The 144,179-nt window shown below is 34.7% G+C and overlaps 1 protein-coding gene and 1 non-coding gene across 2 annotated transcripts; both read left to right on the top strand.

The window, feature by feature from the left end:
* The first annotated feature begins 25,568 nt into the window (after positions 1-25,568).
* LOC111720630 lies at positions 25,569-25,674 on the top strand. Its single transcript, XR_002770240.1, has one exon. It is a non-coding gene; the product is annotated as a U6 spliceosomal RNA (small nuclear RNA).
* A 13,810-nt stretch (positions 25,675-39,484) lies between these two features.
* OPN5 (opsin 5) lies at positions 39,485-114,038 on the top strand. The gene is made up of 8 exons (XM_003769136.3): positions 39,485-39,696; positions 56,565-56,720; positions 64,536-64,655; positions 72,520-72,690; positions 77,008-77,342; positions 86,155-86,396; positions 94,201-94,258; positions 113,563-114,038. Exons 2-8 carry the CDS (start codon positions 56,591-56,593, stop codon positions 113,572-113,574), a joined length of 1,068 nt encoding a protein of 355 aa, XP_003769184.2. The 5' UTR covers positions 39,485-39,696; positions 56,565-56,590; the 3' UTR covers positions 113,575-114,038.
* Positions 114,039-144,179: the final 30,141 nt, after the last annotated feature.

Below are 144,179 nucleotides of genomic sequence, written 5' to 3'. Positions count from 1 at the left end.
TCTCTAAGATGATAGAGATGTCCTTCAGGAAAGAAAGAGTCTGATTTATCTTGTTCTTGCCAACCCTAGGGACTCAATTTATATAATTGTATTATATTTTATGTTTTATGTATTTATCTATTATATTTTTTTTTGGCCTCTAAGGTAACTTTTTCTGGGGAGATGTTGTCCCCACACTCACAGTAAACAGATTTTTCTACACTATCCATACTTATTGATCAGAATCAAGTACCAAAGAATAGTTTTATTTGCCCTTCTCCTCTCCTTTTGAAAGATAAAGTTAAGACAAACCAAGATTTTATCAATTGCTATGCTCTTGGCAGAGAGAACTCCCACAAATAAATGGATTAAATCTCCTATCATGTGTTATGGAAAAAATATTAATATTTCCCATTGAGCTCATGTGATAGATAACTACTCCCAAATAACTGGCATAAGGGAGAAATTCCACAGTTTAAAAACTAAACTTTATTATGCTTAAGCATAGATTTAGAATTTAGATTAGAACAATAATTCTGAACTAAAATTGAGATTTGGACAAAACTTTTTATAGAGAAAAATTACATCAGAGAAACAGAGAAATAATTTTTAACATAGAGAAATCTTTGTGATCATATAAGTCTAATCAAAGAGAACCATGATCTCATGCTTCCTCCAAAGTCATTAAGATTAAACAATATTATCATTCCATGAATCAGACTTCATCAGGATAACATTAATATTATTAGGAGACAGGCTTCAGTAAGCCAAATATCAAGAACTAACCCTGAACTTCAAATGATAAAATTTAATAAAAGGAAATAAAAATTTCATACCACTTTTTCCCATTTTAACTTTTCTCTCATTTTATTAAAATAACAATTAGTTAACAAGTACGGACAAGGCCTTATCTTACTTACAGGATGGTTTAAATCCATCCTGTAGCAAAATAAAATCAGTCATTAGAAGTTAAGAAAATAACCACATTCTATAATTACATACCTATAGGGTATACATGATAGTTTACTCAAAACCCCTAAAAACATTGGCCACTGTAACCTTTCATTCTAATAAATATCCATGTTTTAAAGTATTACATCTTAACCACTAAGGCAAAAATAAAATGTTTGATTCTTGGGTTTGGTGAAACTGTTGGCTTGAAAGTATAACTTTAATGCATTCTATTCTAGCTGTAATTTTATAATTTGCATAATCAGTGGCCTAATTATGAAAATCCATTAGATCAAAAAATCATTTATGGAAAAAAGACAAATTATAAATCACCTCTACCCCTTCTATTTTGTTTGTTAGAAGTCATAATTTTTCATCAAACTACTTAATTTCCTTAAAATTTCACATTTTTATAGCAACTTCTCTTCCCCAGGGCTGTTAAGATTTCCTGATCTTGTCCAAATAGAAACTTAGTAAATACCCAAAGAACAGCACAAATAAGGAGAATTTATAGTCTTTTATACTTTTTCCAAAGAGTAAGCTATTATAGTTGTTTATTTTAAAGCAAAACATACCCAACTAAATATTCGACAGTTTTTAAACATTATGATGGGGCAGTTAGATGGCCCAGTACATAGACATCCTGGTCTGGAGTCTAAAAGACCTGAGTTAAAATCTAGTATCAGACATTTCCTTGCTATATGTCCCTGGACAGATCATTTAATCCTGCTAGTCTCAGTTTCGTTATCCGTAAAATGAGCCAAAGATGAAAATGACAAACCACTATAATATTTTTGCCAAGAAAACTCCAAATGAAGTCATGAAAAGGTAGACATGACTGAAATGACTGAAAAACAATAACAACAACAAACACTATGACTGCATACTCTAACAGCTTAATTCAAAAATCCAGCAGCAGTCAGATCAAAAGAAAAGTTAATTTTCTAAGGATTAGAATGTGATGTATATGATATCACATTCTAAATACCATCTTTCATATTGAGAGCACTTCTTAAACAATGATTTCTCAAAAATCATAATATAAGAAGTAAAAGCCCAAACATAGCAAACAACATTTGAATTTTAAAATATAAAACAAAACTTATTGCTGGTCAAATAAGATTAATTCACTTGAATACAATTTGGAATTAGCTTTCACAAAGGTTCACTTTATCTTTTTATTGATTTTGTATTCAGAGACCAGTGGAGAGTAATTTTGGTGCAATTACACTTTTAGTTCTTATTCTTACAATTTCTAAGCATAGTACATTAATTGCAAATAGTAAGTGTATTTTGCATCAAAGTCTGATTTACCTACAGAGAGTTAAACATCACTAGTGTCCTCCTGATAGGAGAACACATCTTACTTTAAGTGAAACCACATTATTATTTAGTTTAGGACAAACCCAATTTAGATTTATAATTAGAAAAAGTATCATTCAAAATCTCTCCTGAAAGATGGAGATTACAAATGCAACCTCTGCTACCTAATAATGTTATAATGAATGTATATTCTCCACATAAATATCAGAACGTAATCAGAATGCTGTCTTCAGAAGACAGCATTTTACTACACTATATTCAAATAATTCCACGTTGCAAATTTATTTCTATATTTCCCATAGGGTATGTGTAACTTGATAGAACACTATCAAATATCAATATTAAATTGTACTGCACAATTCTAACTCTTTTTCTATATTAAAAATATCCAGATTAGTGAAATAAAGCTCAGAGATCATGAGAAATCTCAAAACTGATTCTAACAGGCATTTCTCCAGATGGTATTCGCAAATTTACAGGCCCAGAAATTTTTCATCTCCTTCTTATCTCAATGAGATAAAAACGCCTTCTCAAATCATTCTTTCTATAACTGCAAACTTTTATTTTCAAACCCTTTTATTACTCTTCATGTACTCCTTCATTAATTTTCTGTCCATTCTTCTATTATCTCTATTTACCAAAAGCTCCTTTATCTTTCTTGCTGTGGATTATCCAAACTTCAAATTGCATCACTCCTTTTACAATCTGATCTAATACTTCATTTACCTTTGCTACTTTCTTAATCCATCTTTTCTTTATTTCCCATCTTTATTCTCATTTTTATATGAATGGATTGAACTAGTTACATGGTAGGGTTTCTTGCAATTTTATAATTTGAAACAATTTGGGAGGCAAAAGAAAGAAGAGAGACAAAAGTTACATAAATATCTCAAGTAACATTAGCAGTACCATCAATATCATCCCTGAATATCAACCCTGAACTATAACTAAGAGATGTGTATTTACCAAACACCTATTGTGGCTAATATTACATTGTGAACTCTGAGAGATTGGAGAGAGGAATAAATCATAGACTTTACCTTTGAGGGATGGGAACCAATCACATTTAAATCTCAATAGTTTATGAGAAAAATGAGTCTCTGGGTAGTCTGTTAAATCACTTAACAAAGCTAGTTTAAGTATTAGAGGTAAATTTGAATTTAGGTCTTCCATACTACCCATGAAACACTATGTACTTCACCATTCTGTCTTTTAATACCAAACAAGATGAATCAAGTACTAAATTATGTCATATGAAAAGAGATGATGTGCCTTGGTTTTTAGAGTTTATTTGGAATATTTTTTAAAAAAATGTTATTCATTGCCATATTTAGGTTGTATCAAAGTGTGTAAGTGTTTCTCTGTGATTGTAAATTCTTTCTAATAACTAATTTGCTTTCTAAGTTCACTTTAGCATAAGAGAAAACATTACCTACAGGTTAGAGTACTGAATTCAGATTTAGGAAGACCTGGCTTTCAATTCCATCTGTGATGCTTACCAACTATATGATCATAGGCAAATCACTCAAAGTTTTTGAACCTCAGTTTCCATATCTATAAAAAAAGAATGCCAATATCTAACACACAGAGTTATTGTGAGGCTTAAATGAGATATTATTTAGTACTTTGCAAAATGTTAACAGGCTATCGAAATGTCATTATTATTATTTTACTCCAAAGCGCTATGGTTTCATATCAGCCCTTAGATAAGGATGATCCTTTTCCCCCTTGTTTAGCACAATGTTTGCAAGATTTGTTATTACTCATTCAGTTGGGTTGGATTCTTCATGATTTGTGGACCACATTATCCATGGAATTTTCTGGAGTAGTTTGCCATTTCCTTTTCCAGTAGATTAAGGTAACCAGAGGTTGCCTAGCATCATAGCTATTAAGAATATGAGGCCAGATTTGAACTTGGGTTTTTCTGAATCAAGGCTCAGGGCTCTATCCACTGAACACCTAGCTTCTTCCTAGGCAAATAGAGGATAAGTCACTCTCCCAGCGTCACACAGCTAGTGACTATCTGAGGCTGAATTTCAACTTGAGTTTTCCTGAATCCAGATTCATGGTTCTACTTATTGAATCATCTAACTGCTACATGGGAGGTACTTATTAAATGCTAATTTATGGATTGATTGATTGATGACTGATTTTTTTACATTTTATGCTTCCACTTTCACTGCAAGCATTATCTAAGTAACCATTTTCTCCTCTTCCCTAAAATTCTTTATATCTTAAATTTTGGATTTACTTATATGGCTACATGTTGTATCTCCTGATAGGATGTAAAAATAAAATGTTCTCTTTGAGGGCAATCACAATTTCATTTTTATCTTTGTATATCCAGTGCCAAGTAGAGTATTTGGAACACAGCAGATATAAAATAAATGAATCTTTGTTGATTGATCACTGGCTTTTTTCCTCCCAAGCTATTCTATGGTCTTACCCTGTTTCCCCATTGTACAGATGGCTCCCAGTTATAGATGAGCAGCCATATTCATATAGATGGGACATTGGAAAAACTTTGTTCTGAAGATGTTGAAATTCAGACTTGGCTCAGTTTATAGTTTCTTTGGTTCAACTTAGAGTAAAGAACATGCTAATAAGAGTCAACTTTGCTCATTTAACAGGTCAAGCTGGTCTCTGATGTCTGTGGGGACACTTATAACGAGATACTTATTAACAAACTGAGATGTGTGGAAAAGAAGATCAATAGTTTTCAGTAACTAAGGAAGATTACCAGAAGTCAAGCAAACCTATAACAGAGGGTGCACAGAATTGATAAAAAAAAAAAATATCAGCCACCTGGCAGGTGATTGAAAAATAGTAATTGTAATTGGGGGTGAGTCATTTTACAGGATTCTCACACCTTACTTTGCAACAGTCCATTTTAGGAGCAATAAATCATGCCCAGCAGGATTTCTTCTAATTTAAAACTTTGAATTTCTACTGTGTGAACCAGGGTGACTCAGAGGAGACAAATTAAATAGTCCTAAGGTGTTAGGGTTTATGTCTTCTTTTCCCTTGTTTCTCTTCCCAGAATTGGGTCCTTCCACCCTCCAGTTCAGTAGTAGATATATTGCCCACAGGAAGGAATTAAACTGGTACAACCAAAGACAAAGATAGAAGTTAAGTGTTATAGTTGTTTTTTTTTTAAACTTGATATTTGGAGGACTAGGAACAGCATCATGGGGCTTGAGGCAAAAAAGAATAAATGTAGCATTAATTGGAGTGGAAAGATTTCTGGGCTAAGAACCAGGAGACCTGGATTCAAATTCTGCCTCAGATACTATGTGATCCTGGGCAACCTTTCTAGGACTTAATTTCTTATTTTGTAAAGTGAGAATATTAATAATAACATTAACTGCCTCCTTGGATCATTATGAATAAATTGCCTTGAAGATCTCAAAGTACAATTTACATGTGAATTATTATTTTAATCAGACTTGTGATTTTATTGATATGGGGAACTTCAGATGAAGAAACTCTTTTTGTCAAAGCAGAATGGTACCTGGTACCATTGATGTTGTTATGGGAGAAATATCCTTTCTCTGAGTTCATATGGTAGGCAAGTACTGACAAAATATATTTAACACAACGCAGAAATTAGAGGTAAAAACTTAGATTTTATTATTATAGTCAAACATCAGAGAAATCTCAGAGGCCTCAGAGAAAACAATAATCCTGAAGAACCACTAGGATTATAACAAGCCCTCTCATGAGCAAAATTATGTCAATAGCAGAAAAAATGGTTCTTTTAAAAAGTACTTATTTTTAATATTTTTCCTTGAATTCCAAATTTTCCCTGATTCTACTCACTGAGAATGCAAACAGTATAACAATTTACACATTGCAATCTTATATATTCCTCTTAGACTATAAAAGTTAAAGAAAAGACAGATTCTTAATAGAACATTTCCTTCAATGTCACAAAAGTTGTACAAAATTAGTATAAATTATGATCTCATTCATTCCCTAAAGAAACAAATCTTGTCAAACAAACTCTATAGGCAAACTAAGTCAAAATACAAATTAAACTACATTTAGAGAATTCACAAATAAATTGGCTGAGAAGGAAATTTTACATGTTGTTAAGGAGTCAGAGATAGTTGAGATACTTTCTCTGGCTCCTCATCTAAGGAAAGTGTTTAAGGCTTTAAATAATTTTTACATCCCATGGCATAGGTTTTGGTCAGGTGAGATTAATATTAACCGAAGACAGCTTTTTAGTTAACCAAAAGTTGCAGAAAGAAGAAAAGAAAAAAAAAAAACATTAAAAATGCCATTACAGAGTCAAAAATCAAAAAGTTCTTCCTACCATATAATATATTACTTCCTCATAAAAAATTGGCTTATAAACCCGAATATTGAAATAATATTTAATTTATTTATAAAGTGGGCCTGTGATTCCATGGGCATATGGAACTCCAACTAAAGAAACTTCCTATATCACTGCTATTTGTCACCTGTTCTCACTGATAGTTTTAGTGAATTACCTGAAATCATTAAGAGGTGGTAATTTGCATAGAATTACAGTATGTGTCAAGAGTGAGTTGAAACCACATTTCCCCAATTTCCCCTCTCTAGTTACCATATCATGCTGCCTCTCTCTGATATATTATTTATACTATGAAATATATCTGTAATAATACACTCATAACTCTAGCTGGGTCACATAGATAATGTAATCAGCATTTTAGAAGACTGTTTTGTAAATTTGGAATTTCAAAGTAAAGGCAGCAGATTACTTTAAGGATACCCCATAAAGCTCTAAAGATCTAATTTATAGAATTAGATCTACACTACAGACTAGTGTGTGCATGTATGCTTGTCTGAGCATCCACAGTTCTAGGAAGTACAAGAAGACATAAAGACAATATTCTTAATAGCTAATTCTTCTTTTTGTAGGCTACATAAGAAACTATTATCTATTTGAACCCACAATTACAATATTTATATTCTTTATTTTAACATATAGAGGATATTTCTTCTTGGAGGATATATATCTCTTATCCAACCTCAACTATTGAGTAATCAATGAACATTTGTTAAATGTTTATGATATGCCAGGCACTATGCTAGATGCTAGTAAAACAAATATAATTAGAAATAAAGGCACTTCCTGCATTTAAATTAATTACATTCTAGTGGAAAAGGCAGAATATTAAGGGAAATTGAAAAGTAGATATCATGTGTGTGAGAGGTGGGATTTCCTAGAGCATGATAGGGAAAGCATGGTAGGAATGTCACTACAATTAAGTGTAGAAAATACTGAAGAAAATCAGTGCAATTTAGTGTAATGATGGAAGCAAAAAAAAAAAAAAAAAAAAAGAGTAGCTAAAATAGGCAAAACAAAATCCATGAACCAAAGTTCAAATATTCATAGAAGAATTCTTCAGTCTTTTATTAGGATGTTTTTTATTCTTTCTTTAGACATGGTTATGACAAACTAAAAACAAAAGTCATCCAGTTACCCATCCTAGATAATAAAGAGGGAACAAATTAGAAGAGGTAGAATGAGAGGATTGAATTGCCAGAAGAATTCATAGTGTTAGTACAAAGGAAAAATTTTAAGGAAATAGAAAGACTATGAAAAATAGACATCAGTATTAATTTTTTTTGGAATTATGTAGTTTGGGGGCAAGTAATCCCATGAAGGCATTACTCTATTATAGCATAATATGTGAAGACATTGCAATAGCAAATAAAAGGTTTGCCAATGATAAGTATACTTTCATTAATGTATAATTTCACTGGTGCTGATCTTTTTTTGGAGTTTGTAACCCTTTTAGTATCTTCATTGATTGTTGATGATGAGAAATTCATCTCAGTGCAATCAGATTTTGAATCTATCCAGACTTAGGCTGGTCCATGGACAATAGACAGTTTTTTATTACACACACACACACACACACACACACACACATTCCCATACAGTCTTCTCAATTTGAATGGGATGACTAAAATTTGTTTTCAGAAATAATAAAATTAATTATATTTTTCCAGGAGCCAAGATGACAGAGTAAGGTATAAGTTGCCATAACTCTCCCATATTCACCTCCAAACAACCATAAAATGAATCCTTAAAACAAATCATGGAACAGCAAAGCCAGGAAAGAGATGGAGGTAAAATAGTATTTTAATCAAAGAACATTGGAAGATTGGCAGGAAAGGTCAGTTTCACTTGGATAAAAAAGGAGTGTAGTCCGGGACAGAAAGGAACCCAGCAAGCCACCAGTGAACCCCATCTCAGCAAAGCATTTGGAGATTTGAAGCCCAAGTGTGGTGGAACAGGCAAATGCCAATATCAGGACCCTCCATGTGCCTCAGCATAATCATGTAAATGGGCAGACTTCAGTTCTGAGACTGATTCAGCATATCCCTGAGGAAATAGGCAGCCTTCAGTGACCAGACCACAAGTAGCTTGGAGAAATGCAGAAACATCCCATTAGCTTCAACACATGCCAGACACCAGGACTAGGATCCTGCTTCAGCACCAGGTAAGTTTCCACATCTTTATGGCCTCCAGTAGCACCAGCTACACTCTACCACACCCTTCAGTACAGCACCAGGCATGAGGATCCCCTATGAACTCAGGATAATATCAATACAGTGTGAGGTAAATAGCCAGGGCCTATAGCCCCTGACACAAGAAGATTGAGAGAGTGCTCCACTCCACCTAGGGAGCAAAACTCAAATTTAAAAGAAAGGAAAGAAGCCCCCAAAGATGAGCAAAATCCAATAATGATGATGATGATGATGATGATGATGATGATGATAATGATGATGATAAAAAGAATCTGACTGTAGAAAGTTATTACAGTGATGGGGGAGATCAAGACAAGAACTCAGAAGAGGACAACAATGTCAAAATACTTAATGGGCAAAGCCCTAAAGAAAATTAGGAAGTGGTTTCAAGCCCAGAAGGAACTCATGAAAAAGTTCAAAAAGGAGCTTAAAAATCATAGGAGAGGTAGAAGAAAAATTGGGAAAAAGAAATAAGAATGATAAAAAAAAAAAAAAGAATCATGGGGAGGAGGTTAAGGAAAAGGCAAAGGTATGTACTGACCAAAGAGAGATCATTCTAGAGGAAGCAGTAGACAGAAACAAAACACTATTGAGAAGGGAAAGGCTGGTGGCAGTTAGGTGGCAGAGTGGATAGAACAGGAGCCCTGAAATCAGAAAGACCTGAATTCAAATCTGGTCTCAGGTACTTAACATTTCCTAGCTGTGTGACCTTGGCCAAGCCACTTAATCCCAATCCCCTCAGGGAAAAAAAAGAGAGAGAGAAGGGAAAGGTTGAAAGGAGAGACAAGAAAAACAGGAAGAAAAATGAAATACACTTAATAATCATAATTGTGAATGTGAATGCTATGAACTCTCCCATAAAATGGAGTAGATCAAAAAATAGAAACCTACATTATATTGTTTACAGGAAACATACTTGAAGCAGAGAGAGACTCATAGAATAAAGTTAAGGGCTGGAGGAGATGCTATTATATTTCATCTGAAGTAAAAAAAAAAAAAAAAAAAAGGTAGTACAATCTATCCTGATTTTAGACAAAGCAAAAGCAAAAATAAATCTAATTGAAAGAGATAAGAAAGGAAACAGCAACTTGCTAAAAAGTTGACAATGAAATAATATCAGTACTAAACATATGCACCAAGTGGTATAGCATCCAAATTCTTTTTTTTTTTTGATTTTTTTTTTTATTTAATAGCTTTTTATTTACAGGTTATATGTATGGGTAACTTTACAGCATTAACAATTGCCAAACCTCTTGTTCCAATTTTTCACCTCTTACCCCTCACCCCCTCCCCCAGATGGCAGGATGACCAGTAGATGTTAATTATATTAATATATAAATTAGATACACAATAAGTATATATGACCAAACTGTTATTTTGCTGTACAAAAAGAATCAGATTCTGAAATGTACAGTTAGCTTGTGAAGGAAATCAAAAATGCAGGTGGGCATGAATATAGGGACTGGGAATTCAATGTAATGGTTTTTAGTCATCTCCCAGAGTTCTTTCTCTGGGCATAGCTGGTTCAGTTCATTACTGCTCCATTGGAAATGATTTGGTTGATCTCCTTGCTGAGGATGGCCAGGTCCATCAGAACTGGTCATCATATAGTATTGTTGTTGAAATATATAATGATCTCTTGGTCCTGCTCGTTTCACTCAGCATCAGTTCATGTAAGTCTCTCCAGGCCTTTCTGAAATCATCCTGTTGGTCATTTCTTACAGAACAATAATATTCCATAATATTCATATACCACAATTTATTCAGCCATTCTCCAAGTGATGGGCATCCACTCAGTTTCCAGTTTCTAGCCACTACAAAGAGGGCTGCCACAAACATTTGTGTACATACAGGTCCCTTTCCCTTCTTTATGATCTCTTTGGGATATAAGCCCAGTAGTAACATTGCTGGATCAAAGAGTATGCACAGTTTGATAACTTTTTGAGCATAGTTCCAAACTACTCTCCAGAATGGTTGGATTCGTTCACAACTCCACCAACAATAGCATCCAAATTCTTAAAGCAGTTAAGTGAATTATAGGAAGAAACAAAGAACAAAAATATATAAAAATATGTGGAGTATCTTAACTGTCTCTTCTCAGAACTTGATTACTTCAACCAAAAACTAAACAAGAAAGATGCTAAGGAGGTGCATAGCATATTTTAAAAGTTAGATATAACACACTTTGGAAGAAAACTGAATGGAAACAGGACAAAAACTGCTGGGAAAACTGGAAAATAAAAAACAAAAACTAGTTTTAGATCAATAACACACACATACCAAGAAAAGGTCAAAATAAGTACATGACCAGATTTAGACATGATTTAGATATAAAAGTGACACCATAAACAAATTAGAAGAGCAAGGACTAGATAACTGTCAGGTCTATGCAGAAGGGAAGAATTCATGACCACACAAGATAGAAAACATTACAAAATGTAAAACAGATAATTTTGATTATATTAAATTAAAATGTTTTTGCACAAACAGAACCAATGCAACCAAGATTAGCAGAAACCAGAAATCTAGGAAACAAACTTTATACCAAGTTGTTTCTGATAAAGTCTTTATTTCTCAAATACATAGGGAACAGAATCAAATTTATAAGTGTATAAACCATACCCTAATTGATAAAAGATCAAAAGATATGAACAGGCAATTTTAAGATGAAGAAACCACAGTTATATATTGTCACATGAAATAATGCCCTAAACCACCTTTGATTAGAGAAATGCAAATTAAAACAACTGTGAGATACCACCTCACACCTACCAGATTGGTTAATATGATAAAAAAAAAAAAAAGAAAATGATAAATGTTGGGAAGAATGTGGGAAAATTGAAACACTAATGAATTGTTGATAGATTTGTGAACTGATCCAACCATTCTGGAGAGCAATTTAGAATTATGCCTACAGGGCAACCAATATGTACATACTCTGATCCAGTAATACCACTAGTAGGTCTATATAACAAAGAAATCATAAAAAAAAAAGAGGGGGAAAAAAGACCTACATGTGCAAAGATATTAATAGCAGCCTTTTTCACAATGGCAAAATATTAGAAATTAAGAGGGATGCCCATCAATTGAAGAATGACTGTAAAATCTGTAGCATATGAATGCAATGGGATAGTATTGTGCAATTAGAAAGGAACAAGAAGATGTTAGAAAAACCTGAAAAGATTGGTATGAACTAGTGAAATGAGCAAAAGTAAAATGAGCAAAACCAGGAAAACTTTGTATGCATTATTAGCAACATTATGTGATGATCAGCTCTTCTCAGCAACAAATTATCCAAGACAAGTACAAAGGATTTATGAAGGAAAATGCTGTGCACAGATAGCTGATGGACTGATGGACTCTTAAATGCAGATTTAAGCATACTTTTTCTCTTTATTGTTTTTTCATGTTTTTTTTTTATTTTGATGTTTCTTTTTTATTTCTGTGACCAATATGGAAATATGTTTTACATGATAGCACATTATAATCTATATCAAATTGCCTATCATTTTAGGAAGATAGCAGGGGAGGGCTGAAGGGAAAAAATTTGGAAATCAAAATTTGGTCAAAATGAATATGAAAAATTGTCTTGACATGTAATTGGGAAAAAAATACTACCAATAAAAATAAATAATGTAATCACTGAGAACCCATAATCACATTTGTAATGTGAGGAGGTATCAGAAGAAGGGTTATTATTAGTAATTGAGTTATTATTAGTATTATTAGTAATTCCTTTCAGAAATCATCTTTTGTACTATATAAGCCAAGCCTAGCTCTAATGGTTGAAATAAAATTAAATATTCATGAATTGTAAAAGGCAAGAAAAATAAATTTACTTGCAATAAAAGATTCAAAAAATAGGTAATTAATAATTGAACTAGACTATTATTTTCCTCTGCCTTCACATTCACCATATCAGAAAGATGTCTGACCAAGTATTGGCATTTCCTTTAAATGAAGCAATTATATAGCACAATAGATATAATGCTACACATAGTCAAAAAGACCTCCGTTCAAATTCTGCCCCATAAACTTACTGACTGTGTGATCCTGTCACTTAGTCTTAATTTTTTCAGTTTGTCCATTTTCTCAATTTGTCAAGAGTTTTTTATTTGTTTGTTTGGTTTTTTTGAAGGTAGCTAGATAGTACAGTGAATAGAGGGCTAGGTCTGGAATCAGGAAGACTCATCTTCCTGAGTTCAAATCTATAGCAAATCTTATCCCTTGTTTCCCTGTTCCTATATTCTCCTCATATACCTCAAGTATGACTAGCAGTAAGTGCCACCTCCTTGTTCCTCCTTTCACCATTATAATTGGCATATATTCCTCTTTTTGCCCTGCCTTCTCTCTCTTTTCTTTGAAGCTTCAGAACATAATCAATCCTTCTGCCGCTATGGTCCCTCTTATTTTTTTTTTTTCCTTAACCCCCTTAATAACTTTGAAGACATGAAGGTTCTAAGGATAAGATTTCTTTTATCACCATTAAAACATAATACCAGAATTATCATGAAGCTCCTTCCAATTACTCAAATAAGCTTAAATTTCTATGTTTCTCTGCAATTCTGTGCTTATACTTCAAAATTCTTACACATCTCTGGTGTTTTCAGCAGGAATGATTGAAAGTTTTCTACTCTTTTATAAATCATTTTTCTCTCCACTTTCCTCCCTTTAAGATTATACTTAGTTTTACTGGATAAATTATTCTTGGTTGTAAGCCTCTATCTTTTGCCTTCAGGAATATTGTGTTTCTCCTTAAAATTGTTTTTTTCTTGTTTAGAAACTGCCAGGTCTTGGGTGACACTAACTATATAGTCTTAGTACATGAATGCCTTCTTTCTGGATGGTTTTTCTTCCTTGTTTCTTCACTGATGTCAATCTTTCCTTGTTGAGAAATCCATGCAGAAAGAGAACACATTTTGGAAGGCAGCATTGAGAAGAAAGTAGTTCTTTCCCCCAAACATATCCATGATATCTAGCTTGTCTTTCTGGATATTTTGATACCTCTTGGTAAGACTGGGTCTCTTTCTTAGCTGACCTGAGATATCTCACTTATGGTGGAAGAGCTCATTCTCTCTGTGTATTATATGATATATACTTGCACAGGTCCTGGTTAGTTCAAACGATGACTCTTCTAAATTGATAACATTATTCAAATTGGCACTATATATTTCCTTGGACTGAATCAATTTTTTTAACATAATTTTACACATTTTACATAATTACATAAATTATATAATTTACATAAATCATATATTACATAATTATTACTTCAGATAGAGTGATTTGAATCCATGACAATTTCCATGGATTTATTATTCACGTTAATCAGGACATAGCTGTTGCCTACATAACTTTTTCTGATTTCTATTTTCTATATGCTTAAATAAAGGGATTTACTAAATGCCATGATTTTTCATATAATTAGCATTTTGGTGGGAAAGAGTCAAATTTTATAATATAAGCTTAAGATATACCTAACTTTAAGGAATAGTGACCATGAAAGTATTTTATTTTTTATTTTTTTTTTTTTTTTAATTTATTTAATAGCCTTTAATTTACAGGATATATACATGGGTAACTTTACAGCATTAACAATTGCCAAACCTCTTGTTCCAATTTTTCACCTCTTACTCCCCCCCCACCCCCTCCCCTAGATGGCAGGATGACCAGTAGATGTTAAATATATTAAAATATAACTTAGATACACAATAAGTATACATGACCAAAACATTATTTTGCTGTACAAAAAGAATCAGACTCTGAATTATTGTACAATTAGCTTGTGAAGGAAATCAAAGATGCAGGTGTGCATAAATATAGGGACTGGGAATTCAATGTAATGGTTTTTAGTCATCTCCCAGAGTTCTTTTTCTGGGCATAGCTAGTTCAGTTCATTACTGCTCCATTAGAAATGATTTGGTTGATCTCGTTGCTGAGGATGGCCTGATCCATCAGAACGTCATCATATAGTATTGTTGTTGAAGTATATAATGATCTCCTGGTCCTGCTCATTTCACTCAGCATCAGTTCGTGTAAGTCTCTCCAGGCCTTTCTGAAATCATCCTGTTGGTCATTTCTTACAGAACAGTAATATCATGAAAGTATTTTAAATCCAACCAAAAATCATCCCACTAGAATAATGATATTAAGTGGGGGAGCAGACTAAATATAATTTTAGTCTGGTACCCTTTTTTCTCAGAGGAAAGTAGCATAGCCAGTATCATGGTTCCTTCTACAATTCCATACTAGTTAAGAGTTGGGCTTCCCTTGGAGAATGATGGGTAAGAATTCAAAATTACTTGTCAAAGCCTCTCCAAGAGTTACATTTAGACAAAACACCTGGGCATTCTCATAGCCTACAAGGGCAATACACACATATCCTATACATATATTATTTTATTTGATCTTCACAGGAGATAATTATAAAATTATTTGCAAACCTTAAAATTAGGGGTGTGCAAATATTTTTAAAATAAAAGCTTTTTTATTTTAAAAACATATGCAAAGATAATTTTCAGCATTCACCCTTGCAAAACCTTGTGTTCCAATTTTTTCTCCCTTTCTTCCCCCCAACCTCTTCCCCTAGACACAAGTAATCTAATATATGTTATGTGTGTGCAATTCTTCTATACATATTTCTACAATTATTATGCTGTACAAGAAAAATCAAATCAAAAATGAGAAAGAAAACAAAAAGCAAGCAAGCAAACAACAGAAAAAGGTGAAAATACTATGTTGTGATCTACATTCAGTCCCCACAGTCCTCTTTTTGGATGCAGATGGCTCTCTCCATCACAAATTTACTAGAATTGGCCCTTCCCCCAAATCTTCACACCTTAAATGTTTAGCTGTATTTTTAACATTTTCTCAAACTGAGGCAATCAACAAAACAATAAAGCCCTGATTTATAGCATTTGCTTATTTCTGAGGTATTAATGCTCAATCTGAAAATTTAACAATTGATTCTAGCAAGCTGCAAACTAGTCTGAACAGCATACTCCTGCTTAAAGCATTATATAAATGCTAATGCTAATGCTTATAATAAATGAAGAGATTTTTTCTAGATGAAGAGAACCACCTCTCACCTCTAAATTGATGCTTCCGTTTGGCAATCTATCTCATTTAGTGCATCTGTGTGTATGTATGTGTGTAGAGATTTGAAGATGGACAGTAATTTATTTTCCAGCTATACTAACTTGAGCATATGCTGCTGAAATGAATGTAAATCTCTCAACTTGCTCTTGCTCTTAGTTTATGGATTGAAGTTGTTTGCTAGGAAATTTATTTCTTAAATTCTGCCCAATTAAAAGTTTATGCTACCTGTGACCTTGAAAAAAGGCAACTTTTATAAATCAGTCAACTTTAGAACCATATTCACACATTCTTGCTCTTTGCTAGACAGTTACTGAAAGAGCAAAAATAACAGAAAATGTTATTTTCTGTAATGGCTTGTTTCTGATGAAACCTCCATGTGTATTGAACCCGAATGAACCTGTGAGCTGTTAATATATTTTTAAAAGTAGCTTCTATTTTATTTTTTCCACTAAATCTCTCTCCACAGGCATTACTTACTTACAGTGGTTAAAATAAATAAGCAAAATGATTTCCTGTCTGTTTATTGATTAGCTATTTTTAGTATGTTGCTTTCTTATAGTATTCTTAAAGAATGAAGTAGGAGAATAAGATCTCTTTTCTTTCCTTATCTGTAACATCCAGAGAATGGAATATACAATCAATAAGATAATAGATTTAGAGCTTGAAGCCACCTCAGAGTTCATCTCATACAAATTTCTCATCTTACAGATGAAGAAACTGAGGCCCAGTGATAAAGTTACTTTCCTAAGATCATACAGTTAGCAAGTGGCAATGAAGACCTCTGTACAGATTTAGTGCCTTCTTTATAGTGATACAGTTTGTCATGCTGTTGCAGAGTAAAGTTACTTTTCTCTGAACAGTTTCTACATCTGTAAGATGATGTTTCATATGCACATATACATGCTTGCATATCTCTCTATATTTATCTATATGTTTATGTCTATAGATATATCTCTATCTTTCTATATAGATGTACATACTTGACATAGGCAGTCAGTTGGCAAGTCACTTAACCCTATTTGCCTCAGTTTCCTCATCTATAAAATGAATCGAAAGAAATGATAAGCTACTTCAGTATCTTTTCTAAGAAAACCCCAAATGGGATCATGAAGAGTTGGACTTAACTGAAACAATTGAATAGCAACACCAACATTAACTAGAGAAAGAAATGGCAATATACTCTAGTGCCTGCCTAATTGAGTCATAAAAAATAATCGACACAACTAATCAACTAAAACAACAACTCATGATTTATATTATAAATGCATTTTATATTAATTATATAGAAAATAATAACTTTAAATAAATCCTTAAAATATAAGTATAAAGTATATACAGAGAGCATAGAATATATATTTTATATTTAAATGTATAATATGTATTTATGTGTATATATATATATATACATACTGGTGTATTATATATGTGTGAATATATGCATGCATATGCACACACAAAACATATATACAGTACAAATGTGTTTTATGTGTGCATACATATATACATGTATTACATACAAATTACATGAATATTAAATTCATGAATATGAAATCAAATTCACAATCTCTAGGTTAAGAACCCTAGAACTAGCTATTGCCTAAGATTCCATCTAACAGTCTATGCTTATCTATAAAATAGTAGAGAGGAAAGTATGAGAACTTCTCTCCCCCGCCCCCCAAAAAATAATACCAGTATAACTTCAGTGAAAGGAACAAGCTTCACTGTTTTATGACTACAGTGTGCAGAGATACTTCTGTTGCATGGTAAGCAAATGTATGGAAAACCATTGCCTAACAGTTTCCTTATGACAGTCCTGGAGCTCTGATTTCAAGCAGTCACATTTAATATTTAAAACATAAAATGTAGAAGTCAATTCAAGGGCAATTAGTCTTGGTCTCAGCAATGACTAAATTCAAGAGAAATAATATTCTGTATAAGTAAGGATATGGACAAAGAATGAAGTTTTCAAATAGAGCTTAGGAACATCTTACAACAGAGTTCATTGCAATGAGAAGTAATACTGGTGATTAGACTATATTATGAAAGCTTTAGGTGGCAAAGCTACTCACTGTTTTAAATTTTATCCTCATAGTGATAATTGTTAACTTAAGATACTCAACTAATAGTTATTTTAATAGTTAAGTGTCTCTTGCATTTTGAGGCTTCCACATTTTCAAAACACACTTGGGTTCATGAAGCATTTTCCTCAGGATGGCTGTGGGAGATAGGTGAATGAATATTTTCCAGATGAAGAAAATGTGGCTTAAAGAAGTTAAAAAAAAATTCCTAATGTTTTGAATATAGTAGTATCAGAAAAAGTAGGAGTTGCTTCTATCTCCTTTGAATTAATATCTAGTCCTTCTGATATATAAAAAGACTGAGAATTATTTCATTGTGAGATGACTCAGGGCTCCCTTAAGTTCTAGACTCACCTTGACTAGGTTTTATATTAGAGATCTGAGGACAATAGATTCAGTTTCTTTCTTTGAATCATTATGCCTGTATTCTGTAGTAAAATTCCTAGGAAATATCTAAAACAAAATTTAGTTGTGTCTCTTGTCTATGTCCCCTCACAAGGTGGGTAACAGGGTGACATCTTCCTCATTATCCTCCTTATGTCCATATATTTATTGAATACCTATTTATGTGCTATGTGATAAATATTCTTTCCTCTTTAATCTCAGTTTTCTTGGTGTGCATTTTTAAAATTTTGCTTATGGTGACATATATTGTCTTCATATTTATTTTTTATGGTTTATATTCAACTACTTGAGCCTTCTAGTAGGATAGTTTATAGCAAAACTACAATTTTAACTATTAAAATTTTTATTTCAAGAAAATTCTACTTGGTATCTTGCCTTTTCCCCTAAGCAAATAGAAAGGGTCAGCTAGGTGGCAGAGTGGAGTCAGGAAGATTTCCTAAATTAAAATTTGGCCTCAAGACACTAACTATGTGACCCTGGTCAAATTACTTAACCTTATTTACCATCTGTAAAATCTCATCTGTAAAATGAGCTGGATAAGGAAATGGAGTATATTCAACTTGGAATCAGGAAGGTGGAAGTTTGATTTCTATTTCAGACACTTAGCATTTGTACGACCAACTTATAATACTTAGATCTCTTTGAATTTAAGCTTTTTGAAATTTGTAAAATGGGATGAAATATCTATAGTACATGAAGAATAAACAAGATGCTATATGTACAGTAGTTTACAAACCTTAAAACTACTATAAAAATACCTTAGTATCATTATATTCTGGTTGTACATTTCATCTTCAAGAATTTATTTTCAACTCCAAGCATCATAAGATTTACTAAAGGCAACTAAGTGGTGTAGTTGATAGAGTGGTAAGAGTTGAATTTATAAAGACCTGAATTTGAATCCTATTTCAAATACTAGATGCTCTGTTTTGTTTTGGCTCACTAATGCTCTGTACTTTTTAAGCATTCTTACTCCTTATTTTTCAGCTTTCTTTTACATATTGTTTTCTCTGCTAGATTGTAAGCTTTTTGAGAACAAGGATTGTCTGTTCCTTTACAAAACTCCTGCCCTCCAGTTCTTCTCCCTTCCCTCAAATCTGCCCAGTACTTTAAAAAAAAAAAATACTGGTCCATAATGCCTGAGGGCTCTCAACTCCTCTTTGAGGTTTCTTAAGTGACTTTGTGTACCTCTCCCTTTGCCATTCTCTTCTCTCTGATGCTTGTCTTCCTCTACCATACCATCTCCTGTCCCTACACTCTCTATCTCTGTATCTACCATGTATCATTTGTTGATATGCTTTTGTTGTGCCACAGTTCCCTTTTATTGTCCTGCCTCAGTTTCCCTGAATTGTTCTGCCTCAGTTTATTCAATTTTTCTGCCTCAATTTTCTTGAATTGTTCTGCCTCAGTCCCCCTGGTTACAAACCCCCTTTTTTGTTCATTAGAACTGAGATAATTAGGACTATGGAGATCTGACATTCCAAAAGATAAAACTCCAAATGTCCTATCTCAGATACCTAATTGGTATCTCTAAGTTTCAGACTTCCTGGCTCTAGTTGGACACCTCCTAAATCCTCCCAATTTGTAAGAATTTATGGTCCTACCCCTAACCTGCCTAGAACTGGATTGATGCTCCCTCCCTGGAGATTCCCACTCACCAGAGTTTGGACTACTCTCCTGTATCCCCTCCTCTCCTTTGTTTAGAGCCAAATATATGTCACTGAAAATTTGCATTCCCTGCTGGATGCTTTGAGACATCTGCCCTGGGGGAAACATGCCCCCAGTATAATCTCTCCCTCTCAATAAAATCTTAAAAACTCTCTAATCTCTGTCTTGCCTCAGTTTCTCCAGCATTACACGTTTGATGCAATTTGCCTCTGTAATCTTTGTGTCTTATTAAATCATGTTTGAGGAATTACTGCTCATTTGCTGCCATTGTAGTCTTTCCTAAAAACAATCCAATAAACCAGGCATTCTTGCCCCCATGGAAGCAGCAAGATTGAGACTATAATCTATTCATAGACATCCAGGTAATTCATGGAAGAAAGCAAAAGTGGATGGTTATATTTTGTGTCCCCCTTTTGGATATCCCTCCTTTTCTCTGGGTTTCAATAAATCAATAATAACATAAATTAATTGGCAATTCATATCCCCAGGGCTTAGCATGATACTTGGCCACATAGTAGGTGCTTAATACATGTTTATTGACTACTGACTTTGTGACTTTGGACAAATCACCTAATCTTTCTGCTTGTTTCCTTATCTGTTAAATTAGGATAATGATAGCATCTACATCCAAGGCTTACTGTAAGGATAAAGCAATACCTAAACACACACAAAGCTTCTATTTTCATGTTAACTATTACTTATTATTTGTCATTGAGGTTGCTTGTGTTACTGATACATATATTCTTCCTTGTAAAAGCTTTAACTTGACTTCCTAGTAGGAAGTCAAATAAGACACTATTTAAAAAGTGACTGTCACACAGTAGATACTTAGTAAATGCTTATTACTTTCTCTTCCCCTTTACTACCCATTCCCTGGGGGTGGGGGGAGATGAATTGAAACACATGCATTTTATCTTTTGTCACAGAAAATTAATCCAAATAAAGGAACAATTTCTTAGAAGCTGTTTCCATTTTGATCAATACCACTCGGATCAATACCACTCATTTGCTTTCTCTGACTTTTCAGGAGGTTCTCACGTTTGTACAAGGTTTATCTAGAAGGTCTTGCTTTGTCATCACCATGTTCATCATTGCTTACATTTATGTAGCACTTTAAAATTTAAAAAAAATGTTTTCATCACAAGGCCTCTTTGAGATAGCTGTTACTATATCCATCTTTCAGATAAGAAGTTGAGGTTTAAGAGAAATTAAAAGAGTCTTCCCCAAAGATATGACATTAGTACTAAAACAAAAGGTCTTTGACTTCAAGTTCATTACTCTCAAAAATAGTCTCAAAATCTCTATATGGTGTCTATGGCATATATTCCTTGATGTTTTGCCAAGTAACTTGGAGAAAAGAATAATAAAAAGGGGACTTGAGCGCCTGGCTTTAAACTTAGACTAATGGTCAAGCCTTTACATAAGCTTAGATAGAAATAGGAAATTTTTATATTTTATCACTTCTCATAAATATTCTCAAAAAGTACTGATTCATCATTGAACTTTAAATGACCTTATTTGCTTTTAGAATCTTGTGATACTCTCCCTAAGGGTTCCTGACATCATTAGCATTTTAAGATGACAATCCCCTCAGGGTTATTGTCTTTCTGAGTGAAGATGAGCTTTACATTGACCTTTCCATGTAGAGTGCTAATGAGTATGAGTAATAGTAATTTCCAAGAATTCCATTTTCATTAGATTATATTTATAGGTCAATGGCCTCTAGGCGTTTTCAGTGAACAAGGGTCCATTAGTTGGAGGATGTTACTAAGCTTTTCACTGCAAATTTTACTGATCAAAAAAGTGTAATTACCTTAATTACAATTAATTACGGTAACCTCAATTAACCAGTGCCTCATCAACCAGAATGTTTAATTAATCAGTATTTGTTACCACACTATCTGTAGGAGATAAAAAAAATAAGTAGAATGAGGTACTGAATATCTCTCCTATAAGTCAAATGAATGAACTTAATTGAATGATTTTTTAAAAATGTGTAACAAATTTGGTTTTTTAGAAGGCTCCTTTGATTTCCTTCCTGAATCCAGGTAACTTAAATGATTAAATAAATAACTTTCTAGATAAATGAATTATTATTAGAATAAAATTAAACTATGTTTTTTATTTTTAAAATACATTTTATTATGTTTTGTTTTTACATTCCCTACATTGCCCCTATATCATTCCTTCTCTATTCTTCAGAAAGCTATGCCACAAAACAAAGGATTTTTAAAAGGAAAACAGAAAAAAAAAAGATCAAGAAGAGAAAAAAAATCAGTTACATTAATCAGAATATTGAAAATAAAATCTTAAAATATATGAGATGTTTCCCAACTGTAATCACCTTTGCAAAGAAATTGAGGTAGGTATCTTCTTACATCTCTTCTTTGATGTCATATTTCTAGGCAATTCGATAATAATAATTTCATTTCTTTTGTGATTTTAAATTTTTTTTTTATTTAATAGCCTTTTATTTACATGCATGGGTAACTTTACAGCATTGACAATTACCAAACTTCTTTTTCCAATTTTTCCCCTCTTTCCCCCCATCCCCTCCCCCAGATGGCAGGATGACCAGTAGATGTTAAATACATTAAAATATAAATTAGATACACAATAAGTATACATGACCAAAACGTTATTTTGCTGTACAAAAAGAATCAGACTTTGAAATATTGTACAATTAGCTTGTGAAGGAAATCAAAAATGCAGGTGGGCATAAATATAGGGATTGGGAATTCAATGTAATGATTTTTAGTCATCTCCCAGAGTTCTTTCTCTGGGCGTAGCTGGTTCAGTTCATTACTGCTCCATTGGAAATGATTTGGTTGGTCTTGTTGCTGAGAATGGCCAGGTCCATCAGAACTGGTCATCATATAATATTGTTGTTGAAGTATATAATGATCTCCTGGTCCTGCTCATTTCACTCAGCATCAGTTTGTGTAAGTCTCTCCAGGCCTTTCTGAAATCATCCTGTTGGTCATTTCTTACAGAACAGTAATATTCCATAATATTCATATACCACAATTTATTCAGCCATTCTCCAACTGATGGACATCCATTCAGTTTCCAGTTTCTAGCTACTACAAAAAGGGCTGCCACAAACATTCGTGCACATACAGGTCCCTTTCCCTTCTTTATAATGTGATTTTAAATTTACATTGTTATAGTCATTGGATATTTTGTTTTGCTCTGTTTACTTCATTTTGTAGCTGTTCATATAATTCTTTTATATTTCTTTGTATTCATCATTTTCATTTTTACAGCAAAATACATTCATTACATTCGTGTAACATAATTTATTAAGCAATTTCCCAATGAGTGGCCACTTAACTTTGTTTCTAATTCTCTGTTTTCATAGAAAGTACTGCTATCTATATTTTGGCATATATGGGATTTTTAAAAAATCAGTGGCCTTCTTAGGGCATAAGTCAAGTAGTATAATCTCTGGGTCAAAGAGTATAAACATTTTAGTTATTATATTGGTTATGCTAATTCATAGCTCTGGCATAGTGCACCAATGTATCTATCTTTCCACAACTTCTCCAACATTGATTATTCTTATCTTTTGTAATTTTTTGCCAATTTGCTGAGTATGAAATGAAATTTTAGGATCATCTTGATTTATATTTTTCTCATTATTTTTTCATTTGAAAAAATTTTTTTAAATCATGTCATTGTTAATACTTTGCAAATCTTCTTTTGAGAGCTATTTATCATATCCTTTGGCTATCTTTTGGGAAATTACTTTTGGTCTTATACATTTCTATTTCTTTGTCTATAATTTGTGTGTATTTTATATATATATATATATATGTATATATGTATATACATTCATACACACACACACACACACACACACATATATATAGTTCTTATATATAAATTTTTTCTCATTCAACTACTTTACTTCTTATCCAAGATATATTAAGTTTGTTTGTGCAGATGTTTTTCAGTTTCACAAAAATCCAAATCATCTATTTTATCTTTTGTAATTCTCTCTCTCTCTCTTATTTAGTTAAAAATATGTGCCCTATCCACAATTATAAAAGATAATAATTCACATTTAGATAGGGAGTTCCAAAAGTGTTAGTGCTCTTTTAAGTTCAAAATGACACTAAGACTTTTGAAACTAGCACTTCACAGTTTGCAAGACATTTTCTTCATAGTAAACTGTGACCAAGATAGATGATACAAATATTATTACATTCCCCATTATACAGATGAGGAAACTGAGGCCTAGAAAGATCATAAAGCTAGTAAGTGGTCAATCTGGGACTTTGAACTATGTCTTTTAGCTCTAAACCTGGGTCTATTTATAAAATCATTCTAAAGTAAAGTTGATTATAGGGGATTTAAAATATTAATACTATATGCCACTAATAATTTTAGTGGGGAATAAAAATATCACTGTTAGGGTTTAGATGCTTTGATTTCTTAGGATCACTATCTAGGTTTTTTTTTTTTTTTTTAATTAGAGTCTACAGAGGATGAGAAAATTAAAGTTGCATGGGAAAGTGTTATATAGTGGGAAGGATACTGTACATGTTGGCTGGAATCTTGGATCTGAATTCTGGCTTCAATACATTATGAGACCATGAACAAATCACACTTTTCTGAGCCTCAGTTTCACATTTGCAAGCTGTATGAATTTTTGTATGAATTTGAATTTGAATTTGAAGTGGTATGGTATAGAAGAAAAGGCACAAGCCTACTAGTCAGAAGTCTTGGGCTTCTGACCTGGAATTCAATTTGTAATTTTGCATTAAAAAGTTGTATCAATTTGGTTATTACTTTTTAAAATATGGTTTCCAGTTTCTTCATCTGTAAAATAAATTTTCCTTATCTGTAAAATATAAAATAAGATGTAATTTAAAAGGAATAAAGATAAAGTATTCCATTTAGGTTTAAAAGATTAACTAAGTCCAAGATGGTAGAGGTATGGCTAGATAGAAATTAGGCTTTAAAAGATCTAAGGTCTTCATGGATTACAGTCTATATGAGTTGAAAGTAGAATATGGAAGCTCCTTAAAAGCTAATGTTAATATTAGAATAAAATAATAAAAGTAAAATATCCAGAAAAGGATAATCATTAAGCTCTTTTCTATCTTGGATTATTGGATTGAATTTAGGCACCACATTAAAAAAAAAAAAAAAAAAAACATTGATGAGCTAGAAGGTATCCAAATAAAAGTGATCTGGATAGTGATCATGGTACATGAGGATGATTTGAAGGAGTTGGGGATATCTAACTTGGGGAAGAAAAAGCTCAGTGAGGAACATTTTAACTATCTTTAATTATCTAAAGGCCAATGGTGTGGGTTAGAATTTACAGAGGTACATATTTGATCAATTCAATAATTCAGTAGATATTTATAGACAACGTGCCAAGTATTGGGTATGAAAATAAGAAAAAGAAAGACATTTCCTGCCCTCCAAGTTACAAACTAATGAGGGGTGGGGAGAAGGTAATAATACATGTTGGTATTTGTCCTTTATTTTCAAAAAGGACCAATGACATCACAAAGTAATGTCTTAATACTTGCTTTGGCAGTACATATGCTAAAAACTGGAACTATAGAGAAAATTAGCATGGTTCCTATGCAAGAATGACATGCAGATTCATGAAACAAAGTGATATCTTGACTAATGTGTGAATTAGTGTGAGTTTGAGGTTAGGTGGCTTCCAGGGACACATGATGAAAAGTTCAAAGGAGTACAGTTTTGATTGGAAATTTGTGGAGTGTGAGATCAAACCTTAGGAATATTTAGATTTGCATTTATTATTACTAGTGATTTGGAGCATTTTTTCATGTGGTTGTGAATTATTTTCAGTTCTTTTGAAATGGTTTATTAATATCTTTTGACCATTTATCTACTAGAGAATGATTATTTATCATATATATATATATATATATATATATATATATATATATATACATCTTAAATACCAGACCATTTTATTATTTCTTGGTATCTTATGAAGTTGTTAGTTTTCATTCTCAGGGAGTTATTTTCTTCAGCAAGATTTTGTACCTATTTTTTTAATCTACAGTTTCCCTATTCATATCTTTCTTGCTAGCTTCTGCTTCTTTTCCCATCTTTCCTCAATTATTCTCATTTGATTTAAAAACATTTTTCTTAGATTAGTCTTTAATTCTTCATTTTAACTATTCTAAGAATTTTTATTAGACTTATATCCAAGCTGCACCTTTCTTTGAGGCTTTGTTATAGATTTTTTTGGGTCAATCTCTTCTATGTTGTGTTTTGAGCTTTCCTATTGCCATAATATTATATTTTAAAAATATATATATTTAAATTTATGGAATAAAACAAGAATTTCAATAACATAGTGCAATAAAAAAGATGATTACAAGTAAATCTTCAAATCTAATATGTGCAACTTGTTTTTCCTTTCAAATATACAACAAAATTATCATGTTTCTTTCTCCCTCTTTTTTCTTTCCTTCCCCCCATCTTAGAGATGATTATCATTAAACACAAATAGGTATGTAAGTGTACATATTGTACATACATACATATTATATACTTATTCACATGTATATATTATATGTATATGCATATGTAGCTTTTGTACAGATACATATTACATTATATATATTTATATATAAATATCTACGTAAAATTATTCTAGATATATCTACCAGTTATTTCTCTTGATGCAGATAGCATCTTCATATGTTTTTTATAATTAATTTAGGTATTTATATTAGTCATGATAACTTATTTGTTCAGTCATTCTTAAAACAATTTCGATATTACTGTATACAATGTTTTATTGATTCTGCTCATTTTGCTTTTCATTATTTCATGCAAGTCTTTACGTGTTTTTCTAAAGTCATTGGGTTCATCATTTCTTATAGCACAGTAGTATTCTATCATAACCATATACCACAATAGCTCTATATGATCATTTTTTGTTGATCCTTTTAGCCTAATTCTTGACATGGACTTTATAATTGTATTCTGTATACTTCAGGAAGGTAAGGCTATGTCTGGCCTGAGCTTCTTTCCTCCTACATCCTTCTGTTGTTTTTACAATTCTAGATATGAGTCTATAAACTTTCATTGTTCTCAAGATGGTATGATAGATGGAGGGAAGTCTATTCACTTCCTTCTTGGTCTGAGTTCTGCAAGTTCTGATTAGTTTTGGGTTTATTGAATTTTTTTCTGGTTGGGAGTTAACAGCAGACTTTTGCTTGATTCCATCACTGTTGGTTCATTGGGAGGATCTGTATATTCAGAACAACTGAATTGCCAGCTCTCTTTTGGTTTGGGATTCTATACTCTGCTCAGGAGATTGGAGCCACACAGATCCTGTGGGTTCTTTAGAACTTGTTTGTGTTCCATATACATCTAGGACTAATACATATGACTTCTCTGTCCTTGTTTAATGGCCTGGAAGAGGGTAAAAGGTGATTGCCAGATGCTACCAGTTCCTGAAACCAGCACATTCTCAGGGAACCACTAGGATCTCTTTCTGCTCTGTGTTTCTTGCCATGGTTCTCTGTCTCAGTCATCTCTCAGACCCTGGCCACTGAAATTCTGCTCCCTCCTGCTCCACCACATATACTCCTGGTCAGATTCTCTCCCAAGTGTCTGCAGATCTCTGGGTCCACCTCCTTAAGCCATACTGGGTTGAAAAAGTGACTCACTGTGATTTCACTCACTTTGATTTCTTCTTCCCTTTGCCAACAATTCTCTAGATCTTTGTCAAAAAGGAATGGAAGGTAAGCTAGTCTCTAATTCTTCCTCTTACACTGCCATGTTGGTTCCCCACACAGGCTCTACCAGATTGCCAAAGGGGTCCATCATAAAAATTGGTTTAGAATTTCTGTTCTAGGATATACTGTAATAATTTGAGAAAGGGTCTTAAACTAAACACCCCTACTTAATTTAGTAAACTCTCAGAAGATAGAAAGTATCTTGAATGTTGTATCTTTTCCAAAACAGAAGCCATTGTATTATAGATAGGTGGAACAGTAGATAGAGGACCAGATCTGAATTCAGGAGGAAGATTTATCTTTCTGAGTTCAACTCTGGCCTCAGACACTTCAGCTGTATGACCTTGAGCAAATCACTTAACCCTATTTGCCTCAATTTTCCCATATGTTAAATGAGCTGGAGAAGGACATGGCAAATCACTCAAGGATTTTTGCAAAGAAAATTCCAGATGGCATTACAAAGAATCAGACAAAACTAAAAGAAATGAACGACCAAAATTGTGGATAGATATTTGTCCATAAAGTTAAAAAGATTTGGCTTGTATATGTTATTTCCCTATTAATATGTAAGCTCCTTGAGTATAGTGATTAGCTAACTTTTCTCTTTGTATCTCACATGATAAAATCTCAATACATGCCCATTCATTCATTCATTCATTCATGTCTCATGTCCCTCTCAGAACAACTCTTTAAAACTCTAAGTTGCATAGAAGATATCAATCTGCATTGATAAAGGGAGTTTTCTCACCTGGGAATAACTTATCCACAAATGAAACCAACAGTTCCCAGAAAATCTCTGATTTTAGTAGTGTGCCCATTTGCCCATCCCCTGCTTATTTCTTTATAGATTTTGGAGGGTACTATTTTCAGAGCTCTCCTTCCTCCTCTAATGTCTCTTTGTCTCTGTTCCTCATTTGTGTAACATGATTACTATTTTTACCTTAACTCTGCCAATCTTTCTTTTGAGCTATTCCTATTGTTGCTGTGAATCTTAAACATATAATATACATTTCTTAGGTAAAAAATATATAATTTGTCCATGTTTAAACAGTTTGTCCATGTTGAGCTCCTTAAAAGTGATCTTTGATATTGGCTCTTATATATTAAATTTTCTGTTAAGTTTGGGTTTGGATGATATAAAGTGCTGATAATCTTCAAGTTCATTGAATGTCCATTTTTTTCTCTTTCAAAATTATGGATGATTTTGCTGAATATGATATTTTGAGGTACAGGTGTAGTTCTTATGATTGTTGGCAGATATGATTGAAGGACCCATCAGTCTTTTAGTATGGCTGCTGATGGTCTTGTACAATTCTAATTGTAGCTCCAGCATATTTGAATTGGTTTTTTCTTTCTTGCAAAATTTTGTCTTTGATCTGGGGGCTTTGAAAATTGGCAATAATATTCTTGTGTGTTTTCCACAAAGGATCTCTTTGAGGTAGTGATCAGTGGATTTTTTCTAGTTCTACTTTCCCCTCATGCTCTATACTCCAGGATAATTTTCTTGGATTATTTCCTGCATTATTGTGTCAAGGTTCTCTTTTTGGTTACAATTTTCTGGCAGTCCAATTTTTCTTATATTTTTACTTTTTGATCTTTTCTCCAGTTTTCTCATTTTTCTTAAGTTTCACATTCTTAATTGTGTTTTGTTTGTGTTTCATATTCTTTATATGTGTTTTGTTATTTCTTGGTCTCTCACTGGCTTCCTTTGCATGATTCTAATTTTCAAAGAGTTATTTTCATCTTTGAGACTCTATACCTCCTTTTCTAGTTAACTTTTTTTCATAATCTTGTTTTTCTTGGATGGTTTTTATTTTATTTTTTTCCTCTTTGTCTCTCATTTGATTTTTAAAATCTTTTTTGAGTTCTTCTATAAATTCTCTTTAAATGGAAGCCATTTACATTACTCTTTGAGGTAGAAACTGGTGTGGCTCTTTCTTCTTTGCTAGTCATTTTAAAAATAGATATTAGTATAAGCATCTTTAATTATGGAGTGGAGGGATGGTGCCCCAAGTTTCTTTTCAGCTCTCCCCTATGACCAGGTACTTCAAACCAAGAGCTCCACCCTCCAGCAAGTGCCCAAAGTCAGCATTCCCTGCCCACTGCTTCTGCACTCACCTGGTGCTGGTTTCTTCTTGCCCAGGGTCACATCGCAGCAGCACAGCTGGACCTGGCATTCCTAATCAGCCTCACTGATTCACTCATTCCTCTGGGATTCAGATCTCTACTCAACAAACAATCCTGGAGGTGAAAGTCACTGTGGTTCCTGCTGAGGCTCCAGTTTCAACCAGCTAGCCCGAGGGGTCCCCACTTGATGTTTCGGTGGAGCTAACTCTGAGGCGTTCGCACTTCACACAGGTTAATCCCCAGCCCTGGTCTTTCTTCAGATTTTCTAGGGTTATATCTGGAGGAATCCTGTTCTGTCCTAAGTCTTCTTGATTTTTCACCAATCTATATTTGCCCAAAGGCATACATTTATTCTATTTATGGAGGAAATCAGAAGAGCTTGAAGTTTACCAAACTACTTACTCCACCATCTTCCTAGAATCTTCCCTGTCATCTTATTTCAAAACCTATCCCACTGCCTCTTAGTCCTACAGTCTCTCAAAGGCATACTTAGAGCAAAGGCTAGTATATCAAGCTCCTTATATTTATTCGGTCTTTAAAGTCTTATTTTAGTGAATATTTGTTGAATTGAAGTCTCTTTCTCCTCTGATTACCATAATTCATAGAATCATAGAGGTAGAGCTTAGAGGCCTTCTAATCCAACCCCTTATTTTATAGATATGGAGGTGACTTAGTGGTCAAATGATTTGTTTAAGTTTACTTTGTTTCCCCAGCACTTAACACAGTGCCTAGGAAATAGTAGTCACTTCATAAATATTTATTGACTGAGATATATAGTGACAAAGATGGGATTTGAATCTGAGTTCTCTGTTTCTAAGTCTAATACCCTTTCCATTGTACCTCACCAACTCCCCATGCTTTTGATGGTCACCTCCATCAGTCTTACAGTTAAGTACCTGATATCTAGATTTAGAGATTAAATGAGAAAATTTCTCAAAACTTTCCCCCAAATTCTATAGGTAAGATTAAATCTTATTCTCTAGGTACCATACTGAGGCAGTGAATGAGGAGTCCTTGACCTCCACATAATATTTAAAAAAAAAATTACCTTTACCAGAGGAACCAAGTTCCAAACATTGCTCAGCTCCTTGCTATCTGTGCTTTTAGAGAAACAGTTGTGCATGAAAGTATCTTCTCACCTCATTCCTTGTAAATCCTTAGGGAGTCAGCTTCTGTGAAAATCCTTCTGAAATTTTCTTCAAAGTGGATGCCAACATAGTTTATTTTTCAGTTTCTCTATTCCCACATGATTTGTTATTCAGTTAACCATGAAATGCAGAATTTTCTAATTTTCCAGGGGATTGCTCTCCCTAGTATAAGTACCGAGTAACACTTTAGCTGCTTTGGATTCTCCTCATCAGGCTCCCTTCCACACTGCCTCATTTGGACATGAAGCTTCTCCAAGTGGAAGATCAGCTGCAAATGTACTGTCACTGACATTTTCTCCCTTGAGTAACTTTGGGATGCTTCTGTTTATGTCGCTTGACTGAGGATAAAGAAATCACTTAACCGAAAAACAAGAAATATTAACCCACAGTAATCCATGAGTATATTTACAGGTGATAGAGAACATGGGTGTTGGTCTAGAAATTGGCATGCCTTTAGAGACATAGTCTTTTGGATTCATAACTAGGGTTGGGCTTTAGTGAATTACTTTACTTTTTTTTTTTTTTTACAAGGGGATACATTTCCCTTTCAGAGTTGTTGTGTGGATCAAATGAGATTAGATTTTAAAAGCATTTTACAAAGTGGTCACGTAAAAATTATTTCTTCTTCCTTCCTCTCTCCCTCTTCCCTCCTTCCTTCCTTCCTCCTTCTCTCTCTTCTTCCTCTCTTCCCCCCTCCTTCCCTCCCTCACTCCCTTCCCTCCCTTCTTCCTCCTTTTCTTTCTCCCTCCCTCCATCCCTCTTTCCCCCTCCTTCCCTCCCTCCCTTCCTTCTTTCTTTCCTTTTCTTCCTTCCTCCCTCTCTCCCTCCCTTCATCCCTCTTTCCTTCTTCCTTCCTTCCTCTTTTTTCTTCCTTCCTCTTTCCCTCCCTCCCTTCCTTCCTTCCTTCCTTCTTCTTCCCTCCCTCCTTCCTTCCTTCCTTCCTCCCTCCCTTCCTTCCTTCCTTCTTCCTCCCTCCCTTCCTTCCTTCCTTCCTTCCTTCCTTCCTTCCTTCCTTCCTTTCTTCCTTCCTTCCTTCCTTCCTTCCTTCCTTCCTTCCTTCCTTCCTTCCTTCCTTCCTTCCTCCCTCCCTTCCTTCCTTCCTTCTTCCCTCCTTCCTTCCTTCCTTTCTTCCTTCCTTCCTTCCTTCCTTCCTTCCTTCCTTCCTTCCTTCCTTCCTTCCTTCCTTCCTTCCTCTTTCCTTCCTTCCTCTTTTCCTTCCTTCCTCTTTCCCTTCCTTCCTTCTTCCCTCCCTCCCTCTCCTTCCCTTCCTCCCTTCCTTCCTTCCTCCTTCCTCCCTTCCTTCCTCCTCCTTCTACTCAAACTAAGTCTGGCCTTCGTCTAAAAAGTTCACTCCCTTCCTCCATTACCTAAGTCAAAACTCAGAGTTAGACCATCGATTGAAAGGTGTAAACAATAGGAAACTACTTGAGTTTTTTATTTCCTCTGTATTCAGGATACTGCAAATGTTCCTAGAGTTCTTAGACCATTTGCAATGAAAAGATCAATGTAAAATATACATTTCCATTAAAGTATAACATCTGATGGTCCTGATCCTTTTTCCTCTCTGTTTCGTCTATAGCTATATTTTCATTTATGCTTTTTGAACCTTAGACAATTAAAAAGACAAATTAGATTAGCTTATTCCATGTAATGTTATAGACATATGATGACACAAGGGCTATGATATTGTCTCTCCCAGTTAACATCTAGATAGTTTTGAATCTGGTTTATTTAATGCTTGTTAGATCTTTAGTAAGAATTAGAAAAAAGAGATAATCCTATGGTGATATTTTCATCCATAATTGGAATTCAGACATAGTAGTGAAAGCCCTAAAGGACTATAGAGTCTATGTCCTCTTCTGAACATTCTTGTACTTGTCAAATCTTCAGGTTTGATCTACATGTCGGGAATGGTACTGATCTATGTAGGTAGCTGGAGAGTTCACTATACCACTGAAATCACAGTTCCAGGGCCTATCTCTACTGTATGTCTCCACAGGAATTATGAAAGGAAAAAAATACTTTAAGGATGTGGACTTGAAATATTTCACTGTATACTGTAAATTGACAAGAATGTCTTAGTTAATAATTATAGTAGTTATTTATATCTCACTCTTGATTTTCTCTTGAAGTCTCCTATGAATTCAATTCTCTCTTCATTGACCACAGAGCAGAGTCTCCTGACTTGTCTCCTTGACCCTTGTCTTCTCTTCTCCAGGTTATTCTTCACAAAGCTGCCAAATAATTGTCACAATGTACAATCTGGCCATGCTGTCACCATGAAAAACAAAAACCAAAACAAAACAGCAAAACCTTCAATCCAAGTGTTAGAGATGGGATTTTCATTGAGATTTCCTGACTCCACATCCCCTCGTGCTTCTCAAAGAGGTAAGAATTATGGAACCCAGAATCCCCAAGCCCACCTGGGCCATGTATAGAGCTCTGGGACAGTTGGAGGGGAGGATCGCAAAGGGGCATGAGGGAAGGTCCAAGTTAGTGATAGGGGCAGTATATGCTGAGTTCAGGGAAGGAGATAATTAATAATCTATGCTTCTTTGTATCTACCATATAGTTTAGGATAGTGCTAAGTACACAGTAGGAACTTGATTTGTGGGCTTTAACATTTGAACCTATTATTCACAGAACAGTACAATAGAAATTATATTATGGGGCAGCTAGGTGGTGCAGTGGATAGAGCACCAGCCCTGAAGTCAGGAGGATCTGAGTTCAAGTCTGGTCTCAGACACTTAACATTCCTAGCTGTGTGACCCTGGGCAAGTCACTTAACTCCAACTGCCTGGGGGGAATTGTGTTAAATTTAAAGAGAGAGGTGTTCTGGAGTTCAAGTCTGGATTTAGCCCCTTAATGTTACCTAACTATTTGAGCTTTGGTTTCCTCCTCTCTAAAATGAAGGTTTGGACAAGATGACCTTTGAGTCCTCTTTTACCTCTAAATCAAAGAATTTATGATCCTAATGCTGATTTTTTGGGATAGGAATTGAATGGTAGTTGAATAGTCTACAGAATAGATTGTAAGCTTCACAAAGACCGACTTAGGAGATTTAAATAGAATGCTGGATCTGGAGTCAGAAAGACCTGAGTTCAAGTTTGGCCTCAGACACTTATTTAGCAATGTAATCCTGGGCAAGTCACTTAACTGCTTTCTGCCTCAGTTTCTTCATCTGTATAATGAGAATAATAATAACAACACCCACCTCCTAATGTTGTTGTGGACATCAAATGAGAGAATGATAAATATCATAATAGCTTAGTACAGTGTCTGGTACATAGTAAGCACTATACAAAAGCTATTATTATTGTTATTAGGTAAAGCATTTTTCATACGTGAATCAGCAATCAACTTGTTGGGGTTCAGCAGTGACCCCAAAAGGTTGGGTGTGTAGACTGGTGTTGCAAGGTGTCTTGAAAGAATTTGCAGGCTTGAACTCATCTTCAAGTGAAGGGGCAAAGTTTATTGTAACGCCAATTGAAGCAGGCTAAGTTTCAAAAGAATTTAGCAAAGAACCAAGGGCAAGAAGACAAATTTATAGGAAAAGTTAGAGTTACTTATTTGCTAATTTTATGGCCTAGAGGTAGGTGGTCTCAGGAATTTGGTTATCACTGACCAACAGATTATGTATCCGACAGTCAGAAATATTTATGGGACTATTCTAAGCCCAGAAGACTTTAGAATCATTGACAGACAGATTTGACAGAACAATAGCACTCCAAGGTCAGAGGGTCTCAGGATCACTAATATATCTTCCCTAAAGTCTAAGGGAAGAAATATTATATTGCTAGGCCAGAAGACTTTTATAATCATTGATGGACAGATTGTTAGAACAATAGCACTCAAAGTTCAGGGGGTCCTCAGGATCACTGATTTTAAAGGCAGAAGACTTTAGAATCATTGACAGATTGTCAGAATCTATTGGAGAATGAGGTGGAGGGGAGACCTTCTTACTATTGTTTCCCCTAGAAGCTATACTCCATCAAACTGAAAGAGTTTAATGGTTCATACCCTATCTCTGCATCTTTTGGATCATAGGTACCAAGGAAAATTGAAAATGTAGAGTTGTAGAGACTAGAAGGAAATACCTTCCAAAATAGGCTAGTTTTCAGAAGTTGGACTGGTAGAACTAGGAAGTCTAAAAAAAATTATTGATGACTCTTGTTGTATCTCATTTATTTTAGAATATCTCCACCCTTTTTCCCATTACAAAGCCAGAAATGGTAGCTGACTTCTGTAACCAAGAATGAAAGATTGAAAGAGAAAAAGTAATTTAGCAATACCAATCAATCTATGAGTTGTTGCTAACAATAAATTCGTATTTCTAATCTACCATCTCTGTAATGAAGAGAAGATACATTTTCTCAATTCTTTACCTGGGTTGAGTTTAGCCATTTAAATTAATATCATTCTAATTTGTTTTATTGTTTTTTACATTATTGTAGTCATAGTGTATATTTTCTTGGGTCTGCTTATTTGTTGTTCATTTGTCTCAGGTATGCCTGACTCTGTGACCCCATTTGAGGTTTTCTTGGCAAAAGTGCTAGAGTTGTTTGCCCTTTCCTTCTTCAATTCATTTTACAAATGAGGAAACTGAAGCAAACAGGGTTAAGTGAGTTGTCCAGGGAGAAACTTGATAAGGATCTGAATCCAGATTTGAATTGAAGAATATGAGTCCTAGTTCTACTTTTTCCCTTTGAAGTTTTTGGGAGATATTTGGTATGATTTTTTTCTTTTAAATGTGCAGATATAGGGTTTGGTTGTCTCTTACTTTTTCTCTTTTATTCTTCGTCTTGTTTTCACTATCATCTAGGGTGCATCTATTTTTCATCAGAAGGTAATTTAAAAAAAAAAAATAAGAGATTGACTTAGTAAAAGTGTAGCAGATGATTTTCCAGGGCCCAGCCTGTTTCAAACAGCTAGATTCAATTGGTAAGAATTGGCTGCTGAGAAGTAGACTGATTATGGCAAGCTGATATTTTTACTCCCAATCCCCATCTTGATTTCTGAGAACAAGAATGATGAATGAGCTGTCTCTAGAAAGACATCTTTGTCTAGGTTGCAGTTTTCTTCATTGTAAAAACAAAGGGCAAGACACAAAAAAGTAGATGAATTGGAAAACCAGCCTCTAAAAAAGTGAGTACTTAAGCTGCTGTGGATGTTAATGTGTTTGTAATTTACTTTCAATATTGTTTCAGTAAATTACTTATTCTAAGTTTTGAATGAATGAATTCTTTGTAATTATCACAGAATTCCAGGTTCAGAATCAAACCATGAATGTAATCCATATTCAACATATCCATCAACTTGTTATGCTGAGAAGGAAAACAAATGGGTAGGGAATGGTTTACAATAATTTATTTTTAGGGAATTAGTTCATAAACTTAGATGTAAATGTAAAACCAGGAAGAATAAATGTTGAGGAGAAAGACAAGATTAGGGTCCCCCTGGTCAGTATTGTGGATTTGGTGAAAGAATTTACAGGCTCAGTTTATTTCCAAATTAAGGGGCAAAGATTTATTATGCTGTTTGACATCAGGCTAATTTCAGGAGAAATCTAACAGAATCAAGGAGATAATGTAGAAAAGAGAAATGAAGATTAGATTGATATGCTAATATTATGGTTTAGAGGTACAACTGAGGGAATGGTAGGGGAAGGGTAACTCCCGTCATTGAGTTCTACAGTTCACTGAGCAACAGATTGGCCAGCATCGTCTGTGGTATTCCCTAGGCCGAGTAGCCTTAGGCTATCTCAGGAATTGCTTCTTTCTCCCATCTCATCCTAAGGAGTGTATAGATATATGGAGCAGGAGACTATTAATGTATAGTCAGCAGGACACTATTAGTGTATAGTCAGGGTTGAGTGAGCTGGTGTAGCTCAAGCTTCTAGTGCCACCTGGTGGGTGACACAGATTACTCCATGTATGAATGAATAGTAGATTCACTCATGTTTTTGTTTTCTTTCTTTGTAAAAAGTAATGAAAGTGTTCATCAAGTCCATTCACAGCCTTGGAGTTTACTGTCAATCAAAGACTGTTGGACTTGATCTTTAGAAGGAAGGTGGGCTGCCAACTCAACAAGGCTATGTGAGGAGTTTTTGAATCCTCAGAATTATTTTTTCCCCCCAAAGTAATAAGCACAACGAGAGAAGAGGAAAACCTAAATACCTAGGATAGCTTGACTTAATTTCTATTGATATAGATATACAGATACAAGGAGAAAAGAGAGAGATAAATGGAGAGGGAAAGAAAAAGGGAGAGGGAAAGTGGGAGAGAAAGACAGAGAAAGAGAAAGAGAGATGGAGAGTTATAAAGTTAGGTGGTTATGGCATTATACGAATCACAGCCTTCACTGAACCAACCACATCAACCTTATGTTACCCATTCATAATCCTATCTCTTTGAGGCATGATTATAACAAGCTCTATTTGCCTACAACAAACAGATCTTAAATCACTCATCGCATACTCCTCTGTCAGAGACAGACACACAGAGAGAGACAAATAGAGACAGACAGACACACACAGAGAGAGAGAGAGCCAGAGAAAGCCAGACAAAGAGAGACAGAGAGAAAGGGGGGGAGAGAGAGGAGAGACAGAGAAAGATTGAGAGATATGCAGAAACACAACACACACATACAGAGAGAGAGAGAGAGGAGGGGGGAGAGAGAAGAGAGACAGAGAAAGACTGACAGAGAGATATGCAGAAACACAAATATACATAGACACACACACACACACACACACACACACACACACACACACAGATTATCTGTCTATCCTATTGAGTCAAGTTATTTCTTGACTTAGATAGACAATCTTTAAAGTCTGTTCATTGCACAAGTCAGCAAGTTATTTCTGTTCTAACGAGGTCCAGTCTTGTGGTGACTTCAAAATGTTAAACAGATCTCAAGATCAAGATTCAAAATTTTTGAAATGAACTTGATTGACCAAATAGGAACTTCAATTTTGTATAAGGTTTTAAAATTTATTTTAAAAAATTAGACCCCTATTCAAGTCTCCCAACCCTCCTGTGAAGTTGCTAGTATTTTAAATGTACAAAAGACCAAAGATCTCAGTGGGAATTGAGGATATAGGAATTTTTTCCCACCAAAGTAGATGCCAACTTATGAATTCGTGGATAAATCCTAGGAAGATGGCTAAAGTGCATGGACATCAAATGATTTGCTCAAGTCAAATTGTCAATCATCAAGCACTCATTATATTCTTATTATATGTCAGGCAATGTGCAACAAATGCTATGAATAGAAAAGTGAGATAATTACCTTCAAGAACTTTTCCTTTTATTGAAGTAAATAATAGAGAAAAGATAGGAAATCAGGTCTTCCTGAATGTAAGCTTAGTACTCTATCAACACTGTCTTCACTGCTGTGATGAGAACTTTTGGGCCCAGAGAAATAGAATAACTTGCTGAGTTTACATGTCTAGTAAATGGTGACAAGAAGATTAGAAGTCCAAGATTTCCTTCTCCAATAGTGTTTGTTTTTGATGGAGAATTAACAGAAGTCATATTTCCACTTTTGAGTGAGTTAAAGAATAGATGTTCTACCATATTTCCTTATTGTCCCATCTCTTGCCTCATTTTGACGATTTTAACAGATGTTGATGGAAACATATTTAATTTAAACATTGGGGAAAAAAAGGCATTTCAAATGTCTACTCTGAGAACTTTGGGAATTTAGATCCTTGGATGAGGATTTCAGTCCAGATTAGGAGACATATACTATACCACTTCTTTTCAGGAATTTAAATTTTCCTAAATTTATTGACCAATAGTCCCAACTAAAGAGAAAAAAGAGAGAGAAACTCTTAAGGAAGTGTTACAAGCCATTTCAGTTTCTATTTTTCTCTCCCTTAGCCTTGCTAACTTTACCTCTGAAAACTGTGCAATGATACTAGTGATAAGAAAAATAGTAGCAACTTATAATGGATTCTGAGAAAAGGTTAGGGTTGGCTGCAAGACACAAATGGATATTTGATTTGAAATAGAAATAATCTTTGTGTATTTGTCTTTTTTCATATTGAAAGTGAATTAAAAAGCTTTTATGTTGACTAATTGAAAAGAGTATCTTGGAACTTAAAAGAAACCTCAAGAAATAAAAAAAACCCAAAACCAAAACCCACAAGTACTTTTAGGATTCGATACCTGAGAACTGAAATTTTTGGATAAAAAAAAAAAAAAACACTACACTTTGAGTCATTAGAAGCATATTTAATGATTTTTTTTTCTTTTTTTGCCCAAATAGGCAACATCAACATATATTTTCTGAGCTGAAATGAACATGTGATTTTGTGGGTGTGTGTGTGTGTGTGTGTGTGTGATTGATTAGTTCAGCTTCCAAAAATTGCATCTCTTTCCATAATTCATTGAGATTAGATTTTTTTTCTGAAGATGTGATTGGTTGTTCATAAGTCTGCCTGGGGAAGGGAGGAGAGAGCAAAGAAGATGAGAAACTGAAAATCTTTGGGGTGATAAAGTCCAAGACCAGCCGATGCTCAGACAACTTCAAACATTGATCTGTGAAATGAAGATCCAATAAAGCAAAGCTGATGAATCTTAAACAAATGCAGTTAGAAATCCAGAGAAAGAAACTTCAGTTTTGAAAGTCCTCATATTGGTAAGTTTAAATTTGGGAAAGGGGAGGAAACTAAGAGGAATAGAATGCTTGAATTTAAAATTTTATAAGGATTATTTTTGTACAGATGACCAACATTGTGATATAGACAAAAGATATTTAAGGGCCTGGAAATTATATTCTTTTATCATCTTTAATTTTGTGTCCTTATAAGAAGATTCAGGGGTAGGAAGAGCACTAACTTTAAAATCAGGAGGTCTGGGTCTTTGTCACTGTGTAACCCTGGGCATAATATTTAACTTTTCTATTCATCTATAAAATGAAGTTGTTGTATTTTGATGTGCTTTCAGGTCCTTTCTAGCTCTAAATCTATTACCTTGTGTAGGTATGGTTTCTGTGGATTGGCATTCAAAATACTAGTGTGTAAGTGATCAATCAATTAAATATTTTTCCTGTTGCTTGAATACTAGGTTTGGGGTGTGGGGGGGAGTGTACTTATAATAGTCAACTTTAAGACAGTGATGATTTTTTTTCCCCTTTTAAATTGAGAGTAAGACAAATCACTTAGCAGTAGTAAAACGTGGGGCTGTAAAAATGATCTTCTTCATTTTTCTGCCAAAGTATATTTGTCACCTTCTACAGGCAGTTTGTTCTTGGTTCAATAGCTTGTTTTTTCTTTGCAGAGAAAGGTTGTTATTATTTTTTATAGAAGAAACTAAGAAACTTGGTGGCTCCAAATCCTTCAAAGTATTTTATATTGACCATCCTTTTTCAGGGTACCATCCTGATCACTTGTGAAAACTTGGTACAGTAGAGGGTATAATTCAAAACCTGATCTTTCAAATTTGGAAAAGAGTGAAACAAAGAAAATAATTTGATACTCATAGAAATGTCCAGTATTGTTGGCTTGCATGCTTTTATCAATTTTTATTGAGAAGGGCAATTTGAGACAATCAGAAAGTATTTAGCTCTTGAGTCAGAGGAACTGGGTTTAAATCCTGTCCATTTTTATCTGTGAGAATAGATATGGATAAGGCATATAATTTTAGTAGCATTGAGTGCTTCCAGTTATCTCCTTTACCAACATATATTTGTTGGCATTTTATCTGCTACTTATAGATGCAGTGAGTTGCCTAGAGCATTGAGAGAGATGAAATGGGACACTGAACCAGACAGCATAAGTCACAGATGACACTTGGCCACAAGTGTCTTTGGTATCAAGGTCAGACCAATTTACTATGCCACTATACTATCTCTAACTTTCTGGATTTCTGTTTCCTTATCTGTAAAATGAAGGCATTAAACTAGATAGCTTTTAAGAACCTTCCAACTCTAAATTTATTATCTTCAATGGGAAATATATTCTTTTGAAGTCTGAGTAGGGTTAAGACAAGTCAAATTTGGAGTTTTCCAGGGACAACTCTGGATGAGGGTATGGGACAAAAAATAATTATATAGACCCTCTTAGAGATGGGCCAGAACTATGTAAGGTCAAAGTTTTGGACCCTATTTCATAGATTTCATTTCTGTCTAATCATATTTTGTAGCAGAAATTTGAGAGATGAATAAGGACATATAATTATCATAACATATGTCCAACCAAAGACTATTTCTAGCTTAAGTATGGTTTATAGATAAAGTGACTTATTTATTTATTTATTTATTTTTTATTATAGTAACTTTTTATTGACAGAATCCATGCCTGGGTAATTTTTTTTACAACATTATCCCTTGCACTCACTTCTGTTCCGATTTTTCCCTCCCACCCTCCACCCCCTCCCCTAGATGGCAAGCAGTCCTATATATGTTGAATATGTCCTAGTATATCCTAGATACAATGTATGTGTGCAGATCCAAACAGTTTTCTTGTTGCACAGGGAGAATTGGATTTAGAAAGTAGAAGTAACCTGGGAAGAAAAACAAAAATGCAGTTTACATTCATTTCCCGGTGTTTTTTTTTCCTTTGGGTGTAGCTGCTTCTGTCCATCATTGATCAATTGAAACTGAATTAGGTCTTAAAGTGACTTTTTAAAAAAGAGCAATAAGGACTTCTGGAGTCCTGGTTTTGATTCTGGAATTTACTGTCCCTTGTTATCCATCCTGGCACTTAGTAATGTTGTTTTGTTAAATGAGATAATATATGCATACATATATAATTAGCTATTATTTATTATTAACAATGAATATCAGAAATAGTAATATTAGTAATAGTATCAATAGTAGTAATAGTAGTAGTGGTAGTGGTGGTGGTGGTAGTGGTAGTAGTAATAGTGGTGGTAGTAGTAGTAGTAGTAGTAATAGTAATAGTCGTAGTGATAGATAAAAGTCTTAGATGGAAGGGCTTCAAGGAATAGCAAACTTTTGGCCAAATCATTTTCCTCCTGATCTCAGTTTCCTCATCCATGAAATAAATGGTTTGGATTGGATAAATTCAATTATTATTCCATCAAATTCAAAGATAATTCTATCTATCTTCCAACTGTCACCTTGTACTTATATACAGTATAAGAAAGAAGTATATCCCTTTCTTGAAGGCTGGCAGCCAAAATAGCAGATCTTCCTTTTGTTTGGAGAAGCAAGCTGGAGGGAGAAGGTATTTAATTTAAAAATCTTTCTTTGGAAATTCCTGAGAGGTTAAAACAAAGTTTGAAAGAGTAATGAGTTATATTACCCTTAACTTAAAAACAATAGCCTAAGAATATCCAAGCTCTGATTTTAAGTTTGTTATGCTTTTCTCTGCCAATTTTCTTCAAGCAATAGCTACCAGCTGTAATTGGCATTGAATATTTTCTTCACTGATGGTTCTGCCCTCCTTACACATGATTTTAAGAAAGCTTGACAAATTTAGTTAGTAGTTATTTTTCTGTTTGGTTTTGTGGGAAAAAATGATGCTATCTTTACTGTATCCATTGTCACTGACCAAGTTGAGGAATATACTTTTCAATTTGTAGCTCATTATTTATCTCTTGTTGCTAGCATATGGTATGGATATGTATCTACATCTCTAGTGACATTTTTATTCACTGGTATAAAATTAGAGATAAAGGCTATTCAGCCTCTTCAGTCTTGATTCAGAGTACCATATCTAGAAATAATCTTTCAAATAGCGTTCAGTCGGCTTTAAAGAGAATGTCATAATGAGTTTGTTTTCAGGTTTCTGATCTTTAGGGATCAGGATCTCTGTATATTTAGAATTGGAGAAAAATTCAAAGATAATTTAGTATCTTATTTTACATAGAAGAAAATTAAGGCCAAAGAGAAGAGGTTATTTGCCTAGGGCCATGTAGGTAGCAAAGTAAACAAGGATTGAAATCCAGATTTCCTGACTTCAGATACAGGGACTTTCCCATTCCCATTGATTTCTGTAACACTTTTGGCCCGAATGTCTTTAGCACAAAGAACCGGGATTAATGTTAGGAGATAATACTTCACTCTGAAAACCCAGGGAAATTTTTTAAGTGGATAGTTTAGTGTGATGACACTAATTCCAAACTTATAAATCTGTTACTTAAAATATGTGGAAGAAAATGTCCAGAAAGAATAACACAATTTAATGCAATGGTAACAAACTCGAAAAAGAAGTGAGGGCCGCTAAATTGTGCATAAGGATATTGACTTAGAAAACCACATTTTGAAATCATCTCTCTTTTATTGTATTTTTATTCATTTATTTTTGATAAGCATTTGCAAATTATTTTTTAATCTGCATCTGTAGACCTGGGAGACACTCAGGAGTATTGTGAACTATATATGACTCAGAACCATCTTTTTGTCACCTCTGGTAAAGTGAAAAATCATGCTGGAATTGCAAGATAAATGATTAAAAAGTATATATTGTACATTCTTTGTGGTAGAAACAAAGTACTATACACAAAGTAGATGCTCATTAATTGAGAACAAACTGAAGCATATGAAAGCCATGGAGCACCATTGTGTTGTAATTCTGAGGAAATGTGAGGAGTTCCAAGAAACATGAGATTTGTAGACAGTGATCAGACTCAAAATAACAAATATGTATAAATATATGTATGTATATATATGTATATGTATGTATGTATGTATAATTAATACATAGGCATATAGTGATTAAAACCATGTAAATTAAAAAATATTGCTAGAAGGAAGCCACTGTGAGAAATTTAAAAAAAAAACCCACTAAAGAATGGATTTAGAAATACCTTATTTACTTGTAGTCCAAGACACCTATTCACTTCAGAGAGTTGAGGGCTACTTTGAGCAAGAGGTGAATAGCTTATCAGAGTTGGTTACTTTTTGGTATGTTTTTGCTTATTTTTTTTTTTTCCTTTACTCAAAGGGAAGATTTAATGGTAGTGTAGATGATAAAGGTTATGGGAGGAATTTTCTAGAAATGTCTGTTAGATAAAGACCAAGGTATCAATAAATAGTATAAAGCTTTCTAGCTTCCCTGGATTCCTTCATATCTCAGGTAATGTCTCATCTTCTGGAAGAAATTTTTAATAAACCCCCTTAATGCTGGTGTTTTTCCTCTATTGATACATATGATTCATGCAGAGCTGTTCTTCCCTGTTAGACTGGAAACTCCTTGAGGGCAACACTTCCCTTGCCTTCTTCACATCTCTAGGGCTTAGCACAATAAGGGGCAAGTAGGAGATAAATTAACAAAATATTTATTAACTAAGAACTTTTTGACTGATTAATTATCTCCCATAGTTGGAATGGTCTTCCTTATTTCTGTATCCCAGAATCCTTGATTTTATTTAACATTTGACTCATTTGTCTTAATTAAAATTCAACTCGAGCTACCCATTTTCTTTGTCTTCTCAGTTACTAGTGTTATCTTTTATCTGATACACACATGCACATGCACACGCACACACACACACAGACACACACTCACACACACTAGAATGAGAATGTTAACTCATTATGAGAAGGGGATGCTTTATTTTTTATATTCCCCGAACCTACCATAATGCCTGACATATAGGAGATACTTAATAAGTTTGTATTTGCTTCATGGCTAATATGTACACCTTACTGAAGCTTCCTGAAAGTCCCCAAGTATTAGTTAGGGTACCAAAAACACTTAAATCCTTTTTCCCTTTGATAACTGAGATAGGTTTTCCCTAACCAAGGAAACATTCTCAAGTTGTCTAAAGATATGGCCATTTCCCATTTGTTTGGGAAAGAGATTCAACATATTAGATGAATGACAGTTAAGATCCTGAAAAATTTGAGAGGTTAGAACATAGTGTCAAGTCTAATAAAATTAAGTTTAAAAGGGATAAATCATAAGATCATAGGTTTATGGGAAATTTAACAATTGTCTAAAGAGGGAAATGAGTTCTATTATTTTACAAATGAGGGAACTAAGGCTTAGAAAGATGTGATAGTATGTTTTAGGCTACATAGGTAGTAAAGACAAAGGAGAGATTTGAATTCAGCTTCTCTGATCATAAATACCTAGCAAAATAGCTAGATAAAGCATTTATTAAGCTTTTACAAATCCAAGCAAGATAGTCCCTGGCCTCAAAAAACCCTTGTATTCTAATGGGAAAAGACAATACATAAAAGGGCATTGGAAGGGGGGAGGAATATACTACCAAGCTTCAAGGGAGAGAGAAAAGATCTCTTATTTTCTGCAGAAGTAGCCAATCCTAGGCATAAATGTAAATTTTATTTGTATTATTATTTATATTTTAATCAACTAATTAATATTTTTGAGTATGAAGCAAAGTATCTACTTACCTCATCATATTTTCCCCATTTTTTTAATGATAGGATCTGTAGTGCCCTATTGTTACTTCCATATTCTTCATGGCTCCCCAACGCTGATCCTCCTTTCTCTAAGTAGCTCTCCTTGTCCCATACATTTCCCAACCTCTGCTTTTTCATTCTCAATAACTGTTCCCATATCCCACCCTCCTATGGAAATAGCTTTTTGCTAGGCAGAGAGTAGTAAATCTCATAAGATCATAGATTGTCAGAATTGTAAGAGACATTGAATCATCTGGTTGAATTCCATTATTTTGTAAATGAGAAAAATCAGAATCCCAGCAATTATTTAAAAACTATAAGAATGCATAAAGAAATGGAACAGAATCTATATGATTTCCCTTACTTTATCTAACCATTGTAATTCCCTTGGGGAATAGAATATTTATTTGCCTCTTTTCTGCACTTACTAAATATTTAATTCAAAGGAACATTCAATTTTGTTAAAGAAATTGGTTCTGGCCATGCATGAGATTTAGTTAATTTTATTTTATTCTCCAATCCTGGAAAACAATGTTTTTAGATTAATTCTCATAACTCAAAACTGAATTTTTAGTTAATTTATTTTATTGCTTTGATTTCAAAACCAGGAAAGAGTCCAAACTTTCTGGATTCTTTCATTGGAATGAGATTTGCAGCTTGCTCTCATAGAAAGGATGCTGAGATTTTTAGGAATTTTTTTTCAGTAATAGGCAGACCTTTGATTAGAATACTGTATTTAAGAACACTGAAAGTCATATTATCTCAGAATTAGATAGAACCTCAAAGATTATCTTTTCCAATTTATATCTTAACTTTCTGTAATATTCCCAATGAATGTCCTTTAGACTTCACTTGAAGATTTTTAGTGAGGGGAAACACATCAATTCCAAGGGTGTTTCTCTTCCTATTTAGGGTATTTCTAATTGCTAGGAAGTTTTATTTTTTTTTTTTATAAACACGAACCTACTTTTCTACAATTTCCATACAATTGCGCTTACCTAGTTAGTTCAGCACTCTAAGACCAAACAATCAATTAACTGATTAAACTCTAATAAAGCATCATGCACTATGCATGTGCTAGGCATATGATACAAAAATAAAACCATCCCTGTCCTGGAGTACCCTACATTTTATCTGTCTGTCTGTCTATCTATCTATCCAACTCTCTATCTTATGTTATATTTATGTATATATATATATATATACATACATAAGTAAATATATATAATAAATGCAAAATAATTTGGCAAAAGAGAGAAACTAAAAGCAAGGGGGATCCAGAAAAGCCTTAGAAAATGGTATTTGAGCTAAGCTCGAAAGAAAACTCAAAGTTCCAAGAGATAAATATTGGGGGAGAGCATTCCAGGTATGGGGGACCATCAGTACAAAGAGACAGATTTGGGAGATATAGTGTTAGAGTGTCATGGGAAGTGAATGGCAAGAATAAACAGAAACAATCTAATTCCTCATTCTCTGACAGCCTTTCAAATGCTTGAAGAAATTATTATATCCTCTGCCTTCCCCTGATTTTTCTCTTCTCTAGGCTATATATCCCTCATTCCTTCAAACTGTGCTAATATAACATATCCTACAGATTCTTCACCATAATTGTTGCCTTCAAGCATTTCAATTTCTTTTCTAAACTGTGACTTCTAGATGTGGCCTGATTGGGTCAGAATACAGAAGAACTATTGTGTCCTCATTCTGGACCCTAGACAGATATTAGAGGATATTAGGGCTTACTCAGTGCTGTTCTCATGGAAATTACTCTTGAGACACACTATAACTCAAATCACAAATTCATAGGATATCTTGAAAAGTCATCTAATGCAAGAAGAGTCAATATAATGTTAATATAGGTCAATATTATGATGGACCTACTTAGAAAAACCTGCCTCAGACATCTACTCTCTGTATGATGTGGGCAAGTCACTCCTTTTTTTCTGAACTTGTTTCTTCACTTGGAAAATGGGGGCATTATATTCAGTGACCTTTATGTCTCGTCCATCTTTCAATACATGATTTAATTATATTTGAGAAATAAATCTCTTTCTATCTTTCTGCTCTCCATTTTAATTTCATTCAGCATGAATAGCGTTGATCCTTACTTAGCTCAAAATCTTGATGTTCTGTTTCTTCCTCTCATTTAAAAAAAATCAACTTTATTTTTATTTTCAGTTCCTAATTATTTCTATCCATTTCCCCTTTGCCATCCATTGAGAAAGTAAGAAAAACAAAAATCTATACAATTATGTATAGTCCTACAAAACAATTCCTACATTAACCATATACCCTCTATTCCCTCATTGTCTCTCCATAAAAGCAAGAAAAGAAAAAAAGCCAAAGAAAATGTGCCTTTATTTGCATACTAAACCATCACTTTCCTATCCAGAGGTGGACATAGTTTAATCATGTTTCCTTTGGAGTTGTGGTTGATAATTGTATTAATCAGAATTCCCAAGGCTTTTAGAGGGGATTGGCTTTTTCTTTCATTTTATTTCTTAAATCTCTTCACTTGACATGCTATTGCCAGCAGTAGAGAGCAAACCTTCATCAGCTTCTGTATGTGCTATTACAATAATCTCTTAATCTGTCTATGACTCTATGTAATATAATCCATTATTCACATTTTTTGTCAGATTAATCTCCTTTATTCATGAACCTAGTCGTGGTACTCTGCTCAAAACTTTTAGTCTTCCTATTGCAATTGAATACAAAATTCAGAGTACTCAGTCTGACATTCAGGCTCCCTCTATAATATGGTGTTATTCCTTCTTTTCTGTCTTTACTCATATTACTCTCCTATACATTCTCTACATTCCCGCAAAATTATAATTTTCACTGTTTTCATACATGTTTTATTCTTTTCCACATGTGCCTTTGCTTATAATGTTTCCTGTTGAGAAATGTTCCCCTGTCACTTATCCTTTCAAACTCAATTCAAGGAACATCTCTTCTGTGAAAATTTACCCTACTAGTTAGTAATGATCTTCCAATTAGGTGGCACAATTCTAAACATTGGGCTTAGAATCAAGAAAATTTTTTATGAGTTCAAAACTAACCTCAGACAATTACATGAGTCTGGGCAAGTTACTTAATCCTGTTTGCCTCAGTTTCTTAGCTATAAAAATGAGCTTGAGAAAAAATTGGCAAACCACTCGAATATCTTTGCCAAGAAAATCTCAAATGGGGTCATGAAGAGTTTGATATAACTGAAATGACTGAGCAACTATTACAATCTTCTCAGATCTCACTAGTACTTACCATCTCTTTCATGACTTCATGTTTTCTTGTTGATTATAGTTATTCTATAAGATATGGGTATGATCTAATGAGTACAAAGCCCCTACCTTATTTAAACTTGGTATCTCTCACAGCATCTAGGAGAGGATTGTGCCTATATCAGGGTACTTCATTAATATTTATTCAAGGTAGAAAAAGAAAGAAGAAAGAAAAGAGAAAGTGAAAGAGAGGAGGAAGGCACCAAAGGAATTATTTTAACTTAAAGCTAAATATGCTCAGTTACAACATAAACAGGAATTACCAAGTGACAGAGGGTATCCTATTAATTCCAGAACCTTTAAATTTCTTCTGCCCTTTACACTTGATGTTTTATTCATAAGCAACAATATTCACATAAATAACAAGAAAGAGATTAAATACAAATTCTATTATATGGAAATTGGCTTATGTTTTAGCTAGGGCTACAGCATTGAATGTTTAAGTCTAACTTGTGATTGGGGTTTCCACAAGTTGTTCTTCCTCTAAGTTTATGTTGACATAAAGAAAAATTTATCCTTTCCTTTGGGGAAAAGAAAAATAGTCTTCTGTTCAACACTATAATTCAAAAGAAGCTTTTCTAGAACAACTCTATCTGTAGCAACATTATTTTCCCCCAGAGTAGTTGGCTAGATGATTTTAATCAATGTTTGTAAGCCCCTTTAGAAAATCACCAAATGCTCCCCTTTTTTGCCAAAGGGCTTATAAAATACTTGTAGCACTGGGTTTATGGCTTTGATCTGAGTCATAATGTTTAGAGGCCTGAGTATATGGGAAGCAAGTCAGGGGCAGCCTTAGCCATAGATAGCATAAATAGCAGATCTTTCCAGCAAAATCATTGAGGGAAAAATTGCTTTGAATTTTGTCTTTCTATTCCAAATACCTAGAAATGCATCTGGACATAATAGGTAATCAATAAGTACTTAACAAATTGGACTGGTACACTGAAAAGTCTTTGCTGTCCAACCCTCTCCTCACTCTCAGCCTTCCCCCCCAAAAAACCAATTCCAAACCCAGTTTCTTCTCAAAATTCCTTTAGAAGTGATAAATTTTCTTTTACATTTAGAGATTGACTTGCATCTACTGACTTTCAGGTGTCTGATTTCCACCTTGGGAATTGTTAGTTGGGAAAATAGAGAAGAGCTCAGAAGGAATTGTAAAGAACCCAGCTGCAACTCATATGGTAATAGTCATTTTCTTGCCAGCTTGCTGGTTATACTACTAGTATTAATAGTTAAATTTTCTAAGGATTATAGGCACTTAACTGAGGTAGAGAGGGATTAAGTAATTTGTCCAGGATCATACAGTTAATAAATAAATGTTTAGATGGATTCGCACTCAGGTCTTTTGTCTAATACTCTATACATCATGTTTTCTACTATGGTCCTATGTGGTTCAGAAATGGTGAGGGGGTCACCATTTAATAATAATAATAAAAAAAAGCTAGAGAGATCTCTAGAAGCAAAGCAAAGTTTATTATACATTGAAGGGAGGAAGCACCTCTTGTGAGTAGGGTTAACATTTTAATCCCTAATGCAAATACTCCCTCCCACCACTGACCCTCATCCTCATTGGCTGAGGGTCTCACATTCTAAATGGTGGGAACTACCCAAGAAATTGAACTTGGCCAATAAGTACATAGCTGCCCATATTTGATTGAAATAGGAGAAAATGATGTCATGGGAGGATAGCAGGAAGGGGACTTGGGTATGCCCTTGGATCAATGTATGGGGAATGTTCAGGGGTGAAGGTAAGATAATGAATCCAGTTTGCTGGAAGCATATTGCTCATTTGTTTTCAGGCATGTTTGACTCTTTGTGACCCTGTTTGGGGTTCTCTTCATGAAATACTGGAGTGATTTGGTATTTCCTTCTCTGACTTATTTAAAAGATGAGGAAACCAAAGTAAACAGGGTTAAGTGATTTGTCCAAGGTCACATAGTTAGTGAGCATCTGAGGCTGGATTTGAACTCAACAAGATGAGTCTTTCTGACTTCAGGCCTGGAACTCTATCCATTGCCCCTTTCACCCAGTTGCTGATGAAACATAGATTATATGGGAGAGAGAAATATGAGAGTAGCCTAGGGACTGGACCTGTGATTCCAAAGCTATTGGGAACTCCTAAGAGGAAATTCTTTTTGCTAATGCTGGTCAACACCTTTACAACTTATAATTTTTGACAATTGCCTAGGTAAGTAAAATGACTTGTCCTTGGTCACAAAACTAGAATGTTTCAGAGGTCTTCATGGTATTGAGATTGTCTCTCTAGCCAGGATACCACATTGAAAATTGGGTAGCCTAGAAAAACAGCACAACATAATCCTCCCATTCTGTGGATCTGGCCTTTCTGGCTATTTTTTATTTTCTATAGACATTCCTTTCCCCCTACTTATTAATCTCAGTCTTGCTCCTTCTCCAGAATCCCCATTCCCACCATATATGGAATGCATCTTCTTGCTAAAAACTTGCAGTTTCCTTTCAAATTGACAATTACTTGTCTCTTACATTGAAAGGAGAATTAATCATATGTTCCTAAATGAGGCCCTGTTCTTTATAGAACATGTGACCCTTTTCTGCATGGCAAAGCTACTTGTCATATGGAAGACTGTAGGTTTCTTCACTGATTAAGGATAAGTGGACATTCTGATATAATTTGGTTATGGGGTCTGCTAGAAGTCTTGCATAAGCATTAACCCCCTTCTTTCTCTTGCTGTGACCCCTAAGGTTGTCTTAGGCAAGTTCCAGACTGAATGGAATACATTTCCTTCCTGCTTGAAGAACCTGATGTTACTTTGTTCTTCAGGAGTCTGACATATACTGACATATTCTTGTCCTTTTCTTGCTTCTCTTCTTTGTTCCTTCCAAGGATGTTTCAAGCACCTTCTATTGTGTAAGGTATAATGTTCCATGATAAATACCCATTGCTTTTGATATTATTGGATGATTTGCCTTTTTTTTTTTTTTTTTTTTTTACAAATCAATCCATCAGTTAATCAACAAGAACTTATAACATGCCAGCCACTGTGTATACAGAGAAGGGCAAAAATAATCCTTGCCCTCAAAGAGCTTACATTTTAAGTTCCAAAAGCAGCTATAATAGATGAAGATAGAGATACCAAGTACCACCGGGTGGGTGATGCTAGACTGTAAGCAGCCTTGACTATTGGGTTAAAGAGTTTGATCCTTCTTTGGTATGGAGAAGCAATGCAAATTCAAAGATACAAAGTGATCTATATATCTATGTATCTTTGTATCTATCTATCTACCTATCCAAGAATTTACTATTTACGATAGAGAGATTTAAAATTTCCTTAAACTGGCTTTTCTTATTGGCTTACAACTCCAACTGCCCAGTCTAAATATGTCTTACTGACTGCAGGAGACGATTTTTCTTGATGGTGACTGAGAAAATCATGATTTGTACATATCCGTGCATACAAACACATACATACATAGACATGCACACTTATATAAAAGTGCTGAAAGTAAAACTTCTTGTTCAGACATTATTTGAATCAGTTTTTCTATTTAGCTAGTTCAAATAGACTCTTCCAGGTGAAATAAACATTTAGTTGCCTAATCCTTATCAATTGTAAATGATTTTCTACAAAACTCAATGGTTCCATCTGCTGTCAGAATCATAAATCACACCCTATTTATTTTAGGTTTGGATAGCTCCATCTAGTGAAATCTTTTAAATCAATTAGCATGTTTCTCCAACATTGCATCTCCTCTCAACCCCTCTCCCTGTTGGCAAGAAATCTCTCAAAGCATATCAGCAGAATTTTTTTTCTTTAGCATCATCCTAACGCAATGAATCAAATTGTTCATCAAGAAGTGCATTGTGCCTTTTGATTTCTAGGATTTCACTTTATAAATGAACTCAAAAGAAATGTGGAAGGCAGATTACTAACTGGATATTCAGTGTAGAATTTCACATTGCCCACCTGAGGTCTTGCCACTCTTCTCCCATTCAGACACATATCTCCAGAACTTATATGCTGTATTTGTTCTCATAGAATCATAGAATATTGGATTTGGAAGGAATTTTAGAGATGACTTAGTCACTTGGAGATCTTCAATTCTTACTCTCCTTTGAAGATGAGGGGTTCTATAATTTACTCAAGATCACAGAGCTAGTCAATGACAGAGGTAGTATTCAAAGCAAAATCTTTTGACTCATAAATAATGCTTTTACCCACTATACCACATTTTTTTCTCTAACCACTTAATTTTATTTAGAGAGAACAGGTTTAGTCTGCATGTGGGTTCTACCTTTTAGAAGGACATGAGTAAACTGAAAATATACAAAAGAAAGTAGAGAAGCTAATGGAGGAGATAAAAAACATGATGATTGGGTTGAAAGAAGAAGGGAGTGTTTTGACCCCAAAAAAGAGAAAACTTTGGTTGTCTTGGATTTGGAATTGAAAAAAAATCACTCTGGATTTGGGATTGAGACAGGGAAGATCTTTTATCTTCATGTATTTGAAAAGTTGTCAAAAGAAAGATTAAATTTGTTTTTTTTGAAACTAGAACTAGGAAAACTATGTAGATATTGTTGAGAGATCAATTTTGACCCGATACAAGGGAAACTTCCTAATACATAGAGTTTCCAAATATAAAATGATCAGGTAAAAAATAGTGAGTTTCCCATCACTGGAGGTCTTCAAGCACAGTTGCTAAGTCACATTTATTTAATTCTTTATACTTTACCATTTGTTGTAGATGTTGGTGAGAGAATTTCTGTTCAGTAATAAGTTGTATTAGATAAACTCTAGGTACCTTCCAATTCTGATATTTCATAGCCTTGCTCTATAGGGAACCCCCCTTTCTTCTTCCATCTCTCTCTCCCTTCCTTCCTTCCTTCCTCCCTTCCTTCCTTCATTTCTTCCTTCCTCTCTTCCTCCCTTCCTCCCTTCCTCTCTCCCTCCTTCCCTCCCTCACTCTCTCCCTCCCTCCTTTCCTTCCTCCCTCCCTCCCTTCCTTTCTCCCTCCCTTATTTCCTCCCTCCTCCTCCCTCCTTTTCTTCCTTCCTTCCTTCCTTCCTTCCTTCCTTCCTTCCTTCCTTCCTTCCTTCCTTCCTTCCTTCCTTCCTATTAGCAAGCAACTCTAAAGTTAGATTTTGATGGGCCTCTTTTATTTTAATCTGACACTATCTTGGAAAAGATTCTTACCATCTCAATCTTCCTTTTTTCTTCTTAGCCAGCAGAGTTGGCCCTCGACAAAACTGAAACAGTAACAACCTGTTTTTGGTACACTCTTCTTACTTCCACTTCTTAAACTTTTTTGATGCTCTCTTCCTCCTCTTCTGCCTTCCTTTTTTCCCCATTCTGTGCCCCTTTTCTTTTTTTCATTATCATTATATCATTATAACTAGTTGTAGAATATGGCTAAAGGATCCTACTAAGGTCTCCTTAGGCCCCTTATTGCTGCTGTTCACCTAGAACTCGTGGCTATCATGCCCTTAATTACACATCAAGTTTCCTGCCTTTTATCTTATACTTTTCACACTAGATAAATTGAACTTTCCAAGGCAATAAAGCTGAATGCAACAAATGAAACAAAACAAAAGATGGCTATGGGACTTCTGGAGAACACAGATTATATTTTAATAGGGGCCTTCTGCAAACAATGCCCTTATCTTTGTTACTAGATTTTTAGTAATTCCAATATTGAGAATTTCAGGCCAGATAGGAAGGAAGAAAAGCTCTATGGTAGGGGATAGTAAGGAAGATATGTTTGGACAGTTTCCTCAACTCATCCTTGTAGGGGGTGGTGTGACATCCTTTTCCTGTTTCTTTCTCTGTTTCAGGAGTGGAGTCCCCTTCCTGTAGTGTACTTGCTCCTCCATGGAATCATATGCAGCTTGTGTTCAAACTCAGAGTCCAACTCCCTCCTTCTCCTCCCAGGCAGCATTCTTTGGACTTATTTAGAACCAGGATTATTTAGGGCAAGTTGACTGAACCTGTAATTAAGGGGATTCAGAATGCAGCCAATCACATTAATTTTGCAGTAACCAAAGTTGGCCTTGGTTAAGAACAACAGCAGCATAATTGTCTTTCCTGACTTACTGCACTGCAGAGATCTTGCAGGCTCAGTCAAAAGGAGGATTAAAGTTAGTTATGATTTGTGATTTGGCTTTCCTAAGCAGCTTCTACATTAGCAGAGAGCCCAACAAAAGAAGGGATCCTTTTCTGAGGCAAATCTTTTTGTTCTTGAAAGAAAGAAGAAGAGAATTCCAGGATTCAAAAATATATCATTTGTTTTTCAGTAATCCACAAACCTATCACTCCTAGCAGACTTGTTTGTTCATCTTTCAACCTTCTTGTCTTCATTCTTTCTTTTCCTTCTCATTCTCCTTTCTAATTCTCCTCTTTTTCCTGCTATTATTCTTTTCTTATTTCTCATCTCCCTTTCCTCAATCCATTGTATCTCAGTTATTCAATATTTATTCTATTAGGGGAAATATCAAGCTCACATATAATATAATAGGTGAATAAACTAAATGAATAAATAATTTTCCTCTCCTCTCCTCTCCTCTCATCTCCTTTTATCCCTTCCGCTTCTCTGCATTTCTTTCAAGCTCCCATTCTCACTTCCCTCTTCTAATCACTACTTTTATTTTTATCCCTAGCCTACCCATTCTATTACTTTTTATAAGACTTGCAAACAGAAGGAGAAAAGATTGTTTCACTGTCTCCTTCTTTCTCTGACTACCTTCTAGTGAAAAAGTGACCTAAAGTGAGAATATGAGGCAGGTTGTAAGGAATTGGGGCTCTCGATAATTTGCAAACTAGAAAACGGAGAATTTGATTGCATTTGGGTTGTAGAATAAAAGGGTTATTTTGCTCATGAGTTAGTAAAAAAATCATTTCCCAATGTAATCAAAGAACTTGGGTTTTTTTCTTCAATTTTTTGAAGAATAATAAAGATTCAATCTTTATTGACTGTATTTTGTACTTTTTAATCTTATTCCTGTTGTCACCACTTCAAATGGAAATAATAATTATTATTGTTATGGTAAATGTAATAATTATAAAACAACTCACATTCACATGGGTCTTTACAGAAAGATTTGAGAAAGAGACCATATCTAGGATCTTTTTATTGTCCTCTAGAAAAGCATATCATTATAAGTAGTGTGGCATTTTAATGATTATTTCCAATGAATGGAAAAGAAAGCATTTTCTTGTTTTGTATCATTGTTGTGTATCAAGCATTGTGTTATGTACTGAGTGTACAAATAGAAAAGATAATAATTGCTCACAAAAAGCTGATATTTTAATTGAAGGATAGCTGTACATCAGATGGAAGGATGGTTTTGAGATATGGTGGCAAATTGATGGTAGTAGAGAAACCTTAATGTTTCTACCTTAACCATTGCTACCACTTCCAGAACCACAAGGGCTTTAAAATCTTAATACAATTATACAGTTAAAATATGTAGGAAAACATTCCTGCTCAGAACACTTACACGTGTGGTTTTTAGTTAGTTGTTGTTCTTCTTTCTTCTTCTTTATGTTAAGAGAAGTGAAAAGTGTTCGGACTAGATGTCCTTGAAGGTTTCCCTCCATCCCTATACTATGAAATATATATTGATTCCTAGGCCATTCTTCCTTTTTCTACATGATACCTTCTATTTTTATAGTTATTATTGCTGCTATGTGAATTGGAATTATTAAATGGTCACTGACTAATTTGATGTTCTATTTTTAAAAAAAGTTAGCATACTTACTGCCCCCTCCCATGAGTTTTTCATTAGTTTCTTAACCAATGAAAATGCCTAGCACTTTTTTCTTATGATGATTGTTTCCAAGTTCTTAGGAAGCATTAGATTGTTTGGTATTTCAAGTTGGTTTATATTAATCTGCTGAAAACTGTTTTGGTTTTCAGATACATACTATTGGCACAAGAGCAGCATGGCATTAAACCACAGTGTCCCACCTCAAGATGACTACATTCCACATTATCTTCGGGATGGAGACCCTTTTGCATCCAAACTCTCCTGGGAAGCTGACTTAGTAGCTGGTTTCTATTTAACCATAATAGGTAAGATTTCCTGATTCTTTTGTGAAAGGGAAGCAGGAAAGATGAATAGATCATAAGAAGTCTTAGGGGACAAGTCAAAAGTCTCTTTACAAAAACTCCATTGTGATGTATTATTGTAATTTGTGGGGGAAAAGAGGTGTGTGTGTGTGTGTGTGTGTGTGTGTGTGTGTGTGTGAATGACAAATTAAAAAGAGGAGAACAAAAAAGAAAATGGGCATATTAGTCTAATGGGAGAGGATTAGATTAGAAAAGCATTATGATAACAGTGGGAAAAAGTCAGATATTGTTGTTCATACATTTCATCTGTACCTCTTAGCTGCCCCATTATGAAATCAGAGGAACTAGGTTCATATCCCAACTTTGCTTAATAAATGCTTGTGGATTGATTGAATGTTGACACTATCAATAACAGTCACACATCAGTTGTGTATATAATATGGATAACTTTATCCAAGTACTTTCACATGGTGGCAGAGAATCACAGAACATTAGTGCTCAAAAGGGAACTTAGATATTATCTAATTTAACTTCCTTATTTTAGAGGGCTAAATACTAAGGGGCAACTAGGTGGTACAATAGATAGAATGCTGGGCTAGGAGTCAAGAAGGTTCATCTTCCTTAGTTCAGTTTTGGCTTCACACACTTAATAACTTACTAGATGTGTGATGCTGGGCAAGTCACTTAATGCTATTTGCCTCAGTTTCTTCATCTGTAAAATGAGTTGGAAAAGGAAATGGTAAACCAGTCCAGTATTTTTGCCAAGAAAATCACAAATGGGGTTACAAAGAGTCAGATATTACTGAACAGCAACAAAAAATTGAGGGAAAATATTTTGGTAAAGGTCAGTAAACTACATATTACTTTTGTTTAGCTTAATGATAGGTTGACATTCAAATATGCACTAAGTGATAGTTGAACCAGAAGTATTGTAGGAAATGAGCAGAAGACCTTCTAAGGTTAAAGATTTGTTATATTCTAATCTGAAAAGTGGACATCCTGCCTTTAGATCATATATAACTAACCACAGAGTTCTCTAAGAATTACTATCATTATTTGTAAGTTTAGAGAACAATGAAAGGGTAGACAGTGCCTATTAAGTTTATCCTCTCCTGAGCTTGTCAAAGGTGCCAAGAGGTATATTAAATTTTGGAGAAAGACCAACTTGGAATTTTTCCAGGTCTTTGAATCAATAAAAAGCACCACAAAAAGTGTTTTCAGGGTCTGTTAGGCCTCAAGGACAAAGCAGAAATAGTTCCTTGAATCTGAATTAGAAAACAAAACAAAACTTTTACCAAAGTGATTTTACAAAATAATTGATATAGATTTGGAAGCAACTTTAGGGCCAACAAGTCATTAGATATTAAGCATTCATTATGTTCCATATCCTGTACTAAGCACTGAAAGTAGAAATTTTAAAAAGCATAAAGAAAGATACCTGTTTTCAAGGAGCTTATATTCTAATAAGGGTAGACATGACATAAAAAGAAGCTGAAAATGAACAGGCTGGTCCAGGTGTCTGAGCAAGGTTGGAGAGTCAAAAGTGAAGTCTGGAGGAAAATGGGGACATAGGTGGCTGGGACACTTGATTTATATTTAATTCTTTGGAATTAGAGTTGGTCATTAAGTTGGTCATAATTCTTAAATCTTTCAAAATAAGGTTTCTTTATAAAATTATTATTGTACCGTGTTGTATGAATCAATATAGTTCTATTTACTTCATTTTATAATCAATTCATACTGGTACTCCTAAGATTCTCTTATAATTTCTTATGGTACCATAGTATCTATTACATTCACATCCAATAATGTATTCAGACATTCTTCAATTGAAGGGCACACCTTTACTTTTCATTCTTTGCAACCACAAAAAGGTCATATATTTATTTTTGTATTTATGGGTTCTTTTCTTTTTCTTTTGATCTCCTTAAGGCATAGGCCTAATAGTTCTATCACTGGATCATATAGCAATGGTGGCAATGAAGGGTACTTTTCAAGAATCTTCATATTTTGCAGAATTTGTAAAAAACTGATTTGTTAACTGGGTGATTATAATCACATAGCTAATCAATGTATCAAGTCAATTGCAAATGGGCATATGGAAGGGTTGGGCAGGCAGCAACATATCAAGGAATTATGACAGTGAAGAAGGGAAAAGGATGAAGTTAAATAAATTCTTATGGTAGAAAAATAGAAGAAAAAGGACTGGTTGAAATATCCAGTGATAATAGGCTCCATTGATATATGTGTGTGTGTGTGTGTGTGTGTGTGTGTGTGTGTGTGTGTGTGTTTTAAATTGGGCATATGATTTAATTACTATAGACAATGATGAGAAAATGATCTTAATGTAGATCAGTATCCATTCTGCAACTTTATCAATTTATCAACAAGCATTTAGTAGATTATGTGCCCCCCACAAGCTATTTTATCAAATTTCCTATTGTTGTGAGAGATTAAATAGTTTATTTAGTGAAATCACACAATTAACAGGTGTCAGAAATTATCTGAAACCAGGTTCAAGTTCAACTTTGAAGTTGGCTTTTTATCTACTACTCTATTCTGCCTCTCCTCTAAATGTCAAGATAATAAGATTCCATCTGGCTCAGGGAGTGGATAGGAAATGTGGCAAAAAGAATATTTGATTTGGAACCAGAGGACCAGGAAGTCACTTGCTATCTGTGTGGTCTTGAGCAAGTCACTTTACCTTTCTAGGACTCAGTTTACTTATTTGTAAAATAAGGAGGTTAGACTAGATCACTTCTCAGGTGCCCCTCAATTCTAAGTGCATGAAGTTGTGTCTCTATGAATATAAAGAGAATATTCACTGTCAAGGCTTATTTGTGGGAAATTAATTCAAATATTTACTAAGTACATTCTATGTGCAAGTCACTGAAATTCTTCTAGTTCTATATTTATGATCCTTAAGCTCCCAATGGTGAATGTATGGGAGGGGGTGGATGAGAATCATAAAGTGAGACAGGTATGGATGGGTTGAAACATGTATTTTTGGAGGGAATATTACCATTATCAGATTCAAGATAATAGAGTACAAAATAATTTGTACTGGCAGACAGTAAAATTCCATATCTATGATGAAAATTTGCTCTTATGACTCATAATATTGAAAAGCATCAATTAAATAGTTGTATTCATTTAGCTCAGAGGATATAAGTCAAGGGGGAAAGTCTATGGTGAAATATAAATAGAAGGAGGTCTAGAAACTATTGACTTGAAACTGGAGGTACCTTAGCTTTATCTTCCCTACAACATTTGTGCCTCAGGATGCCAATTCATGCTGGATAGCTACCTAATACAAAGTACACCCCAGGTCTTTGAGATGCCTAAGAATGTCTAATACTTTAAAAGGCTGACAATTATCAAGCTTCTCTGAGACTAAGCTCCTTCACCTATAATTTCTATTCTTCCTAGTCAGCCAGAGGGCCATTATGATAGCCAAGTGAGATGATGCATTTAAATTACTTTGGAATATGCAAAGTGCTATATAGATATCAAAGTCATAGTATCATAGACTGAGATGTATCTCAGGGATGTTCTAATCATAGGATTCCAGGGTTAGAGATGGAACGGACCTCAGAGTCTAGAATAATTCATTTTATACATGAAGAAAACTTAGTGGTTATTGAAACTAATTCTTTACAGATGAATAAACTGAGTCTTACAGAGATTAAGTGACCCAACCAATATCATACAGAGAATATAAAGAAATTCAAGGTCACAAGTTAAATGATTTCAAATTCAAACTCAGATCCTCTGATTCTAAAGAATCTGTAGTTATTATTATTGTTTTTATAGCATTATGATAATCAACTTATCATTCAAGTAATTCTGAGACAATGATTGGAACCTAGTGAACCAAGCCAAGTTATGCTGTAATATACCTCAGTTCTTTGTGGGTGTTTACATCTCTTTCTTTTCCATTTCTTTTACAAAGAGTTAGGCCGTGGTCAAATAAAAGGCCCAGAAGACTAAAAATAAAGCTCTATAGTTTTTTCAATAGTATTTTATTTTTCCAAATACATGTAAAAATACTTCTCATAAAACTCTGCATTCCAAATTTTTCTCTTTCTCTCTCTTACATACTGAAGACAGCAAACAATTTGATATAGGTTTAAATATGTGTCATTCTTTTGAACATATTTCCATATTTGTCATGTTGTGCAAGAAAAATCAAATCAAAAGGGGAAAAATCATGAGAAAGAAAAAAACAAGCAAACAACAACAACAAAAAGATAAAAATACTCTGCTTTGATCCATATTCAGTCTCCACAGTTTTCTCTCTGGATGCAGATGACATTCTCTATTCCAAGTCTATTAGAATTGCCTTGAATCACAGCATTATTAAAAAGAAGACTCCACATTTTAGATACCTATTTGGATGGAAGAGAAGTCAGTAGGGTGGTTAGATGAGATAGTAGTGGAAAGAAGATGATTCTGAAGACATATAAAGGAACTTATTACAAATAAACAAAGGAGGGAAAATAAGTCAAAATCCATTTTTCACTCTCTTCCAAATGACTATTAGTTTTATTAATGATGAATATAATTGATTTTCAATTACTCACATTAATGAGAGCAGAGATGATAATAAACAATTAGTTTATATTAATCTTTGAAAGGTCTCATTTCTTTTTTCCCTTAGTAAGATTCTTTCCTAGTCTCATTTTCCTTAGATTAATATGAATAAGGATTTTGCATTCCTTTGGCTCACTCCAGCTGATATTTGCCCAAGAGCGTTGAAGCTAGTCTGATGTTTCAGATATGCTTCTGCTAGTTCACAAAACCTCTGTTTTCAGTACTTAAAAAAAACAATAATTAACGATTTTTATAAAAGAAAATGGACTAGAAGGATTATTTCTTAGTCATGCATTGTGATTCTAATCCCAGAATCTCCTAAGAAGCAAAAAAGGATAAGATCAGAGATTTAGATCTGTAAGGGTTATTAAAGGCTATCAAATTAAACCCACCTCATTTTTCAGATTTAGAAACTGAGGCATTGAAGGTGGAATGATTTGCTCAGGCTTACACAACTAGTAAGCATGTGAGTCAGAATTTGAACCCTGTATCTCTTGATTCTCAGTCCAGTGACCTATTTATTATACTGTGTTGTTTTTCAAAACAGGCTTTTTTAGGAAGCTTTCCTTAATCTCTCAATTCTAATGATTTCTCTCTTTTAATTATTCTCTATTTGTTTTGTATGCTGTTTGTTTTTACATATTTGTTTGCCTGGTGTTTCTCCCCATTAAATTGTGAGCTCCTTGACTCAAAGGCTGTCATTTGGCCTTTTTTGTATCCTTAGTGCTTAGCACAGAGTCTGGCATATATTGTAGGCACTTAATAAAAGTTTAGGAAGCAGCTAAGTGATTAGAGTGGATAAAGTGGATAGAGCTTTGAACTTGGAGTCAGAAAGATCTGAATTAAAATCTAGCTTCAGACACTACCTGTGTGATATTGGACAAATTAGTTACTCTCTGTTTTCATTAAATCGACTAGAGAAGAAAATAACAGGCTACATTAGTATCTTTGTCAAGAAAATTCCATATTTTGGGTTTTCAATATAATCCATTGGGTCATAAAGAGTCAGATATGATTGAAAAACAACTTCAGTAGTAAATATTTATTGATTGACCAAAACTATTTAATGTTTCAGAAGGAGGATTTGATTTGGCACCAAAGGCCCATTGGCCATCCTGATTCTAGGGGAAATAGTAATGAGTGGTAGAAATAGATTATTTAGAGATTGTGGTTTCTTTCAGCTCAAAGCAGAGTAACTTGTTATAGAACAAAAGAAATCATCCAATTTGGAGCCATTAGTATAGACAAAAAAAAAAAAGTCTGGATTGGGATGTTGGCCATGTGAGTGCAGAGAGAGGATGGGAATGAATAATGGTACGGAAGTAGAATTGATAAGATTTGGGCAACTGAAAAAGAAAATAGAGAATTGCCGAGTATAGTGAGTTTTGCCTGCCTTCTATTAAAATTATTTATACCTTCTTTGTTTTAATATCATCTTCATTTCCTAATATAATTCAATACAATAAAATAATACATCCCATCCAGAGAACTATTTTTTATAACAAAAATTAAAATGAGAAAAAATTGTAGCAGAGTCAAATTAACCAACATATCAAGCTTAGTGTTATAGGTACCTTTCCATCCACATAGTCCTACAATCTTCAAAGAAGGAAGATAGCTAAATGCTCCTAACTTTTCTTCAAGATCAAATTTAGTCCTTATAATTTCACATCATTTTCATAATTACATTTGTTTTGGATTGTTCTTTCTACTTATATTGTTGTAGTCATTGTATATATTGTTTTCCTATTTCTGCTTATTTTACTAGGAATCAGTTATATAGCTTCCCATGCTGTTTTGTATTTTTTATATTCATTGTTTTTTACAGAAACACTATTCCATTACATTCAGTTAGCATGATTTGTTAAGCTATTATCCATTTAAAGAACATTTGCTGTGTTTCTAATTCTTTATTATTATTTGAAAATATTTTGGAGGTCTGCATAGGACGTTTCTGTGTTTGATCTCCTTGGAATATATAAAAGAATTTTGTTTTTAACAAGTCTTTTGCATTGTTTCTAGGCTTTGAGTGTTTCCTTGGAGAAAAAAAAGAAAAGTGTATTTTGTTGATCATTTAAAAAAATTGAGGTCTGAAACTTTTCTTTCTCCCTTTTGATTTTCTTCCTGGTTTCTTTTAATGAGGTCTGGTTTCATTGGAATTGGGCAACTTTAAGTCTATAATCATCTCTATTTTTTTCCTTCTTCTAACCTAAGAGAATTATTAGTTTTAATGAAATATTCAGGCAACGCTGACTCCTAGGATTTGAAATTTTCTAACAGCACACTTGGGTTTCTGGGAGTTTCACAATTTCTGTGAAGGTCAATTTTATTGTGGGGAGTTTTATTGTGCTAAGACAAAACAGAAAATTCTGTTTCTCCCATAACAAATCAGCACATTTTCCTTTTGGGACTAGTTAGATCTTGGGGTCATCAGCACAGAGCTCATAATTAAACTTAAGAATTTCCTGAGAGAGTGTGTAGAAAGAGAAGAGATGAGGGCTGAAGACAGAGCTTTGTGACACAACCACAGGATGAAGGCAGGTTATAAATGATGATCTAGCAAAAGCATACTGAGAGATGTTCAAATAAATAATAGGACAATCAAGAGAAAGCCATACTATGAAAATCCAGAAGGGAGCATAAGTAATCAGAAAGAAAGAGTAGTCAGAAGTGTTAAATTCTGCAGAGATGTCAAGATGCATGAAGTTTGAGTAACTTCAGATTTGACAATTAAGCAATTATAGGTAACTTTGGAGATGTCATTTTCAGCTGAGTGATTAGGTCAGAAACTAGATTGAAAATGATTGAGAAATAAGTGAGAGCAAAGGAACAGTGGGTAGTTTTTTGGGGTGGTTGTGCCAGATTCTATGGACACATGGTTGCAGAATCAAGCAAGCCATTGTGAGACAGGGAGGAAACCCCTACTGTATGCTCAGACATGAAAACTCAGCATTTTCCATTATAAAAGAAGTAAATAAAGTTCAGGGTGTTTCAGACTTTAACTGGTTATATAAGGAGGTTTGTAGATAGCTCTGTATAGCAACTAATTGTAAAATATTCTCAGGTGGATGTCAAAAGTTAGTTCTCATTTATATTAATGATAAATAATGGTTGAAACTGAAATGAATGTTTTCATGCCTTGGTTTGACTTCAGTGGCTTATTATTCATCTTGTCATTTGGTTGTCTTGGTCATTCAGTGCTTTGACTTTGTATTTTTCCTGTAGGTGTGTTGTCCACCTTGGGAAATGGCTATGTGATTTATATGTCTTCAAAACGAAAGAAGAAGCTGAGACCTGCTGAAATAATGACAGTTAATTTAGCAGTCTGTGACTTGGGGATTTCAGGTAATACAGCAATAATAATTTTTTTCTTGGTGTCTTTTTAACTTTTCCATTCCAAGTTGACCAGTTAGCTTATTTCCTTCACTCTAGTTTTTTCCACACAAAGAATTCCTCCCTTGAAGTTAATAAGAACTGATTAGAAGCAATGGAAAGGTAGACTTGGGCCTATAGGGTTGTCTCTAATGGGTTTGGTACCAGGAAGAAAAATGACACTATGTAATACCTTATTTTTCCTTGTCCCTCAATAATTTTCTATTGGTTTAATTTAGAAAAAAATTGAAAAATGAACACCCAGGATATCCTTGAAGAAGAGAAGAAATCATGAACTGGCAACACAGAGAATGAGAGATATGTGCAGCAGAGGAGAACAATTTTCTATTATTGATTTACAGATCTTAGAAGTCATCTAATGCAACCCTCTCAATTTATAGATGAGAGAATAAAAACTCTGGTAGATTAAGTCAATAGTCAATAGCCAGGAACTGTGCTAATTGTTAGAGCTACAAATATATAACAAAATATAAAACATATAAAAAGTTAGAGTTCCTACCCTTAAAGAGCTAGTAGGCTAATGTGTGTGTGTGTGCGGGAAGAAGTTTAGAGAGCAACAACACACAAAAGTTTGCAAAAAGGGTTGGGGGAAGGTTCTCAAAGCAGCTAGGAAGGGAGAGAATGTCTATAAGCTGAGCTTCATCTTCAAATTGCGGTTTTAGAATAAAGTGACTTGTGCAAGGTCATATAGGTCATACAGTAAAGTAGGAAAATTAGCATTTAAACTCTAGTTTTTTAAAACCAAATTAATCACACTTTCTACTACCTTACTAAAAGAATAATAGGTTCAAATGTCAAATCCCATAAATTAAACTCCTATTGCATACTCAGCACCATGCTAAGGCATTGTAGAGTATAAAACAATCTTCTACTATATTCACAGCACTTACTGTTTCTACCATTCATTCATCGTATGCCATCTCCTGCTTCCTTCACCCCAATATTACTCTTAGCTAAGGAGAACAGTGGACTTTACAGATCTCAAGGATCTATGATACCGGCCACTTTGGAAAGCAAGGGAAGCACTCAGAATAAAGAGAACTAGGTACAAACTCCAACTCAGACTTAATGCTGAACAAGTCTGAATGCTTTGGGTAGAAGAGTGAAGTTGGATGGATGTGCATTAGGCGGAATACCTTGGCTGTTGTCCAAAGGGTAGATTGATGGTAGAGACTTCAGGAAAGGAAGGGTCAGAGGATTATTGGAATAGTCTAGTGTTTAAATAGGGCAAATCAATTGGAAAACAAACAAGATAGGATAAAAGTGAAGATTTTAACCCAGGTCCTAAAACAAAGGAAGATAGCATTTTGTGGGTCATAAATCCTTTCTCAGAATAATTATTTAAATGAATAAAATTATCTATGTAGGATTACATAGGAAACTAAAGGTTAGTAAAGATGTAATTCCCCATCTCTCCCCCACCCCCAATCTAAGTTCACTGACCACTGAGATCTATGTTAAGAACACTAGCCCTAAGATGCCATCTTTGCCCTGTTGACGATATATATTGTAGGAATTTGGGGTGAATTATTTAGTGGTTTTTGTCTGTATTTTATATATGAATTTGCTTGTGAATATATATGTAATATGTATATGTATATATGCATACAGTGTATGTATATATGTATATGTGTATATATATAAATATGTAATTTATGTATATATATATATATATATATATATACACACACACACACATACATGGATACATGGAATGTTTAGGAGTTTATAGTTCAGTATTGCTTGCCAGAGCTGCTTCCTCTCCTGTTCTTGTTATCTCTCTCTATATATATATGTTCAGGGTGAGAATTTTGCATAATTATGATAATTTTTTGATCTTGAATCATTTCTCTGGGTTTCATTTTTCTTCTGTAGAAAAATGAAAGAATTGGATTTAAGATATCTAAGGGTTGGTGTATATTTAGCTTTGACATTTTGTGATTAGCATTCTGGCCTTGGAGTTAAGATTTGGGTTTGACTCCTGCTTTAGCATTGTCCTGAGCAAGTCTCATTTACCATCAAGTCATTTTATTTATGGAAATCATGTTCATTTCTCTACTGTTTGAAGAGGAGACATGAACACTCAATGTTGTCAGGAAAAATTGTAACCATTGTTTCCCTATCTTGCATCACCCTTTAACGATGCTTCGTGGAATCAGCATTTCTTCCTTCTAAGTGTGCTTTTCTGACTCTGCCAGTCTCTTAAGAATAGGATCAAAAAAGCTCCCCGTGAGTCTACTCATTGCTCAGTAGATTAGTTGAACTCTTGCTGAGTGTTTGGCTGTCCAGAATTCTTTGTGTAGGACTCACTCAGTGGGTGGATTTAAATCAGATTATTGCTTCTGGGAATTACATAGGCATTTTCCCTTCAGGAAAACCTTCTTGGGCAGAGCAGAGGATTTGGCTACAGTCTTGTTATCACTTGCAATGACCACACGATGGTGGTATTGCAGCATGAATAACTGCTTTCAATTTCAACCTTAATTAAGAAGCAATGTGTTTTAGTAATGTATTGAATTTTGAATTATACTACTTGGATTCAAATCCCAACTCCACTGCTTACTACATGTGTGACCTTCAAAAGCTATTCAATCTCTCTGGATTTCGGTTTCCTTATCTGTAAAATGAGACGGTTGTACTAAATAATCTATGAAAACCTTTCCAGTTCTAGCTCCATGATCCAATAATTCCCCTAAATGTTATTTAATACACATTTTAAAATTCTTTATTATGTGCATTGTGATAAATCCTAAAGACACAAAGCCATTCCTGTTCTCAAATAGAGGTAGACAACACTTAAATAGTTCCTCTCAAGTAGAGGTAGATAACGTGTGTGTGTGTGTGTGTGTGTGTGTGTGTGTATATATATATATACACATACATACATACATACATAAAGAGACAGAGAGACAGAGATAAACAGAGAGAGAGAGAGAGAGAGAGAGAGAGAGAGAAAGAGAGAGATTGATTGAGACTGATTGATTAAATAGGAGGTAATCTAAGAGGAGAAGGCATGAGAATTGGTTGGGGTGGTGTACAAAATAAGATTCGAAACTTTTTCTGTCATATTCAGTGTGGAGATTCCAGTCCATGACCAAAACTTGTTTTATCAGCTATCCTTCACTAGTGAATTATGATGGGCATATAGGGATTAGATGAGACCTAACTACAAAATGGTCCCTAGTTGATCTGATTCATTGAAAGTGGCTTCACTTAGGAGAACTTGTTCCGCATTTGGACAAGCGGTCTGCTTCATTAGCCAGGTAATGACTCACAAAGAAACCTTTCCCTTCTCAATGACAGAGTTCTCAGACATGCTCAAGCCCATCATTTCTCACATTTTTTTTTCCCTCAGCACACTTTCATAAATTGGCAGCCACAATTAGTCCTTTCCTTCAACAGCCCTCAAGAGCATGTGTGTATGTGTGTGTGTGTGTGTGTGTATACACACACAAATACATACACCCCATATATATATATATATATATATTCCCATCACCAGATACATTACTGTATATCTGTGAAGAGATGTGAGAGACTCTCATCCTTATTGATGAGTTCCTTTGATGAAGTCTTATTTTAGTGCTTAATCGTGACATGTAGATAGTCCCTAAGGAATAGCAAAACTTGGAAAAATTTGAGTAATCTACTTCAATAATGAGCCTGATAATTGATTAAATTTTAGTTGTCCCCAATTTTCTAACTTTGATCATCATATATTTCTTAGGATAATGAATTTTTCAGCCACGGAAATTTTCAAAGACTGCCTACTGATATTTTGTCAGGAAAGCTCATCTCAGAACACTTTCTATCTGTGTGACCCCATGCAAATCACCTAACCCTGTTTACCTTAGTTTCCTTATCTTTACAATGAGTCAAGAAGAAAATGGCAAACCATTTTAGTATCTTTGTCAAGAAAACCCCAAATGCAGTCACAAAGAATCAGATATAACTTGTTCTGTTCACTTCACTGTGTATCAGTTTGTGATGCATGTTACTTAGAACTCATCAAATTCATCATTTTTTTTAATAGTACAGTCATATTGCATTATATTTGGCTACCATAATTTGTTTAGGCATTCCAATTGGTAGGCATTTTCTACTAGGAATTTTGTAGTATTTATAGGACCTTGCTATTTTTGACCTTTTGGGGTGTGCATGCATATGATGATGTTATATGTAGAAATATATATTCAAAATGATTTTAAGAATGATTGGACAATTTTTCCAATTTCTTTAACATTTATATCTTGGGAAAATATCTGCTGGACATGAGGGGAAACTTCGCAATTGTGAATAATGCCTCATCTCTTCTAATTTTGTTTTTATAGTGTGAAATTTATTTTTCAAGTTGTGTTTTTTTTAGTTTATGGTGAAATATATCGAAAGATTCCCAATGCTTTTCTAGTTCTCTCCATCAGTTCTTGTCAAATAATGAATTCTTTCCCAAATCATTTATATCATATACTTGAACACTGAGTTATTTAACTGCTCCTGTGTTCTTCTATACTTTGTCTGTATCACTGATTTACTTCTCTATTTTTAACCAGTACTAAATACTTTTTATGATTACTGTTAACAAGATAATTTAAGGTATGGAAATGCTATTTTCTCTTAATTCCTGCTTTTATTCCCCTTTATTTCCTCTGTAGATTTTAGACTTTTTCTTCTTCTAAATGAATTATAATTATTTTGTCTTAATTCACCCATTTACTGATACTGTGTGGACTGATACTGAATTTATTCTTCATTGGTAAGGAGAGCATCCACACTGATGAAATTCTTGTCCTTGATGTATTGGACCTTTCCATTTATTCTCTTAATAAGCCCCAGTGTGGCAGAATATTGAAAAGAAAGGTAGTAAAGGAGCATGTCAGAGTAATGAAATAGCCATCTTTTCAGATTCTTCCCCATCTTCCATGAGGCCAGTCCATACTATGGTCCAGTGGGAAACTCATTCATTTATTTCTTTAACTCAATAAGCAATTTGGCACTATTTAGTTCAATAGTTCTTTGGTTGCCTCTGTCAATTCAATTCAATCCAGCAAACATTTATTAACTAGCTAATAGGCACTACTAGGCACTGGAAGAACTAAATTTCTACTTTGTCTTCATGGAGATTAGTTATTGGTGCTAATGAAGACTTTTTGCCCTTCCCTCCCAATGTTCTCCCTCCTTACCACATATTAAAATCACTTACTTTTTCAAAATTCAGTTTCTCTAAGACACTTTTCCTGAATCACCTGGTGTTTACTTTCTTTGCATTTATAAATTTTGTACTTAGTTACTTGAATGCATGTTATTTTCCAATTAATGGTAAACTCCATGAGGGCAGGAACTGTTTCACTTTTATTTTTGCATTTTCATAGCCTGGCACATAGCAGACTTCTAATAAATGTTTATTGATTAATTGACAACATCTATATTAGCTTGTTTGGCTTGAATGCAGTTCTGATAAGCTACAGATTATACCCCCTAACCTTCAGCCAAGCATCCAGCAAATCTATGTGATTGAACACAATGCAGTGCTAATGAGGAAGGGTTCAGATGAATTGATGAGATTGATATCTAAGACTGAAAACAAACAAACAAACATGAAAGTCTATTTTTTGCCCTGTTGAAGGGGAATCAGTAGTAGTAATCTTAGCATACAGAAAATAGCTTAATTGTTTTTGGGAGGGAGCTATCAATTAATAGTTATTCTGTTATCTCTCCAAATCTCAGTTTCTTCATCTACAAAATTAGGTACCTTCCCATTCTAAATTATGGGAAATTACTAGTATCACAATAACTCAGACTTGTATAGTCTTTATTCCATAATTGTCTTGTGAGGTAAGTAGCACAAATATTATGCCCATTTTACAAATGAGGTAACTAAGGCACAATGAAGATGAATTAATTGCCCAAGTCAAACATTTAGTAAATAACAAACTCAGGAGTTGATCTCAATCACTAGGTTATTGTATCTGTCTAATCAGCTAAAGCAGCTTCTTTACTGTTTGTAAAATAATTTTTTCCTTTCCCCTCTCCTGTTGAGGGAAGGAGTAGGCCATTAAATTTAATACAGTGATTGAATAGGAAAGCCTAGATGAATCTAAGCAGAAGGCTGTTTTCTAGAGAGTCAAAGAAAATGATGGAGCTCTGATAAATAAATAAATAGAGCCTGAGCCCAGCATTTACTGAAATTGCTTTCTTAACTTCATGGAAATATAAACATAGCACAGTAAAATATGTGTATAGCAAAAGGAAAACACAGATTTTAAACCTAGTGTCTAGTGATGGAACCCCTTCAAATCTTCCTGATGCCAAGTCTGGTGCTCTGCTCATTGTAGCAATTGGTTGCCTCCATGTAGTTCAATATTCTATTTTTTTTCAGATAAGGAAACTTTTGCTTTTCTTTGTATTTCTAGTGCTTAGCACTGTTTCTAACATATAGCAGGTGCTTAATATATGCTTATCCACTGACTGACTGACTGATATCCTTGGAGGATGAATTTCCCAAGGAATAACAAATAACATCAGAGATGTAATTTTTAACCTAATCCTTTGAATACAAAAAGGGTTGTTAAACAACTTAGAATAAGTAGGTCAAATTCTCTTGTGACAAAGGAATTTTGATAGGTCAGATGACAGAGAGTGATATATCCCACCAGGTATCTGTAGGGCACTGACCATTTTGTCTGTTAGGGGAACCTGTACAGTCCCCAATGTGGTTCAAAATCATTGACTGGGGCTGGGAGCAATTCCAAAGACGGGGCTAAGTAGGACTGAGTATGGAGTGGGCCTGAAGACCACAAGTCCATTGACCATGGCCTTTACTTACAACAGGACAGATGTGCACTCTTAGGCTTTTACACAGATAGTCTTTGAGCATGAGACATCTGAGGGGGAGGAGAAAGATTATAGACCTGAAGAAAAAAAAAGACAACATTCTTTTCCTTCAATATTTTGCTTTAGTTCTCATTGTTTTTTTGTTGGATAAACCTCCTCAACAACAAGATGTATCATGAACTTCCAGAATACTTTAATATGATTTTTTAAACATTCTGAAAAGTGTCATTAAAGAATTTTTAGCAAGGAACCTTGAATCACTGATATAAACTAAGCCTAAGCCACAGTTCCATAACCTGATTCTCTGAACTCTAACAAGAGTTTAATTTTAAATAACAAGCAGAACTGAAATTGTAGAAAAAGTACTGTAATGGAAGCCAGGAATTCTGGGTTTTGATCCTTCTTCTATCCTCCTATGACTTCTTAATTTAATCTGATTTACCTTAAATTACTTCCTTTGCAAAGTGGGGATGAGACTATCCTAATTGCATGATGGCAAAAGGCTTTTGAATAATTTTTCTCCTAACAATCCTTCTAGCTCTAAGAACTTCAGGGCTAGATCTGTGATTTCATGGTATGGAAAACTTCTGATGAGAAAGTACCCTTGACCAGTACAGATTGCCATCTCTTTTGTAACTTGCACTCTTAGGAAGTTGCCCTGAGAGATTTAATGACTTTTCCAAATTCACCAATCATGTATATGTCATGTATATGTCAGCCGGGATTTGAATCTAAATTTTCCTCACTCTAAGGCTGACTCTCTATCCTCTGTACCAAAGTCATAATAGTAGTTATTAACAGTCAGAATTGGAATTGAGGTCCCTAGCTGTCCATTGTGCTACTTAGAGTTTTTGTTTCACAGGTTATTTCTCATTTACACAATTTAAGAAAAAGGAGGAAAGGGATAGTGCCAACAGAAGAAATAAAGTGATTGTTCTAACAATATCAACATTTCTCATGGTAAAGTGCTTTTTGTCTTTTCTAGTTGTAGGCAAGCCTTTCACCATCATCTCTTGCTTCTCTCATCGCTGGGTGTTTGGCTGGGTTGGCTGCCGCTGGTATGGATGGGCTGGTTTTTTCTTTGGCTGTGGAAGTCTTATCACCATGACTGCTGTCAGCTTGGATAGATACTTGAAAATCTGCCATCTATCTTACGGTAAGTTGGAAGGTTCCTGCAGAAATGTCCTTCTCCTTTCTTGAGAGGTAGGGCTAGAGATCAGTTTGGGAGGACTGAGTCAGATCTATAGCTCTTTGAATGTGTCTCTGTAATCCCATGTAGACTCCCATGGCCCAACATTTTCTAATTTTTTTCCTTAACATTATCTTAAAATGTTTTCTGGTACAGAGCCATTATACTGGAGAAAGTATATCATTTTTCGTCATATAGCTTGTATCTTAGCTTCTTCTTTACGTGAAGGAAAGGAATACAATTAAGTGATGTAATCCCTGGGTAATAGATACTCAGTCCATCTACCTCAGAAAAAAAATGTAATAATAATTAAAGATGGACTTGATTAACCCCTCAGGCTCAGGCTCACTCAGTTGTTGAATCAAGGGGGATTTAAAAATGGAAAACTTTGTCTAGGAAACAAAGCTACAAAGCTTTGAATATCTCTGTATGTCCAACCTGGGTCTATGTAAGATGCCAAGTATTTTGGTCAAAACATTTTTTTTCTCCTTCCTCTGCATGTGGAATGGGATGGGGGTTATGAACATTGACTCAGCAGGAAAAAAATTTATAAAAATTGATAAAAGTTTTTAGGGATTGATAAATGTCTTTTCAAGTAAACCCTTTATTATTGCTGAAAACATTTGAGTCAGTGGTTTTTCCTTTTTTGGACACTGATGACTTGTGGAATCAGAGGAGCATCCTCTAGACGTTTAGGTTTAACCAATTAGATTTAAGTTTACTTAACCCTTAAGCTGAAGTTTAGTCACTAATGGAATTCTCAGGTAAGTACAATGCTTACAATGTTCTTTAGTAAGATCAGTCATCTTTGCTTCACCTATCAATTAATTTTAGCCTTTAATCATCAACTAAAGCTTTGAGATCTTAGACAAGGGAGAAAAATGGGTCAAACTAATTTTGTCTGTTTTAATGTGATAGAATCTTATCTTTTAAAATTAATTGTGAGGGGTGGATTTTGGATCTGTGATTTCAACACAGTATTTTTAAAAATAAACATTGGATTACTTGTTTGATCATTCCTAAAATCCTTGCCCACTAAGCATTTTGGAGATCCAACACAAGTCAAAAGATCAAATACAACCAAGTCAATGTCTATTTGCGGATCAGTAATCAGTGTTCTGGGTTATTTCAACTTGAATGGAAGGACACTATTTTCAAATTTTTTGAACTCGTCTCAAAATCTGAACAATTAATTGTCTGATGAATATAAACCGGATCCGTTTACTTTAGAAGAGAAAGAAAAAAGCCTTTTAGGATAAAATAATACCTTCGATTTCTCAGGGAAGGTGTGATCAAACAAGTTCAGAATGAGTTTAAATGTTAGTTTCTCTCTTCTCTAAAGATTCTGCTTTAGCCTGTGGCTTTGCCTCAGTCTAAGGGATGATGCTATCAATTCCCAGAAAACAGCTGGGGACAGGGGAGGCATTGAGCAGAGAAATGGTATGGACACTGGCTAGCTTTTCGGAGTCTTCTTTATAGTCTGGCTTCACTGTTTTGTTTGAAGTTGTTCGGACATCCCAGAACATCTGAAGCACTCATAGCATCACAGAATCATAGAATATTAAGACTGGAAGGAATTATAGAGGTTAATTGGTCCAACTGCCTATCCAAGGCAGGAATCCTTTTTACAGCATCCCTGATCACAGGACATCCAGCGATCTTGTTTGAATGCCTCCTGTGATGGGAAACTTACTACCTCACGAGGCAGTCTGGTTCCATTGTTGTTAAACGGTAATTTCTATTGTTGAACCAAAATCTGCCTCCCTGTAACTTCCACCCATTGGTCCTAGTTCCCTCTGGAGCATCACAGAACAAATCTACTCCCTCCTGTATATGACAACTTTACACGATATCCAAATGTAAGTACAAAACACCTCACAAAGTCACTTATATATGTTTTTTATTTAATTATCTGTTTTGGATGATCTGTGCCAATGCTCCCTTCCAGTAGGGTGGATAATTGAGAGTGGATTGCATAAGAGTTACTTAGACACATTATTGCCACCACTCTGTTCCTAGATTGTGAATTTTAAATCATTTGATCCAACTCACAGTGTAATCCAGCTTGATAAATGAAGATTTTAAAATGACAACAATTGTGTAAATGCAACATAGACTCTAGTCACTAGACAAGGTACTAAATGGAGCTAAATGTACAAGTTCTTTGCCTATTCTTTTGGAATTAAATTAATTCAACAAACACTCAGTATGTGCTATATGCAAGGTCCCATACTAGGTGCTGGGCTTACAAGAGAAATAAGATCTAGATCCAGCCTTAAAGGAGTTTACAGTCAATTAGGAAACATAAGTCATGGACATCAACTATAATATAAATTAGACTGTAGGTACAAAAGAATGTAGAATGCTATGAAAAATTTCAAGAATGAGGTTACTTCCAGCTGGAGTTGGGGGAGGAATGAAGGATCAGGGGAAATTTTGTGGAATAAGTGACATGTGAAGTGGGGTTCTTGAGGAGATCAAATAGATCTAGAACTGGAAAAAACCTTAGAAGCCATTGAGATCTATCCCCTCAATGTACAGATGAGATACAAGGAAGTTAAGTGACTTGTCCAGGATTATACAATGAGTAAGTGCCACTCTATGGAGTTTAGCCCTCATTTGTAGAGGTTTCAGAGCAGGGGAGGGGTGTGATCAAAGTTTTATGTTTGGTGCCAGATTGAATGGAAGAAAGAGGAGAAAATGATAGCAAGAAAAACAGTTAGGGTTCTAGATTAATCAAGGCAAGAAATAATTAAGACCTCATCTGAGTTTGATTGTGGGAATAGAGAAGAGAGATAGAATAAGAAAGCCAATCTATTTCAATTTAAAAAAATTTATGAAGTATCTGCTAGGCCCTAAGAGAGAGATACAGTTTAGATGTATGCAGGTTCTAGTCTAAAAATATAATAGTGCAACAATTAGGTGAAAGCAAATGACTGAGTGTGAGGAAAGAGAGACAGGGAGGACCAAGAAGATTAAACAAGTAGACTCTGATTCTGAGGGTGAATAGATTAATCTTTGAAATTTGTCTTCATGTTTAGTTTCTGATACTTTAGACTCAGACAGATAAATACCATAATTCCCCTTCCTTGGATCTATCAACCTTGGATCTATGTGTGTGTATGTGTGTGTTTGTGTGTGAGTAGCCCTCTTTCAGGTTAAGGGCATAGTTTAAGCCATCCATTATTTTGTGGTAGTGAACTTGAACTCCTAAAATGTTCCCTGGTATAGTGCAACTACTCTTTCAATATGGCAGCACTTCCCTTTTGGGAAATTCTATTTTGGTTCATAGAAGCTAGTGCTGGAGAATAGAGGGATATTCTCAGAGAATTCCATTTGTATGGCTTTCTGAGCTTCACTTTAAGATATTCTGGCTCTCTCATGACATTTAGTTGAGAGAGAGATGGTTATTCTAATACAAACAGGGAGGCTGTGCTGCCAATTTTCACAGAGGCAATTATTTTAGTTTTGTAATATATAGTAATGATCCATGTCTCCTCCTGCACATACATACACATTTCCTGACAAGGACATTAAGAGGTCAAATGAGATAAGAAGGTGCAAAAGCTTTTTGGAAGAAAGGTGTTCAATAAATACAAGGTATGATTTATTCTTTTTTCCTCACCTGATGTGGATTTGTCTTTGAGTGCATTTGGGTGCTTGGTGGAGTAAAACATCTGAGGGGTCCCATTAAGGTTTCCATACCCTGGAATAACTTAGATTCATAGGTTGTCAAAGTTGGAAACTGTTTAACCCCCTCATTTTATAGATGAGGAAATAGAGGTCTAGAGAGGATACTTACTGAAGGCTAGTCAATATATGATCTATTAGTGGCAGAGTTGGGATTTGAACCCACATCACTGCTAATTCAGTGTGTCTTCCATGGCACCATGGTAAGACTCTTGAATACATGAAATTCTACTGTTAGGGAGTCATTCTTTTGGCATTGTGTCTATAAGAGACCTTTATTAAACTACAATATCTCTGGAGAAGGTAATGTATTGAGTCTCATCAGTATCTTATTTAGTGTTAATGCTATTGAATTTGTATATGGGATTAATTTCTATGGGGAGCTAGATGAGAGGGATCCCTAGCTAAACTTTATTTGAGGGAGAGGGTTGGGAAATCTACAGAAAAGAGGGTACCTTCTGGGGAGGATGCCCCAGTTGGGGTGCTCTGATATCCTTTCCAGGGAGTCTCCCATGTTCTGGTCATATGTAGCTCCCTATATATAAAGCTGACTCTTAGAGCTTCTAGGTAATGCTTTTTTCCCCTCCCACCCAGGGACTTGGCTGAAGAGACATCACGCCTACATCTGCCTGGTTATCATCTGGGCCTATGCCACTTTCTGGGCAACCATGCCCTTGGCGGGTCTGGGGAACTATGCCCCTGAGCCTTTTGGAACATCCTGTACCCTCGACTGGTGGCTCGCTCAGGCCTCTGTAACCGGACAAACATTCATCCTGAACATCCTCTTCTTCTGTCTCTTGCTCCCAACTGCCGTAATTGTCTTCTCCTATGTGAAGATAATTGCTAAGGTCAAGTCTTCCACCAAAGAAGTTGCCCATTTTGACAGCAGGATCCAGAATAGTCATGTGCTGGAAATGAAACTGACCAAGGTACTGGAGTTATATTTTGAAGGAAATGCATTTTCCTGGTTGTAAAAACTTAGTTGGAACAAAGAGAAAGTGGGTCAAGTAAAAAAATGGGTAAGGAAACAGTAGAAGCTAATGGTGAAGGTGCTAGATTCTTTCATTTCTCCTGTGTTATTTTATTACTTGAGTTTTTAAATTTACATTCCTCTATATATTTCTGTTGTACTGGATTAGGACACAGAATTGGAATTAGAAGAGAAGGGAATAAGTATTTCTTTAGTGTCCACAACTTGTCAGGTATTGTATTAAACACTTTTACAATATGTTGTCATTTGATCGTCATAACAGTCCTGTGAGATAGATACTTTAAGTATCCCATTTTATAACTGAGGAAACTGAGGTAAAGTGACTTGTCCAGGATCACATGTTGAAGAAATATCTGAGGCCACATCCAAACTCGGGTATTTCTGATTCCAGGCCTAGCATTCTATTCACTGTGTCATCTAGCTTAATTTTAAGTCTTGCCTTGATGAAAAATTCATCTCCAAAGATCCCAAGATGATTTTGGAAAGCTCTGATTGTTGAGATTTATATTGATCAAAAAATCTACATGCTTGTTACATGGTCCTGATTCTTCTTCCTGGAACCAGGTACAACACAATCCTTCTTCACCATGATTTTAAGACAGATATCATCTCCTCTCCTTCACCCCCCAGTTTGCAACTTTTTTCATGATTAAATAACCCCAGTTCATTTGATTGTCACTCTCTATTTATGCTTTATGAGGTTAGTTGGGATAAAATGATGCTGCTAGATTTAATGATCCCTAAAATCCCTTCTAGTTCTGATATGCTATGATCCTATGAGCCAGCAATTCTTATGAGGTTGATTGTTTTTTCTTGAACACTATACTTTTAATTCAGATTGCTATCTCTAGATGCCTGGGCTTGACTGTGATGATTACTAGTAGATATTAAGAATAATAATAACAATTCTTGGCAATAAAATAGCTCTTAAACTTTGCTTTGTACTTTGTCATTTCATTTTGATCACCAGAATAATGCTGTGAGAGAGATGCTATTATACCCATTTCACAGATGAAGAATAGAGGAAGTGATTTCTAAAGGGTTGTGCAGTCAATAAGTATTTGAGCTGGGATTTGATTACAACGCTTCCTGACATGTCCAGAAGTTGTTCGTTATACTACATTGACAAGATCTCTTTCTCTCTCTCTCTCTCTCTCTCTCTCTCTCTCTCTCTCTCTCTCTCTTTCTCTCTCTCTCTCTCTCTCTTATTTCCTTTAAGAGATAATATCATAAACATAAATTCATTTCTAATTATTAAATTTGCATAGTAAGATTAAGCAAACAAGAATTTGTTTTTTAATGAAATTAAAATTTTTACATTTATGACAAGTTTATCCTTTCCACATCTTGGGTGTTAGGGGTGCAAACTCTGCTTTCCCCCAGAAATCTAAAAAATTCACATAAAAATTTTGACCTTCTCTACATACTAGAGAAGTCTAAATATTTTCTTTTTCTTTTATGGAGTAATTACAATACCTTATTGTAAAATTTGAGTTAAATATTTGGTTATAGCTCTGTTTCATCTGCTAGCCTTCATATGTCATCTGTGGCTTTGGCAAAACTCCTCCCAAATACCTATTTAATTTTTTTATGTTGACCTTCAACATATTGAAACTGCAGTAGGAAAGTCATTATGTAGAAGAAATAACTGTATTTGTTAAGCCTAATTTAAAAGATGTCTATTGGTATTAATACCATAGTGACCATTGTCTTTATTTTCATCATCCTTTTTGATATTTTCTTTTTATTTAAATAATGTCTACCTGTACAACCATCCTTCCATAATTTTATCTATCTATCTAGATTTCTTTCTTTGTTTCTTTCTTCTTCCCTCCCTCCCTCCCTTCCTCTCTCTCTTTTTCCCTCTCTCCCTTCCTCTCTCTTTCTTTCCTTCCCTCCCTCCCTCTCTCTTCTCTCCTTTTTCCCAACATGCTTTGGGAGTGGGAATTTCCCTACCTTGGAATTTCCTAATCGTAACTACAACTAAATCTATTACCTCAATGACGCAACCTGAACTATTTTTTAGTCATTATTTAACCTTATTTCACACTACCAGCACTAAGGTGAAGTCAAAATTATGCTAGGTCTTTCCTTTCCTTGGAGACAAAAATCTTCAAGTAATTAATTCCAAATCAAACTAAGCTTCATATTAGATCAGTTCACTTCAGTGTTTTCATGACTTCTTGTGGCTTGGCAGGCTGCATCAGCCAGTTTGCTCTGATTCATGTGTCTGAAGCATTTTTGCTTACTACAAACACTGCTAAAATCTTATCTGCACCTGCATCTTGCTAATCTTGTTTAGAGAAAACTCAACATCCAAACTGCATATAAAAGTCCTCAGGTTGGCAATTTAACCCCATTCATTTTTTTCTGGATTACTTTTCCCCTCATGTTAAAGCATAGAGAAAGAGAAATAATGCTAAAGGAGTACTCTCTGAGTTGGAATAAACCTGCAGAGAAAGTCTTCTGAATAATAATAATAAAAAAAATTCTTGGCAACAATGATTGTATCTCATAGATTCCAAATAATGTTACTACCAAGCTCTCCTGATTTTTCTCCGGATTTCTCAGCTTCTGCAGGTGTCTATTTGGATTTGTCCTCCTGACATTAAATTCTTATTTTTTTTTCTTTTTATAGTTTAAATGCATTTTGGCAAAGAATGATTTTAAAATAGTTAATGCTGTGGTTCTCTAAATTGATTTGGGCCTTAATAGTCCTTAGGCTGCAAGATTCTGTAGCGGCAAATTTGGTTTTGGGTGTGTCCCTCCAGCTGATCAGCTGTGTGAGCTTTGGTAAATTATCCCATAGTTCTAGGTGCACATTTTCCTCCTCTGTGAAAGGAAGGGGTGGATTTTGCTTGATGATCCTTAAGGTCCTTAGCAGCTACAAATCCTATACTCTTCTAGCTAGGTTCCTTCACTATTGTTTCCTTTGATGGATCATTGTAATTAGGGCTGATAAAGGCAAAGAGCATACCATCCAAACCAGCTTTTTTTTATGGTTGGTTACCTTAAACAACAGCTATTTTCTGGGCATCTGTCCAGAATAGTACAGTTAAACCTCATTAATTCAGATGCCATTAATTAGAAAGTTGAAATAATTTAGAATGGAACTAGGCTGAATTTGATCTTTAGACTTTACATAGGGAGAAAAAAAGGCTCATTAAACTTATTAATAGTACACACAAGATGGACTAGGAGAATGTTTAAAACTACTTAAAAGGACAAATGATTTTGTTCTACTTTAAAGGTCTTTAAAGATCCCTTCTTACATATATAATAGATCTATATCTATGAAGAATTTTGTACAGTAATAAAATCAGATATGAATAGTGTGGGGAGATAGTGGTACAGTGGATAAAGTGCCAGGAATGGAGTCAAGAAGACTCATCTTCTGAGTTCAAATCTGACCTCAGACACTATGTGATTCTGGGTAAGGCACTGTTGCCTAAACTTCCTCAGCTATAAAGTGAGCTAGAGAAGGAGATGGCAAACCACTTATTATCTTTGCCTAGAAAACCCCAAATAGGGTCACAAAGAGTAGGACAGGACTGAAATAATTGAACCACAACAGACAAGTATGCATGAATGTATATATTTGTGAGTATACATATATATGTGTATATATATATATATATATATACACACACATATATATGTCCACATTAGTAGAATTTTAAGTATATATGTGATAATTCCATATATAGTATTATGTGTAGTAATATAAACATTATATATATATATATATATATATATATATATATACACACACACATACATATACACACATTTTAAGTTTTTAATCATTTTTTAGTTGTGTCTGACTTTTTATGATCCCATTTGGGGTTTTCTCAACAAAGATATTGGAGTGGTTTTCCATGTCCTTCTCTAGCTCATTTTGCAAATGAGGAACTGAGGCATTATATCAATTCATGAAGGTAGTCCCCCAAAAGACTATTACGAAATGTTTGTTTTGCTTTGTTCTTGTTACTTTCTGAACTCAAAAATATTAAAACTCCTTGTCTTCCTTCAATTCAGAAGGGGTATCCCTTGTGTTAGTGAGGATTTTACTAAATATATAGCTACTCTAAGGGGCAGCTAGGTGGTGCAGTGGATAGAGCAATTTGCTTTTGGAATCAGGAATACCTGAGTTCACATAGGACTTTAGACTCTTACCAGCTCTGTGACCCCAGGCAAGTCACTGATTGCCTCCAATATTAAAAAATAAATATATAAATTTATGCATAGATACCTTGAATAATCAACTCTTAGTGCTTTTCAGTTCTTAAATATCATCTAGTCTCTTTAATTTCATCACTGAGGGGGAGTGACTTAGGATCATTGGTGGAGTGATAGTAGTGATCTCAAAGGCTTCAATGCATCGAAGAACCTGAGACCTGGAATCATAAATGATATGCCCAATATAATACAATTCAATAAAAATTTATTAAAGACCTAGTAGGTATCCAACACTATTCTAGGCAATGAGATCACAGAGATCTAAATGAAATAGTCCCTGACCTGAAGGAGTTTATATTGTACATGGCAGGCTCTTTGACTAACAAACCCCGGCTCTTGCTAGAGCACCATAGTACGTGTAGAGAGCTATTTTCTTCCCAACAACACCAAGGAATATTGGATTTTGGATCCTTTGTGACCCTTTGATTCCTGGCTTCAGCCCAGCATGATCCTCTTGTGCTGTAAGAATGAAAACTCTGTTCCAACTCAGATACTCTGCATTCACTACTTAGAGGGTTTTATTTTTCTTTGTTTATTTTGTTCCTCCCCTTTGTGATATTTCAAGGTCTGAACATGCAATCATGCTTTCCCCTCTAATGAGTCCCTTCTTCTCCACTCCCCTTTCTTCTATTATCCAATGCTGTTTATAGCAGGTTATTGGAACAGAACCTTATGTGATTCACATATGGCTGCTTTGGGCTTGCTCTGTTAAAAATTACCTGGCACTATATCTTGTTTTCCCTTCTACTATCCCCTATAACCTGGCCTTTCTTGCTCAGAGCAAAACTGATCATAGCCTGGGGGCCCTGGTTGGACTGCAGTAGATGGCCAAAGCTTCCAGGAGAATGTGGGGACCACTGTCCTAGATATTTAAAATCTAGCTCCTGTGCCTTAAGTCTGTTCCTGCCCAATGGGGTTATAGGGTATATTGTGCTCAATTCTCGACCTAAAAATGCATGGAAAGACCTGACCTGATTTGCATCCTTTCTTCAGCTATTCAACTATAGTTTTTACTTTTCTTCAAAATTTGGGTGTGAAGAAAATTGCAACTAGAAATTAGCTGCAGGAGAAGTTTTAATTTTTTGCAAGTAAAATCAACATTTTTGATTTGGATCATTTCCAGGATGAACAAACACAGGGCAAGACAGAGTTGGAATCAGAGGACAGGGGTTCAAATCTTCAATCTGCTTTTATTCACTGGTATATTGTTGGATATGCCTCTTAATTTCTTTGGGTCCCTCACTTTCCTCAGCTGTAAAACTAGGGGATGGACTAGATTGAACTAAAGTCCCTTCCAGCTCTAGACATATAATCTTACATTTAAGATCCTGGGTCTCAGTTTCTTTACCTATAAAATGAAGGGAAAAAATTAGGTGATCACTGAGATTTCTTTTAATTATAAATTTTTGATCTTTTAAATATGTCCAGAATACTCTTGGTCTCCAGCCTGCATTTCCCAGTTGATAACAGTATCCAAAATTTGCATCATTATTTTGGGTTTAGGCAATAAGCCTTTAGTTAATATCCACATACATCACTTTGGTAGTAATATTTCTGCTTGACATTGAAGAATAGATGGTATCTAAGATCTCATTCAATTCTAAAGCTATAACCCTCTTTCTCAGTACCTCATGACTATTTTGTTTTCCTTTTGAAAGAGCAAGCAAAATGAGATCTAGGGAAATTAATTACCTTTAGCTGACCTACACTGCAGAGGTGACTTGCACCAAATCACTTAACTAATAAATGTCAGAGCTAGGATTCAAACCTAGGTCTTTTCTGACTTCAAATTCAATAATATTCATCTATCTATCTATCTATTTATATATACATATATATCTATATTTATATGTATACACATATTTCTACATAATACAACATATGCATACACATATGTATACATATATGGGTATTCTTTGCATATCTAAAAATTCACATAAATGTATGCATGCATATATATATATATATATATATATATACATGTATTTAAAACTTTTAAATAACCATTTCCCAATCCTCTTCTCTTTCTCTTTGAGCCACATTATAGTCAATTAAATGTATTTGATATTATTTGGCTTTTATTTAGGTCTGGGGGAAGTGGGGACTTTGTTGTAGAATTACCTCATTTGCTTTCCCTGGGATCCACAGTATATCTAATTTTTCAATGTGCCTTTTCCAAAGAGCGAAAAACAGTACAAATGTTTTAAGTACTTCCTGAATTCCATTGCAAATTCCCATAAAACAAAAAATACATAAAATGTAGAGAATAATATTTGTTGAGTGTTAATTTATTTCCTGTCATTGACTTTGGCAGGGGTGCACAGTACATGGCATAGAAAATGTTTTTTGAGATATTGTGAAATCAGCACATGAGTCATCAAAGGAGAATGCATGAGAGTAATGTTAAGCCCCCAGACATGTGCTAAAGCAATGTTTATTTATATATTTATTATTTATTTGGGAATTAAAAAAAAAGATATTCACTGCAGAGCTTTTAAGCAGGCATTTCATATGAAAACAAAAAAATCATCACAGAGCAAACAGAATAAAACTTCAACCTGACAGGTCTCTAGAGAAAGATGGCAAGCAAAGCCTAAAAGGAAATTTGCATATTATTATTAGGTTTGTTCTAATTCTTGGTAAAACACAGGTGAGCATCATAGGTGCTGGAATGTGAAGCAGCAATGTCTGACTCATCTGGCTCATTCTGATACCTGGGGTACATTTCTTAAGCTCCCTAGACCTTAATATAAAGGTTGCTTGAGAAAGTAAAATTTACACTGATTTTAGAAGGTCTAATCTGATTCTTAGTTCTGCTTTCCCACTATTTGTGTGCCCTTTTTTAACTTCATATATGAAATAAAGAATCTGGTGAAGCATTTAGACAATAAAGAAGACTGAGTGCTAGGCTTGGAGTGAGGAAATTTTGGTTTAAATTCTACTTCAGAAACTTATGAGTTGTGTGAATCTGGTTAAGGATCTGAACCTTTCTGTGCCTCAGTTGGGTTGAATGGCTTCTAAGGTCCAGGTTGAATTCTGTGATAATGTGATAGGATCAAAGAGCTGGAAGGGATCTCAGAGGCCATGGAGTACCTAATTTTAGTTCTAAATTCTACAATCCATGAACAATTAACGTGTATCCCTGAAGAAGATTCATATTGAAATTTCAATGAGGGCAAAGTTTTCCCTAATGGCAAATCTGGGTCACAGAAAATTTCATCAAGGTGAACAAATCCCCCAAGTAGGTTTTAAGTGGATGTGGGCTGAGTAATCAGGACAAATTCAGGCAGCAAACACACTATTTGGCATGGTTCCTTTCCCCCCAAATTGAGCATATCTTAGTTTATTTTAGACTTTGAGCACATTCATATCCTTGGTTGAATTTGACATGGAAAGAACAGTAACTTATGGTGAATAGTATAAAAAAGATTCAATGATGTTTTGGCCATCCTCTACCAAATGGTAGCATGGAGGTGACACTGAATTCTCAAAAACTATATTAGTAGGATGAATATTCTAATGTAGTCTACCAAACTAGAATGGTGTGAAGGTGGGGCTATGTGTTTGCCTTTCTTTATTGCTTAGCAGATTTTCTAGAGTTGATATTTAATTGTTTATTGACTGATTGTTCTTGTTGTGAAGGCAATCAGTATTTCATCTTCAAGAATTTTTTTAAGATTGTCTACAAGCTGTAGAAGATTTAGATTCGATCTTTGACCCTTACCCTCAATGACATAATCATGGATTCTTAAAGAAATATTGTAATAGGGTACAGAAGAAAGTACATTGACTAACAAGGGAGTAGAGTAGCTAAGTGGTACAATGGTTAGAGAGCACTAATCCTGGAATCAGAAAAAATTGAGTTTAAATTTGGCCTTGGACACTAAATGTGTCACTTCACCCTGTTTGCCTGATAAAATGAGCTAGAGAAGTAAATGGCAAAGCACTCTAGTATTTTTGCCAAGAAAACTCCAAAGGGGATCATGAAAAGTTGGGCATGACTGAAATTACTGAACAGCACCTGTCTCACATACTACCACATAGCACAAGTCACTTAGTCTCCTTGGATCTCAGTTTCCTCTTTCATAAAATGAGAGTATTGGACTAGATGGACTTTGAAGTCTTTTCCATCTATAAATCTATGATCCTATGACTTGCTTTGCCATCTGTGTTCTATTTACCACAGTGCAATCTTGGCAAATATTTCCATGTCTTTGGGTTTCAATTTTTTCATTTACAAAATAAAATGGGTGGGACTTTATAGTCTGTGATAGTCTTTTCATTATATATTGTGAAATGTTAATGGCTAATGCGCTGTATGCAGTACATGCAAAATAAAGCCTAGTTATATGGAGACAGGGGAAGAAGATATATTAGGTGACTTTGCCAGATTGTATGTGGTCATTGTTTTGTTTGTTTCTTTTAATCATTTTATAGTTTTCCATATTTTGGGCCCTGTTCTTTGTACAATCTTCCAATTGATTTTCTCATTTGTTGTCTTCTCTCCCCAGGTGGCAATGTTGATCTGTGCAGGATTCCTAATTGCCTGGATCCCCTATGCTGTGGTGTCAGTGTGGTCAGCTTTTGGACAGCCTGATTCCATCCCGGTTCAGTTTTCAGTGGTGCCAACCTTGCTTGCAAAGTCAGCAGCTATGTACAACCCAATTATTTACCAGGTCATTGACTGCAAATTTGCCTGTTGCCAATCTGGTGGGCAGAAAGCAGCCAAGAAGGAATCTTTGAGGGATTACAGGTAATTTCTATAAAGCGCTGACAGATTTACAAGATTTACATTATATCTTCTTAAGTCAAAGATAAATTTTTGCTCAGAAACCAATAGATAAGATCAGGCCATATGGGTCTGATGTTATCTTATGGTAAAGTGCCAAAGTCAAGTTGCAATCTAAAAAGGATGGCGTATGCTATGGGTAAAACAAAATTCTAAACTTGGGACCAGAAGAGCTTGACTTTCTTTGGGTCCTGGCTCTGCCACTCAGAGGTGAAGAGAACTTGGGCCATCCTTTTTGAGTCTTAGTTTCTTCATCTGTAAAAGTGGGGATGCCATATCTGGCAATAAGTGTGAGGCTAAGATGACATAATGATGACACTTTAAGGAATTCATGCTTTATGTCCATTATTTTGTTTGAAGTGCACAAAAATCTGTGAAGCAGATACAATTATGACTCTCTTTTAATAGAACCATAAAACAAGGTTCCTGGAAGTTAAACTACTTACCTAGAGTCATATAGCTATCTGAGGCAGAGTTTTCACACTATTCTGCCACTAAGAAAGCTTTGTTAAATATATACCATAGGCTAAGCAATGTTCTAGGCATTCTAATGTTTGTGAAATGTTCTACTGATAGAAGCATATTGCTTACTACTTACCAAATAGCATTAAATCAAGCATATCTGGACAATGTTTATGTAAAGAGGTGAGATTGGTTTTTATTGGGGAAAGAGAGAAAGGAGGACTACCATTCAATTTTTGATCCCGGTCACCAAGGTCCATATAATTTCTTTTCTTTTCTGAGCAGCCACTATATCCTAGCTTGCTATACTCATGGAATCATGCCAATTTTCTTCTCTTTGTTATTGTTGTTTTGTCATTCAATCATATCTGACTCTATGTAAACAAAGTCCATGAAATTTTCCTGGCAAAGATACTAGAATAATTTGTTCTTTCCTTCTTTAGTGTGTCTCTATTTTATAGATAAAAAACCAAGGCAAATACAGCTTAACTGATTTGCCAAGGGTCACACAGCTTTTAAACGTCTGAAGTCCGATTTGAACTTATTTTCCTGATTCTAGACCAATACCTCTATCCACTGCACTCACCTTTCTCGGTTGTCCAAATTACTTTTTCACCAAAGTAGTTCTGTTATCTACTACTTGACTATATTGATTTCTAAGTTAAGAATATGAGACAGGTTTAGAGGAGGGAACAAAGCATTCTGGCTCTGTTTTATTAGCTCTGTCAAGAGGACTCTCATCTCATCTCTTAGTGAGGTTCAGAATACTTTAGAATTGTTAATCTCTTAAGGAAGGACAGGACTGGGTTATATTCTAGGACCTTTCAGGATTTAGTCTTCAACAAAGGAACTATAGGTGACCGCTCCCCCCATTTTCTCAAAAATCCTGCTCATTTGTTGGCTAGTATACGCTCCAAATGGCTACTACAAAATCACTTTATATTGTATTTTCTTTAAGTATCATAGAATAATGGAATAGCTAGAAGATCTGGATTTTAATCCCAGTCTATCTCATACTATCTAGTCTTTGAGATCTAGTTTTCTCAATCAGAAAATGAGCATAAAGATATAGAATCCAGATTTTACTTATCATGCATTTGTGGTATATGCTTAGATGACCACTCAGTGTTCAACCATTTTACCTCTAGACTTTTATCCCAGGATGACCTTCATCTCTCTGGATCTCAGTTTCCTCATCTGTAAAATTAAGGAATTAATCTGATGATTTAGCCTTCTACTTTACTGAGAAGCCAGTATCTTCCTTTTCCCTCCTCTTTTTTTTTTCCTGCGCCATTACTGCTCCTTCCTGTAACAGTCGTATTACTAATCTTCATGAAAGCCAATTCTTCTATCTATCAATGAATTACTCAATCAAAAAATATTTACTAAGTGCCTATTTTGTGCCTAGCACTGAAGGGATTAAAAAAAATGGTCTCTGACTTCAAGAATCTTACAGATTACTGGGGAGATATACTTTATAAATATATGCTAAATATATACAAAATTAACAATAGGATTTATATACCATTTTAAGGTTTGCAATGTGCTTTATATATATTACTTGCTAAAAATAACTTCAGAACAATGTTATCTATGTGGTAGGTACTATTTATTATTATTCCCATTTTACAGATGAGAAGGCAGAAGGATAGAGGTCAGATGATAACCAGGGTCATAATTCTAGTAAGAGTCTGATTCCTGACCTCAAGTCCTCTCAAGTCCAAAGCCTGAACTTTGTCTATTTTACCACAGAGTTGCCAATTACATGGTAATTTGGGCAAAGGAAACACTATACTTCTATATTTTGGCAATTTTTTTCTTGCTTCAACAATTATTCTTTATCTTTTATGGACTTCCAGGCTCTCTCTTTTTTTTCTATTTCTCTCCTTCCCAATTAAAAGAAAATCTTGTTTATAGACTTATTTTGGACACCATTTAAAATTTAAAATATTTTTTCTTTTTTTAAACTCCTATTTATTATTTACAGACTTATCTTGGACACTACCGTCCTTCAAAAAAGTTTAAATTTTTCCCCCTTTTTAACTGCTAAGCTCTATCCCTCTATTTCCCTTCTCTGTTAAATTTCTTGAAATAGCTATCATTACCACCTCCCTCTATCACCTCACCATAACACTCTCTCCTGAATCCCTTTTCATCTGGCTTCTGCTGAAAATCCTCTTTCAAAGGACACTAGTAATTTCCTAATTGTTAAAGCCAATGATTTTCTTCCTCTTTATCCTCTCTGACTTCTCTGCTGCCTTTGATACTAGTGATTCTGTAGCTTTTATTGGGTCGTCTCCTACATTATCTGTAGATATTAACCTCACTAGCTGTATGACCTTGGTAAAATTCTCTTACCTTATATGTGCGTCAGTTTTCTTATGTTTAAAATTGAAAAGATAATGATATCTTCTTCTCAGGACTGTTTTCAAGATCAAACGAGAAAACAACACAAACCTAAAAGTACCATAAAAATGCTAACTATTATCACGTTATTTTATCTCCTTCCCTGATGCTTTTTTTTTTAAGTTATCTATTCTTTGTGGTTTTTTTTGTTGAACTTTTTGCTTCACAATGTCATTGTGAGGTTCAAAGTAAAATAGAAACTGTACATTTCTATGCTAGAGGGGCAGTAGAGAGGCAAAGTAGGGATGAGAGATAGCATGTCTTAGTGGATAGAAAGTGGAAAGTGGAAGATAGGGACAGGAAAACATGATTTAAGTCCTGGTGACTGGGGACATGTGACTTTGCCAATGTCCTTGGCAATTCTTAAGTAGCAGAGTGCGACAATCCGCTTTAGAGGAGAGAGCTTCTGCCCAGGGGCTTTCTGTGCTGATGGATTCTTAGGTCTGTTTTTTTTTTTTTAAGTGCTATATAAAGGATGCTACTATTATTTTAAAGTTATGTATAGATTTAGTTAAAGGGAAACAAGTGGCTATTGTTCATTTTCTTCTCATCACAAATAAATGTAGCTCTTAATAAAGTATATACATCTGTAGCCAAATGGTCCTTTTACTATTCTTCATACCTTGTATCCCTTTTTGCCTCCTTTTTAGTTGCCTTTTACTGACTTGCTCCCATAGCTGGAATATATTTCTTTTGCCTTTACATTCTAATACCTTTGTTTCCAAATTATCTTTTATGTATTTTGTAAATATATGTATATATTCATTTTAGATGGTAAGCTTTTTAAAGATAGAGACTTTTTTTAAAGATAGAGTCTAAGATTTTTGTCTTAGTATCCTCAGGGCCTATATACTGGTGCCTGATATATAGTAGCTGATTAATGAATTCTTATTGTTCTGTAGATTAATTAGGAAAGAAGGACATTTCAGAAGAAGAGGACAACATGAACCATAAATCTAAAGAGTATTTGGATGCCATTTTTTTTGACAGTGGCTTCTTGTGTTTGTTAGCTTTATTTGATTAAAACCAAAAAGCATTTTATTGAATACTTTGAATGTCAATAAAAATTTAACATGTCAAATGTATGATTACATCCATGGGACAGGGTAAAGTTCCTAATTTAATCTTTGTATCTGCTTCAGCACTAATTATGTAGTAGTTATGTAGTAGATGGTTAATAAGTGTTTAATTTTGTGAATTATAAGAATAATAGCAGTGCTATATAATTATATTAAACTTCTGACAGGAGATTCTCCTGAACAAAAGGAAAAAGCTGCAATTACTGACCTCTATTCTTTATTTTATTTAGGAAATAAAAAAAGGAAGAAGGTAGGAGTGTAGGTCCCTTATCTACTAACTTAATGCTATCAAATATACATTATTCTCAGTTTCAGAAGTTGCCTAAAGAAGATGCAGCAGTGCTACCTGTTTCACTGGGAAAGCAAAATGTTATGAATGACCATTTTAAGGTGTGATAGAAGCCCCTTTTGTTTGGTATCCAGGGAGAATGATGCATCTTGCATTTAAATTACCATATGTCCATGACAAATGTTACGTGCCTGAATTTAAAGTGGGGCTTCTAGTTGGCACAGTGGATAGAATGCCAGGTCTGAAGGCAGCAAGACCTGAATTTAAATTTGACCTCAGACACTTACTAACTGTGTGAACCTAGGCAAGTCATTTAACCCTGTTTGCCTCAGTTCCTCATCTGTAAAATGATCTGGAAAAGGAAATGGCAAGCAACTTCAATATTTTATCCAATAAAACCCCAAATGGGAGCACAAAGTCAGACATGACTAAAAATAATTAAACAACAATCAGATTGAAATGTTTACTTTTGGGGCCAATTCTGGAAGGAGAAAATTGTTCCACATTGAATATGTTAAATGAAATGTCAGTATAGTCAGGAAATAAGCATTTGTTAAAGAATTTACTATAACAAGCACACTGCTAAGTGCTGTAAACACACACACACACACACACACACACACACACACACAAATACACAAAGAGGGAGAGAGAGGAAAAATTAGTTCTTGCCCTCAAAGAACTTAAGTTCTAAGGGAAATGACAAAACATGGCCATATCATATGGAGGAGTTAGGATGGAGAAGTTTTTAATTAAAAGGTAGAATTTGAGCTGAGTCTTGATGGAAATCAGGGAAACTCAGAAATGGACATAAGTAGGGAGAGCATTCTAGGCAAAAAGTATAGCCTGTGGAAAGACAAAGAGATGAAAGATGGAATATTATATTTGAGAATAAGAAAATAGGCTAAAGGGCTAGATTGTAGAATGGATAGAAAGTGTAAGAAAAGGTAGGAAGGGGAAGAAGATTTTTGTATATATCTCTCTATGCATACACGCACATAAGGATGTTATAAGATCAAAAATGACAAGATGTATCAATGGATTGGATATGTGGGCTTAGGGTAGAGAAGTATGAAAATAACACAAAATCCTGATTCAGGATAATTAAGAGGTTGTCATTAACCTTCACAATTTTTATAGATTATATGTAGATTTGATTTCTTTATATCCTTTATATAGCTGCCTCTTAATATCCTTTAATAATAGCAAAATTTAGAAAAAGGGAGTATTTGGAGGAAATGAGTTTTATTGTTAGATATATTGAATTTGAAATGTCCAATCCAATATATCCAAAAGACAGTTGATCATGTAGGACTATAATTTGCAATAGAGACTAGGACTAGATTTATAGATCTGGGGATCATATGCATAGTGATAATAATTGGACCGTAGGAGCAGATTAAATCTCCAAATAAGATAATATAGAAATAGAAGAGAAAAAGACTGATGATGACCATGAAATGGATAAAGAATAAACAATTAAACGATCATAAAGACAGAAAGAGAACCAAGAGATAGCAGAATCATGAAAACAAAGGGAGGAGAGAGTGTCCAATATGGGGAAATGATACATGGGATCATATATTATAGAGTATACACAATAACTATAACTTTTGGGCATTTTGATCTAGAGTTCCTCAGTCTTTCTAAAGCAGAAATAGATTTTTGATGTAGTACATACTGGTGAATAGGAGGCATCACTGTAATTTACTTCATATTTTAAGAACAAAGTGCTCTGAATTCATATACACACACACATACACACAAAAGGAGAGGGAGAAGGAGAGGGAGAGGGAGAAGGAGAGGGAGAGAGAAAGGAAAAATTAGTTCTTCCACTCAAAGAATAATCTGGATGACTAATTGGCAGATATATTGTACTAGGGATTTTTATTCAGGTAAGAGTTGGATTAAATGGTCTCTGAGTTCCCTTCTCTCTCTTTTTAAAATAATATTTCATTTTTTCCTCCTGTTATATGTCAAGAACACTTTTAATATTCATTTTGCAAGATTTTGCGTTTCACATTTTTCTCGCTCCCTGTTTCCCTTCCTCACTTCTGAAGATGGATATAATTTATACATGTGCTATCATGTAAAAAATTTCCATATTGGCCACACTTGTTAAAAAAAAAAACAGTTCAAAAGAAAAAAAACACACATAAATGAGTAAAGTAAAAAAAAAAATCTTCAATCTGCATTTAGAGTTCATCAGTTATTTTATCTAGATATGGATAGCATTTTGCTTTGTTAATCTTTTGTACTTGTTCTGAATCATTGTGTTGCTGAGAACAGTTGGGTCATTCATAGTTAGTCGATCATGACACAATGTTACTGATACCATATGGAGTGTTTTCCTGGTTCTGCTCATTTCACTTTACATCAATTCATACAAATCTTTGCAAGTGTTTTGAAATCTGCCTGTTAACCATTTCTTATTGCACAATTGTATTCTATTACTTTCATACACCACAGCTTGTTCAGCCATTCCCCAACTGATACACATCTCCTCAACTTCCAATATTTTACCATTATGAAAAGGGCTGCTATGAATATTTTTGCACATGCAGTGTCCTCTTTTTTATGATCTCTTTGGAATAAAAACCTAGTAGTGCCTGATCAAAAAGTATGAACAATTTGGTTGCCCTTTGGGCATTGTTCAAAATTCCTCTCCAGAATGATTGGATCAACTCACAACTTTAACAGTACATTATTGTCTCAATTTTCCCATACCTTCTTGCACATTTCACTTTTCTTTTTCATATTAGCCAGTCTGATAGGTATGAGGTGATATTTCACAATTGTTTTCATTTACAATTCTCTAAGTGACTTAAAGCATTTTTATAAATTATATATAGATTTGATTTCTTTATATCCTTTATATAGCTGCCTCTTTATATTCTTTAAGCATTTATAAATGGGGAATGACTTTCATTCTTATAAATTTGACTCAGTTCTCTATATTGAGGCATTTATCAGGGATACTTGGTGTAAGTTTTTCTAGCTTTCTGCTTTCCTTCTTACATTGGTTTTATTTGTACAAAAGCTTTTTACTTTAATATAACCAAAATTACCTACTTTGCATTTTGTAATGCTTTCTATATCTTGTTTGGTCATGAATTGTTTCTCTCCCCATAGATCTGACAGATAGACTATTCCTTCTTTTCTAATTTGATTACAGTGCCAACCTTTATATCTAAAAAGACCCTGAGCTCCCTTCTAATTCCAGAAATTATGTGCTATCACATTTCAGCAGTAGTAACAAGTGTTTGTCTTTCATGAGGCTTATTCAAAGACTTCCCTGTATTTGTAGGCTTTATTATTTTCATTTTACTGGAATATGTGCTCTCTTTGAGAGCAGAGACTGATTTAGTTTTTGTCTCCAATTTTTCAGAATAGTACTCTGCACATAGTAGTATTTAATATTTGTTAATCAATTGATTCTTTTACTAGATACATTCCAAAAGTTGTGAAAGAAATTTTTATGTTAATTAAGACTATTTATGTGATACCATTTCGTTTTTCTCCCCCATCACAGGAGGCATACCGTGTCCACTATCAGGAAATCATCATCAGTGTCTGAAACCCATCAAGAGGTATGAAGATGGATATACATAACAACATGCAAAATTACTCTTATGGATTTACTTCTTTGATCCATTTTCACCAGTATTTTCAGTTATGAACATATTTTCCTTTATCTTTAAGTACTTCTTTTTTATCTTCTTTTCTCTATAAAATTTCTGTAGATCCAATTTTTTCTCAATCAGAGGGTATTTGAATGCTTCAGTGGTGTATGGAGACAAGAATTATGGGATTCCATGGTGGCTTATAATATTAGGATAACCATTCACTGTCGAGTTTTTTATTTTTATATGTCCTTTCCCTCAGACTTCAAGATCAAAGGTGGTAGGAGTTAAAATTCAAAGGGACTTTAGAGGCTATTTTTCCCAGTGGTCATTGCTGATACTTAGCTTTTCCAGGGGAAAAATCAATAGCCCTGAACATTGTTTGGTTAGCCTCAGAAACTGAGAAAGGCATCACTGCAATTGTATGGAGGAATGGACCTGGGTTTCCCAGCTCTGTCCTTTTTGCATTTCCCAAATCTAGGTAGATATCTGCGATCCCAGCATGTTTTCCCTCTTGACACCCAGAAGAATCTCAATTAAGGAGCTTAGTTTAAATTGTATTGATTTTTAGAAAATATTAATTATATAGTTCTATGCCATAAAGGATCTAGGTGAGACACACATTTTCAATTTTGGTATCTTATTTATTTATATGGTGGGAGGCAGGGAAGTAGTTATGGGATGAAACACTTAGAGCACCATTCTTTGCATTCCCTCAACACTTTTAACATCTATTCAGCCAGCACTGTATTCATGCAAATGGAGAGAGCCATACTCAAAAGGTAAACATTCTCCAAAGTATTCCATAGTGCTCTAGGGAAATCAGTTCTGTCTTAACTTTGCCATTGAAGATTTCCCTTTCATCCCAAAATCTGATGACAAGGATAATACTTGGTGAAGATAATTTCACACCAGTGAATTTTCCTCATCTAATTCCATCTACTATCATTGTGGGTCTCATTTTCTGCCTACTTGTCTCTGTCTCTCTGTCTCTGTTCCCTTCCCCTTTCTTTTTGTTTTCAAATGAAAATTGCAGGTAATCAGAAACTGTATGCTAGGATAGATGAACAAAATACACTGGAATTATTGGGAGTGATTAGTCCTGTTGGTACCCCAGTTGTTTTCCAATGAGCGAGTAACTTGGTGAGATAGGCTATGGGATTTAAAAGAAAAGGATATGTTGGAAAAAGAAAAAAAGAAAAGAAAAAAGATAATAATGATTTTTTTAAAAAAGTGGGCAAAGTGGGAATACTAGGAAAAAAAAGAGTAGAAAAAAACATTCAGGAAAGGATAAATGGAGGATAGAATCATGAGTAGAGGTTTGAATCCTGGCTGAGGCTACATGTGAGTATTCAAATCATTTCCCCTGCTGGGATTCATTTTCCCTGTCTTCAAAATGAAAGCTTTAGATTAGATGACTCTCGTGGGTCTCTTCCTGCTCTGAATCCTAAAATCTCAGTATAGATCTGGCTAAAAGATAATAGTTTAGAACTCAAATTCCACAGAAACTGGTAAAGGTAGACTATGTGAACTCCCTCCCTTCCTTTCTTTCTTCCTTTCTTTTTCCTTCTTTCTTTCAATTTAAACTTAACTCGTACATTGAAATGTGGTATTGGCAAGAATTTTAAAAACATTTGTTTAAGTGCTTAAAGCTCTTAGGGAAGATTGACCCTAACTTTTGCTTTCTATGTAACAATGTTATTCTTCAAATCAAAATATCCCACTTGGGAACATTTACCTGTAATCTCTGCTACTGGAAAGGCAAGGCTTGTGGATCAATTGAGTTCAGGAATTGTGAGTTGTAGTAGGGCTAAAGCCAATCAGATGTCTTTTATTAAGTCTAGTACTAAGATGATGAGCTTTTGAGAGAAGAGGAAAGCTATCAGTTTGCTTAAATAAGGATGAACTAGCCCAGGTCATAATAACAGAGCAGCTTAAATAGATAGCTCAATATTAGGATAGGGCCACGAGTCTGGAAAAAGGTAGAACATTATTTTCTGATAAAAGTATTTAAATGAAGAATTTTGTTGAATAAGATAAAAGGTAGCTCAAAAAGAAATATTTGTCTTTGCTAAATGAGTCCTTTGCAGTGTTTTTTTTTTTTTTTATTAAAGCTTTTTTATTTACAAAGCATATATATGGGTAACTTTTCCAACATTGACTCTTGCATAACCTTTTGTAGCAAATTTTCACCTTTTCCCCCTCACACCCTCCCCCATCTGGCAGGTAATCCAATATATGTTAAATATGTTGAAATACATGTTAGATCCAGTATGTGTATACATATTTATACAGTTATCTGGTTACCTTTGCAGTGTTTTAATATGGTAAAATAAAGAGTGTCAGCATAAGTGGTTTGGGGACCATGATCAGAGAAGGATACTGGTACCATAGGAGTTCAATGCATGCCAGTTTCAGGGGAATCATGTGTTATATCAGCTGGGGCAGTTGAAGAAAGAGTAAGGAAAAGTACAGTTCTTAGGATTCTGGTCCTTCCAAGAGAAAGCAATAGGGCTAATAGGGACAGTTAGCAGGGTATGACTAGTCACCGAATTGATTAGATTATAAGCTTCTTGAGGAAAGAAACCATATCTGATTTCATCTTGGTATTGTCAGTGCCTAGGATGCAGAAGACGTTTGCACGTGTTTGTAGAAGAAAATAGAATTAAATTTATTCAAATAGGGCTAGATAGGTAGATCAAATAGGGCCAGAAAGATGGGAAAGCTTGAAGGAATCAAAGTCAAAGAAGAATAAAAAAATCAAACAGGTAGCCAAGTGCCAGAGGTTCCATAGGAGTTCAAAGAAGAAAACAACCAAGCCTAGAAACAGGCTAGCATCAAGGACGTGGTCAGTTCGGTGCCCTGGAATTATGGGGATTTGTTTGGAGCCAGTTCCAGCTTCTCTGGGTTCTGCAGATGGAAACAAGCAATTAGAAGCACTTGACTCAGGTTGAAAGTGTGTGGACGGATGAGGAGCAGCAGCTATTGGCAGGTAAACTTTGATATAAGGCTTGTAACAACAACACCAACAAGCCATGGCTTTTTTTTCCTTTAAAAATGCAAAAAAGTCAAGTATTGTTGTAAGTTTTATTTTATTTTTAGTGATCAAAGGAAGATTCCAGCAGTGTTTAAGGTCCCTATTTCTGAAAATCATCAGTACAAGATTGAATCAATCACACAAAACCTCTGGCTTTGCTTCTAAGTCACCTTGAACTTCTTAGGCATCAGCTCCATGCTGAGACTTGCCATGCAGAAATATTTGAATAAAAATTCTGAAAGTGAGAAATGCATTTGGCTGTGGGAGGTGTGAAGTATGATTCTGGAAAGAGAGTGAGAGAGTGAAAGAGTGAAAGAGAGAGAGAGAGAGAGAGAGAGAGAGAGAGAGAGACAGACAGACAGACAGCCAGCCAGACAGACAGCCAGCCAGCCACGGAGAGAGACAAGGGGAGACACACACACAAACACACACAAACACAGAAACAGACACACACAGAGTGAGACACATACAGACAGACACAGAGACAGAGACACAGCGAGAGACAGAAAGGAATCCTTTATTCCATATTCAGCAGTTTACAGTCTTATTTTCATTGAAGATCTTCTAATCATTATTCAACATGACCATTAACACAGTTTATAATTCAACACTAATGATTTTCAATGAAAATGAAAACTATTAACACCTAGTAGACTGCTACTCCAAGGGCAGATTTGAATTGATATTGTCTTCTGAACTTTCTTCAGTTGAGTTCATTTTCTTCATTTATAAGAAATGGTTGGACCAGATAGACTCCCTCCCAACTCTAAATCTATGATTCTGTGACAATCGAGTGACAATTTAAACAGACTTAACACATTTCAAAGTTGATCTGAGCTTGTTTGGATAGGACATATAGCAGATAAATAATGGAGCAGTCCACTTTGTGAAACTTCTAAGCAAGAGATGTTTATTCTGAAGAATGAAACAGATGTGAATTTAAATTGTGATTTCATTTGGATTGTTGAAGAAGATGCAAGGCTCTCTCAAAAAAGTCATTTTGGCCAGCTTGATGCTGTAAATCTTGCTTTTTGACTTTATAAAGTCTCAAAAGGCATACAAGGTTTTATTCAAATAATCAAATGAGGTGATATTTGTAGAACTCTTAACATAGTGCTTGGCACATAGTAAGTATCATATATATACTTATTCTCTTTTTTCTTTCCCTTCCTTTCTCCATTGACAATTGATATTGAGTTTTGCTGGACATGTCACACAGGGACTAAACTGTTGAGAATATATTTTATTGCAGAGACTATCACATTACCAAAGTTAGGAATCTTGAAGAACCTCAGAAATCAGCTAATCCAACTGTTAACTGAAACACAGAACTTTTGACACCCTTCTTTTGTCAAGCAGCCAACAAGCCCTTGTTTGAAAATCTTCAAGGACAGCCAATTGAAGACCATGTTGTAAGGGAGTAGTGTGGTGTAGTAGAGAGAATATAGGATTTAAAGAGAGAAGTCCTATGTGCAAGTCCCATCTCTGACATTTCTGACTTTGGGCAATCATTTGATATCTCTGACCTTCAGGGTTCTGATTTGTGAAATGGATATGAGGAATGGTATACTGGAAAGAATAATATATCTTAGGAATTAGAAGATCTGCTTCTGTCTACATGTATGACCTCTGTCAAATGAAGAGGCTGGACCTGATGATCTTTGGGGTCCCTTCTGCCTGAAGATCTTTCTATGAAGACTAGTTGACTCACAGGACTATTTTTAAAAAGGTTATGAATATTCTAACTGGAAAAATGGAAGTTTTCATTAACCTCATGTTTCAAAGCAGCCCATTCCACTTTTAGAATGTTGTTCTTTATATCTAACCTAAAATCTTCCTGCCTATAATTTTCTCCTAGTCCTGACCTTTGGGAACAGATTATTTTTACTCCTTTCACATGACATTCCTTCAAATGTTGGTCTTTTTTTCCTTTCTCAGATAAACATTTTCAACTTCTTTGGTCATTTTATTGTGATTTGGCACAAGTCCTTCTCATCACCGTCTTGGTTATCTTCCAGCTGGACATCCTTCAATTTTCCAATATTTCCCTTTAATATAATATGCCAAAAAATAAGTACAATAATACATATATATTTTGATTAAAGAACTGGCCAGGCTAGAACACAGGATGACAACATGGAGTAGGTGTCATGAGGATGGTATATTTCCAAGGTCATATCAATGGTTAGCTTTGTGCTTATTGATTAAGAATATTTCACTAAAAGAGCCATCACTGAACTCCATGAATCAGTAGAGTCATTGAGGCATATATAAAGTGCAAAAACATCTACATTAATAAATGATTCATGAGTGGCTTTTGTCTACTTCAGGTGAAGAGGTTTCCAATAGTTGATTTGAGTAGTCTAGAAAATGAAGCAGACTAATTAATTTCTCAACTCCATCAGTTTATTTATGAGTTTGGGGAATCAATTTCACTTATTTTAGTGAAATTATATTCTTCTATAGAGTTGAAAAATGGAAAACTAGCTACATTCAGAATAAGGCTTTCATAGACAACATCAAGAATCCCAAAAGAACTGTAATAGATGGCATGAAACCTGGACTTCACACTCTCAGACAGGAAGTAGAATATTATCTTAGACAAGTTAGTACATTTGTCTGGGCCTCATATTGTTGACTTGCAAAAGGACAGAGTTTATTCTAGCTCATTTCTAGTTCCTTTCCAGCCAGCTCTGGTCTGATGACTAGATAGTCTCTAAATCCAATTGAATTTGTTGAATATTTATAAATACTGCATCCAAAAGCCAAAGTATCATGCAGTAATAGAAGGCCAAACTTAGAGACAGGAAAGCCCAGGTTCAGATTGTGCCTATATATTAATTGAATGACCTTGGACAAGTAATTTAACCTTTCAATGCTCTGGTTAATGTACTAAACCTATTAGGGAGAGGTGAGTTGCTGACCTTTTTGATAAACAAAAAGAGCTTTCATACTGGGATGTCCATACCTCAGTGAAATCACAAGTTTGGATAGAAAAAAGTAGAGGGCACTATATTAAGTGGAGATTTCCCTTTCAGATTTATTAACAATTGCTTATGTTTATATGGCTCTTTACAGTTATATAGAGTACTGTTAAGATGCCCATTTGAAAAACCCTGTCTTTTTATTGATCCCTCTCTCCTAAGGGTTATGGACCGTGGTACAGATTTCACAGTAAAAGAAGAGGAGATGGGGGTGGAGAGGAGATTCGCACTAAGTAACCAAATCAAATCTGATCTGCTCATTCAATTCAGGAAGGACCACCTCCATGTGCTTCATTATTTAATTTATCTATTTCTATCTTGGGGGGGGGTGCATCTATTTTGTCTGCCTCCTATTAAGTCTTTTAGAGGACATCACTTTAATTTACTTTGTATAATTTTTAATCACTATACAATACATAAGATTTTTTGGCTGCTACTCAATATAGGACAGTAGGATACCTGTAAAGAACAGCTCAAAGTCATTCCAACAGAGTGAGCTTATATATTCACTTGAATAAGTGAATTTTGACTTTAATAAGACCATGTTGTTAGATTTCTCAATGGAGATAGTATGAAACAGTTGAAAAGCATTAGACTAAAAATTCAGAAGCCCTGCGTTCTAATCACATCTCTGTCTTTGGACAGTTATGTAACTTGGAGGCAGTTCCCTTGAATTTTTTAAACTCAAACTCCTTATAAAAAATGAGGAAATTTGACTAGCTGACTCAGACAGCTTTTTTCCACTGGCAACATACTAAAACTTTGTGTCTCTAGTCTACAAAAATAAGAGACCAAATGGAGATGATAGGCAGTTTATTTAATAAGTTTTCAAATGAAAAAAGATCTGAATCAAATTACTGAAAATGGGTAGTATCACACCAACATGGGTATCCCCATGCCTGTCTCCTAGCTCTTTCAGAAAGTGACAAAGTCACTTTAGAGAAATGTTATTGGACAGACATTTAAAGGCATGCGAGATTAGTGGAAAGAGTCCTGGACTTTGGATTAAGGGACTTGCTTGACATTTCCAAATAAGGCTGTTTATATTTTATCTATCCTCATTATTTCCTTTCTTACCAAAGCCTAATATACTTCAAGTGTCTCCAGGATCCTGGGCTTTGTACTTTCCCTTTTGCCTGGAACTAGTCTCATATCACTTAAAAATCATGTGTTGTCTTCCCTCATAAAATGAAAATTCAGAAGAGAATGGACTTTCTTGTTAAATCTGTATTTGTATTCATGGTGCTTACTATAGTCCCTGCACATAGTAGATACTTAATTAATGTTTTATGATTCATATATTTATTCCCAGTTCTGCTAATGGGTTAACAGTCATTTATTGATTATAACTAACTATGTGAACTTACACAAAGTATTCTACCTCCCTGGACCTCAGTCCCTTCATCTATAAAATGAAGGGATTGGCTAGTTGAACATCTAAGAACTTCCAGCTTTGAATCTGTATGGCTACATCTCAGTTTTATCTTTTGCAAGAAGAGGGAATTAGTTTAGATGAATTCTAAAGTTCCTTCCAACTCTCCAATTCTAAGACTGTGTGAATATCTATGAAAATTAAGATAAACCCTGATATCCATGAGCTTTACTATAATTTAACAAGTTATTAAACGTGCTTAGTAAATCGACTTAGATTAAATCCATGGTTTGGTGAAAATTTGATGGTGGAAAGACTTGGAATCAAATTACAAAGGGAAGTAAGTAAAGAGAATATTGAACCTCAAAGTGAAATTTACTAAGCTATTGATGACAGAGCAGAAATATAATTAGGCAATGATATTAGTGCAGTGAATAGAGAACTGAACTTGATATCAATCACAACCTGAATTCAAATCCTATTTCAGCCACTGTATATGTAGGTGGACAAGTCATTTAACTTCTTTCTGTCTCAGTTTCTTCATCTATAAAATGGGAAAAACAGTAGCTCCTACCTTGGGATTATTTTGAATACCAAATGAGAGCTTGCAAGTATAGTGCTTCGCTTATAGTATTATAGAAATGATAACTTTATTATTATTCTAATGGAAAAGCAGATGTTGTAGATTGGATTAATGCTTCTATATCCAGAGCAGGTATTTGAAAATAAAAAGGGTTCATATTTCCATAACACTTTAAGGCATTAAAATACTTTCTTTATTATAGCATAGTAAGATAGTCAATATAGGAATTATCAACTCTATTCTACAGATGTGAAAATTGAAGCTCAAGAACAAGGCAACCTATTCATGGTTAATCAATAAATTGTTGGAGACAGGCTGTGCACCCATTTTTCTGATTTCAAGTCCAAATGCTTTCTTTTTTTCTATTTCATGTTGCTGATTGAGTAAGGATGGGACAGAAAACTAAGATTTCTGGGAAGATAAACTTACATTTCTCCTTAAGTGTAAATCACATTGATTTCATCTCAGTAGAAATTGCCTGATTATTGGTAATGAAGTTTCTTTGTTCCTACTCTTTGAAACCTCTAGTCTCCGGGGAAGTAATTCACTTGGTGTTTTTATGAGGCTAAGCAGAACATTGACTAGAGCAATGTGAATTAAGTGTTCATTAACTGGTATCTTTGACTTATAAGGATTTTCTCTGCCCCCAACACTGAATATTAGAGCAGAAGGACTTTTTAAGATTATTCAGTCCAAACTCTTCATATAGATGGAGCCAAGGATGAGACAGAAGTGACTCAATTTAGGCAGTATTCATAATGAGACTAAAATCAAGATTTCCAGAATCCTTGGCTAGATGATTTTTTCAGTATCTTATACTGCTTTCTGCATTCTCCACTGGTGCTTATTTTTGCCATGCAGGGGAAATAAAGGAGATATAGCCTTAGAAAGTTTCAAAAGTTATTCTCAGGTGAAGAGTAAAGTCAATGAGACTGGTCGAATGGAGGAGTGAACCAGGATCTTCAGAGGATGGAAAAAAACCAAGTAGCTTGTAAATTTTGAATAGATTGTAAACACATAATAGATGAATGAGATAGGCTTGCCAAGAGACTCTTAAAATGGTTCAGTTGGGAAATGACTAATGCATGAACGCAAATCTTAGAGGCAGGCAAAGTTAGAGATCTGTGAACTTTCTAAAGGTTAAATAAGTGATAACAGCATTTTATTAATGCCCCTGAAATGAGTCTTAGTTATTAAATACATGATATGAATATAAAAGTTCCTTCAATTGGACATGATTAAAAATAATGAGATATGTTTAAAATAATGACAGTGGAGAACAAAATAATGGTTAAGAGAAATTGGTCTAAAAAGCCTAAAGTGATAGATGCCTGGTGATTTCCTTGTTGTCAAGAGAGGTAATACTTCTCCTATAATGAATTGGGCATTTGAGCATTTGAAATGAAGTATAGGCCAACAGGATTTTTAGGCTCTCTAGAGTTCCTGGCATCTAGAAACTTTAGAACTCCCATAAGACAGTAGCAGCCAAATAGAAGAGTATGATGTAATCCTTCAAGAAGGTTTCATGGGATAATGATTGGGGATCATGTTTCAATCTACTCTCTATTTTCAAGAGATCCTAAATTAATCCTACCTTTAACACTTCCAGGATAGCCTTGGACAAGACAGTCAATCTTCTTGTGCCTCTATTTACTCATCTGGAAAATAAAGTGGTTGAACTAGATGGTCTCTGGGGTCATTACCAATTCTAGATTGAAGATCCTATAGGCTTTCCCACCTTTGGGTCATTTCACTGTTGATCTGCATCTCCAAAGGGATCAATGGGGGAAAGAAAAGGAGTTTAAAGTCTACCTGACAAATATTATTCCATTAATATTTTTAGTTGAAAGGTGTAATAAGGGAAGAGGTAGAAAATCATGAGGTTTATTTAATTTGTGTGCAGATGTTATATTCTAGCTTCCCCCTTTCCTTAGTCAACACAAATACTTGCCACTCTATGTCATGGCTTCCTCACCTTTTGAAGAATTGGTTGAGAATGGACTACATTTTTGTATATTGAGAACCTTCCCTTCTCTCTACATCATTGACATAAACAGAATCTAATTTTGTCCATAAATAATATAGAAAAAATAGAATGAAAGACATGGGTGGCTGGATAGTGATACACACACACACACACACACACACACATACACACACACACACACAGACACTACTGGTAGGAGTTGAAGTCAGAGATCCATTTAAATATTGAAGTAAATATGTATGAATCTCCGATTATTTTTATTGTTCTTAGGCTGTGTATTTTTATGCTACGATTATGTGTTCTAGTAGAATACTGTATTTGGAGTTCAAAGTTATTGCTTTTGGATTTTACACATAACTATTTTTGGTGAGTCAGATCCTGAGTAGTGACTTTGACAATTGGTTTCTCATGGTGTAGGAAGGAAGCACAGGTCCCAAATCATGGCAAAAATACAAAGTTTTATTTTATACAATACACTTTAGATCGATCTATTGAACTATTTATTGTTCTATCTATCCATACACACAAGTATCCTATATATGTGAGGGCTTCTATTTTTCAAAACCCTTTCACATTTGTTGTCTAGACAATCAATTATACTATCATGGAATAAAATGAGACCCTCAAATGCCATCTAGTCTAATCTGTTCATTTTACAAAAGAGGAAGTGAAGTCCCCTAAGTTGAATGACTTGTCTAAGGTCTTACAGATAGTATTAGAAGCAAAATTTGAACTCAGAATTTCTACTAGATCATACAACATAATGCCATGGAAAGAATATTGAATAAGAAGCCCTGAATTAAAATCTTGGCTCTGCTAATTGTATCCTTAGAAAAGTCATTTCTCTTTAGCTTTTTTTCCTATAAAATAGAGATGATAGTTTTCAGACTACCTAAGATAATATTTATAGACATTTTTACATATTATAGAAAGTTCAGTTGTTAATTTCTCAAAAAAAGGGAATTGGTCTACATGATGTCTACAGTTTTATTTAGCTCTAAATTCTTCTAATCTCACTTAATCATCACAATCATCCTAGACAGTATTATTGTTACTTTTTGACAATTGAAGAAACTGAGATCCAGAGAAATGAAATGACTTAATGATCATAGAACTACCTCTTGACAGTTCCAGGATTAGAGTCCATAGTATATATGGCTTAAGAGCGGATATTAGTGTTACATTTAAACATGCCATTGTTTATGACTTAGATTCCTTTAGACTCCTGATATGAACACAGAAAAGTACAGAAGGGCACTTAGGGGCAGTCTAATAATAATTATTGTTACATTGTTTTTTCAGTTATGTACAACTCTTTGTTATCCTATTTGGGATTTTCTTGACAAAAATACTGGAGCGGGTTGCCATTTCCTTCTCCAGCTCATTTTACAGATGAGGAAATTGAGGAAAACAGGATTAAATGATTTGCCTAGGGTTACACAGCTAGTGAGTGTCTGAGGATGAATTTGAACTCTGGAATATGTGTCTTCTTGATTCTAGATCTGGGTGCTTTGTCAACTTTGCCATCTAAACTACCCTATATCTTCAGACAAAGGATCATGAGCCATTTCTAGGATTGGCATTTGAATATTCTCAAATGTGTCTGGAGAAAATTGTAGAGAGGAAGGAAAAAGTCAAGAGAAAAATGGAATTAACCTGCTTATCTAGTTGATTCCTGTCAACTATTGTTGTCCTCTATCTTAAATGGTTCATAGAATCTTCAGAGTGACACAGTGATTGATTTACTCATCAAAAATCTGTTAAATGACTACTATTTACAAGGGCATGGGAGATAGGGACTAGATATAATTTTATTATACCTGTGTCATAGGAAAACACATCTTGCCAATGTGGATCAGCACTTTGCTGTAATTTTATAGACTTAGAAAGTTTTTTAGATCATTGAGATGTAGGAGATTATGCCCAGAATCATACAACCAGTATATTTCTTTTTTTAAAAAATTTTAATAGCCTTTTATTTATAAATTATATGTATGGGTAACTTTACAGCACTGACAATTGCGAAACCTCTTGTTCCAATTTTTCCCCTTCTTCCTCCCACCCCCTCCCCCAGATGGCAGGATGACCAGTAGATGTTAAATATATTAAAATATAAATTAGATACACAATAAGTATACATGACCAAACCATTATTTTGCTGTACAAAAAGAATCAGACTCAGAAATATTGTACAATTAGCCTGTGAAGGAAATCCAAAATGCAGGTGGGCAAAAATATAGGGATTGGGAATTCAATGTAATGGTACTTAGTCATCTCCCAGAGTTCTTTCGCTGGGCATAGCTGGTTCAGTTCATCACTGCTCCATTGGAACTGATTTGGTTCATCTCATTGCTGAGGATGGCCAGGTCCATCAGAATTGGTCATCATATAGTATTGTTGTTGAAGTATATAATGATCTCTTGGCCCTGCTCATTTCACTCAGCATCAGTTTGTGTAAGTCTCTCCAGGCCTTTCTGAAATCATCTTCTTGGTCATTTCTTATGGAACAATAATATTCCATAATATTCATATACCACAATTTATTCAGCCATCCTCCAATTGAGGGGCATCCATTCAGTTTCCAGTTTCTGGCCACTACAAAGAGGACTGTCACAAACATTCATGCACAAACAGGTCCCTTTCCCTTCTTTATGATCTCTTTGGGATATAAGCCCAGTAGTAACACTGCTGGATCAAAGGGAATGCACAGTTTGATAACTTTTTGAGCATAGTTCCAAATTGCTCTCCAGAATGATTGGATGTATTCACAATTCCACCAACAATGTATCAGTGTCCCTGTTTTCCCACATTCCCTCCAACATTCCATATTATCTTTCCTTGTCATTGTAGCCAATCTGACAGGTGTGTAGAGGTATCTCAGAGTTGTCTTAATTTGCATTTCTCTGATTAATAATGACTTGGAGCATCTTTTCATATGCCTAGAAATAGTTTCAATTTCTTCATCTGAGAATTGTCTGTTCATATCCTTTGACCATTTATCAATTACAACCAGTATATTTCATAGGTGGAACTTGAACCAATCTTTTGGTATTAAAGCAGATATTATTTACTATTTAATATTGCCTCTTCTGATGCTGGAGAGGCAGGAAGACAAAAGGAAAATGGTCTCTACCTTCAAAAACCTTATAATTACTGGGGTTGGGATGGAGAACTATTATACACAGGTAAATAAATTTTTAAAAATACATGAAGCAAATGCAAAATGCTATGAGTAAGGAGTGGCTAGTAATTAGAGAGATTAGAGAAAAGCCTGATGTCAGTGATGACAATTGAGCTGAGTCCTGAATGAAGCTGGGAGACCTCAGAAGCAATAGGGGAGCAGGGAGAGCATTTCTAATATATGCACAAACATGGGCAAGAGATAGAATGTCATGAAAGAGAACAGCAAGCAGGCCCAGTGACCAAAATTCAAATGTTACTATTGCATAAGCTTTAGCAAGGACAACTAAAATATGACTCAATTTCACTGAATATTTGTTTCTTGCTCAGAGTAAATGAGAAGCAAGTATTTGGATGAGTGGCCTCTAATAACAATACAACCTCATTAAAATAGGTCCAGGCAAACACATTTAATAGACTTCTATCTACAGTAATTATAGGGAGTAATTCAATAGGTTGTAGTCATGTAGATGTCTAGGCTAACTAATAGGGATCTGGGTTAATACAATTTGTAGTTGATTAAGAAAATGCCCTAGTGATGATTAGATTTTAGGAGATGAAGAATGTGTGGTGCACTGATATTATTTACTTTGCTCATTATTATAGTAAGGCACATATTTCAAGCTGTATGATAAAGTGGGCAGGCTCCAGCAAAATGAGAGTATAACCTCAGGCTAGTTGTGAGAGTATTGGGGGCTTGAGTTCAAAACCTGATTCTGTTATTTGCTGTTTATATTACATTGGAGAAATCATTTTACTTTTCTGTAAAGGCCAGCTTTTTCTTTTTCACAAAACGAGGAGGATCCATGTGACAATCTCTAGTTCTAAATCCTCAAATCTCAGGCATAAGGTCTTAAGCATAGTAGGAATTTAATGATTTTTTTTCAATGACATTTGCCTGTAGGAGAAATACAGCTAGCATGAACTGGAAAGATTTTATTGATCAATGAGATCCAAGTAGATTATACTCTGTTCTGTGGAGGAGAAGCCAACAGCCTGTCTAGGGAGGAGAAATAAACAATGCACAGATGAGTAGAAGGAGAGTCATTCCAAGAGCAATGAGCCTCAGTAAAAACCAAAGGGGAAATGGTGGATTGCACACTAAATATCAACTAAATATCAGAGAGCAGTGATGCTAAGATGAGAGAATCAAATAATTTTCAGCTCTGCCATCTATGTGGGTGATTTCATTTTCTGAGGGAGAAATAGTATGTACTACTTTTTTTGAGGTGTCCAAAGGGGCAATTGCTTATCATCTGGTTTTCTTGGGCTGTGACTGGACATTAAATAAGAATAGCAGCAGCAGAAATAAAAAACAATGTCACCTCCCAAGAGACAGTGCTTTATGCAAAACTTCAAACCTACTCATTTATTAAGCACTCTCATGGGGATAAGACACATTACTTATCTTTCACTGTTAGAAACACTATGATTAAGACAAACTTGTTGACCTATTCATAGACACACAGAAAGATAACAGTAAAGGCTCTGGTCCATTATTGGAGGGGAGAAAGGAAGGATGTTATTTAATCTATCACCAATTTAAATGTTGGACTTTTCAAGTAGATATCACGCCTACTTTTGTGATGTTAAGAGCACATAGTGGATGCTTAAAATGTTTGTTGAATCAGGTTGAATTGAACCTGAAACATTGTTAATAGTCAACAAAATAACATTGGTAACAGAAAAGGAGATTTAAGGTCAGTGATAAGTGATTGAGGAGAAACCCACAGAAGAATGTTTGGAAATGCTGTCAGAGATGAGAATTGCTTCAGCCATAAAATTTTCAACTGGGAGAGAGACATATTTTACCAATACATTCAAAGGTACACATTTTCATTTAAGCAGACACATTTCTTAAACTAGACAAATTCTCAATTCCATAACTTCTTATTAGATATGATCCTTGTTTGTGTTTTCCCATTAATCTTCCCAAAGAAAATCTGCCCAATGTTTTGGAAGCCTTTTTTCATTTTTTAATAACTCAAGAGTACCATATACTACTTGGGTTGTACATCATTTATCTCTCTTTTTCATTACACGATGTCTACCTCCCTTTATTGTTACAAGCATTCTTGACAATATCTTCTGTGCTATTTATTATATACAAATTGTCATTGATGTCATGTAGTTATTAACTTATCTCCCATTGTACATCTTTCTGTTGACCTTTGGGTTGTTTGTAACTTTAGTTTTTTTTTTTCTTTCTGAGATTATTGTAATAAATAGCCATGCAGCATTCATGGGAGAATACATATATCAAAGAGATGAATTTTTGCTGCAGAAAGTGGTTTGGAATCATTGAAAGTCTGACCCAAATTCTTCCATGTAGTCTCATTTCTTCCTTCTCCTTGATTCTGTGTCTAGCTCCTTAACGATCTGTAAGCCTTGTCCAGAAAATACATATATTACAATGCATATAGGTGATCTGACACAGAATCAGGATGGGGACTCAGCTTCTCTGACTCCAAATTCAGAATTCCTCTTTTCTATATCATATCATGTACTCACAACTTATTAAAATTACTGCTCTAATCAGTCACTTCCCATCCCATCAGATAATGTCAGTTTCATCTTTTTACTATGTTGTTTGACACTTCAATATTCTGACTCATTTCCTCAAGAAAGTATTCATAGTCTCCAGAGGAAGGTGCTTGCGGAAATGGACTTTATTTTAATTATATTTGGGATCAGTTGAAGGAACTGGCAATATTAAATCTAGAAATGAGAAGACTTGGGGATATAAAACTAACAGCTAGCACTTATATAGCACTTAAAAGTTTGCAGAACACTTTACAAGTATTATCTCATTTAATCCTCGTGATAGCTATGAGAGGTAGGTGCTATTATCCTCATTTTTTTAGATGAAAAAAGTAAGACAGACAGAGGCCAACTGACTTGCCCAGCATCACACAACTAGGAAGTATTTGAGGATATATTTGAATGCAAGTCTTCCTCATTACAAGTCTGGCATTCTCTCCACTATACTATCTAGCTGACTCCAGACATAATAGATGTCTTCCAGTTTTAGAAAGGCTATCATATGGAAAAGGAATTTGATTTATTTTATTTAATCTCACAGTAAAAAAAAATAGGAACAATGCATAGATATTACTAAGGTAACTTTAGGGTTGATGAAAGGATACCAAAAAAAATCTTAACAGTTACATTTCTCCCAAAGTAGAATGGGCCATCTAAGTTTTCTATGATTGGAGGTTTTTAACCACAGTCTAGATGTTCACTTCTCAGATATCTTGTCAAAGGGATATTTCAAGTATGGGATGGACCAGGTATCCACTGAAGACCTTTAGAATTCTGAAGTTTCATGATTTTGTTTTTCTTTGCAATTGATCATCTCTCTCTCCTATCCTACTCTTGAAACATATTTTCCCAACATAGTTTTCACCATTTATACTTAAGCCTACTTTCTCATTGCAGTTGCTGAATATCAAAGTACATGAGGACTTACTTTGGTTAATATCATTAAATTCTTCAAAAAATGTTTCCTCTTTTTAAAAATCCTTGCAATAGATATTGGGAAGCTATATTTATCTTCATAAAGGTCTGTTGACTTATCATGTACAAAGGAAGATGACAAACTCTTCTATGAAATGATGTTTCTTTTTGAATTTAGATAATCTCTAAAAATTAGATAAGAATAATCCACAGTTGGAGGGCCTAAGAAGAGAGAGAAAAATAAAAGATGGAAAAATATCCTATTGTTGTGGTTCCGGGGTGATTCAAGTCAAATTAGAAGGGAAGGTAGACAATGTTATCTCAAGTTGGTGCTCCTGGCACATATTGTGGCTGTCCTTTTGGGCAGTTGCTCTACTTGGAGATAGTTATCTGGAAGAGAATTTTACAACTATAAGATACTAAATAGAATATTTAATCCAGCCCTTCATTTTAAAGATGAAAAAAACCCAGGCTCATAGGGATGAAATGATTTTCCTGGGATCATATGACTAATTCATCACAAAGTCAGGACTAGAACACAGCTCTCTTGATTCTCATCTTAGTATCCTTTTCACTCCTCCTGATTACTCAGTTAATTTGCTAATTTTCTTTCTTGAGATACAGCATTTCATAATGCACAGAAGGCTGACCTTGTCAGGAAGTCTTGGTTTTAATTTTTGCTTTAGATTAATAGCTGTTTGAACATGGGTAAGTCTTTTTACTTCTTAACGCCTCTAGCAATTTACTAGGACTTTATGGTACAGATGACATGCCAATCAGTACCAGTAAAAGGTTTCTTATTCCTAAAGTTCCTCATACCAGCTATAACCTCATATAAACTCTCACACATAATATACACTAGAAAATGATCACATATAACCAAAGAAAAAGAATACTTTAAGTCAATTTTGGAAAAATTATTATGACTGACAAGATGACTTGGGGAAAATGTAACTTAAGTCTCAAAGAACTTCCTAAATGGGAATAACTGCAGACAGGAGTTGATGTATCCTTAAAAGACTTAAGATTTAGTATTATAGAATTTAGAACTAGAAGGGACCTTGGAGTTCATTTAGTCCAAATCAACCAATTTTATGTGAGCATACTAAGGCTGACAGGTGAAATGATTTAATTGGGGGGAAAAGGGAAAGGAGTCACTTAGGTTGTAAATAGCAGAACCAAGATTCAAAACTAGGCATTCTGACTCCAAATAAATCCAGGGTTCTTGATGCTTCTCTGTTGTCAAAAGAGGTCAAACTTCTCTATGCCTTAGAAAACCTTCAAGTGATGAAAGTGGAATAGATTTAGACTGTTGTTTGACCAAGGACAGTGCCCTGGTGTACACTCAATTAATATTTCTAGGCCTGAATTTCCTCATCTGTTAAAAAAAAATGAGTGACTTGACTTTCATGACCTCTAAGGTAATTTCTAGTTCTAGATCTGAGATGTTTAAAAGGATCACAGATCAATATGAAGGGCTTTTAGTGAAACAGAGATGAGAGTTTCTCTCTGGCCAAGAAGGTTCCCTAGTGCATGAGACAAAGCCCCAAGCTATAAAGAAATTGCCATCTCTATTCTTTTTTCCCCTTTTCTCTAAGCCATAGAAAAAGGAATTTGTTATGATGGATACAGTGACTGTTATGTATCTACAGGACAGGTGCTAGTAATGTCATAAATCATTATTTTTTTTAAAAAACCACACAAAGCCTCTATTTAATATCTTGGTAACCTTAGCCAAGTCATTTTCCTTCTCTTCAGTTTCCTTATTTGTCAAACAAAGGAGTTGGATCAACTTTCTCCTTGGTCCTTTCCATCTCCATACCTGAATTGAATGAGTCTGCCATTTCTCCATGAACAACTTAAGCATGATGTTGCATGTGGTACTTTCTGAAAAGTTTGGAAAAGAAGGCTGTTGTCTTGGAATTCAGTGCTACAGGCAGAGATGCCAGAAATACAATGCCATAGGAAAACTGAATATTCATTCAGTAGCATATTCCTGTCCTGTATATTTTATATTCTATGGGATAATGACTGGAGGGGTCAAGTCAACAAGCATTTATTAAGCATCTGTTATATGTCAGGCAAATGTTGAGGATATAAAGAAAGGTTAAAAAAAATAAACCATTCCTGCTCTCAAGGAGTTCACATCTAATGGAGGAGACAACCTGAAAACAATGATGTACAGGAAGATATAGAAGGTGGAAATTAGGTATAATTAATTGAGGGAAACCATGTCATTAACAGAGAACTTTATGTTTTGATAATATATGCCTCTGGGGAGAATTATTGCCCTTTATTTCCATTCCCTCACTCCTTTTGCTGCTAGCTAAGCTATTTGAGAGAGAGACAGAGAGAGGGAGAGACATACACAGAGACAGAGACACAGACACACACAGAGAGAGAGAGAGAGAGAGAGAAAGATAGACAAAGAGAAAGAGACAGAGAGAGACAGACAGACACAGATAGGGAAAGAGACACAGAGTGAGAGACAAAGAAACAGAGATAAAGAAACAGATACAGATACACATAGATATGATTTTCCCAGCCAGAGATAGACTAGACCCCTTCAACAGGGCATTCCTCTATATATCAGACCTCCTTTCTCTGAAGTATTCTAATTTTTTGAATATTTGATATAACTCTGAACAAATGAATTCCCTTTCTATCCACAGGTTCTTATGTAGCTACTGCATTGTTGTGGAAGTGTTGAGCGTGGCCATTATACTGGAGAGAGCATGGTGTAATGGAAGCCAGAACTCCAAGGTTTGAGGTCTAATTGCTACTGACTAGCTCTATGACCTTGGGAAAATTGTTTGACATTTTGAATTCTCAGTTTCCTCATTTGTCACATGTGGATCTTAATGCTTACCCTATCTACCTCACAGGGATGTTGTGAGGGTCAAATGAGGAAAAATTATTTCAAGACATTGTAACTGCAAAGTGGTCTATAAATATAAGATATTATTGGAACAGAGATGAAATAGAACTCCACATTTCTTAAAAAAACATGAAATCAATTAAAAGGAAGTAATTTTTTACGTTCTTTAAAGGTATATTACTATTGCTTATTATTGTTATTACTATTATTAATTATTATTATTATTTGGTTTCTGCTGTTGAAATCACATTTTCTTACAAGAATTTGGTAGTAAGCTTCTGGGTCATATGTTCTTCTGGAGGTAAGTTATGACAAACATTCCTGTTTCTAAGTCCAAGAAAATAACACAAATAATTGTTGGACTGACTTTGGTATTTTCAAATGTTTCACTTAGAACTTCCTAATTATCTAATTTCACATTTATCTTCACTGGAGGCAAAGGACACTGGCTTTAGGGTTAGAAGACCTGGATTCAAATCCTTTCTCTGATACATACTAAGTGTGGAGACTTGGGACTATTAACATCCCGGAGCCTTTGTCTCCTCTTCTGTAAACTGGGGTTGGGGAATGAGCATTGAACAAGATGGCTTCTGAGATTTCTTCCAACTCCAGGTCTGTCTATGATCCTATACAGTCACCTGTAGAGTTATCTAGGATAAATATCAAACTTAATGCTCTATGAGGAATTGAATACTCTTTGATAGTTTTATAGTAATCATTGTCATGTGTATACACAAATAAATGTTGCACTTCCACTCATTCCTAGGTTGCAACAACACTCATGCTTATTGTATTTAATAGTTGTAGGCAGCCCCTAAAAAGATGGGAAGTCATTGATGATGGATATTATACCCAGAATGCATTTTTGCTTTATCTGAAAGACCTAACAGATGGAAAATAGATGATGGTCACATGAAACCTTGAAGGGGATGATTATAATATTGGGGGCTGCAAAAGAAATAACAAGAAAAACCAATTAAAGTATTTGATGCACAGATACTTTATATCTTATCATCAAAACTTCAGTAATTAGATATTTCCAGTAGCTTCTATTTTCTTGTCTATTCTGATATTCTATAATTTCATCAATGTGAGTACTCCTGCTATTGCTATAAACCTCGATCCTTCCTTGTGAGTTGCTGTAGATCAAGAAATTCATTACTTGATAGCCATCCCTCCCATGTTGAGCCTCTCTGAACTTAGGATGGTCCTCAGATAACAAGCATGAAAACTATCATGAAGCGTCTGTAACAGAAGATCCCTCTCATTCATATAAGGATAAGGCATCAAGGGAGGACTTTGGTAGAAAATTCTCACACATAGAAACCTGAAATAATTTCTTGATATGTAATTTCTATTTTAAATGTAAGAATATTGCATGCTCTATGTATTATTTAGCTTATCTCTGATGAAACTTTGCTATTAAAATATTGATGTCAACATGTAGTAGATATGACAGTCATATAATTTAGAACAGATGTTTTAACATGAATGAAAGCATAAATAAATAAGCTAAGAAACAAAAAACACAAGTGTGTCTTGATCCCAATCACCTAGGACACAACAAAAGATTTATGTTCGTGGTTCATTATAATGTCATCTGAACATTTTGATGAATTCATAATGCTGGAAATGTCCTGATAAATGATCTTTTCTGTCATCAGGTATTTAAAACATTGTGTTATCTGATAACTGGGAATGCATTCAATTTAAATTGTATTATGTGTTAATATCACCCATGAGAATGTATAGAAGATATTTTTAGCTTCTTGCTCATTATTTATTGCCAGTAGTAAGGCAGCATGTAGGGGCATATTTGCTTACTGTGCTTAGGATTAAAAAAAAATTCTTTGTCAGTTCCTTTCTTCATATTGAAAGACTTTTCCGCTTTTCTGTGTAAAGTCACAGCTGTGTTACCCAAGTGTACTTTGGAATAAAGCAAATATGCAATATTGACATTGTGAGTCATTTGGATTTTGTTCAGGCCTGCTTCTTTCAAATCCAAAAACCCAGCCATGTGGTATGTTACAAATGGAAAAAACAAGAATAAGGCTACCTCTCATTAATAAATCAGCACAAGTCAACAAGTCTCCATTTTCCCATTAGAATAATGGACCTTCTAGAATCAAAGGGTTTGGGTAAAATGTTCAATGTTTGGATATATTTTTAAGCATGTGACAGTGCTGGGGGCTTGCCTAGAAATCTGGAATGTAGCTGTTATTTAAATCATTTATTTTTAGTGATAAAAGAGAAACAAATAGGCATAAATGGGACTAAGGGTAGGCTATGAAAGCAGTTGCCTAGGGCACAACACATAGAAATATATAACAAAGGGCATTTTTTTTCATTTCCTTTACAAAATGCACAACAGAGCCACATTTTTAAAAACACGCTTTGGGTACACAAATGCTGGGTTCAGCTGGGCAAACACATAAGTCTACCCTGAGTACTCTTTCCAAAAGAAGTTCCAACTACACACTGATTATTCCATTTTGTATGTCTTAGTTACTTTTTTTTTTTTAAACTTAAGAAGCAACATAATTTGGCAGCAAGTGAAGCTTCCACTGTTGACTTTGAACTTTTATTTTAGGGTGGGAAACTTTTTGCTATAATTATTGAGCCATAGAACAAAACCTCTGTCAAGGTAACCAAATGGATGCATTTTCGTTAGGGAAAAATCTGAAATACTCCACTGATTTAGTTTTAAATTTTAAAAATTTAATTTAAATAGTTTTAAATTAGGACTCAGAAACATAATTCAAAAAATAATTGCTTAGTACAGCTAGTTAAGGTAAAAATACAGAAGAAAAGAGAGGGTTGTAGGAATGAAGAAAAAGGGAAAGGGGGAGGGGGAAGGGCTGGGGTGGGTCAGGTAACCAAGCATAGAGAGACTGAGACAGAGAGACAAGAGAGGTAAACTCGAAGACACTGAAACAGGAAGCAGAGAGGGAGAAAGAGGCTGAAGGAAAGAAAGAGATAGTTGGAAAGAGACAGATATAGACACAGAGATGGAGTAAAAGACAAAGCCACAGTGAGAGAAAAACCAAAATTTGGGGATGGGGAGTGGACAAGAGAGAAAAGGAATCAGAGTGAGAGGGATGTGAGAGAGATAGAGACAGATGGAAGTAAAGAGACATTCATTCTCTCTCCCTCTTCCTTCTCTCTCCCACCCTTTCTTTATTCTTTTTCTGTCTTGTCAATGTTCTTTCTAAAGTTTGATGCCCATAACAATACATGATGCTCTAATTCTGGTCCAGCCAAGTGGAGTATTATAATACAATTATATTCTTTATTCTGGATACTTTGCTTTTAAAATAAAATATCAAGATTAAACTACCTTTTTTTTTTAAATTGGCTGCCATGAAACATTGTTAATTCTTCTCAAACCTGTAATTTACTGAAATTCCAATCCCCTTCCCCTCTCCCAACCATCTTATTCTTTTTCATTTTTTGAATCCAAATGTAGGACTCCTAATTGGGTTTGATATAATCATTCTTGTCTGTTGAAATCTTTTTGGATTTTGATTGTCAGCCTATGAATGTGTTAGCTATGCTCCTTAGTGTCATAAATCTGCTAAGTGTGACAGCTATACTTTCATCCAAGCTATTGATAAAAACATTGAAGAGTACAACATCAAGGACCAAATCCTGTGGCACACTACTAGTTGTCTGCACTCTGGAGCATTAGTAATTCCACTCTGGGATTAATAAATTAATCAACATTCTTTTTGACTCCTCTAGTTCTGAATCTATTTAATCATATTCTTGTATAACCTGCATATTTCAAACCATTTTGTTCACAAGGCTATAGGAAGAAACTTTTCCAAATGACTTCCTGAAATATAGGCATACTCTATTTGTAGTATTTAATATTATGAGTGTAGCTAAAGTAAGATGTCTTTACAAATTAAATTTTATTTTATTTTCATGAATATCTACTATCTCTCATGTCCCTCCCCTCTTACTCCTTTAAAAAGTAATAAAAATAACAGTGTAGTAGCTTCTACCAAAAAGGAGATGAAGTCAGTTTGGTAAGATGCCTTTTGATGAGCCCCCAAGCTCCATTTCTAAGCAATCACAAATTTCTTCTTTAATAGTGCATTATGCTCATGGAATGCTTATGTGAACTTAAGAAAAATGAACTAAATAGACCTGTGAAAACAATGTGCACACTAAGGCACTGTTGGTACAGTTGTGAATTGATCTAATTGTTCTAGAGAGCAATTTGGAAGTATACCCAAAGGACAACCAAATACCCTTTGATTTAGCAATTCCACTACTAAATCTGTATTCCAAAAGCATCACAAAAGTGGGAAAGGCCCTCTTTTTGTAGTGGCTAAGAATCGGAAGTCAAGGGAATGCCCGTCAATTGGGAAATGGCTAAGCAAGCTGTGGTAAATGATTGTGGTGGAATATTATTGTTCTATAAGAAATGACAAGCAGGATGATTTCAGAAAAACCTAAAAAGACTTACATGAACTGAAGCAAGTGAAATGAGAAGAACCAGGAGAGCATTGAATGTAGTAATAGCAATATTATACATTGAAGAATTTTGAATTATTTAGCTATTCTCAGCAATGCAATAATCTAAGACAATCTAAGGAACAAAACATTCTACTTGCATTCAGAGAAAGAACTGATTTGATCTGACTATAAACTGAAGCATGCTATTTTTCTCTTTCTTTCATTTCTGAGTCTTCTTATATAAAATGACTATTATAGAAGTGTTTTACAGGATTGTACATGTATAAACTATATCAGATTGCTTATCATCTTAGAGGGGGAGGGAAAGGGAGGGAAAGAGGGATAGAATTTGGAACTAAAATTTAAAAAAAATTTTATTTTAACATGTAATTGGGGGAAAATAAAATATACTTATCTACACATATATGTAAATATATAAATAATATTCAAAATGAATACAAAAATGTTTATGATAAGAACAACTAAAACTCTCCTTGTTCCTAAAATCAAACTTGTCCTTGAAAGAGGGATGGAAAAATGAACTTCCTTCCCTGTATTGGACTCCTGGAATTTAGAGGAATAGAAGAGATCACTGGGTTGCTGTGAAGATCAATGAGATAATACATGGGGAAACTCCTTGATTGTAAAATGGGCATAATGACAACATCTGCTTTGCAGGATTGTCGTGAGGATCAAATGAGTTAATATTTGCAAAGTGTTTAAGCATAATACCTAGCACATAGGAGGTGGTGTATATAAATGTTTATTTCTTTCCTATTCCCTTTCCCCACTCAGTGACTTCCCATTGTCTAGGAGATAAAATCTAAACTTATTAGCCTGGCATTTCAAGTGCTCTACAATCTGATTCCCAGATCCCTTATAAATTCTGTTCTAACAACACTAAACTATCTACATGCAGTTCTCAGAACTAAACCCTTTATATTTCACCTCTATTGACTTGCAAAAGCCTATAATGCATTCTCTCTCACCTCTGCCTCTCAAAGTTATTATCTTTCTTCAATGCTCAGCTCAGGTGAAGGTTTATATGAATGACTGAATGAAAAGAAAAAAAGTTTATTGGGTTCTTACTGTTTACTAATTCCAATAGGGGGACATGTTACATATAATGAAATAATGGCCTGGGAAGAATTTTGATATGGGAAGTCCTGGATGAGGATTGGATCCACAGAGTGGAAGCGTGTCACTCCAGTTCCAGTATTAAGGACAATATTGATTTTATCAAGGTGTCTAGAATAGAAGTGAAAAGCTGGAGGAAGGGAGAAATAGATAATACATGGATGATGGCAGGGAAAATGTCAAGATGGCAGAGGTCAACTGCTGAATGGGATGTGAAGCATATTCTAGTTTAGAATTGATTAAATTTAGTCAGGGGTCAAATGAGTATGAACTCATTCCCTTGCTAACCAAGACAGGATAGAAGTTCCAATTCTCCTGCAGATTGGAGTTATGATTTCTCATGGTCTACTAGAGTAGGCACTGGTTTAGGTAGAATGAGGAACAGTGAGTAATAAAACAGATGACAAAATGGCTGTGGTAGATGGCCAGTCATCCCAATTATCAACTACCAATTTTTCTTGTATCATAATTAATTGGCATATGTTGTTTCACTGTCTCCATTAGGATGTTGATCAATTAGACAATAACATTTATTAAGTATTTATTATGTGCCAGACAATGTGCTAAGATTTAGAGACACAAGAGACACAAGAGACAAAAGATAGTAGCTAGTTTTAAGGAGCTCAGAAGGAATAGCTTTATTTTTCTCTATATAACCAGGTCCAATAAACCAATAACCAGGTTCTCTATATAACCTGGTCCAATAACCAGAAGAGTCGTTTTATTTTTAATATTTATTTTATTTAATATTTTAAATATTTATTTTATTTGCTTAATTTGTTGAATTTAAGTTAATAGTATATTAAGGAAAAGATAAACATAGGAAATAGAAATGGAAAGCACCTTAAAATATCATGTAGTATATCCTTGCTAATTTTACAAATGGAGAAATTGAGACTGAGAGGGGTTAAGTCACTTGCTTATTGTCTGTCAGTGTCAGAAGTGAAATTTGAATTCTCTTTCTTTGGTTCCAAATTCAGTGTTTCCTTGCCTACATCATGGTCCAAAATGTACATATCATAAATGGGCTATGAGCCACCAAAATTGATCTAGGAAAAGGATCCAAGAGACAATTATAGACAGTTCTTGGAAGAAACTGATTTGCTGTGTTGCTAAAGCTTTAAAAGGGCAGGTAAAGTGGTACAGTGGTTAGAATGCTGGGCCTAGAGGCAGGAAAATCTGAGTTCAAATCCTGTCTTAGATCAATCTTATCTGTGTGATCTTGTGCAAGTCACTTAACCCTACTTTTCTCCATTTCCTTATTTGTAAAATGAGACAGAGAAGCTCATTTTAGTTGGCAAACCACTACAAGATCTTTGCCAAGAAATTACTAAATAGAGTTTCAGAGTCAGACACCACTGAAACTGAACAACTATAAAGGCAAAGACAGTAAACAAGGGCTAGGAATCATGTGGATAATTTTGGGAAAGAACAGATAATATGCATATTTGTTAATGCCTTTGTCAGCAATCTAGGAAAGACTGGAGAACATGAGAACTTCTGTGGAACTGGAGAAAGGAAAATGTTCTGATTTTTTGACAAGTGAAGAGAATGGAGCCTGCAAATTATAAACTGATAAGCTTGACTGTATTCTTAGAAAAGAAGATTAAAATGATCATGAAAGAAATGGTTAGTAAAATTCTAGAAAAGAAAATGCAAAGAAACAACAAAGAGGGAATAAACATTTTTATAATGATTGCTATGTTTCAGACACTGTGCGAAGTGCTTTACAACTATTTGATTTTTAATGACCATCAACAATAACAAGTATTTATTTAGCACACATCATATAGTAGCTACAATGCTAAATGGTGGGACACAAAGAGTAAAAAATAGTTTCTAGTCTCAAGATACTCACACTTCAAAGTCAGAGCATAACAGTTTAAGTTAATTTTCTTAACAGGATTCCTAGAATGGCAAATTGGGGAACACTGATGTAATTTACCTAATATTCTCCCCTCCCCTTCCTTCCTTCCTTCCTTCCTTCCTTCCTTCCTTCCTTCCTTCCTTCCTTCCTTCCTTCCTTCCTTCCTTCCTTCCTTCCTTCCTTCCTTCTTTCTCCCTCCCTTCCTTGCTTCTTTCCTCCCTCTGTCCCTTCCTCCTTCCCTTCCTTCCTTCCTCCCTCTGTCCCTTCCTCCTTCCCTTCCTTCCTTCCTCCCTTCCTTCTTTCCTCCCTCTATCCCTCCCTCCTTCCCTTCCTCCCTCCCTTCCTTCCTCCCTCCATCCCTCCCTCCCTCCCTTCCTTCTTTCCTCCCTCCATCCCTCCCTCCCTCCCTTCCTTCCTTCCTCCCTCCATCCCTCCCTCCCTCCCTTCCTTCCTTCCTCCCTCCATCCCTCCCTCCTCTTCCTTCCTTCCTTCTTTCCTCCTTCTTCCCTCCCTCCCTCCCTCCAACATACCTACTAGTTCTGTGATCTGGGACAAGTCACTTAACTAACATATTTCTGTTTATAAAATTGGAATAATTGTAATACTCACTTGTTTTGAGGATGAAATGAGAAAGCTAGGAAGCTTCTAGTAATAATTCCAACTCCCTTTTCAAGTCCTACTAGCTATTTAATTTTTATAACTTTCTGTGATGTATTGCACATTTTTTTTATTGTTTCCTTGCATAATCTACATTGATCACTAAGCCCAGGATGGTTAAGGATAATCCTTCCTTAGTTTCTAAAGGCAGTAAACCTCGGTTTCCAAAAACATGACTTAGTCCCATTGATTTTGTCAGCATGTTATTGATTGAGTTCACAAAATGATTTGTGCCTATTAATAGCAGGTATTGAATTCTTAGTAAATTTCTACTTATCCTGACAGTATTTCTATAGGGTGTTGACTTGGTTTTTGGAAAGAAAGTAAACAAATATTAATTGCTTTCTATGTATTAAGAACCATGACAAGCATAAGCATTTTACAGATATTAGTTAATTTGATCCTTACAATGATTTTAGCTTATACGATTTGAGTCTATATAGTTCTGAGTTTAAGGTATTCACTTTAACCACACACCCGATGCCACTAAAGGTTTTATTAACATCTTCTTCATGCACTAATCACTTTATCCATCTATCAACAGAAAGATGTTTCTTCATCTGTTTGGCAAGGACATAATTTTTCCTATATTTTAGTAAAAAATATTTTCTCAAATCTCTTATGTTAAAACTTGCAAAAAATAAGGTAAAGAGAAATTGTAGAGATAACAATAGGATTATCAGAATAGGGTAGCTATTGGTATATTTTGAACTGGTTGGATCTAGGTCAAATCTAAGAATAGTCATTAATAATTTGAGGTCAACTTTGGTGATGTCATAACGTGGTGTGCATGACACTATATATATTGTTTAACATTTTTCATAAACAACTTTTGACAAACAGTGTGGTCCAGTCCAAGGCTGACCTCAGAGTCAGGGATTCGATGACAATTCAATTCAGCAAACATTTATTTAGGGCACAATGATGAATTCTGGAGACACAAGGAGAGAAATTTGAATTCAAATTCTGCTTAGATACTTTTTAAAATAAAAAAAAAGAACAATAGAAAAGGAAAACAAAACAAGACAAGACAAAACAGAACATTTTAATGTACCCAGCTGAAAATCAGGAAGGATTCAAAATATATAACAATAAATTTCCTGTTCAAGAAAGGACATATAATAGTAGAAGAAATTATATTCATGAACATCAATCTTTTTATTTTCTTGTAGGTTGTTCTTTTGTTCTCTGTGGGGCACTTTTTTGGGAGTTTATTCTTTTTTCCCTCTTTCATCCCCCCTGCCTTCCCTAAGCAGGCTATAGTTTAAAAAGAATATGTTTGTATATATATATACAGATATATATATATATATATACACACATACCCACCTTCCCCATACAGACCTGCCCTCCCCTCCACACATACACATACCTGCCTTCTCCCCATCTCACACATACCCACATCCACACCCACAACCACACACACATCCACATACCTTTTCCTATTCCTCCTAACTCTTGCTTTAATTATGCTACATAACTTGTCTTGCTATTATTTATTCCCCAACTCCTGGATCCCTCCCTTGTCTTCTTCCCCCATGTTTTGCTTCCCCCCGCATATATTCTTCATCTTTATTTCTGTGTAGATTTTGGAAGGTGCTATACCCTTCTTTATATGTATAGTGTTGCTTATTTAATTCAAGGAAGTAGGTTTTCAGAACTCTGAGCCCTCCTATCCACTTTAATGCCTCTGTGTCTTAAATGACATTACTATTTTTACTTTAACTCTGCCCCATTCTTTCTTTTGAGCTACCCAATTGCTAATGTCAATCTCAAATATATAGTATACATTTCCATTTTTAAAAATCAACACTTTGTCCATGTTAAGTTTCTTGAAGTTTATCTTTGTTATAGGCTCTTCTTAAATTTTCTATTAAGTTTGGCTTTGGTTGAAAGTCCTGAAAATCTGTAAGTTTGTTTAATATCCATTTAACTTCTATCTCCCTCAGTTTTTCAGCTGGAAAGCAAGGATAATAATAGCATTTATCTCCCTGGGTTGTTGTGAGAATCAAATGAGATAATATTGTAAAGCTCTTTGCAATTATTAAAGTACTTTATGAGTTTTTCACATTATGGAAGAAGTTTCTATTCTGGGAGTTATTTACATGTATAAAATCACAGGTCTGGAAAAAATGTTCTAATCATCAAATTTGCAGATAACACAAAACTACTGGGGACAGAGAACCAGCCAAGTGTGTCCTGGATTCAAGCTTATATGCACTTGTGAGGGTTGTTAAATTTCAACATTTATACCTCAGAAACTGGACAAATGCTACAAATTAGTGCTCGATTTATTATTTTCTTGCTTGTCTTTACTTAAGAATGTAAGGGAGAAAATATTAATAAAGCAGATTAAACTTGGAAGTGTCGTGCATATAATTTTCCCCTAGAGAGATGGTCTTTAAACATTTAACAGCCTACCTCTAACACACTTGATGAAAGTCAAAAACAAATTTATAGGCTAGTAATAGGGCACTAAATCTAGGCAGCTGGGAAGTACAGAACAAATAGTGAAGTAAGTACTTAAGAGTCAGAAAGACCTGAATTCAAATCTTGTCTCAGATACTGAATAGTGGTATGACCCTGTCTCTTTCAATTTCACTTTTTTCATCCATAAAGTGAAGGGTTGGATTAAATGGCCTCTGAAATTTCTTCTACCTCTAAACCTATGAACTACTGATAAGATGATATTCAGTAGGAATTTAAAAAACAAAAAAACAGAGTTGGTTTGCATGTTCAATATTAGTCAAGAAAATAACATAATCTTACACTGCATAGGGCACTGGCATTTTGTTTTTATTCATTCATTTTAGTTGTGTTTGACTATTTGTGACACCATTTGGGGTACTGATAAAGATACTGGAATGTTTGCCATTTCTTTTTCCAGCTTATTTTACATATGGGGAAACTGAGGCAAATGATTAAATGAGTTGCCTAGGGTCACACAGTTAGGACATGTCTAGGAAAGAATTTGAACTCAAAACTTTCTGCCTTTGGGTGCAGTACTGTGTCCACTGCACTATCTGTTGTTTTTGATTTTTCTCCTTATTTCAAAGAAAACCATTATATCAGGAAGGTGATGCCATGATATACAAGTGAATTGGATTTAAGGGAGGGAGGGCTGTGCAAAGTCACTAATCTCACTTTCTTCCTCCTTCTTCCCAGCTTTTTTGGTCCAGTGGTAAGAGATAGATCAGGAAAATGGCTTCAAGATGTAGGGGGAGACCTTGATTTTTTTAACCTAAGTCCTTTAACAGGGCTCAGTTTGACTGAGGCAAAACCCAATCAGTGATTAAGGCTAGGTAAAAAATGAGGCAAAAAATAGCCTTTTTTACCTAATCAACAAAGTGAAACTCAGAGGGTAAGACCCTCAGAGCTCTTGGCCAAAATAGAAACAGTTGTTATTTACATTCACTTTGAGTCAATCAATTATCAAGTTAGGGTTGGCCTTGAATCTCTTGTTGGCTAATCAATGAGAACCAAAGTAATTTGGGTTTAAACCATTATTTTAAAGAAAGAAATCTAGCCCATAACCCCAAGGGAGGTTTCAGCAATCAAAATTTGACTTACTGGTAAGAATATAATACCCTCAGTGCACAGAGAGAAAAGAAGATAAGGGAAAAAAGAAAGAAGGAAAGCAATCAATAAAGAGGGAACTATGTTGTCCAACTAGCCAGTTCCAGTTGGGTCCCCAATGGAGCAGTTCCTAGTACTCCTCACAGAGCTTGTTGGCTTGTATGTTGTTCTGGAAAAACTCCAGGGAGGGGAAGCCATGACTTGCAAATGACTGTACCACTTACCGGTCTGGGGAAAGACAAAGTACCTGGGATTATTAGGCAGTTCATTATTCTTCTGTCTTCTGCATTCTACCCTGATCAAATCAAACTAATGAGTAAGTTAAAAACAAATTGATAGGCTACTAATAGGGGACTAAATCTAGGCATCTAGAAAGTACAGATTAGTATTACAGTCAATTGTGGGCAATTAATCAATCAATAAACATTTGTTTATCTCCTACTATTTTCTAAGCACTGTGCTAAATCCATGGCAAAAGGAGGCAAAAGATAATGTCCTCAAAGAGCTTACAATCTAATGGGACAGATGACACAATATATATACAAAACAAGTTATATACAGGATAAATAGGGAATAATTAACAGAAGAAAAGCACTGAAGTTAAGAGAGTTGAAGAAGGTTTCTAGTAGAAGATGGAATTGTAGTTGGGATTTACAGGAATCCAGGGAAGTCAGTAGATAGATTTGAAGAGAGAAAGCTTATTCAGGAATGGGGGATAATCAGTGAAAAATTCCAGAGTTGAGAGATGGAGTTTCTTGGTTCTGAAATATTCAGGAGGTTTAAAGTTACTGGATTGAAGAATATGTAGAAAGGAGTAAAGTTTCTTATTGGAAAGGTAGAAGAAGAAAGGTTATAAAAGGTTTTCAATGACAAGTTTTGTGTTCTCTTGTACTTTACCCTGGTAAATTCCCAGCCTGGGGTCTTTCTTCAGATCTTCTTGGGTTGTACTCGGAGGACACCTGTTCTGCCCCACGTCTTCTTTCTGTTTCACCAGTTTGGGGGGAAAATCTAAAGAATGATGGAGAATGTGAGAAATGATAATTTTAGAAAGAGAAATACAGACACACCCACACATGGGAATAGAGAAATAGAGATAGATACTCATAGAGAGGCAGAGATTGAGACAAAAACAGACTAACAGTGTCAAAAGTTGCAGGGAGGTCAACAGAGTAAATATTGAGAAAGGCCTTTGGATTGGCAACTAAGGAATCATTAGTAACTTTGGAGAAGGCAGTTTCAGAGGAATGATAAGATTGGAAGCCAGATTTTGAAGGACACTATTTTTAGCTGAGCGTCACCAGAACGATGAAGGAGCTCAAGTTTATGTTTTGTGAGGTAGGACCACCATCTTCTGGGCTTCTTCTCTCTCCATAATATGATTAGTTCAGTTTTCCCATGATAATTAACACTACTTTCACTGGCTTGGTCTAGGGGCTGGGCTAAAACTGTGTCTCCTTTGATGCTTCTTTTTGCTAGCTTCTGGCTGCAGTGACAGGGTTTCCTAGTCACTTAAGTGCATAAAAGAGATACCAACAATGAATTTAAGGCCCTTCAGACTTGGAAAAGTCCCATGGCCACACAAGTCATCACATTCTGCCCTAGTAACTAGATGGTCTCCATAAGGAGAGCAAGGGGGCTGAATCTATTCACATTAAATGCTAGGAGTACTGTTATTGAATATCTTACCAAACTACCAAAACTACCAAAAAGGGTTTTCTTGTTCATAGAATAAAATATTCTATGAACAAGAAAACCCTTTTTGATAGTTGTAGAATAAATTGCATTGGTTTTTATTTTATTCCAAAACTGAACCTGAGCAAATAGGCTACCATCATAATTTAGGCCCTTCCCAATACCATGTGAAGATTGCCTGAAAGAAGTGGGGACATTTAGCCTGACAAAGAAATAGCTATCAGCATATATCTGAAGGTTTATAATGTGAAAGATTGATTAGAATCATTTTATTTGGCCTCAGAGGACAGAATTGGAAGCAATAGGTGGAAATTGCAAGAAGGCAATTTAGGCTGAGGTAAAGGAAAACTTCCTAACTGGTAGAGCTAACCAAAATCAAAATGGATCGTTTTAAGAGATAATGGGCTTCCTGTCACAAATGTTCTTTGAGTTAAGGATTTTGGCTTAATACAAATAAAACTTCCTAATGATTGAAACTGTTCCAAAGTGTGAAATGTTATTTTGGAAGCTAGTAGGACCTCTCTAAGTAAAGGTTCAATGACCATTTTTCAATGATATGCTGCTAATTCTGGTCAAGTGTATTCTTCTCTTTCTGAGATTCATCGTTTCTCTTAGCTGAGAAAACAATTAAATAGATTTAACTAGGGTTTGCATAAATTCATGAATGATAGATCCCCATAAAATATTCCTTGGTGGTACTGTCAAAGACAGAACAATGGTTTAGATGAATAGTTGCTTTGACCTGATCTCATATTTCAATTCTTAAATTCTTATGAATTGATGAGTCGATGATAACTGGCAGTATAACTCATGATTGATGCAGTAACCCTAGCACTGGATTTGAAATCAGGAATTACAGGTGTGTTAAAAAATAAAAAAGGTGAACTTGTAGATGACTTTTACCTTTTAGGGCTGAGTGACCATAGTCAAGAATGATATTAGAGCACTGAGGGCATTTTTAGATCCTCAGCTGACTTGGGAAAAATGTAGAGGCCAGAGACCATGGAAAAGATGGGAAGATGAGTGATATAGGGGGATGGCAGCAGTAAAGGAGACTGGTACCTTTTTTCCATTTTTAAAAATCTTATTTTTCTTCTTGCTCTCTATGATCCAACCATACTGACTGACTTTCTTTTCTCATGTTTTGAACTATTTGTCAATCAATAAACCTTTATTAAACACCCACTATATACCAGGCACTGCAAAAGTGAGATCAAAAGAGGCAAAAGTCAGAGCTTGCCCTCAAGGAGCTCTCAAGCTAACTGGGGAAATAACACTCCACCAACTATGTTCTATAAGCTACAGTGAGAGCCCTCTAAATTAAGAGGAATTGGGAGAGGCTTTCTGTAGAAAATGAAATTTTATTTGGAAGTTGAAGAAAGCTAGGGAATTGATGAGACAGAGATGAGGAAGAATAGAATTCCATGAAGGACAGCCAATGAAATCCCAGTCAAGAGATGGAATGTTTTCTTTGAGAAATGGCTAAGAGTCTAATGTTCGTAGATGGAAGATAACTAGATGGGTATAAAATGTAATAAACCCAGGAAGTGGGGATAAGTTATGGTTGACTTGGAAAGGCAAACAGAGGATATACATATACATATCCTGGGGGTTAAAGGGAGCCATTGTGATTTATTAAGTTTGTGTGCAAGGGAACATGGTTAGACATGCACTTTAGGAGAATCATTTTGACCTCTGAATGGAGAACGGTCTAGAGTGGGGAGAAATTTATGGATGGTAGACCAATCAGCAGGCTATTGCAATAGTGCAAGACTTAGGTGATAAAGTCCTGCTTCATGATGGTGACAATGTTAAAGGAGAGAAGGGGACATATTCAAGAGGTGTTACAAAAATAAAATATATAGGCCTTGGCAACAAGGTGTCAAAATAATGAGGAGTTAAAGATGGCTCCTAATTGAGAAGTCTTGGGAGATTGGGTGATTCTGATGCTCTGGATAGTCATAGGGAAGTTTGCAAGGGGAAGAGGCTTTGGGGTAAAGCTTATGAATGTTATGAATTTAGTTTTGGACATGTTGAGTTTAAGATCTATATAGAATATCCAGTTCAAGATAGGCAGCTAGAGATGCAAGAATGGAGATCAGTAAAGAGCTTAGAACTAGAGAAGTAAATTTCAAAATCATCTGGCTTGTGATATGATAACTGAATCCATGGAACTGATGAGATCGCCAAATGAAACAGTTTAGTGGGATAATAGAAAATTCAGGACAGAGTCTTATGGGACACTCAAGTTTAGCAGGTATGACTAGGAGGGTCCAGCAAATGAGATTAAGAAGAAGTGGTCAGGACAGAATAGTGTTCCGAAAACCTAAAGAAAAAAGAGTATTTATCAAGAAAAAGGGATCAGCAGTGTCAAAAAGTGATCAGCAGAGTGGTCAAAAAGGATAAAGATTGGGAAAAGTCCATTCAATTTTGCAATTAAGAGATCATCAGTAACTTTGGAATATCAGTTTCAGTTGCATGATTAATCCAGAAAACAGGATATAGAGAGTTAGTAGATAGTGAGAAAAAAGGAAGTGGAGATAACTATTGTAGATGATCTTTTCTAGGAATTTGGCCATCATATGGAATGATTGTTTGTAAATAGTAGAGAAGTTAACACATGATAGTGGTGTTTTTAATGGATAATGGTAAGATTTGTGCCTGTGACTGAAGCAGAATGGAAGAGTAATTCATGCAAAATGAAAAATTGAGGGAATATCATACATAGTGAATTCCCCAAGTATGAGGACAAGTGTTGGAAAGAAAGAATAATTTGTAATTATTCCAATTGGGTGGTAGATATGAATTACGTGAACTTTGAAAATGGAGAGGTTTCTGAATGATGATGGCAGAAGGATAATCTTGAAATGACAATGCAGAGCCAAGAATATTCCAAATCCCAACTCTCTTCCCTTGACCAGTGATTAAATAAGTGGGAAATGAGTGAAATTGTGGATAGTTCTGGAAAGAATAACCAGGGAAGCTGTGTCACTAGAAAAGAACCAGGTCTCAGTGGGAGCCAGAAGATGAGAGGAATGGGAAAAGAAAAGATTTAAAATGAAAGCAAGTTTATCAACAATGGAATAGGTATTCCAGAGAGTATAATAGAAGGAATGGGTAGGCTTAGGGTGAGGCAATGGTGGCGGTCAGATGGATTAAGGGACCTACAAATAAAGCATGGAGTAGAGACAGATGGAGAATGAGTTTGAATGATGAATAATAGAGATTCAGAATTACTGAGATGGTGAGGGCATGATGAAGAGAGAATTTGTAAGATTTTTAGATAGATTTTCAATATCCATAGGATTTTTGTCTCAGGATAGAATACATTCAAAGTAATAGGCAGTTCAGGTGAGGAAATAAGTACTTGGAGTGGAAGCCTTATAGTAGCCTACCTACCAGAGTTATTGTGAGGATCCCATAGATAATATTTGTAAAGTGCTAACTACAGTGACCGATATGTAGTAGATAATAAATGCTTATTCCCTTCTCTGGAAAGGAGGAAACTGATGTTTGATGGAAGGGCATTTCTCTTCTGCTATTATGAAGCAAGAGATCAGCAAAGAGACATAGTGGGATGGAATGAAATTCTCTCCCCTAATCACAGAGGCAGGAAATTGGTATGATAGAATGACATTTTGTCTATACCTGTAAGAGGCTGGAGACAAGGTGTATAATCTAACAAAAGGATACTCTGCCATCTCATTATCTTCTGTTATTAAGTGTGGGTTATTGAATGTTGGGAGATGGCAAGCATATGTTTTTCCCTCTTTCCTTGATTCCTTTCATTTTTTCATTCAAGAGAATGGGAAAATCACTCAAAGTTTACCCAAGTCCTTTGATCCATCAGGGTCTCTGTAATAAGTATTATAGTACCAGTGAGAGGAGCCTGGAATAATGGAGGGCACATTTGTTTGATGCAAGAGATGAAGATTTCATTTATAGTTAGGATGAGTTTGAAGTGACAGAGGGACACCCCAAATCTGAAGATGACTTTAAAAGTTGTTCTTATGTCAGTATAGGAGAGGAACATGGCCACCCTCTCAAATTAAGCAGTTCCTCTGATTTTGATCTTCCCTGAAAAATTCCTCCATGTCATTAAGAACTGGAGACTTGGCTTTTCAGAATTTCCAGAAGCCGCTTTGTACATGAAATATTTAGATTTCTCTTTTACTTAGTAAAAAACAGTAAAATACTTGGATTTTATATAAATTGCAGAATAGACTGATAGTGAAATATAGTTACTAGTTCTCCTTAAACACATGCACAAACACAATTACACACATACACACACACAACTCCTTAAAATCTAGGTGTGTGTGTGTGTGTGTGTGTGTGTGTGTGCTTAAATCCCCCAACCCCACCAAAGAAGATTCGGTAATGGAAAAATTCCTTCATCACACTAGGCAAAATGACAGGGGATATCTCATGAAAATCTATTTACAGAATTACTTTTCCATTCCTATAACCTTAAAGTAACACCGCCTTTCCTCTGGTAGGCTTTAGACTTCAATAATTCATTATATCACATGTGTTTCTCTTACTGTGAAACTCTTCTGATTAAGAAGAGCTGACAGCTGCTGGAGAATGAAGTAATCCTCTCCTCCTTCTTCTCCCTCCTCCCTTCCTTCCAACAGCCATGCTTAATATTCCTCCAAGGTCAAGTTCAATTGAAAATAGGACAGGGTGACATCGCCATAGATTTGTACTAATAACTGGGTGTTCTCATCAGAGGCATGTTGGCAGCAGAGGGAATTTAACCTACCAAATGCTTAAGAAAGCAGAATTGGCTGCCAAAAAAGGGAACTCCAAATATCTCTGTGTTTACCACAGATAGATTTCTCTTTCTCTGCAGTTAATAAGTATGAACCTCATGCCAGGATGACCCATTGGTATCTTTAAAAGCATGTACTTTCATATGGAAAAAAGCTATTTTCCTTAGTCTTTTATTTATAATCATGATTGTAAATTTACAGGATTGTAGGATTTAGAGTTGAAGGAGACCTTGGAGATCATCTAGTTTTCTCCTTTCATTCTGAAAGTGAGAAATCCGAGGCTGGGAGAAGGTTAATGGATAACCAAAGGTCAGACAGAAAATGGAGACTTGAACTTTGGGTCTCTGACTCTAAATTCCACTGTCATAAAATCACCCAAGCTATTTAAATGTCATTAAGTTCAGAAACAGTTATTTGACTGATACTTAGGACCTTGTGGCTCTCTGTTAATATTTGTTCAAATGAGCCTTCTGAAGCCTAATGATCTCTTCTTTAGGGCATCAAAAGACTTTTCTTGGTCATATGTGCATATACGTAATGGTTCTCATTTGGTGTTTTTTGAGGATGGTCCTCAATGTAATGGAATATAATTATATTTTTTGAGAATGGTCTGAGGGGTTTGATTTAATTTTTAAAATTTAATTTAATTAATTTAATTTTTAAAAATGCCATCTTAAGCAGTAAATTGGAGCAGCTAGGTAGCACACTGGATAGAACTAGTTGTAAAGTCAGGAACACTCATATTCCTAAATTCAAATCAGACCTTAGATACTTAGTAGCCACCATTGGCAAGTCACTTAACCCTGTATGCCTGTTTTCCCCTATTTGTAAAATGAAGTGGAGAAGGAAATGACAAACCCCTTGAGTTTCTTTGCCAAGAAAACTCCAAATAAAGAGTTCAACATGACTAAAAACAACTGAACAAAAGCAAGAAATAATCATAGAATATTGTGAATAGTATATTATTATCCTGAGTATCTTTTAAGAAAAGACTTGAAAAAGATAAATTCATGGATGAAAACAGCTATAGACTATTTCCCTGATGTCTTGTAATTTTGAACCAATCTGAACTTTACCAAAAACATAAAACTTATTGTGTCACTGAAGAAATTAAAGTAGACCTAAAGAAAAGTAAAATTAAGTAACAAAATGTAGTAGGAGGAAATAGAAAAAGAATGCTAATTTAATGGCAACAAAATATATTAATTGATTATCTAGAAATTAATTGACCATGACAGACATAGATTTCATATAAATACAACAGTAAAACATTTTTTTTCCAAAAAAGAAAGCTAAGTAATTGAAAAAATAATACTCATTTTTGGACCATGTCAACATAGTAAAAATGATTATACTCTACAGTTAAACTACAGATTTATTGCTATACCAATTGCTATACCAATTACTCAAGGGATATTTAATAGAATAATACAAAAATCATAAAAATTTAGAGTATGAAAATTTAAGCAAATTTAAGGGAAAGAATATTAAGGAATAGCATGAAAAAAAAAAACAAACTAGGAGGAAAGGGATGTTTTAGATAGCCAGTTCTCACACTATCCTTTTAAATAATGATTAAAATTATCTGGTATTCAGGGAGAAAATTAAGGAAGATATATGAACTCAAACTAAATTTGGCAAGATATAGGAAAAAATGTGCACAACAGTCTATGGTTTGACAAACCTAAGCATACAAATTACTGAAGAATGAACTTTTTATTTGACAAGAACTGCTGAGAAAACTAAAAAAAAAAAAATTAGCAGAAAAATAGCTTTATATCATCCTCTTTAATTTTATGCTAAATAAATTTCAGCTACTTAAACAATCTAAATATTAAAAAATCATACCATAAAGAGAAGAGAATATAAAGAAATATTTTTCACAATTGTAGATAGGGGGGAAATTTGTACCTGAGAAACAACAGAAGCAAGTAGAAAAAAGGCAAGATAGATCATTTCAATAGCAGAGTTACAACCAGGGATAGAGAGAGCAGAGCTTTGAGTATGCAGCAATTTAGAAAATAATGACATGTGTAATCCTTCAGCAAACAGAAACAACTGGACTTGGCATAGTTAATAATGTAGAAATATGTTTAAAATATTATACATATATAACCTATATCAGATTACTTTTTGTCTTGGGGAAGGTTATTTACCATAAAGAAGGGAGAGAGAAAAATTTGGAACTCAAAATCTTTAACAAAGGAATGTTGAAAACTATCTTTACTTGTAATTGGACAAATCAAATACTAATGAAATTTTAAAAAAGAAAGTAGTGGAAAAAATCTTATACTTGTAAATGAAAAAAAAAAGAACAATAAGTTAAAATAGGAATTTTTCAGATGGTACATGTCTTCTTTCCAACCACTTTCGTTTCTGTACCTGAAGTTAGCTCTTGACACTGTATGGTTCTTTACCTTACTTCATTGGTAGACTCATCAGCAGCTGACTTGAGCTGTTCTAAGATCTCCATACATGGGAGCCAATGTCTAAATAAACGACCAATCAATAATTATTTATTAAGTGTGTATATGTGCTTATTTATGAGGTATCAGGAAACAAAATAAAAAATAACACTTGCCTCAAAATTACATTGAGTGCGACAGCATGCACGTATATAAGTGTATACAAAATAAATAGAAAATACAGTCAGAGCTACTCTACCATGGAGCAGAATCTTAAGGTCTAAAGTGTCCCTATGAGTACTCTACGCTTTCCCAATAGAGTTTTTCTTAAAAGAGTGTTTCACTTTGGGGGTATTTGTCTCAGACACCAGAATTATAATTCCCAGTTCTCAGGTTTTAGAATTTTAGCTTTAAATAATATCATTGGGTTTTTTTTTTCCAAAATGAAACTAATTTTTCTAGAATCAGGAAAAAAGGAATGATATTAGGAAACATTTCTTATAATAAAAAAATCTATAGGTACTGACACAAATCTATAAGAGTAAGTATTTCCCAGTAGGTAATCAAAGAATATGAGCATTAGCAAATGAAGAAATATAAATTGTTAATTATTATCCTAAGGCTTGGGGAAGTAAGGAGAGTGAAAAATACATAGAAATTAACAGTGGGAGAGAGGGAGAAAGAGAGAGAGTGTGTGTGAGAGAGAGGGGAACAAAGACAGAGACAGAGACAGAGGAAGGGAGAGAATAAACAGGGCAAAATAAGTGGAGAGAAAAATGCATTTAGTAATCATAACTATCAATGGGATGATCTTACCCATAAAAGGGAAGAAGCTAACAGAATGGATTAAAAATTAGAATCCAATGCCATGTTCTTTAGAAGAAACCTACACTTGAAATAGCGAAACACATAGTAAAAGTAAAGGGCTAGAGCAGTATCTATTATACTTTAACTGAGGTTAAAAAATAAAAAAAAAAAAGCAGGGGTAGCAGACAAAACAAAAATAGACTTAATTAAAAGAAATAAGGGAAGTTACATTTTGCTAAAAGATGCCACAATAAAACAATATATGTACCAAATTCTTAAAAGAAAAAATTAAATGATTTACAGGAAGAAATAATAAAACTATTAGTGAAGGACTTCAACTTTTCTGTTTCAGAAAAGATAAACCTAATCAAAAAATGAAAAAGCAATTAAGAAGATGACCATAATTTCAGAAAAGTTAGATATGATAGACCTCTGGAGAAAATTGAATGGCAATAGAAAGGAGTGTAAATTTTTTCTAGGTGTACATAGCACTTTCATAAAACTTGGCCATTTATTAGGGTATAATAACTTCACACCAAAATGCAGAAAAGCGGAAATATTAAAGGCATTCTTTTCAGGTCATGATGAAATAAAAATTATATTCAACAAAGGATCATGGAAAAACAGATTAAAAATTAATTGGGAATTAAATGATCTAACCCAAAAGGATGAATGGGTCAAAAAAAATCATAGAAACAATAATTAACTTCATTGAATGAAGTTTTTGTTGTTGCAGAGATACTGCAATGAATTACCATTTCTTTCTCCAGCTCATTTTAAAGAGGAACAAACTGAGGGAAACAGGGTTAAGTGACTTCTCTACAATCAAATAGCTAGTAAATATCTGAGGCTGAATTTGAATTCAGGTCTTTCTGACTCCAGGTCCTGTGCTCTATTTACCTAGTTGCCAAAAATCAAAGGAGAGATTAATAATCAACCAAAAGTAAGAAAACCAATGAACTAATAAATAAAACTAGGAGCTTGTTTTATTTTAAAAAAACTGATAAAATAGATAATTTGATTTAAAAAGAAGAAAGAGGAAAACCAAATTATCAGTATCAAAAAGGGAAAGAGTGAATTTAACACCAGTGAAGATAAAATTGAAGAAATTTTAAGAACTATTTTGTCCAATTATATGTTAATCCAACAATCTAAGTGAAATGAATCAATATTTACAAAGATATAAATTGCTCAGATTGACAGAAAAGGAAATAGAATACTTAAATAGCTCTATCATATAAAAGGAAATTAAATAAACTATCAATAAGCTCTCTAAGGGAAAAAAAGAGCATCAGGATCAAATGGATTCAGAAGTTCATTTTATTAAACATTTAAAGAACAATTAATTCCAATATTATATTTATGTAATATATATATTTATAGAAAAAAACAGGTAAAGAAAGAGTTTTACCAAATTCTTCTTATAATACAAATATGATGCTAATAACTAAACCAGGAAAAACAAAAACAGAAATAAAACCAGAGAACAATTTTCCTAATGTATATTGATGCAAAAATTTAAAATAAAATGTTAGCATTAGCAATTATAATAATACACCCCAAAGTTCATAATCTATGAATGTGTGAAATTTATTTTATTTATTTATTTTTTTGCTGAGGTAATTAGGGTGACTCTCCCAGGGTCACACAGCTAAGAAGTGTTATATGTCTGAAATCACATTTGAACTCTGGCCCTTCTAACTTCAGGACTAATGCTCTATCCATTGTACCACTTAGCTGCCCCAACACATGAAATTTATACTAGGAATGTAGGACTGGTTTAGTGTTAGGAACTGAGTATGTTAATAACAAGAGCTACAAAAGTCACATGATAATCTCAATAGCTGCAGAAAATGCTTTTGACAAAATCCAACGTTCATTCCTATTAAAATCCCTATAAAGAATAGTAATAAATGGAGCATTCCTTAACATAAGTAGTATCTATCTAAAAGTGTTATCTGTAACAGGGATAAGTTGGAAGCTTCCCCAGCAAGATCATAGTTGAAACAAAGATGCCCATAATATATTATCACTGCTATTCAATATTATATAGTAGGTGTACTAGCTGTAACAATAAAAGAAGAAAAAGAAATTAAAATAGAAAATGAGGAAATAAAACTATCTCTCTTTGCAGAATATGATGATATACTTAGGAGATTCCTAGAGAATCAACTAAAAAATTAGTTAAAATGATCAACAACTTCAGAAAAGTTACAAGAGATGAAATGAGCTCATATAAATCATCAGTATTTCTATATATTACTAATAAAATACAGCAGGAAGATGCCTGCCAGAATAAAATCAGGAACTTTTAAAGCCAATTAGAAAATACTATTCACACAAATAAAATTAGAGCAACACAATTGGAAAAATGCTAATGACCATGGATAGGTAGTGCCAATATAATACAAATGACAATTCTATCTAAATTAATTTGCTTATTCAATACTGTACCAATCAGACTGCCAAGAAATTACTTTATAGAGCTAGAAAAAATAATAACAAAATTCATCTGGAAGTTCAAAAAGATAATATCTATAGAAAAAAATGTGAAGGAATGTGGTCTAACAGTGCTAGATCATTCAAACTGTATTATGAAGTAGTTTTCATCACAGCAATCTGGTACTGGATAAGGAACCGACTGGGGGAATCAATGATGTATTGCTATAATTTCCTTGCTAGTGCTAAAATGCTATATCACACCATCTTGCCTCCTCTACTTTCATCTGTCCTTCCCCATCCCTGCTTAACTTTAATTGAATTTATCTTTAAAAGTTAACCATATTTCTTCTGTACTCCTTGTAGTGGCCAGGATAGTATTGAACATATTGACAATACTGAACATACAACCTCCTTGAATTAGGTACTTGGTTAACGGGTAAAAATATTTTTCCATGCAGAACAATACAATATAATGCGAATTATATGTATTGTGTTTAGCACTGGGGATTCAAATAAGTAAAAGACAAGCTCTGCCCTTAATGAACTTCTAGTTATTGGGAAAGACAATACCCAAAAGGAAGCTGAAAAGTAGGATTGGGGAGACTGGGAGAATTGCTCTGGCAATGACTCCAGAGATGTGGCCTTGAATCCAACTAGTGCATTAGCTTGGGAAATGAAGAGTTGAGTGGATTTTAGAATTCTCTTTAAAGGAGAGTTTAGCATCCTGCCATTTAGGGGAGGGGGTGGGGGGGGTAAGAGGTGAAAAATTGGAACAAGAGGTTTGGCAATTGTTAATGCTGTAAAGTTACCCATGTATATATCCTGTAAATTAAAGGCTATTAAATAAAAAAAAAAAAAAAAAAAAAAAAGGAGAGTTTAGGGAGGAGTTTTTTACTTTGTTTTTCAACCCATCAATCAGAGGACAGAAGCTAGGGAGTGGATGTGAGATAGGAAGGAGGAGTATATTGATAAAGTGTGAATACCAAAACTGATATAATCTTCAGAGTGATGAATTTACTGGTGATTTTTTTTTTTGGTGGGAGGGGTATTTATGAGGATGATGGGGGTGCAGCTGAATTCAAGCACTACAGCTGGCAGGAAATGAAAATGAGATTAAGAACTCAGTAAAGCTTTTCAGGGAAAAGGCCCAGGAATAGTTAGGCTCTCTGACTCTTATTTTATAAAGAAATCACTAACTTTTAAAGAAGATTCTAGGATTCTGTATGTTATTGCATCAGATGACTTCACTAAAGTCCATAAGTTACTGATATTATATAAATATTGTTTTTTGAGGAAGGAGAATTAAAAAAGAAATTGGAGGTTCTTCACATTTCAGTTTCAATTCCTTTGTGGGACTTTTATTGCTACTATTACTAGTGGTAGCTGACAGGGTGATGCATGATGACCTCTACTCAGCAATAAAAGAAGGAAAGAAAATTGTGGATTGTTCAGTCACTTTATGAAAAATAATGATATATTCTGAAAGGATGAGGTGGCTGTGATATTTGGGGAACATGGATCAAAAGAGCTTTAATTGTCAGAACAGCTTAAAAAAAATGCTGGTGGTTTAGTAGAGGGAGAAATAGACCTGGTTCCACTACTTAAAATCCTCACAGTGTGACTTTGGGCTAGAGATTTCACTCCCTAATGTTGCCTTTTGAGATAGGATCATAGATTTAGAAATAGAAGGAATTTAAGAGATCATTTAGACCTCTTATTTACATATGAAGAAACTGAAGCCCAGAGAGCTTAAATGACTTAATCTTATTTGATATCAGTCTGGATTTGAATTCTGGTCTTCAGCATCCGAATTTAGCACTATTTCTTCTCAACTTTTCTTTCTCTAGCTCAGGAGGGAAGGAAGACTCATTTTCCTGAGTTCAAATTTGGTGTAAGTCTGGGCAAGTCATTTAACCCTGTTTACCTCAGTTTTCTCATCAGTAAATTGAGTTAGAAAGAAAAATGGCAACAATTTGCCAAGAGAACCCCAAATAGGGTCACAAAAAGCATGGACACAATTGAAAAATAACTGAACAACAATAACCCTTTCTCTGATCTATAAAAATGATGCTGAACTAAATTTAGTCCTGGCATTCTGTGCTAGACTACCAGTTGACCTCTTTTTCTTGAGTTTTTGTTTGTTTTAATTTTTTTGACTATTATGCAAGTTTAGGAAAATCTATTCCCCTTTGCTCTTCCTCAGCAGCAATCCCTGCAACCTCTAACATTCAATCAGTGGCCAAGTCACTCAATTCTAGTTCCAAGGCATCTCTTGTTACATTTCTCTTTTTATCACCTCTCACCTGGACCATTGCAGTAGCTTTCTAATAAGTCTCTTCTGGGGCAGCTAGGTGGTACAGTGGATAGAGCACCAATCCTGAAATCAGGAGGACCTGAGTTCAAATGTGATCTTAGACCCTTAATACTTCCTTGCTGTGTGATCCTGGACAAGTCACTTAGCCCCAATTGTCTCAGCAAAGAAAAGAAAAGGGTGCTTCTTTATACACATATCACATAGGTATGTGTATATATTTTATATATGTGTATATATATATATATACATACAATACACACACATATATATATATATACATACAATACACAGATATATATATATATATATATATATATATATATATATGTATAGTTCTTAACCATTTACTGGCATGTTGCTGCATACATAGATACATAATAATTTGTTGAATAATTAATATTACCTAATTTGATTAGGACATGGTGCTAAGACAAGGATTATAGGTTCAATGATTAAGTAGAATATTTATAAATCAACTTTGCTTTGTAGCTACTTGCTATGCTCCATGTGTGGACCACATGTTTCAGAAATAAATGCTATCAGGTCACAAGATAGAGTTGGAGAGACAATGTAAATAGGAAGCTTAAACCCAGTCCCACTGTTAGAGAAATAAATATCTAAAAGCACATTCCCCAGTGATGATGGTATACCAGTATCATTGGCTTTATATGGAAAGGACAGCCTGAATCAGTCTTTTGGTTTTCTACCTCTCTCTGTCTTCCCATACTAAAATGGACTGCTCATCCACACTATGGCCTCCATTCTCTTGAAACCTCAGTTTTCTTCCGGGTCATAACTCTTGCATTAGGTACACAGTGCTCCTTTCTCTCTCTTGGTATCTTGATGAAACAATTCAATTCTATATTGTCTTCTTTTGAGACCTTGGCATCTTTATCATATTACTCAATGTGCATTGCCAAGTCTCAGCTCTGGATCAATTCCATAATCTACTGCTTTTGCTCCTAGACACATCCTGTTGAGCAAAGATGGAAAAAAAAAATCATGAAACTCCACTGATTAGATCCACTATATATTTATGTTACATAACTTCCACTATATCCTAACTAATGCAAGGCAATCGCTTTATCTCCTTTAGCAATTTGCTATCCCTTTCTCCACATAGTAAAAGCTTAGAAATTGACTGATTTTTTTTTTTGGGGGGGGGAGGCAATTGGGGTTAAGTGACTCGTCCTGGATCACACAGCTAGTAAAGGCCAAGTATTTGAGACTGGATTTGAAGTCAGGTCCTCCTGACTATAGAGCTGGTGTGCTATCTTCTACACCAGTGGTTCTCAAACTCTTTTTCTCGGTATCTTTATGGTATTAACAATTATTGAGAATATGTCCAAAGAGTTTTTGTTTATATGGGTTACATAATAGATATTTATCATAAATAGAAAAAAAAACTAATTTTGAATTTGTAGACCCTCTGAAAGGATTTCAGAGACCCTCCAGGATTGACTGCACCACACTTTGAGAACCACTATTCTACACCATCTAGCTGCCCCAAATGATCTTAAGAAAGGGGGAAAATGTACACACTTGCAATATATGGAGATGATAAATAGCTGTTTGGTCCCTGCCTCCTAAATGAGGTTAGAAATTTGGGGTATTTAACTATGTATAAGGAAGAGAGTCTTACAATGGAAAAATAAACAATAAAAAGGAAAAGTCTTTTATGATGCAGTTGGGTAAAAAGAATAATCAGCTGAGTCAAGTCAAGGCTCATAGCATAGATGAATCTAGAGAGTTGTATAAGAGTTATAATGGAATTCTGAGGTGCATGGAGGTCAGGAAAAACCCTGTAAAGAGAGAAGAATCAGGCATGCATGAAAAATGGTTTATATTACCAGAGTCTTTTCTCAAGATGGCATTCTTTTATGGTAGCCTCTCTATGGACCTTGAAATTAGCTATCTTGCTGGCATTTGGAGGATCCCTTTAATAATCACACTTTGGACTTGACGTTTTAGAAAGAGAAGAAAAAGAGTTCCTGGAGAATGTGGAGGAGGAAGAGAATGGAAAGGCAGGAAACTCAGAACTGAAAGGAGAAACAGAGATGAAGGGTAAACTGTTTCTAAATCTTTGATAAATCTGAAAGTAGAATGGAAGGAAACACAGACAGAGCATTATTAGCAGAGGTTAAAGACAGGAAAGTTGAGACATATGAGTCTAAGGAAAGTAGAAGGAATCTAAAAAACCTCTGGGACATATAATTTGTCAGCAAGCACAATATTACAGATGAAAGCAAAGATTTGAACCCCAGAGACCCTAATTTCATTACAAAACCCTCCAAATAAATGAACAATTCATGATTTTGATAACAGGCCACAAACCCAGGAAATATATTCTAAAGAATTAGTTGTTTGAGGCATATAAAGTTTAAATATAGGGAAGTAAGTATAGCAGCAACAACATTTATAAAGTGTTTATCTCATTTGCCTCACAAAAATCCTGGAAGATAGAATACTATTATCATGCGCATTTTAAAGATGAATATATTATGGTTCAGTAAAGCTAAGCAATTTGCTAGCACCCAACTATTAAATGTCCAAGGCAAGATTTGAATTTAGGTTTTTCTGACTCTAGGTATTTTATCTACTGTGCTCTCGATATTTTATCTACTGTATTACCTAACTGTCTAAGGGATTTGCCTAAGGTCACACAGCTAGTGTCTTCTGAACTTTAAGTCCAATAATCTATCCACTAGGCCATGCCACAAATAATTAGATGAAAATTGAAAAAAAATCTAAGATACTCTTGGAAGAAGTTCTCAACAGGAAAAAGAACATTGGATTTGAATCCTGTTCCTTAGTCATGGCTATCAACTAGATGGGAAATATTGGATGGGTTATTTAATTTCTTTGGACTCTTAAAATAAGATGGTTGGATTAAATGAACTCTAATGTACCTTCCAACTCTTATCTCAATGTGAGACAGAATAAAAGTCAGAGATTTTTCTATTAAATGGAGGGATGAAAGTAAGAAAGACTGGGTAAATAACAACTATAATCTTGGGAAATAGATTCTTTATTATGTAATGGTTTAATTCTGGTTTGCTATAATAAATAACATCTCTTGGTAAACAATATTTTTTGATTTACTGGTGCATTCACATATCTGCTGTGCAATGATAATTACTGTTTGTGTAGCATCTGAGTTACCTTCTTTTACACATGATTCAGGAAAAGCCCTGGTTCAAGATATTCTGTGGATTTTCATATACTAAAAATCTGTAGCTTAAAAATCTGTAGTCCTAATTGAAGTGTTTCCTTTTGCTAGTAAGAGTAAATTATTTTTAAGAAAAGTCTTTTAATGAAATAGCATTGAAAGAAAAACAATCTATTTGATGGCCCTAAGTTGGGAGGGTGGCTTTATCATGAGGGTCTCTGAATATGAACTCACATAAAGCATGATTCAGTGTCAACTGAGAATGATCTCTTAAAAATATGGTAAAGGTCACTTTTTTCTTGCATCCTCTGATTATTGAGTTATGGTAAGTAGCTTGTAAATAAATTTTAGGATTGGATTATATCAGAATTTTCTCTAACTGGAATTCAAGATACTCTAGAAAAAAAAATTTAGACTGTTACAAAGTCACTATTAGGTGACAGGACAGTTTTCTATTTTCTCTACAACAAAATAAATGCCTGTGATATAAAAAAATCAATAAAAGTACAAGAACAAATGTGTAACACATAAAATAATAATCCACCACACTTATTATACTTTCCTGGCAGGTAAAGGCACAAACAGGAACTGCTCAACAGTTTTTCCTACTTCCCTTTGTTGTCTTTTTAACTCATGAATCTGGAGCTACTCTAAGCCAGGCCCTTTTAAAAGTCTCTTTTGGCTATGACATCCTCCTGTGGTTTCTGTTGTCAATTATGCATCTTCTCTGAGAATCGATGTAGTTATAGGAAACAACTCCTTCTGGGCATCTGGCACCAAATTGGGCCTTTCTGCTCTGTCTAATTCTTGAGGTAGTAGCCACCAAAGCTGGAAACATACATCTTTAAGAATTACAGTTCAGTGACCTGTGCTTAGAGAAGAAAACAAATAGAATAGCCAGCTGGGATATTGAAATCCAGGCTCAGTCTTGCCTCAGTAAGCACCAGTTCTCAATGCCATGTGTTGTAGCTACCAGGGATGCTACAGGCTCTTCCCTTTTTAGAAGTTTATGGGATAGGTGGAAGAGTTTCAAGTAAAATGAAAGAGAAAGAGGGAAGGAGAAGACCAAGAAAGAAAGGCAGAAGAGAGACAGAGAAGAGACAGAC

This window comes from Sarcophilus harrisii, chromosome 4 (assembly GCF_902635505.1).
Source record: "Sarcophilus harrisii chromosome 4, mSarHar1.11, whole genome shotgun sequence".
NCBI lineage: Eukaryota > Metazoa > Chordata > Mammalia > Dasyuromorphia > Dasyuridae > Sarcophilus > Sarcophilus harrisii.
This window is presented reverse-complemented; position numbering and strand designations above follow the sequence as displayed.

Excerpts from the sequence above, each read along its gene's own strand:
- OPN5 (XM_003769136.3), top strand. The coding sequence starts at position 56,591 with ATGGCATTAAACCACAGTGTCCCACCTCAAGATGACTACATTCCACAT. Across the intron at positions 56,721-64,535 it reads TTTCTATTTAACCATAATAG|GTGTGTTGTCCACCTTGGGA; the intron begins GTAAGATTTCCT and ends TTTTTCCTGTAG. Across the intron at positions 86,397-94,200 it reads GAATCTTTGAGGGATTACAG|GAGGCATACCGTGTCCACTA; the intron begins GTAATTTCTATA and ends CCCCCATCACAG.